The sequence below is a fragment of the Pocillopora damicornis genome, chromosome 13, assembly GCF_964200805.1.
Source record: "Pocillopora damicornis chromosome 13, jaPocDami1.2, whole genome shotgun sequence".
In the NCBI taxonomy this organism is placed as follows: domain Eukaryota; kingdom Metazoa; phylum Cnidaria; class Anthozoa; order Scleractinia; family Pocilloporidae; genus Pocillopora; species Pocillopora damicornis.
Window position 1 is genome coordinate 19,945,832 of NC_142682.1, and position 128,547 is coordinate 20,074,378.

The 128,547-nt window shown below is 38.9% G+C and overlaps 14 protein-coding genes across 18 annotated transcripts; 9 read left to right on the forward strand and 5 right to left on the reverse strand.

The window, feature by feature from the left end:
* Nucleotides 1-8,593: 8,593 nt before the first annotated feature.
* LOC149035856 (uncharacterized) lies at nucleotides 8,594-12,814 on the reverse strand. The gene is made up of 2 exons (XM_089191542.1): nucleotides 11,725-12,814; nucleotides 8,594-9,715 (listed from the first exon to the last, which is right to left on the reverse strand). Exons 1-2 carry the CDS (start codon nucleotides 12,764-12,766, stop codon nucleotides 9,579-9,581), a joined length of 1,179 nt encoding a protein of 392 aa, XP_089047668.1. The 5' UTR covers nucleotides 12,767-12,814; the 3' UTR covers nucleotides 8,594-9,578.
* Nucleotides 12,804-15,685, reverse strand: LOC149035857 (uncharacterized). Its single transcript, XM_089192441.1, has 2 exons — nucleotides 12,851-15,685; nucleotides 12,804-12,812 (listed from the first exon to the last, which is right to left on the reverse strand). The coding sequence occupies exons 1-2, from the start codon at nucleotides 15,683-15,685 to the stop codon at nucleotides 12,804-12,806; spliced, it is 2,844 nt and encodes a 947-aa protein (XP_089048567.1).
* Nucleotides 14,872-18,457, reverse strand: LOC149035858 (uncharacterized). The gene is made up of 2 exons (XM_089191543.1): nucleotides 18,172-18,457; nucleotides 14,872-18,073 (listed from the first exon to the last, which is right to left on the reverse strand). Exon 2 carries the CDS (start codon nucleotides 17,982-17,984, stop codon nucleotides 15,855-15,857), a length of 2,130 nt encoding a protein of 709 aa, XP_089047669.1. The 5' UTR covers nucleotides 17,985-18,073; nucleotides 18,172-18,457; the 3' UTR covers nucleotides 14,872-15,854.
* Nucleotides 18,458-23,948: 5,491 nt separating this feature from the next.
* On the forward strand, nucleotides 23,949-26,593 carry LOC113664146 (uncharacterized). The gene is made up of 4 exons (XM_089191545.1): nucleotides 23,949-24,075; nucleotides 24,333-24,388; nucleotides 24,548-24,569; nucleotides 24,893-26,593. Exons 2-4 carry the CDS (start codon nucleotides 24,335-24,337, stop codon nucleotides 25,147-25,149), a joined length of 333 nt encoding a protein of 110 aa, XP_089047671.1. The 5' UTR covers nucleotides 23,949-24,075; nucleotides 24,333-24,334; the 3' UTR covers nucleotides 25,150-26,593.
* LOC149035859 (uncharacterized) lies at nucleotides 25,101-26,461 on the forward strand. Its single transcript, XM_089191544.1, has one exon. It carries the CDS (start codon nucleotides 25,657-25,659, stop codon nucleotides 26,308-26,310), a length of 654 nt encoding a protein of 217 aa, XP_089047670.1. The 5' UTR covers nucleotides 25,101-25,656; the 3' UTR covers nucleotides 26,311-26,461.
* A 118-nt stretch (nucleotides 26,594-26,711) lies between the features above and the next one.
* Nucleotides 26,712-28,322, forward strand: LOC149035860 (uncharacterized protein KIAA1958-like). The gene has a single exon (XM_089191988.1). The coding sequence runs from the start codon at nucleotides 26,873-26,875 to the stop codon at nucleotides 28,130-28,132; it is 1,260 nt and encodes a 419-aa protein (XP_089048114.1). The 5' UTR covers nucleotides 26,712-26,872; the 3' UTR covers nucleotides 28,133-28,322.
* A 1,294-nt stretch (nucleotides 28,323-29,616) lies between these two features.
* LOC113664396 (protein mono-ADP-ribosyltransferase PARP14) lies at nucleotides 29,617-60,447 on the reverse strand. 2 transcript variants are annotated; one of them, XM_089191546.1, is made up of 30 exons: nucleotides 60,173-60,447; nucleotides 56,378-56,490; nucleotides 55,948-56,101; nucleotides 54,304-54,555; nucleotides 53,545-53,654; nucleotides 53,056-53,209; nucleotides 51,953-52,204; nucleotides 51,480-51,589; nucleotides 50,992-51,145; nucleotides 46,809-47,060; nucleotides 46,308-46,417; nucleotides 45,819-45,972; nucleotides 44,779-45,030; nucleotides 44,281-44,390; nucleotides 43,792-43,945; nucleotides 42,985-43,236; nucleotides 42,243-42,352; nucleotides 41,752-41,905; nucleotides 40,603-40,712; nucleotides 40,134-40,287; nucleotides 39,577-39,828; nucleotides 39,014-39,283; nucleotides 38,651-38,926; nucleotides 38,073-38,315; nucleotides 37,431-37,667; nucleotides 34,088-36,399; nucleotides 33,669-33,890; nucleotides 31,717-33,328; nucleotides 31,247-31,567; nucleotides 29,617-30,599 (listed from the first exon to the last, which is right to left on the reverse strand). In XM_089191546.1, the coding sequence occupies exons 1-30, from the start codon at nucleotides 60,330-60,332 to the stop codon at nucleotides 30,316-30,318; spliced, it is 9,300 nt and encodes a 3,099-aa protein (XP_089047672.1). In that variant the 5' UTR covers nucleotides 60,333-60,447; the 3' UTR covers nucleotides 29,617-30,315. The 2 variants fall into 2 exon arrangements, with proteins under 2 accessions (XP_089047672.1, XP_089047673.1); XM_089191547.1 differs by lacking the exons at nucleotides 50,992-51,145; nucleotides 51,480-51,589; nucleotides 51,953-52,204; ... (4 more) ...; nucleotides 56,378-56,490; nucleotides 60,173-60,447 and adding exons at nucleotides 47,618-47,771; nucleotides 48,107-48,216; nucleotides 48,609-48,860; ... (1 more) ...; nucleotides 49,699-49,808; nucleotides 50,205-50,589.
* Nucleotides 60,448-62,620: 2,173 nt separating this feature from the next.
* On the reverse strand, nucleotides 62,621-74,900 carry LOC113664479 (protein mono-ADP-ribosyltransferase PARP14). Of its 2 annotated transcripts, XM_027180077.2 has the most exons (13): nucleotides 74,220-74,900; nucleotides 73,523-73,635; nucleotides 72,951-73,104; nucleotides 72,150-72,404; nucleotides 71,407-71,676; nucleotides 71,053-71,322; nucleotides 70,440-70,682; nucleotides 69,439-69,675; nucleotides 66,746-69,045; nucleotides 66,277-66,498; nucleotides 64,305-65,919; nucleotides 63,838-64,158; nucleotides 62,621-63,489 (listed from the first exon to the last, which is right to left on the reverse strand). In XM_027180077.2, the coding sequence occupies exons 1-13, from the start codon at nucleotides 74,380-74,382 to the stop codon at nucleotides 63,206-63,208; spliced, it is 6,447 nt and encodes a 2,148-aa protein (XP_027035878.2). In that variant the 5' UTR covers nucleotides 74,383-74,900; the 3' UTR covers nucleotides 62,621-63,205. The 2 variants fall into 2 exon arrangements, with proteins under 2 accessions (XP_027035878.2, XP_089047674.1); XM_089191548.1 differs by lacking the exon at nucleotides 72,951-73,104 and having other exon boundaries at nucleotides 74,220-74,450.
* Nucleotides 74,901-75,213: 313 nt separating this feature from the next.
* Nucleotides 75,214-85,130, forward strand: LOC113664835 (uncharacterized). The gene is made up of 6 exons (XM_027180459.2): nucleotides 75,214-75,531; nucleotides 77,067-77,149; nucleotides 77,506-82,513; nucleotides 82,989-83,234; nucleotides 83,523-83,925; nucleotides 84,415-85,130. The coding sequence occupies exons 1-6, from the start codon at nucleotides 75,312-75,314 to the stop codon at nucleotides 84,482-84,484; spliced, it is 6,030 nt and encodes a 2,009-aa protein (XP_027036260.2). The 5' UTR covers nucleotides 75,214-75,311; the 3' UTR covers nucleotides 84,485-85,130.
* Nucleotides 85,131-85,277: 147 nt separating this feature from the next.
* On the forward strand, nucleotides 85,278-92,065 carry LOC113664816 (blastula protease 10). Its single transcript, XM_027180441.2, has 9 exons — nucleotides 85,278-87,892; nucleotides 88,007-88,130; nucleotides 88,675-88,766; nucleotides 89,175-89,258; nucleotides 89,759-89,898; nucleotides 90,325-90,400; nucleotides 91,004-91,021; nucleotides 91,441-91,575; nucleotides 91,929-92,065. Exons 1-9 carry the CDS (start codon nucleotides 87,778-87,780, stop codon nucleotides 92,063-92,065), a joined length of 921 nt encoding a protein of 306 aa, XP_027036242.2. The 5' UTR covers nucleotides 85,278-87,777.
* LOC149035861 (trypsin-3-like) lies at nucleotides 92,032-94,808 on the forward strand. The gene is made up of 5 exons (XM_089191549.1): nucleotides 92,032-92,160; nucleotides 92,474-92,603; nucleotides 93,019-93,211; nucleotides 93,578-93,889; nucleotides 94,502-94,808. Exons 1-5 carry the CDS (start codon nucleotides 92,038-92,040, stop codon nucleotides 94,743-94,745), a joined length of 1,002 nt encoding a protein of 333 aa, XP_089047675.1. The 5' UTR covers nucleotides 92,032-92,037; the 3' UTR covers nucleotides 94,746-94,808.
* Nucleotides 94,809-95,483: 675 nt separating this feature from the next.
* LOC149035862 (tachykinin-like peptides receptor 86C) lies at nucleotides 95,484-104,134 on the forward strand. 2 transcript variants are annotated; one of them, XM_089191550.1, is made up of 3 exons: nucleotides 95,484-95,635; nucleotides 99,041-99,125; nucleotides 101,126-104,134. In XM_089191550.1, exon 3 carries the CDS (start codon nucleotides 101,152-101,154, stop codon nucleotides 102,148-102,150), a length of 999 nt encoding a protein of 332 aa, XP_089047676.1. In that variant the 5' UTR covers nucleotides 95,484-95,635; nucleotides 99,041-99,125; nucleotides 101,126-101,151; the 3' UTR covers nucleotides 102,151-104,134. The 2 variants fall into 2 exon arrangements, with proteins under 2 accessions (XP_089047676.1, XP_089047677.1); XM_089191551.1 differs by lacking the exon at nucleotides 95,484-95,635 and adding an exon at nucleotides 98,575-98,727.
* A 15,150-nt stretch (nucleotides 104,135-119,284) lies between these two features.
* LOC149035863 (tachykinin-like peptides receptor 86C) lies at nucleotides 119,285-121,838 on the forward strand. The gene has a single exon (XM_089191553.1). It carries the CDS (start codon nucleotides 119,304-119,306, stop codon nucleotides 120,300-120,302), a length of 999 nt encoding a protein of 332 aa, XP_089047679.1. The 5' UTR covers nucleotides 119,285-119,303; the 3' UTR covers nucleotides 120,303-121,838.
* Nucleotides 121,839-124,114: 2,276 nt separating this feature from the next.
* On the forward strand, nucleotides 124,115-127,753 carry LOC149035864 (uncharacterized). 2 transcript variants are annotated; one of them, XM_089191711.1, is made up of 3 exons: nucleotides 124,115-124,161; nucleotides 124,517-124,719; nucleotides 124,909-127,753. In XM_089191711.1, exon 3 carries the CDS (start codon nucleotides 125,121-125,123, stop codon nucleotides 127,578-127,580), a length of 2,460 nt encoding a protein of 819 aa, XP_089047837.1. In that variant the 5' UTR covers nucleotides 124,115-124,161; nucleotides 124,517-124,719; nucleotides 124,909-125,120; the 3' UTR covers nucleotides 127,581-127,753. The 2 variants fall into 2 exon arrangements, with proteins under 2 accessions (XP_089047837.1, XP_089047836.1); XM_089191710.1 differs by lacking the exon at nucleotides 124,115-124,161 and adding an exon at nucleotides 124,212-124,436.
* Nucleotides 127,754-128,547: the final 794 nt, after the last annotated feature.

The following is a 128,547-nucleotide window of genomic DNA, read 5'->3' on the forward strand; positions in this document are numbered from 1 at the left end:
AGTCGAGTTTCTGATAGTTTTTGCGATGAATTTGCGCCTACCGACTCGTTTCTAGGGTTGTGCCTACCTTTTACCGTCCCATGAGTTACAGGCATTTTGGGCTTCGAGGTATGGAATAGTACCTACAATTCCTTAAGCTCGTGTTAAATATGTTTATTATGATATCAGGCTATGCCTGTGAACCTCTAACTAATTTCCTTTACTCTTTGAATATTTGATTTATATGTGAAAATTAATCTCTATTAATTAATATGAATCTAGACATCAATAAGTGAGAGGCCTGGAGTGGGTACAGGCAGGGTGCATATTGGTATTTTCCCTTTCCTTAAGATTGAGTAATTTGTTCAGCATACAAGTCATAAGACTTGGGTAGAGCCAATGGCTATTCACCACGCTAACGCGTCCTAACTGCGTATTTACTTTAGTATATTACCGCTTAGGTATCTGTGCAAGTCTTATTAGTAATCTAGCAAGTAAGCAAGCAAGCAACAAGTTTATTTCTAGCTTTAAGGAAGTTTTTGTTTTCCTCCCACCCACACCATCGACAGTTTTGATTGCATCTTAATCTCATTCGTGTTTGTAATTTATTCTTGATTACTGAACTGTTGGTTAAGTGAATTCGTCAAAGATCTTTTATGTAATAGTCTAGTGAGTTATTTATGTAGGATATATACATTTAATAAACTGTCTGGTCCTAAAACAAGAGGTCCCAAAACCTCAACTCTACGGCCGCTACATTGACGATTGCATCGGCGCTACCTCCTCTACCAAAGAGGAACTCACTCAATTTATAACCGCCGTCAATTCCTTTCATCCGGCTCTTAAATATACCTGGGAAATTTCCGACAATTCTTTGGCTTTTCTAGACATCAAAATTTCAATTGAAGGCAACGGCTTATGTACTAGTGTTTACTACAAACCTACAGATTCACATAGTTACTTGTTGTATTCATCCTCACATCCATCACACGTCAAGAACTCCATACCTTTTTCACAGTTTCTCAGACTTCGTCGTTTATGTAGTGACGACTCTGATTTTTCCGAAAAATCAGAGGCAATGTGCCAGTTTTTCGATAAACGCGGCTATCCTGTTTCTGTCGTTCAAGCGGGCTACCACCGTGCCCAACAAATCGATCGACAGGCAGCACTACAAACGGCCGAGAAGGAGAACACGGATCGCATTCCATTTACTCTTACATTTCACCCTCACAACCACGCAGTTAAATCTATCATTCTTAAAAATTTTAAATTACTCCAAAACGATTCAGAGACTGGCACTATCTTTTCGCAACCCCCACTTATTTCATTCAACGTGACAAAAACATAGGCAACTTTTTAGTCAGGAGTTCATTTCAAACCAATGACCAATCTGGAACTTTTAAATGCGCTCGCTCACGATGCAAAACTTGTCCTTTCATTCACAACGTAGAGAAAATGTCGGGACCCAAAAGATCCATTAAGATCATTGATCACTTTACGTGTACCTCCGCCAATGTTATTTACTGCATAACTTGCACTTATTGCAATAAGTTATACATCGGCGAGACAGGAAGACGACTGGGTGACCGATTCCGAGAACACCTTCGCGATGTGGAAATAAATGACAAGGACGCATCCAAGCCAGTCGCTAGACACTTTAATCTTCCTTATCATTCTAAACAGCATATGGCAGTTTGCGGCCTTTCCTTACATCTAGGCAGTTCGGAAAGCCGTAAAACACTAGAACAAAAATTTATATTTCAAATCGGCACCCTTAATCCCCACGGAATCAACGAGCGCTTTTCATTCAACTAATTTATTCCTGTTTTTTCGTCACCATATTCCCACCAATGGCGTAGCTCCACTTTCTACATATAAATCCATACACAACCCACAATTCCTCTAATCGCTCTGACGAAGGGCTAACGCTCGAAACGTCAGCTTTTTTACTCTTTACGGTGGCTAATTTACGTTTTCAACCCAGTTGTTAACACTAAATTACCTGCTATACTCTCCCACCGACGCAGCACCACAGTTTCTTTAGAAACTTACCCCTTCATTCATTGGTCCTAAAACAAGCCTCTGTCCGTTGTGGTGCTTCGAAGAACACTCAGGAACACTTGGTGATGATATAACCATCATATCTCACATTAGAAGAAAAATTTAAAAGTGTTTTCTCTTTATTTAGTTTTTATTTAGTTTAACTCAGCCTCAGTCTTCCTCTCTCAAGCTGTCTGGCTCTGTAGTCCCTGGTGGAGGGTGTTTGGCCTTCTGAGCCACCTTTATTAACTCTGGCTAAGTAACTCATCACAGTATTCTGAAAGATTGAAAAGTGAGAAAATTTGGATGAACCTACATGCTAAGAGCACAAAACAAATGAGCATATATATGCATAATGTAGTTTTTATCTGGAAAAATTTGCAATGGCAGGTCCCACAATAACTGTGACTTGTTGGTCATTTTGGGTGGAATCATGCAAAAGGGCTAATGCACTTCTCCCCTGTCTTGTTGAGTTGCAAAGATTTCAAAATAAAAATGCACTGAAGATGTATTTGGATACAAAGAACTCTGGGTTAGACTCAATTTTTCCTTAAGTTTTAGAGCTTTCCTATACATTATCATGTTCAATTTCACCTGTCACTGACATACATAGCATATGAGGTATGATTTTGTTGTTAAGAGACTAATCAAAGTGCTCTGTGAGCAAACTCGTGAATTGACAGATGACTTATATGATTTTTTGGATTATGTTTAATGTTATCTGGTTTAGGGAATTTTGTGGTTGATTGTCATATTCAGAGTACGAGCAGTAGTACAGTGTTCGCTAATGTAGCAAAGAAACAAAGTAATAAAAATTTTCATTGACAAGTCTGTGCGACCATCGCCGGTCATCGTGGACATGTCCAGGGGCAATGCCACTGAGTAAATTTGAGGTTTTTTCTGACTCGCGGTCATTCTAACTGGCTGAGATGTTTCTCATGGAAACGGTCATAAAATCTGTCACACAATAAATTAAAGTGAAAACAACTGTTAATCTGGTCTTTTTTCGCTTTTGTCGGGAGAAATATGAGTCAAAACATGGCAACAAAGTCTCTCTCCGGTCACAAAACAGCCAAAAGCAGCCATATTTGAAATTGCCCTGTAATGCATTGCCAACTCAGTACTGAATAAATGTATATCGTGTATGCTGGCAGAATGTGTGTTTGCTGATACTTAAGGTGGCTGAACACGGTTTTTGATACCTGCGTTTCATTCTCCTTTTTCTCTAAAACCCTTGATCCCTCGGTCGCCAAAAATGGCATCAAGCAAGTTAACAACACAGACGTTAGTTTTTAGATTGTTAAGCTGACGTATGTGTCGTTGCCATGGCAACATGAATAAATATAAACAGGCCTTTAAAATTGGTTTTGTTTATTTATAGAAAATCGAGTCATTAGATTCTCTCATAATTTGCATGAACAAGCTTGTAACGATAATCACATGTTAATGCCATTTTGCTAATAATTTAACAGAGACGTTCAAGTATTCCTTGTTGAAGGTTCACTGGAATATCTAGAATTTCCTTTGTTAAAGTTTAGTTTTTCTCAATACTCCTGTTTTTATTTCCTTAAGTATTTTCGCGCCAAATTTCGTGAAATTCTAATGAGTGGTTACCAAGAAATAGGCGTATTTCCGAGAAAGCAATTTTTCATTCAATCCCAATTTTTTACTTACTACGCATGCGCTGCAATTAACAAGGTTCTTTCGGTAACAACAAAAAAGTTAAGAATTGCTGGGTTGTTTGCATCGTTATCTTTTCTAACATATCTTTGCAATAAAATATTAAAACCACCAATACACTGCGTTCAATTATAGAGAAAAATAACATAGATGGTGCGGGTGCTGAGTAAATAGAATAATCGGCTGCTGCGATCGAATGGTTTTAGTAAGAGGTGAGGCAGCTGAAATTTTTGAGAAGAAAATCAGCGTTAAATTAGTTAAGACGTTAGTCTAGAATCCAGCCAATCAAATTATGTGTTTTCGAAGCCACGTTTTGCACATGAAAGGCCCCTTTCTATAGGGGCGTGAACGGGAGGTCCTAGGAGCTAAGTTGAGGGGACTAGACTTTAGGGTGTTGTCCCTTGTGGAAAGTTGCCAAAACCTTCGCCACAAGCAGCAATTCATATGACGCAATAAGGCTTAGGGTATGTTGTAAGAATGTCTTCCAAAAGCGGTATAAGAAAGAAGACCAAGGACTGTGGAAGACTTAAACCTGCTAAGCCTGCGTCGGCGATGAACTGGATCAGTAGAGAAGAAACGTCAAATACTTCTCAGAAAGGTGAAGGTTCAGCACAAACCTCGAACAGTGGAAAGCAAATGGAGGAAGGCGAAGGTTCCGTACAGAGAAGTAATGATGCAATGGCGAGTTCATCTAGTGCGCGCGATGAATGTCGTGATGCCATAATAGCGTACGTGCACAAAGTATCGGAGTCCAGAAGGAATAAGCGGAACACTATGGATTATTCGACAATGGTTCTTCAGACCTCAAGTGATACGCAGCTACCCGCGCTGATATACTCGAAGACCAAGAGAAAGCTTTTGGTTGATAGTGAGCGGTCGCGCACGCCAGTAAAGCTGCAGAGATTTACTTACACGTCGGATGGGTCCAAAGTCATCGTCAATGATATGACCAAAATTTCTTCACCGCAACCAACAGAGTACTCGTTTCAATTCGAGGAAGTAGGGAGCAATGATGAGGAGCAGAGAATGGCGGTAAGAGAAATCATTGACAACTCCAACGAGGGAGACCTGATGTCCATCCGCGGGAAAATAGTTGGTGTAGCTGAGCCAACAGTGACAAAATCCAGGGGGCTGAAAGTTGCCAACGCCTTGTTTGCGGACGAAACGGGTAAAATTGAGCTGGATTTATGGGAGGGTCATATCTCCGCTGTGGAAGTTGGCCGTGTGTACACTATATTTCCTGTACAAGTTCGACGGTGGTTGGGCAAGAAGAAAGTCTCTACAGTGGTGAGCAGTACTATCAGAGCGGAAGAGATGAATGAATGTTTGTCAGCAATCCCGCTGGCAACGGACGAAGAAATACGAGGAGGATTTGCTTCAAGCACCTTGACGATCCGAAGTTTTCAGTGTGTTGAGAAAGTAGAGTCGTATCTTCAATGTAGAAAATGTTCCAGAAAGATTCTTCAAGCAATGGGAACCCCCGTTGTGCGATGTGACAGATGCGGCTATTCCATGAGAACTGTGGACTGCCCCGTTCGTCGCTATGCTTCGGTGGTTATGGAGGTTACTGATGGCAGTCCTGTTCACGTTACCGTGTTCAACGATGTTTTGGAAAAACTGGTCCCCGACTGCAAGAATCTTACTGATGGTGAAGTGGAAGAGATGTTGCTGTTAATGGAAAACGTTACGATTACGTATAACAATGACACATGTATTGTCCTAAATGCAGTCGCTGGAAAGTAAGTCCTAGGATAAACAAACTGTGTTGTTGTTGTTCCGTGCCGTTTACATTTCAAAGGACGTGAGGCAAATGTAAGCTTATTTTTATTTTGGTTGTTGTCACGGTACTGTAGTCGTTTTGAACTATACATCACTTCAGCCAGAAGCTCAAATGTTTAATATTTTTCAAATTGTTAGCCTTAGCTTCAAATGGTGTTAAGGCCTTGAAGTTATTGGAGTCTTTTCCTTTGAAAGAGTTTGTCAGCATTCCTGAATAAATTAAGGCTCATTTTTACATGTTGGAGAGTGACAAGGGCAGATCTTAAAGGATTTCGCGCAACGTTAAATTAATTTTCGTTGAGTCAACTGATAAAAAGCGCACGAGACCGCGCGACGCTGGATGTTTACTTTTGGGTGGCTTTGTATTATTTTGGCGGGTCGTGCAAGCGTTTGTTTTATGTTTTGCCGCTTGATACTTGGCACCAGTCTTTGCGAGATATTATTTGCTAAGCTAGGTTTCTGGCTCTGGGAATCATCGTTCATTGAATGATAACAATTTCCTTGCAATGCAAATATCCGTTTTGATCTCACTCACGAAATGAAACGGTGAAAGAGAAATTAATTTATGCCAAATTTCTGTCAGTGCTTTAGTGGTATGGTCAAATGTAGGTTTAAGCCGCTCCAATATGTACTAAAGCGCAGTAAAAGAGAGTAAAATTGTTTTTTTTATTGAGGACTCGAAGTTTGAAAATAAACATGTGGTATCACGCAGTCTTAGATTTGTCAGTTCCATTTGTTTTGATACTTCCAGGAAGTCTCATGTTGTGAAGGATTGATCGTTTAAATTTTTTATATGGATTTTTCTGCTGTTGTAATCTATATTAGCTTACGGGAGATTCAAGTGCAGTGTTTGAGTTTGCATGGAGATTAGGAAGTGAAGCGAAATCAACAGATGTAAATTCAGTGATTAGAATATTACTACTTTCCTCTTTAAGATAAGGCTTAATACTCATTTCTTGTTAATTTTTGTTGTACAGTGTTTAAACGAGATCATCTGAGCGTTTTAGGTTTTAGGTTTTTATGGTACAGTCAATAACTTAAAATCGGCTGCAGAAATGACAAGAAACAACGGCAAGCGAAGTTTAAAAAGTTAAAGTATTTAAAAGAGCTGGTCATATTGATTGATTTCAGTGTCAGTTTCTAGTCTGAATCTTTCCGACTGTTACATTATCCTTGGATTTCCCTGTTATGGTTTTGTTAATTTAGAGGCCAGTCAGATTTTACAATTCCTCCTTTACGAATAAGGAGTCTTGGTGTATGAAATTGTAAATGAAGTTACAATAAAAACAACAGTTCATTGTGAAGTCTCTGAGTTTTTCTGGTGTCACTTTACTTTTTGTACTGAATTTGTTAGGAAATCTGTGATAATAAATCATCTTTCCTTAACACATTGACACGTGCGTGTAACATGTGCCTATCCAAAAGTTAAAATTTTAGAGAAACCGGAAAAGTAAACACAATGCGCAGTAAAGTTTTATAAATCATCTTTTCCCAAAAACAAGCTCAGGTGAAAGAAGACCATTTAAATAACTTGCTTTCAACGAAAAAAGCGATAGATGCATACTAAGTTTTTACTCTAAAATCAAGATAAAAGATAAAAATCAATGAACTTTTGCGCACGTGTGCAAACAAGTATGTAGATTGGATTTCAAAGTGAATATGCAAATTTATCAGTGTGTGGGGAGATCTCGTATTACATGGAATTTATAAACGAGAAGAAAGACGAAAGTGACCAGGGAATGTTTCGGGAAGAAAGCTTTATTCAAAACAGTTCTTGATTTTCTCTTAGAACGTACGAATTTCTTACGTGTGCGAAACCCACGAAGTAGAATTCATCATGCGTAGATCCATGTTTACTTGACTTCACGGCAAGAATATTGCGCAGCGTTATGTTGAAAATACTGAAAGTTCTACGTTTTGACACAAAATCTTCCATTAAACAATAATTTTTGGACATCGAATTACTCAATCGTGATATTTACCGTGCCGTGGAATCTTCATGATGTCGCTAGGCCTCGTTTGAAGTCCGATAGTTTGGTTTTCACTTTGCGGCCCTAATTCGCATCACCTTTGAGAATTGCAGTATTGTCGACTCGAAAGCATATTTTGTCGCTTATAAGACCTTGATGTCCATTATTTTTCGAGCAGATTATTCTATAGTATTTTTTCTTTCCATTTGTGTTCCAGGAGGTCTAAAATGGTCGGAAAGAAACGGAAAATCCATTTTGAAAATATTGAAAGTCAGCCGCGCGTACGCCATTTTTTCAAATTTGATCATTTCTTGTGAACACATAAAATGACGCCTTTGTACTACCCCCTAAAGTTATCAAAATAACTGCGCAAAACACGGATTCTGATTGGTTTATAGATCCTCTAACAAAAGAGGAAGTTTGGAGACAACATTCTGCTTAGTAGCGGAGATAGGGGGGAAAGGTTCGCTCGTGCAAGTCTCCCACGCGGCACGGGCGGTTCAGGTCTGAAAACAGTGGAGCAAATTTAAGCACTTATGGGGTAATATTAACCCAAAGAGGCCTATTTTAAGGAAACTTGAAATCCTAGGGTTTGTCATCAGAATGCATTCGGAGGTTGAAAAATATTTTGGCTGATTACTTTGGTGTGTAACGTGACTGTGGCAGAGGTGAAGTAAGTAACTTTTCAGAGGTGGAGTCAGGTCACTCTGTGTCACCAGATGGTGATGTCGACCTCCACACCTCTTGTAGGTTGTTTGCCCAAAAAAGACTTTTTAAGGGGGGGGGGGGGGGTCATGGGCACCGCAGAACCCTCTAGCTACACCCTTGCTTGTAGAGCACATAACCTGGGTGGGGTACTCCAAAGTAAAAAGGTTGGATATTTGAATTCAACTCTTAAATGAGACCAATCTGGCTGTAGCTTAAACTTTATTTGACTCAAAAGAAATATCACTTAAACATGGGTTACAATTACAGCATTTCTCCTTATATTTTAATTTTTTGTGTGCAACCCCAAAAGGTACTGATGACTAAAATTAGAGGCACCCTAAGTGAGATTTGCACCCTTGATAAGTGAAAAAACATCCCCGATCTTTTCACGAGAGAGTCCCCTCCAACAGGGTGTGGAAAAGCAATGAGAAAGTGAGTTAAGAGTAGTGAATGTTTTTGATAATTTATTATTCAGGAACTTCCGATCAGCCAAGGACTTGTGGCTCCTTAGTGAAAATTTCAAACTGTTCTAAAGGACATCCAAATATTTCCTAAAAGATTAATGCACCTTTAGGAGCTTGTGAGATTTGCACTGTGAAGGAGGGTTGATTGTAAAATTACACAGTATAGATTATAATCAGCTGCAAGTGACTCACCCAGATTTGAGTGTAATCAAGGAAATGGTGCAGATAAATATGAGATGTATATTTCTACTTGGTTTTTTGAAAATATGTCTGCCAGTAAAACTGGTTATTTACCAATGGCAACTCAAGCCATTATGCATTAAATTAGTTTACAAGGAATTACTATATTTACTATGAAGGAGGGTCAAACTATGAAATCAGGCGAACTCAAGCTAACTGAAAGTATCAAATGTTCTCCTCAAATCTTTGATTATCCAGCAGTCTGGCAGTAAATTGATTGCATTTATGGTGGTTTTACATCAACTGGTTTGTTGTGGTAATTATGACTACGATAAGATAAAACTGGCACTTACCAGTATCAGTGCTTCATACAAAGCCTTAACAAGCCAGTTTATTTTACAAATAATTCTGAGGAAGGAAATCACAGGGTCCAAATAGTTGAAAGTGTGCAGTTTACAATTCAACTATTGTACAAAACGTTATTGTTACTAGTTGAAATAGTCATGATAGAAGTTCATGGTGCTAGTATGAATATAACCAATGAATGGATGGAAGCTGCTGAATACATTACTCGATGTTAAGTTCTCAAGACCACATTGTTGTTTTCAGTGAAGTAGACAGAAAAAGTTCCAACAAATATAATACATGTACTTCTTTCTTTATAATTTGTGTTATTAACTGCATGAACTCCAGTGATGCTGTGCTTGCATTTTTCACACTGTTCATTTATTTGTAGCTTCAGATACAGTAACTGGTGCTAAATCCAGAATGAATGTAGTCAGCTGCAGTGCTGTACATCTCTGTCAATTACCACGTGCAAGTAACTACATGACTGTATATCATTCCAATTCTTATAGTGTATTAGTAGTTTCCATAGTCCAGTTGCCAATGTATATGATATAAGCTCAGAATGATCTGCAATTTTACAAGAAGATATAACTAGTGTTAACAACAATTGTTTTAGTAAAGCTGTTGGCCCACCCACACCCCACCCTCTTATCAAACATTATAATCAAAGAAGTTACCCACCTCTGTATCAGGTTGATCACTCTGTTTTGGAGGGGGATGTCAGACACGTACCAAGTGTGTTTTTCTTATATAAACTAAGCAATGTTTCTTTGTATCTTGTAGCTAGAAAATTGGACACTATGCATACAGCAGCCCATGTATAATGAGATTTAAAGTCATTTTCTGATATAAAAACTTGGTTTCAAATTGAAGAAAATCTTATTTAATAAAGAGAATATTTAATTGTTCTCATACAGGTAGAAAAAATCAAAGATGTGATGAAAAACCAAAAACAAACAATGGTGGCTATGACTAAGATTGATCATTGTGAACAACAAACTCTAAAAAAAAAATAGGTCAAATGTATTTTTCAGGACATACTTTCAATAATGTTTCTCTTTTAAGCCACTTGTGAACAGTTAGTAAGGAAATAAAGATAGGCTTATGATCACTGTAGTATGACTCTAAGGTACCTGCAGATTGAATAAGCTGTGATACATTTGTATAAATGTGATCTATCTGTGTACGGTAGTCAGTAGTGTACTGCTCAATCAACTGTGTGTATCCTCTGTCTGTTATCAGATATTTTTTGAGAGCCTTTTGTTCTGCAGACCCCTCCATTAGATTAACATTGAAATCTCCCATCAGTATAGTGGGAATTGTGGGGACTGTTAACACTGAGTTATGCAGATGAGTAAGAGCATCAAGAAAATGTGAAATTGGTACCTTAGCTTTGGAGCGGTAGATACCAATAACATGAAAATTTGGAATTGGTTGGCTTAGAACCATAATGGTAATTTCAACATTATTAATGTTGAATCTGTATGGTAAGTGAGTGCAGTTCAAATCATTCTTAATGTACACAGCTGTTCCGTAACAAGTTCTGATACTGGAGTGATTGAAGTCATTTCTGTAAAGTGTAAATCCCCTGAGCTGATACACATCATCTCTATCTAACAAGCAAAGTTTTGTTTCAACAAAAATGTTGATATCAGCCTTTTGAATATTGTAATCACTTCGGACATCATCTATGTGGAGGTGGAGAGATCTGACATTTTGAAATAAGATTGTTTTTGTTTTGGGTGAATCTGTATTCTGTAATACTGCTAATGGCAGAAGACTTGCTTCTGTTCTAAGTCTCCTCATTTCATCTTTAACTTTCTCACTAACCTTGATTTTGTTTTCATTCAAATTGAGAACATGTAGTGCAGAACTGTTTCTTACTCGGCTTAAACCAACATAATGCATATGCTCCCTTGTGGATGCTGGAAAGTCAACAACTGCTTCATCTAATGAGTCACCTTGACAGCGATGAATAGTCTTAGCAGCAGCAGGTCTAAGTGGAAATTGCCGTCGAAGAACTTGCACTTGACTTTTTTTATTAATCCGGAATTGTCTTGTTACTTCTAAAACTGGTGTCCAGTTTTTATTTATGCTTCTCTTGTATAAATGTGCATATTCTCTGCGCAGCTTTTTGCCTATTTCAAGATGTGGAAATGATACCCAAATAATACTTGGCCTGGTGGAATTTTCTACTCTGTAGTCTATGTTCTCTATCATACACTCTGCACCATTAGTGAGTCCATCAGTCACATCAATATTAGTTGTCAAGTCATATTTTGCCATAGTTGCCACAGACACAAGTGAATACAAACCCATTGTCTTTGTAGGATCCTCTGGGATTTTGTTTTTCATTTGTTGTTTCAGATCATCATTAATATCCCCAACTACAATGTCCACAGCCTTTATCTGAGCTTTATCAGTTTTAGAGATAGTATACAGGGCGTTGTTGTGAGCATCTACGGATGCATTTGTAGTAAATAAATGTGTCATGTTCATAGGGTAATTATCTTCATGAGGCCTGACTTTCAGAAGTCTCTGTTCTAAAATGGCTACATCATCTTCAGAATGTTTACCTTCTCTCAAGCGATTGAGTAGCTCAGCAAATTCTCTGTCATCCTTTTGTCTCATTATTTCTGTCAGTTCAAAGAGGGTGAAATTCTCTGTCCAAATGTTACTTGCTAAAGCACTGTAGCCTATCACAGAATTTTCAAAGATCCACTTATCAAAAACTGGTTTTAGCTGGAAAAGATCTCCAACAGTTATTAAACTAATACCACCAAATAGCTCTTTTGTTCCCATTATTTGTTGCAGTCTTGCATTCAAAAAGTTAAACATGCCACTTCCTACCATAGATATCTCATCAATAAAAACTGTCTTAAGTTTCTTCAGTCGTGCTCTAATGGTATTTAGTCTGTTGCTGTCCAGTGTACAATACTCAAAACCTCTATTGGCAGGTATCTTAAAAGCAGAATGTAATGTATTGCCTTTAATGTTAAAAGCTGCTTTACCAGTAGGAGCTACTTTTACAACTTTAACATCATCTGGATTTTCCCCTGCAATGCTATTTAGATATCTTATTAATGCTTCATACAATGCATTGGTGACTGTACTTTTGCCAACTCCAGCACCTCCACTTAAGAACAATCTAAGAGGGTCATCCCTAGTTTTTACAGAATGTAACACATGATAAAAAAATTGTCTCTGTTTTTCATTCAAAGAGCGGACAAGTGCATAATAATTATTGTCTGACATCCGCTTTACGACAAGTTCCTCCTCATCATCACATCTAGGGAAGATTCCAATATCATCAAGTAAATCATACTGGTTATGCTCCTTGTTTTTTCCAGGATCAAAGCAACCAAATAATTCACTACACTTCTCTTTGACAGTACAGTCCTGCTTATTGATATGCTCTGCATTTGGAGCAACAGTGTCAAAGTTGTCATATTCAGCATTATTCATATCTTCCATTGCTTTATCTAGTATTTCTGAATGGTATTCATACTGAAGCCTATTGCTGAGAACTTTATCCTTAACCTGTTCAAATCGTTCTTGGTAAGTTTGACATTCTTTCATTAAGTCAGTGGTTTCATTTCGCCATGGTGTATAAAGCATAAGCTGTTCTCGAAAATGATTTTCTGGATCCTTATCTTTATTGTACCTCACAGATCGTATGATTTTAGGCTTCTTTCGTTTTACTAGTTTCATTCCTCCTTTAAGTTTGTATTCACGTGGCTCACATTGACATTCATTGACGTTAATATTGATAGGGTCATCATCAGTATTGTCATCAAAGCTTGTTTCTGGTAAGAAGTCATCAAGACCTGTGACTGATGACCCATTTTCACTCCGATTAGCATGTTCATCTTTAACACAGTTATACCATGCAACAAAGTTAGCTAAACACAACTTTTCTAGCTGTTTTGGTCTCCTTTGATAACGCTTAATTATGTTGTCAGATTCTATGTCAGGTGAACTGTCTGGCAATTCCTTAAGCTTATCCAGTTTCTTTAACAAAAATGTCCTGTCATCTGGAGGTGATGAACTAATAAACTGAAAAGCACGGGAAGATCTTCTCATGGGCATTTGTAAAACAAGATAAACAGCTTCTTGGGCACTGATTTCAACTGCATTTAGAAATTTGTTTCCAATGTGCCTCACTCTATTTGTAATATCTTTATTACCTGATTGGGCTTCTTCAGATGCCTTCTCTAGAAGCCTGCTCATACCTCTCTGTCCTTTTGTAATGTAAGAAAGTATGTATGTAGCACATGCATAAGGATCTAGTACATATTGAATGTCCATGTTTGCTTGCCAGGCATTGAGTAAAACACTGTTATAATTGTTTATCCTTATTTCAGATGGTGCCCTTTTCAAACATAATGTTGCCCTCTTTAGGGTGTGTCTTATAGCTAAGATGTAACTTTCTTCAGTTAATTGTAAGTTGTTAAGAAAATCTTCGAATGTGATCGCTTCACCACATTTCATGTTGTCAAGGACTTCTTTTATTTTTTCAGCATTTTCTTTTATATTTTTCTGGTTTTTTTCATCATAGCAGGAATTCTCAAGAGGTGTTAAAATTATTGTCCTTGGCATTGGTGGCAATGGAAAATTAAACCTGCATATGTTATGCCCTGCCTTCTTACATGTTTTGGCATGCCTGTGCAATTGTAAGTTTACAAGATCTTCCATTTCACTTGAACTGTCTGGTTTATAGCAAGTGATATACTTGTCCACAAAGTTCACAATTTCCTCATCAGAACTTTTTTCATATTGTGGGGCTTCCTTTACCCAAAATAAACCATGAATATGTGGGCTTCCTCTTTGTTGAAATTCAACTCTGTAAAAATAATCAGCTATTTCTCCTATTGGCATTACATTGCTCTTTAAAACATCGTAAATAAATAACTGCACCATGTGGTCAAAGTTCCTTGCACAAGTGACAGGATCTTTTTGAATAAGATCTGATTTTTGTTCCCAAGTCATTTGTTTAGTTTCATCATCAGTGTACTCTTTTTTCTCAACAATTCTACCTAAAGTTTTGAGAAGATGAGACCACCTTGTTTCAGCAGCTGAAAAAGAGCAAAACCATGTTGGGTTGCCTAGTTGACGAATCATAGCAAACAAGTCTTTTTTACATTTTTCATAATAAGGAGGTGACCCTCTAAGATTTTTTAAAACTCTGAAACCTTCATCAAGATGTATAAGCTTATTAAGATAATCCTCTGACTTCAATTCACCAGCAGTGTACTTTTTCCCTTTTGTCTTACATTTTCGGAGAGAAATACAAGCACTATCTTGAATTTGTTTGATTTGCAGTTTTTTTAACTTATAGAAAATGTTTGGTACAGACATTGCAACTCTTCTATCCTGGCATCTTAGCTCCCACTTGCAAATTGTACTGTATGATACAGGGACCTTTCTTTCATTGTTGGCAGGTCTCTGTTTTCCACAGAATATTGTGGGAAATGATAAATACTCAGAATCTTTGTCCATAAATATTCCTAATGGTCTATTCCCTTCTCCTGGAGCAAAAGAAATTATTCTGTCTACATTTTCTACTACATCTGGTTCCTGTAATAGTGTATCTGTAACTCCTGATGGGCGTTCATCAACTTCACACCAGTCAACACTATCTTCTTTCTCACAGCCTGGATTTTCATCATCTGCATTGGAAATGCTCTTTTGATAATCTTGTCTTTTATCCTCCAAAACAACTTTATCTGTTTGTGTATGTAACTCATTATTACTCGAAGTGTCAGAGTTTTCAACAAATTCACTCCAGTCTTCATGGGCACTAGACTGCAAACTTATGTTATCTAACCAAGCATTTTGTACTTCTATACCTTCTCTCTTGAATAAATCACTTGTGTCTACAAGATATTTTGCTGCATCTAATACTTTCTTAGGTCTAACATTCTGAAACTGGTAATGATGCTTATAGATCAGACGCCTTTTAAGTTTTATTGGAATGGTTTGTGATTCATTGATGGGCCTTGGCAGACAGTGAACAGTTAAATTTACATCACTTGGTACATTGACAATGTTTCCATGAATTGACAACTGGCCACCTCTTGGTAGCTCACGAATTTGCATAAATGGAATACGAGGTGATATAAGCCGTTCTTCTAATGGTGTTAAATTTAACAGGTCAGGTTTTTTAGGGAAACTCATTTTATTGGCTTTAGAGAGGCTGGGAAGCTTGCCTTTCGTGAGATTTGAGTCACAATTTCTGCAAATCCATTCAGTATTTTCTACACTTCTTACCCCAGTAACACAAGACTCAACAAGATCTTGTGAACATGCCTTGTACCTGTTAGCATTACACTTCACTACTGAAGACTTGTACCACAACTGGTCGCAACAGGTACATATGTATTCTGGACCACATTTAATTTTTTCATGAAACAAATTTATTAAAGAAATAACACTGCTTTCATTCTTCCCTGTTTGTAACAACTGATCATTATTAGTTGATACATGTGATGACTTTTGGGCATTTTCAAATTGATTTTCATTGGCTGGTATAGCCATATTTGAATAATTTGATAGTTTGAATTTAGTAGTTCTCCTGACTTTAGCATTTCTGTTTACTTGCTCACTGTGTTCTGGGTTATCTGCTTTCTGTTTCCTAAAACTCTGTTTATCAACTTCTTTTCTGTGTTCTGGGTTATCTGCTTTCCGTTTCCTAAAACCCTGTTTATCAACTTTTTTTTCTATGTTCTGGATTTTTTGCCTTCCGTTTCCTAAAACTCTGTTTATCAACTTCTTTTCTATGTTCTGGGTTATCTGCTTTCCGTTTCCTAAAACTCTGTTTATCAACTTCTTTTCTATGTTCTGGATTTTTTGCCTTCCGTTTCCTAAAACTCTGTTTATCAACTTCTTTTCTATGTTCTGGATTTTTTGCTTTCCGTTTCCTAAAACTCTCTGTATCAACTTCTTTTCTATGTTCTGGATTTTTTGCTTTCCATTTCCTAAAACTCTGTTTATCAACTTCTTTTCTATGTTCTGGATTCTTTTCTTTACGTTTTCTGAACGACTTTCTGTCAATTTCTCTGACCTGTTCTGAATTCTCACCTTTTTGTCTTCTTGATGACTTTTTTGCAATTTCCTTTATGTGATCTGGGTTCTCTGCTTTCCGTTTCCTTTTAGACCTTTTGTCAATTTCTCTTACATGTTCTGGGTTGGTCATTTTCCTTTCTGTGACAGTTTGGTTCTTTTTCTCCCTAATTGTTTCAGTATTGTTGTACCTTTGCACAGAATGTTGATTCTCTCTTTTTCTAAAATCTGCATTAGCTCTTCTCTTTCTCATGTATTCTTTCATGTAACTTTGATCAGCTCTGCGCTTTTCATGTTTATCAATTTTTTTTTTTTCAACTATACTTTGATCACACGTTTTATTGTTCGGAACCCGACAGTTTCTCTTTTCTACTGTAGAAACATAGTGAGTTTCACTTATGTGTCCAATGTAAATGTCTGTGTATTCCCCTGTCACATTCACTGCTTGAACAACAGTAACAGGAGCAAAAGTTTCAATTGATTCGGCAATATGAATTGACAGATTTAGACAATTGGCCACTGCTTGAATTATAATTGCATCAGCCCATGTTCCCTGACATGACATAATGCTCAAATAGTCTTGCCAAGAATGATCAGTGTTACTCTCTATGAATTGTTCAGGGTTCTGCAGTAAATACTGGACCCCAAGGCTACGTATATGAGAATGGTTATTAGGATTGCCATAAAGCTGATGTGAAACAGCTCGAAAAAAGCAGTCACCACCTCCCCCAACATCAACTGCAGTTCTATTTAATTCAGACAACCTAGTTTCCAATAATGAAACTGAATTAGCCATTGAGGAACGATATGCTGCTAAATTACAAGTATTGGTTGCACTGCATTGATTTGATGGCCCTGGATTCTCTTCAACATCGCCACTCAGAGAGATGACTCTGTGAGATACACAGTAAGTTTCGAATGGAATGTGTTTTAATTTCTTTAACGTTCTGCCGTTAACACGCATGCAAAATAAGGGCAACTTTTTATGCTTTAATGTTCTCAGTCGCACAACAGATAGGTACACATTTTGGCTGAGAGAGAACTTTTTTGAGGGTAATACAAATTTAGATCTGACTGACCGTTCACTGAAATAACTACGATTATGCTCAGACAGCAAAAGTTTTAGTTTAGATGAACTCGGAATGCTTTTTTTAAGGTATGATTTAGCTGCATTTCGAAAAACTTTGGTTTTTCTGAACAGTTTGATGACTCTCCTATATGGAATTCTGGAGGGTTCTCTTTCACGTTTCCCTCTATAATGCAACCTTCGTGTACATGTACAAACGTCAACCGTGGTCCTTGACATTCTGCTTTTCATAATTTCATGACTTAGTGAATCAAGATATTCAACTGAATTATCAGTTGGCATTTTCAGCAGAGTTTCCTGGTCGTTAAATTTGGTTTTATCTTTGGCATGCTGGTCAGTTACCACTAAAGTGTTGCATTCACATGTCTGGTTGGCAGATCTGGAGATTTGTTCAAATTTGGCATTTACCTGCTCATATTTGGCTTTTATTTGCTCGTACTTGGCTTTGATTTGCTTGTACTTTGCTTTAATTTGTTTGTATTTGGCTTTCTCGCTTTCCATAGTTATGGCGTTACCCCAGCGAGCGGGGACATCGACGTACTGAAAACACGCCTGGTACTTGTCATCGCCTTCAGAGTAACCCTGGCTAGACGACGGTTTTACTGATTTTGCTGTCCCTGGATACACCGGGGACTGATTACAAACATCTTCACTCATGAAGGCGCCCACTGCGTAGTAGCCCTCCATAATTTATAAAATGGCGAACGCAAACATTCTACCCAACCTGTCAGGTGACTTTACGAGCACTTCCCGAGGACAGCCGAAGTACGGGCGATCTATTAATTCCAATTTTTTTTTAGAAAAAAATAAACCATGATCGAGGATATCCATGAAAAACCTTTTATCGTTTAACCTACAAACTGTAAGTGCTTACCTGAACAATAGCACGAAGGCTTTTCCTCACAACAATGAACGACTCCAGTCCAGAAGCATTCACTAAGCCATTCGTGGGCTCAAACTTTATGAATTACTTTCCAACATCGATACAGCTCCAGGAATAGCAAACACAGCCTTCACCAACTCACTTAACGAGCAGTTGGCCGCGATCGACACTTCAATATCGGATTCTCGGCGAGCAGCTCGACTCGATTATTTAGAGCCCGCGGTGGAAGTAACCGAAATGTCAGCGTTTTATATGCAACACTTTTTAATACATAAAGTATCCCTCGGTTATTGGGGCATGCCGTTGATAGTCTAGCGGTAATGCCGCCGTCTCACAATCTTTTCCTTGTGAATGTAGGTGGATCAAATCCTTAGCTTGACAGTTATTTTTTCGTTTTGCTTAACTTCCTTTCTTTGTTTTCTTTGTTTTCTTTTTCGGACAATTATCATTTTCCTGCACGTATACATTGAAAAATAGAAGCATTGACACCATAAATGAAATATACGCCGCGAAAGACAAAAGTGTATTCGGAGATTAGGCAAACTTTAATTCACGGATGAAAAATGTACAGTTTTAAACTCTTTTAAGATTATCATTGGCTTCTTTTTCACCCCACCACTATTCTTAGCAACAAAGGTCCCTATTTCGTTTGTTTGTTACTCGCCCAAAACTATCAAATGCACTCAAAAGCCTAAAATCGAAAAAAAGTTTACAGGAATCGACCAATCGAGCGAGCGAGCGAGCGAGCGAGCGGGCGAGCGAATGCCATTCCCCACATCGTACCTATAACTCGCTCTTGCGCATGCGCGCAATTCACGAGTTAAAAATTACTTTGACATTTTAGCCTATATTAGCACTGCATTAGACTAATAACCCCTTCATAAACCTGGTCATGGTCTTTTCTGGAGCATTGTGCCTTACTTCAAGAGCAAAGAGATTGGGTCGCATTTCCAGCCCTGTATTGTAAAGATTTTGAAGGAAGAATTAACTGGACAAGTGAGCTGGGCAGCAGTAAGAGTAACTTTGCGTTAAAGTTTATTCTCAGTCTAGTTTTATAGCTTTGTGGAGAGTATTCCTGCCTTACAGTTGTCATGTTCCTTTTTGCCCCACACTTATGTAAAACATCAGCATGATGTATGCTTTCATAGATAAGAAATCAAACCCAAGTTTAACTTGCTCTAGTTAACCAAGTTTGGGCTAATCACACCTTCAGAATCTGGCTACGGTCTCTACTAAATGTAAATTAAAATGTATATAAAAATTCCTTGATTTAAGAGCATAGCAATTATGCAATATTATTTTTATGGCAGTTAGTTTCATCTTCATCATCATCATTATTGTTATTTGTTATGATATATAATAGCTGTAAATTAGAAATAATGGTGATTTGCATTGACAGAATACTGAATTAAAGTCCTCTATCAGACGTATAGTTTAAAGTATATTTCTTGTACAGCTACACTATACTTTTAGTACAACTACGTTGCGGGTCATATCAAGGTCACCTACTGGCCCACATGCTGTATTCCTATGTGGTCAACTTACGAAGATTTACAACTTTTGATATGACCACCTTTCATAGTGATTGATGAAAACTCCAATTAACCTTTTTGGCTTGTATGTTTGTAACCATTTTCAGATCAAGTGATAATACTCTAGAGAACTCTTTCTTTCAAAATAATCTTATACATGTGTATATATATAATTTCAAAAGATGAAGCTAAAGATATGTTCACAGTATGGTCTTCATCCTACAATTTGCGTGGAAATCATATCCTGGCCCTTCCCAACCCAAAAACAACGACTTACGGTCTGCACTCTTTTTCATACTTAGCTAGCAAAATATGGAACTCTCTCCCAAACACTTACAAAACATTAAATTCTCAAGAATTCAAGCAGGAGATCCTCCGATATGAAGCTTTTCCACAATAGATCAACAAGTTATATTTCCCTTTGCATGCATAATGTTGTATATAGTTTATAAATAATATTGGAATTGTAATATAGCATATTTTATTTTATTTTAGCTTATTTTCTCGAAGATATTAGCTCTACAGCTACACTGTGAATTTCGAGCATAAATAAAATATGTGTATGTATTTGTATGTATGGGTGTATGTATGTATTATGGGTGTATGTATGTATGTAAAGCTGAGAATTCCCACTAGACCTGGAATGGGTAACCACTCAAGACACACAAGCGAAAGAGGTCTATTGCTCTCTAGTCATGTTTGAGGAAAAAATTGTATAAACTGTTGCCTTAGAGTCATGATAAACCTAAAGGCAGCCTCAAGTGATGATTTCTTCAGGATACATTTCACATAAATTTGAATGGCTGAGTATTTTTCCTTTTACGTCTCTGTAATTCAGATTCTTTCTGGTCATCATTAGAGTGATGTTTATTTTCAATTCTTGTCAATAGCTCAATAACTCCATCATGCAACCTTTTACTGTGTCTACAAATAACACGAGTAAGGAGTAATGTGTCTCAAGAGAATATTGCTGATAGAAGTTATTTATTTCTCATTGTGATTTGCCAATTGTAGTGATCATCACAATCCCATAATCTATTTCGTGAGCGGAATCAAGGGATCCCAACTCTCTACTAGGCTGCCTGCACCTTCCAAAATTAAAAATTGGAGTTGATCGTGGGTCTAACAAATCTCATATCTACCTAAACCAGCCAAGCTAACTAAGGTTAATGATGACGAGACCGAGAAATGAAACGGATACATACCTCTTTGATTTACAAGTCTGGTATCTCACATCTGCTTTGTAATTGTCAGTTCTGTTTTTATGTCAGTATTATGTAATACAAATCTTGATTTAGTAGCTTTCTAAGGGATTGAGACGTAGATGCGCATCCAAGTGGATAACAATTCAAACTTGAGACAAATAGCTTGTACTTCACGTTGCAAACAGAACTTTCCTTTGCTTGTCTCTCCGTTCGTCCATTTCGCCAAACACACACTAACCTGGCGTATCGTGGCTTAGTGGTGAGGAGCATCGCGTGACGATTCAGACAACGAGCGCGTTTGTGACTTTTTATGTCTATATAATCGCCAAAATGCCAAAACTAAATTATTAAGAACCATTTCCACCATCGGCGGAAAAAAATCAAAACGCAAACGGAAATCAGAACAAAAGAGGCTGAGTCACTTTAGATACAGTACTGCTATGTTGTGAAATGATTCAAATTATCCTGACACAACATAACCTCGATTTTGCCTTTTTCCAGTTTTCAAATTTTGCTGATCTCCCGAAAAGAATCAATTTCTCTCATGCTTTTCCGTAACGTATAAGACAAAAACAAAAAGGGAAATCTCAGAGAGATGTTAATCTTCTACCGCTATCGTGAATATAATGTGAAATGACCCTAAATATAATTTTCCGTTAAATGCGATTTGTCTGAGACATACTGCTCCGCGACTTCAGAAACTAGAGCGATTTGAACTCATTTTCAGAGAGATTTTCTCTTCTCAATTTTTCCTAAGGGGCTATTTTATTGCATGCTTGCTCCTTTTGAAGGGTCCGAAACGAATGACTAAAATTACCATGTTACTTGACGACTTCAGAGACAACGTTAACGACGGCGAAAGTTCTCGAAGTGGGAGAAATGGAGCGGTGTCGTTTTGGGTATCATTTCACAGGGTAGCGGCAAGAGGTCCACATCCATCTGAAAATGTCTCCCATCGTTCTTCTCTCTGAAGTAGTGGAGTGGTACGACACAAATTTTATCTTACAGAAAATTATAATTTGCCGCAGTCATTTCTTAGTAGTGTAGCAGCAAGAGTTTAAGTAATATCTCTTTCAAAACGGCTCTCGTTGTTCTTGTCGATCTAACGGAAAAATTTCCATTAGATACTATTTAAAATTAGCAAGCATGCGGGTCACGAAATGGCGTCCAGTCTTTAAAGAACGTAAGGTCTAATATAACACTTAGACCGGAAACTAATAGGGACCTGAAAATAGATTACAGCTTGCACGCTTTTAGAGTTCAATTTAAAACAGCCAATCAGATCGAAACTTGGCAGCAACATTACTTCGAGAATGCATATTTAAACCACACGTTGGCAATAACACTTAAACGAAACGGAAGCGAAATGACAGCTACGATGAAACGGATAGATGCTGCAACCATGAAATGGAAACGTTATCCATCAAGTTGACCCCATGTCACTGAGGCCCAAAAAATCTTGCAAAAACAATGAACGTACCCTTAAGAATATACAGAATCAATTGGTCTAATCATCAAATATAATTGCCAAAAAGATAGGGGGAAGCGCTAAAAAAAGCAACCTTTAACCGTTAACCACTTATAATGGCACCCACTATTAAGTGCCAAACCCCACGTAAATCACTCATGAGACTTATTACGAAGTAACTGAAATCAAGCTGAATGTCAATCATGTAGGATGTTCCAATTCTGTGAAAAAACATCTTAAAGTTTCCTCAATTACTAAGCTGGACATCTTGGCTCACGCTTTTCCTTAGGACTTTTGGCTAAATTTCCCGAACCTAACGGCCTTATCAGAAAGCTAGCTCTTATAAACACAAATTAAATGAATCAAACTGTCTGTTGCTTGTGCAAGAGTGGTAGAGACAATTATTACTTGTTAATTGTTTACGGGATCTCTAAAACTGAACACCAGCTACGATAACTGCAACTTCTGCGAACTCGAAATATTTATAAATTACTCGCTGTTGTTCTAGAAAACAATTAGTTCAATAACGTTGCATTTATTAGCTTTGACTAGTCGAGAATACGAGAGTGTGAATGACAACGCTAATACAAGCTCATTTTGAGGAAAAAAAAACAATCTAAGCCAAGGAATTATCTCGCGGTTTGTTTTAATTCGATTCACTTATTTAATACACGAAACTGTCTGATATCAACCCAACGCTCGGGAAAGTCGTTGTCAACCAATGCAAACACTTTATTTGCATGTGATATTAATCCGTGCACAATTTTACCATATTCTCACGCCCGCTGTGTTTTCGTTTCTTGCTGCTTTCTTCTGTTAAACGTAAAAGCTCCCTAAATTCTAAGAAGGGCTTTGAAATATATTCTTGTTTAAATTAACATGCACACTAATAGAAGGTGGACAAATGGAATAAGATATTAAATGACAGACATTTTCCTGTTAAATCATTATCTATGTGCCTTTTAAATTATCAAGAAAAAAAAACACCCAAGTTGTCTATGTTGGCCTAAGTAATCTGTAAAAATAAAGACATTAAAAGCAACGTTAATTTTGATTCAGTTTGAAACAAATATTTATCTATATTAACGGTTAAAATTGAGGAACGCATTTGCTGATTTTCACGAACCCTCACTAGTTTCAGACTTTGTGGACTGAGGATGACTAAGTTTGCGCGTGAATTAACATGAGTATCTCATAGATCTTCTTTACACCTACCTTATCCATATAACAACACGTAGATGGTGAATTCTTAAAGTAAATGCAATTTGGACGTCGCTAAATTAGTTTTTCTCTCCAAAGTTCTACGTGACGGCCATAAGGTTTATTTTGAATTGTGGTTTGGGAAAATTCTATCCGCAGCCAATCAGCTTGAGCAAAATATAATTATCGTCTAGTTGATTATACAACAAGTCTAACAAGAAGTCAACAATTTATAGATGTTTAGACACCTGAGTTAATAACATTAGTTTTAGACCAGAAACGTCATATTTCAAGTCCCCTATTGCAACAGAACACTATCCTTTGCTTTTCCAGTTGTACCAAGCTGACAGGCTGCAATTAAGATTTACGAAAGAGGATCAGTATCATGAAGAGGTAACTCAGTTGCTCAATAACCTCAGCTGCTTTTTCAAGCTTTTGGAGAACGACGTAGGACCCTTATTACGCCGACTAAACTTGTTATTTCCTCTGGGTTAGTACAATCTCTCAAAAGAAGACAACTTGAATATTGTTCATTTAACACATCCATTTCGAGTAAACTCTCAAAAATCATATTTTTCTCCCGTGAATCTGTTTACGGAATACAACGCAATCACAGTCTCAATCATTTAGTAAACTGCGTTAATTCTTTTGAAAGGTAATTTTCATTTTGGTTAAGACACCTTACTCAATCTAAGTTTATAAAATTTGTATAAGTTGATTATTAAAGGTTACCTTTATTCTTTTTAGACATGAGGTTTGTGTTTGCGCTTGGTATTCTGATCTTTCTTTCCCCCGATGGAAAGGTAAGTTCATTTGTTTTCCAAGAGCCGTATTGCACTGTAATTAGTTATCGTCCCTACGCGTATCAAATACACTTGCACAGAGTCAAGTGCAGCTTGAGGTATTGTTTAAGTCTTCGGCATAGATTTACTAAAAAAATGTTATTTTGGTTTCACATCCAGGTTGAGGACGAGTCGTCGAAAGGTAAGATTTCAATTTTTATTTCAAGATACATTTCAATTTCACGTATTTCCTATTTTTGACTCACTTCTTTGCCTGGAAATTCTATGGGCCACAAATTTTGTCCACCCAGTCGGTTTTGAATATGCACCCCCATATTGATCCCAAAAATTACGTTGTTCAAGACTGCTTCTCACTAGGAGGTAGGGAGCGCAATATACTGACATAAAATGTAATAAATGCAAAATAACTTAAAAGCTGTTCTGTTTAGCTATTAGTCTTTTTCACTTTAGCTTTCAGTCTTTTTTTTAATATCTGTTTTAACATTTTGAATATTTCTCTGTTAGAATGTAAGCCATGTTCCTTACAATGGCAACTGGCCTACCACCACGATGGAAATGGAAATGGGATTTCAGGATCGAAATTTTCGCTGATTTCTGCGATTTTATCGGGGGCTCGAATCCGAGTGGTGATTGATAAGTACAGCACAGAAGCCGATAATGTGCATGTCCTCGGCCATCACGTGTTTGCTCAACTGCTACAGCACGTTAGCAAAGCCTCTTGGAACAACGGTTTCAAGATAATGCCTACTGGTGGTGGGTGATCATGTCCACCAACGGGAATATGGAAATGACGAGGTATAACGTTGGCTCAAACATACATCGTGGAACCAGCAGTAAAAAAGTGAGCATCTGGTGGTATGTGCAGACATCTACATTCGTTCCCACGCCATCATTCTCCCACTTGGCCGATGGCAGCTCAGTGCAGGGTAACCTGAGTCACCTGGTAAAAAGCGCCAAGAGTGGCTATGAAATTCGATGTGTGACTGCTAAGAAGTATGCCTTTCCGCTTCAAAATGTCGCGATTAATAGCCAGGGTGTCAGCTTCGTCTCAGGGCAAAATGTCGACTCCATAAGCATCAAAACGAATGGTAATTTGATACAATTTCAGAGTAACGTGTACTGGTGGTTTATTGTAGTAACAACACGTGGATTGCGCGACATGTCACGTTTGTCAATGGTTTGTAGACGAATGCTGGAAGGAAGTCTTCACCCACGATAGCAAAGGTGCATCCCTCTCAGGATCGCGCCAGGCTCTAACATCGGCTCTCATGGCTGGTCATCGTGTCCGTTTCCAGATACCAGAATGGAATTACTACACAGCAGAAGCTGACAATCTGTCCTTACGAAATTCTCATGTGACAGCCCAGGCACTTAAACACGTAAGCAGGAAAGGACTGACTGGGTTCCAAGATGACGCATACTGGTACTGGCTAATGGTTTCCACCACTGGAACCGTCCGTGCCACCAGATACAACGTTGGAGAACATAAGCATCGCGGAGATTCTACGTACAAGCTGGCTGTGAAGTGGTTCGTTGACACCAGGTCTTGGAAACACGTCTTGTCAAACGGTCCAACTGGTGACATCCTTGGCGGAGACCGAAGTGATCTCGTGCAGGCAGTCAGAGATGGAACAGCTGTACGCTGCGTGCAAGGAAATGAATGTCGGGGTTACGTGTACAATGCTCAAAACCTAGCTGTGTCCCCAGATGGAAACCACGTGGCTGCTCAAGCTCTCAATCACGTCAGCATGCGGTCAGCACCCGATCCAGACGAAGTTATGATAAGCCCTAACGCTTACTGGTGGTTTACAATTGTGTCTACAACTGGCTGGAGGGAGATGTCTCGCTGGACAGTTGGTGAGCATGTGGATCGCGGACATACCTCCGACAAAATTGGCCATAAGTGGTTTGTCAACCATTGAGTTAAATAAAAAACGTCCTCATGTGCGAAACGTTGAACTGGCAAACGAACTGTATCGTGCGTTTAGAGTAGTTGCAGTAAGGTACCAAAAATATCGAGCTGATTGATTCTAGTTCCTGCCTCTCTTTTGAGCCAACTTTAAAGAGATGTTGCGATTGCTCGATTACTTTTGATTGTAGCTAGCTTAGGCTTTACATCTTGTGCCTCTCTGTCGACTAACGTCTGTACTGGAGTGACACAATGAGTAGTTGATGAATAAAATGTGAATCCACTAGAGAACCAAACTGACTGATTAAGCATACTAACACTGAGCTGAGTGTTGAGTTTAACCTCGATTTACTTGATTAAATAGTCCGAGAGTTAGCAAAGATCCTGTGTATCGTTGACAGGTCAACGCATAAGCACCTTTATTATATACTCAACAAAATATCGCGTTTCTGATTGGTCAATGATGAATGCATAAATAGGTTATAGAGTGCAATAGAGGTTATAGAGTGCAATACGGAGAAGTTGCCATGGAAACACCGGGGTAGCGCCAAATTTGAACACCAAATTATAAAAAAATGGCTGACAGCCGGTTTGCTTTGTCAAACCAAAACATCGTTGAGCAACTTAAAGAAAATGCGAAAAACAAAAACACGTTGAAAGCTACACAGACCTGGTTAAATGTCTGGCAAACATGGGCGACTCAACGAAAAGTAAACCCAAAAATGGAAGAATACGAGCACAAACAACTCGATAAAATGTTGCAAATCTTCTACACAGAAATACGCACAAAAGACGGGTGTGAGTACGAACCTGAGAGTTTAAAATCCATGCTGGCAGCCCTCGACCGCTATTTAAAAGAGCATGACTACAAGTACTCTATTATACGAGACCGAGAGTTTCACCAGTCGAAGTTGGTACTCGAAGGAAAAGTGAAGTGTCTCCGTCAACAAGGAAAAGGCAAGAGACCCAACGCCGCGAACGCACTGACAGCCGAAGAAGAAAAAATGCTATGGAGTGAACAAAGTCTCGGCGACTGCAGTCCAAGAGTTCTTTCCCAGACGATGTGGTGGATCTTGACTCAACATTTTGGCCTGAGGGGAAGACAGGAACACCATTCAATGGAAGTCGAGGACTTCAGTTTTTGTGTGGACGACAGCGGCACAGAGTACGTCACATTTAAAGAAAATCCTACAAAGACGAGGCAGGGAGGACTGAACACAAAACATCGTAGTGTTCTGCCAAAAATGTTCGCTACTGGCGGTCAGAGATGTCCTGTTGAGTTACTGAAGCAGTACCTTAGTAGGCGTCCTCAAGAGCTGCGCGACAAAGGTCCTTTTTACCTTGCCATAATCGAAAATCCCAAAACAAATGTTTGGTACAAGAAGCAGCGGCTCGGCGTAAACAGCATCGACAATATGATGAAGAGCGTCGTCAAGAACACAGCTCTGGAAACAAGCGAGAAGAAATTGACTAACCACACTGCAAGGAAGACAGTTGTGAAGAAACTCAGAGCAGCAAGCGTCGAGAGGCAGTCGATAATCCAGGTGACCGGCCACGCAAATGAAAAGTCTCTTAACGACTACGATGAAGGTAGCGAGAAGGAACAGCGACAGCTTTCAAACATTATCAGCAATGCTCCACAGTCAGCAGCCTCCAGCAGTTTTCCTGGTCTACCAATGTGGTCTTCTCCTGCAACGGCTTCAACGTGTGAACAGGTGAAAACAAGCGGCCATGCTTTCACTGTGAACAACTTTCACAACTGTCAAGTCACATTTAACGTGATTCAGGGGCAATGCAGTTCACCAAAGTCTACAAGTCAGAATGTTATTCCCTGAGGCCGATTGAGATCAAACATTTGAAAACAGTTTAGCGGGCTTAAGTACTCTGGCCGCTTTTAATAACGGAAATTTAGCTTTTGAGTTCGGCTTGTAATATTTTCTGAGAAACTTTCAAGAACTTCACGCTTGATTTACCTGTCTCAACATTACATTTTTGATTGGTTTAAATAAAACATGTGAGCATTTTGGAACCCATTGAAGTGTTTTTTGTAGTACGTAAGGCGTGCAGAGTAGTGCGATGGAGTAATTTTGTCGAGAATATAATAAATAAAAAATCGTATGAACCTGCTCGTGCATTTCGTGATTTATGGTCACTCGTGATGTTTTGAAAGTTCTCAAATTGCACTCGCCTACGGCTCGTGCAATTTAGAGAACTTTCAAAACATCACTCGTGCCCATAAATCACGAAATGCACTCGCGTTCATACGATTTCCTATACTTATTTGAATTGCGTGCTAAAATCCCTACATTTGATTATGGCCTTGACTTTATCATCAAACACAAAGAACTCAATTTAATGTTGGCGGTTTAGATTGGCTATAGCTTTGCCAGCCCGGTTTTTCCCGGACCGCTCTTGCCCTTTTAGTCATTCTTCCTCAGACCTTAGCTGAACTGGAAGACATGCGATAACAAACCTGACCTAAAGAGGCTTCCACGTATTTAAGCATTAAAAATTGAATTAAACGCGTTATCCCCTGACTCCCCTACTAAGTTTGCTCTTGTCCCCAATTTCATGTTATTGTTCTCTGTTCAAATATCTGGGACATGGGTGTGGTACAAAGGCCAAAATTTTTGCCTGAGTACAAAAAACAATTCAAAACGGCGTCCGCCGTCGGGCTGTGGGCTAAAATGATCTGGTTGGGTTTCTTTCTTTTCGGCTCCATTCTTGATAAAAGTAAACCCTTCAAGACCGCATAAACGAAAATTAAATGTGCGGAAGAATACCTGATTGAAAAGAAGAGGAAGTCAAAGTCTTAAAATCGACGATGACAACGCTCTAATTGGAAAGATTCCGTCGGACCGCATGCTAAAATCATCGAGGTTTTTCGATCAAAATACACCTTTGTCAGACCTCACAAACAAAGAGCAGATGTACTGGAAATGAACGGGCCTCAGAGTCTTAAAATCAATGAGGACAACTTACGGATATATTTTGTTGCGTTGCGTAAGCGATCTTTAGTAACGTCTTTACTTGATTTTGCGCACCCGTTTGGCTACCGCTTGGCCATATTTTATACATAATTGGCGGCTGATTTACCATGTTTTGTGGTTTTGCAGATTTCCTTGGATTTGACCTTTCTTTTTCTTACGCCTTTACGCAGTTTGGTTTTCCTGCTATCGAAGTTCACATTGCTTTCCATGAAAAGAGCCAATATGGAAAATGAAAAAGTAATTGTGCTTCCTTGCAAAAAATGTTTACTTCATGGTTAAAAAAGAACACAAAGCGCGAAGGCATGCTCGTGAAAAAATTGTCAGAAGAGTTTTGGTAATAAACTTTATTTGACGTACATGACTTTACACTTGGCACGAGTGTTCACTGACAACTGCACGTGAAAGTGCCTAAAAAAAAAATTAACTGTTTGCTATGAACCACCATTAATTGTAAGATACCCCCAATGTTATCTTTTAATTGCTTACTAGTGTGTTCTCAGAATCGGTTTGGTTGGCTACAGAAGAATCAAACGTTATAACAGCCCAGTACTAGTCCTTCTACGCTCTCTGCTTGGTCAAGTAGGGACCCCAGTTCCAGATTTTAAGTCACTTAAAGACAACCTTGATGCAGCGACAGAGAATGCCTTAGAACTAAATGACTGTCGAAAATATCGAAAACCAAATCCCTAAAAACGTAAAATCCGCAAACTGCAATGAACATTAAAACCGAAAAACCGAAGTTTTTGAACACAAAAACCGGAAAAACCGATTTTAAAAATAGCTTAAACTGCAAAACCGAAAATCCCAACGCTCCCCTCCTTAAAACATGACTCTATCGGTCAGCACCTAAAACAGCTGTTTGTTCGTAGTATCCACTAAGTTTGAGCTAAATCGGGGTTCGAACTTTATAAACCTTCTACCTGGCTCACCCCTGGACGCACTCTCAAAATTAAGACAAACAGATCACTACCCCCGAATGAAAAGGTACAATACTGGTTATTCAAAAGGTTCTTAACGACTTTGCTCTCTCATTTAAAAGTAATAAGATAATCTGGATAACACTGGTTATCGTAGAACACAACGAATATGGTTGGATCTGTGCGGTTATCCACAACAGTGTCATAAACATCGGTGGCGTCACTTCCCTTGGGAGGCGGAGTTATCATTCCCTGCCTTCCTTTCGTGTATTCACCGGCAAGGACACGTGCAAGATACATGCAACGGTGCCCTGTCGCATCAGGTGGTGAATACTTATTTTGTGTGGAATAGGATGCATCTCGAGCAAAGTAAACACCATTTCCATACACAGTTGCTAAAAATTATGAAACAAACAAGTTAACAACAACGACCACCTTCTTGCAGGCACTTAATTTCTACACTTTTTCTTTCTGGTAACATGGAAACATTCCATGCAATTTCAAAGCTTATGAAAGAATACTTAGGTTTGCAAGCGGTGTCCAGAACAATAATTTTTCACAGCTTCTTTTAACTTTCAAAGTCGAGTAATCATGAAAATCAATGATGGGAGGAGGCCCAAAGGCCAAAATAGACCCGTTTCCAAATAAAAATTGGCCTCCTAAATTGATTCTCAAAATGAGTTTGTCATAAGCATATTCCAATTATTTATTGCATTTTAGGAAACTGAGAAAATCAAATGATGATAATTTTTTTGTGGAAGGGATAACTATCATCAGTACCCAAAAAGAAACACTCCTCTAAACACTTATATTTTAGGAGACCGAAAGGTTTCTTTTGAACCTGTATGTAAAACAATATGATGTATTTAAAAAAATGACCTTGGATTTCTAGGGTAGCCAGAATATAGCTATTTCATTGTTGCAAAGCTGAGTTGATATTGTTGATGATGTTGCACTGTAACGTTTCCAGACCCTCCAAAGTATACCATGTAAACATTAATGTAAGTATACAACTTTCAATGACAATGAACTTAATAATTACCATTTTTGCCACAGTAGCTTCTGTTGAAACCGAATTTGTTGATGGAGGGGCAGCTGTCTCCAGCTGTTCCATGGAAGAGTAGTTTTTCATTGCTGCCATTCTTAAGTTCCATTTGTTCCCTTCTGACGACATATGCGCGGTACAGGGAAGGATTTTGCACCCTTTCTATCTTGATAATGGTAACGGGGGACGTCTTGCCCAATTTGTCTGCTACCTTTTTGTACTCGCTCGCGTTAGGGTCTAATAGTACTAGGTGTACCTCTTTCTCTTTTCCAGAGTCATCCTTTGGCTGCACATCCCACTCTAAGGGTAATGGAACACCTGATTGAAAAGATTTAATTTGACTTGAGATTCATTCTTGTCAGCACAATTCAATGTGCAAATGGAATAACTTACAAAACTGCTTTGTCATTAGTTTAAACACCATAAATCTAAAATACGTATTATTTTTCAGTTTAGCTGCACTGTACCTTTCCCAATCTCTTTCCGAACAACGACTCTCACTTCTCCACTGTCAAGGCAGGTTTCCTTCATGTCCTTGAAAACAATCTCGCATTTTTCTTCATCTATTAATAAAATAACAGAGTCTTTGCCCTCACCAAAGGCTTCTTCAATCTGCAAATTAATGCTGGGCTCATAAGGCTCTGGGGTTTCATCATCATCGCTGTCATAGAAGAACCATTGTACGTTTTTAGAAAGGAGCTCACCAACACCTCTTGCATGCTCTTCCTCGATCTTCTGGTTAAGTACTTCGTAAATTGTGGTGGCTACATCGAGAACGTCTTCTGTATCACCTCTTACAGATATGCGGCCTATGGTCTGCTCGATGTTAACAATGACGTCGTATTTAGCTTCCAATTTCTTTACTTGTTGTATTTGCCCCTTTGAAAGATTACATATTGCTTCACGCTCAATTACTTTCAGTGTGCAGTGATCAGCCGCATCCTTTTCTATTGTCTTGATGACTGTGTCAATGTCTTGCTTGGTGCTTGCAAAAATTTCTATGTAGCTGAAAGGCTTTGCTTTTCCGCGAAACGTGCGCATTGATGGCATAGAATGTGAAGATGCTGAGCCACTTTGTCCTAATCCAATCCATCCAGCAAGCTTTGAGAGCAAACCTGTTCCACTTTTTGCTGAGGACAAGCTCGCTTCCATTGCAGTCTGGAACACACTTAACATTTGGGGCTGATAGATCACAATACGAACAAGAGCAATGGATACAGGTTCCTCGCGAGCAAACTTGAAAATAGCAGCCATAATCCCCTCTGCAGCCTCTTTGGCATCTTTGTTAATGTTCCCTGTTCCAACAGCTGGGAATGAAATCGAGGTCAATCCATCCGAGTCTGCCTTTCGCAAACACTCCAAAATGCAGTTACTTATGGAACGCATGCTCGAAATCCGATCTGGAACCATGTGGTAAATTTTTCTTACTTGTAGATTTCCGGCTCTAGAAGCCACCACGGTGTCTGGCTTCTGGGACCCCATAGCTGAGCATTCTGCTTGAATAGTCGATCCTCCAGCAGCTAGGATAGCCTTTCCCACACCACCTCCCAGTGCGACATCGAGCTCGTTGTTCGACAAGGTCGCGATTGCATCAGTTACTTCTTTCGTGATGTTACCAGTCTCAGCTTGAACGAATATATTGCCAATCGTTATTTCAGGTTGCAAGGGATCTAATAATATAGGCTCTTCGTCCGAGATAACATCTACACCATCAGGGGTATCTTTTTCTGATCTTTTGTCGCTACCACCGCGCAGTCCCCGACGTTTCTTCTTTCCATCTTTCGGAGCTGCTGTTGCTGCTGCTGGTTGCAGTGGAGGTGGACCCACACTTCTTTTTTGCAGTTCGGTTTGGAAGGCTTGCACTGATTGCAAATCCTTATCATAAACAACCAAATGGACTTCCTTCAAAGGGCTGCTTGGATTTTTCTTACTGAAGGATAAAACTTCATCAAAGGAAGCTTCAGCCACGCAATCACGGGGAAAGTTGAGGTTCCCAGTCCCAATTGCGGGGATGGAAATGGTCGAGAGACTCTTTTTTTGTGCTTCTTCGAGACATTTCTGTATGATACCCCGCAGTACCTGTAAATAAGATGTTTAAGGCCCGTTGTATATGTACCTTACAGATAATCATAAAGATGGCAAATTTTCTAAATTTCACATTATTTTGCAGCTGAAATAGCGCATGAAATCATGAAAGAATTCGAAGGCGTTCCGTAACACAATTCCTGTTATTTCTTCGTTCAACTATATTTATCTTGGCCTCTTTTTTTAAGATAATGGGACTCGAACCGTGCTCTATGTTTGAATTTTTTGTCGCATGGTCATGGGCCTCTTCTGTCAAAGTAGGCGGGTAAGGAAGTAGAAATAAGCAGACATCAAAGTTGCCACTGCAAGAAAAAAAGATGATATCTGTGCTAACCTTTTCGCCCTGTCCTTTCTCCCATCCAGGACATGAGGTGTGGAAAACGTGCTTACACGCTAGATTTGCTCCGTTTGTAACCACAATCTCTCCGGTCTTTACCTGGCCAATCTTTTTACACTCTTCTTGCAGCTTGGGGCCTGCAGCGGCACTAAGGGCCTTAGAACTTGCGTTCCCACTCAGATTCAGGTTCGATGACGTTGTGTTGACGATAACATCAACCTGAAGAAAGTCAGCAAGAGATATTCTTGTCATAAATTAGAATCAGGCCCTTAATGAGGACAAATGCAAAAATATGTTTGAACAACTGATTCGCGGCTCGGTAACTGACCATCACTATTTATCTCCACTTCAGTGAACCATTGTTAAAGATATCTCTTTAGAATCAATTTGATTTTGAAGAGCATAACGTGCCTTACCTCTTCAGAAGACATATCGCCAATGACAAGAACCAGCTGTAAGCCTTCGGCTGTCTTGATAACATTCGGAGCAGTATTGGAAGAAACTGTTGCCGAGGATGTATTTGGAACTGATGTGGTTTTGCCTTTTTTCTTTCTTTCTTTTCCCTTCCTTTTTGAGTCTGAAGATGATTGATAAGTAGGTTCGTTAAGACATCTGGAATCCAACTCTTTTGCAAAGGCCTTTACGACATCATCTTCGATACTAGTAAACTGAATCTCGGACAGGAGACAACTCGGGTTTTTTCGGAAAAAAGTCAGCATTGATTCTACCATGATTTCGGCGCACAGTTCAAGTGGAAATTCAAAGATTCCGCTACTAATGGCAGGAATGGCTACCGAATTATAGTCCTTCGCAGCGTCTAGGGCACTCGTTACTGCGTAGCTTAAAATCTTTTCCTCTCTAGGAGTTCTCCCCATTGATTTTTCTTGGGCTGCTTTTTTCTCCCATTTTGGCCCCACAGCATGAATTACTTTTTTGAAAGGTAGATTTCCTGCAGACGTGACAGCCACCTGGCCGTCTAAAATTGGTCCTGCATCAGTGACAAACCGATTACATTCCGCCTTGAAGGCTTCTCCCGCTCTCTCAGATATGGCTTTTGAGACACCACCTACGTGCTGAAGCTTTGAATTAGCAGCACTAACAATAACATCCACGTTGCGATCGCAGATGTTGTCTTTAAACACCAGAATCTTCCTTCCGTCCGGAGTAAGAAGGTCGTACAAACTCTCCTTCTTCTTTTCTGCTTTCTTTTCTTCTTTCACTTCCTTTTCGTCCCCTTTGTTTGGTAGAAAGTACTCGACTACACAATTATTTTCATTCTCCAACATACCCAGTAATTTTTTTCCTTTGCTTCCATCAAGCATTTTACGCATCCCAGGTTTGCTGACAGGCATCTTTTGACTTTGAACTTTAGATGCGAGATCTTGAATCAGCTCCTTAGCTTTGTCAACTCCGCAGGTCGTACCTGAGACGACCAGATCTTGTTTACCTTCATCTGCCAAAGTCTTTATTCGCGTGGAGTGTTCTTTCAAATCTTCTTGTATTTGCCGCAGTTCCGGTTCGCGGTACTTTACAAGAAATCGGCGACGACCTTTTGGAAGCGTCACTACGGTACTGACAATGGTATTTTCTGCGAGGAAACGCTTAACAGCCTCGACAGCAACCGGAACATCCTCTTTTAGGCCCACGAGACATATCTTCTTATTGCCTCTATCAAATGATAGAGTTAAAATGCGTTTTTCTGTTATCTCTTCTTTCAGCTGATGCCACTTTCTGCTTTTCTCCAACTGAACTTGATCTTCATCCAGGTCGACGCATTCTTCAACTATCTTGGTTTTCACTAGATCGTGAGCTTTCTCTGCGACATCACTTTCCGTCCCCACCACTAATACATTTTCGTTTCTTTCATCAAAGGCTATCATGGCTTGTAAATTGCTGGCCGTGAGCGTATCTCTCATGAATACTTGACAGGGCGTACTCTTCAGCAAGGCAAGAGCATTCAGTGACATGTTCAGCTTCACGTCTTTCATTTTGGCAACTGCCTCCCAAATGGCTGCTCGCACCTTATCGACGGTTTCGGGAGGACCTCGAATTTGAAGCTTTTCCTTTTCAAGGAGAATGGTGACTTCGACTTCTTCATGTCGACTTTCCAGTTCCTGAGCAAATTCGAGATGTTTCAAGAATTGCAAGCGCGTATATGGAATTTTGACTGTACACTCTATTTTCGATGCCTCTCTCTTAAGCTTTTTATCAATTACAACTATTATTCCTTCCAATTCTTTGGTAACTTCCTCAACTTCTTGCTTCTTCCCGATGAAAAAGAAAACGTGCTGCTCAGCGATACAATCCATTCTTACTTTTTGCTGTGCTGGGCTTTTACTTTTCTTGAAGTTGTCGACTACATCATCCCAAGCCTCAGGAGGGACACGCGTGGAGCTTTCAACAAACTCAGCAAGGAAATAAGTAATAGCCTTACATGCCTCATCGAAAATGTACTTGTTTCTTAAGGCCTCATCTTTGGGCGTGACCGTGACGCTGTTGATGCCCTCATCCCAGGTTATCTGAACATCGTGGCTGTTCTCAACCTCTGTCAAATCAGCTTTGTAGTGTTCCAAAATGAACTGCATTTTCTTTCCATCCACGTTGATATTTTGCATCAATTCAACATCATTTTCAACCGGTTGAGGTTTCCCAAGCAATGAGCAATGAGAACTTACATCCAGCTTTGCACCGCCAAGGAAGTGACTCCCCGCCACAACATTGAAAACAACTGAAATAGATGTTCGAGATATTTTTAAGGTAATATGAAAACATGGGAAACTTACTGCTTAATGCTTTTGTCGTGGAATATACTTACTGCTATATGCTTTAAAGATCGTAATTATTTGGGACTGTGTTTAAGATGTCATTAAAGAAATTGATCCTCGCAGTATAACTCCTGTTGAAGTCATGAAAGAAAGATAATTCGGAAAAAAATGCTTCGATAGGGATTTAGCCTTTAGATAATACTTAGGCACTTCTACCAACTTACAAACGAGGTCACGCACCAGTAACAAGGTGAAGTTTAATGGTTCTTTGTTTCCCGGTAACAAGTCCGATCAAAAGCAATATTTAAAAAAGTAAATCATATTTTGATTTACGACTAAGATAAGAGGTAGCAAAAAGACCTTCCCAGCTCAGCCGAATTAGATTAGCCCGGAACTTTCAAATGCAGGCATAACTTGTCCTTTCATTCATAACGTAGAGGAAATATCCAGACCCAAGCGATCCATTGAAATTGCTGAACCTCATTCTCACCAATAGCTCAGCTCCATTTTCTGCTATATAAACACACACAACCCACAATTCCTCCATTCACTCTGACGAGGGGCTAACACTCGAAATATCAGCTTTAGAAATTCTTTACGTCGGCCAATCTGCACAGTCAACTCAGTTTTAATTAAAATTAATCCAAATTATCCTATTATGCTCCCCCAACAATGCAGCACCACGGTTTCGTTAGAAATTTACCCCCTATATTCATTCCAGAAAGCACTTACTGACTTCAACCTGATTGCAGCTAGCCAGTATGTTCCAATTCGTTACAGGCTAGTACTTTACTACAAAATGCTTTTGAAGTGTTATGTCCTGTAGGTTGGTAGACCCACACTACGCGTTTTCTCTTGAGGGCTGGTGTTCGACTGAGAACATTAGGCGTTTCTTGATACACCAGACAAAGATAATGGGGACATTTTCAAAAGTTCAAATTGAACTGACACAATAACTGACTTTCTCTTCAATAAGGTTATTTATGTTACACACCTTTTGGGTCTTCGAAGAAAACCAATGCCCATCCTTCCTCTAGATTGAGCTCCACACTGCTTACGTCACCACCATTGTTCTTTGGACTCTCGAAGTAATAACGTATAGTATCCTCAGTAGTTGTTTCCTTGTTAAAACCTGATACTTGTACGCAGTGACAAACTGGAAGTTGTTCTGCTATCAGGGTTTTTCCCTCTAGAGGCCTCACAGAGATCTTCTTTGTAACAGTGTGAAAATCTACGTATTTTCGAAACGATAGGTATTCAAGTATTAAAGAACACAGATATTATCTTATCGAAAACCAGACATAAGAAAGTAAATTTATCGCGTTCTAAGAATACATTACGACTGTGAGAGCTATTTAGCTGTTATTAAGGCGATCTAAAATAACATGAGAATTTTTCTTTCCAAAAAAGCGATATGGAGATCGTGGCCGACTCCATCCCATAATAAATTCACCGGCTGAACAGATCTAGAGTTACCAGTTATGAGTAAGATCGTAAATAAAACACTATAAATGATATGTCAAGGGACGATAGAGATATAAAAACGCCATTTAAACCCCACATTTACGGCTAACTTAAGTCAATTTATCCCTTCCAGTTGTCATTTGGGTTTAAATTGCAGGGAATCTAAACCTACCATAGGCCTCATTGAAGGTGACCACTGCACATGCTTCACCTCCAAACTCGACTTTCAGGACAACCACTCCACTCACTGCTTCCATGTAAAACTGAAAAAGATCCTGGGTGGTTTTGTCACTGAGGCCTTTCACTAAAAGTCTTTTAGAGTCAATAGGCAGTTCCCGTGGAGGTTGTTTGAGAGTAATTGTTAGATTCGCTCCATCATAGGTTAGACTTCTTTTACTTAAGACTCCACGAGCACCTTCAGGCAAGAGGAAAGAATATAGTTGACTGAGTCAAACAAACAAGCAAGGGAAACAAACAAGAGAAAAGCGAAACAAAATGCACAATAGTTTTATTTATAACTTAAGCAACTCGTACCAAGTGTTTACTACGAGGAAAATTTCAGTTTTTTTTCATCCTTTCTAGAAGATGTCAACATTCCCAGCGGCGTATAATCAAGGGCAACTTAGAAATGAAGATATCAGTTAGTTTGTATGTAAATGTTGCTCCGATTTCATCTAGCTCATCTTGCTTGAGCAGAGCTGGACGAGGGCGAGACTATACGTAGGTATATGACAGTATATCTGGACTTACTTTCGGCCGTGGTAAAGGTAATAACAGCTGTCCCCTGGTCTGAATCATGATCGACACTTTCTACTTCACCTCCTCCGGAACGCTTTTTGTTCTCGAAGAAGTTTAAAATAGCCTCTTTAGTTGTTTTCGCACTAATTCCAGTGACCTCAATGGTGCGAGATTCTTGAGATACTCCATCGTTATGTGGCTCAACTTCAGGGCTACGCGCTGTGATCATGACATTCAGTGTGGCTCCGTCAAGGATATGCTTACCTTGTCTCAGGATACTTTTCGTTGCTTTAAAAGTAACAAATTTCAATCATCATCGAACAATCTTACGTCTGTAAATTCTAAGTGAAATACTTAAAATTTTTCCATACTCACTTTCGGCCGATGTAAAAGTAATGATAGCGATTCCCCGGTCGGGAGTATGAACAACGTCTTCTATCTCTCCTCCCCCAGAGCGCCTTTGGTCTTCGAAGAATTTCAAAATTGCATCTTTAGTTGTTTTCGCAGCAAGTCCCGTAACCTCTATTGTTCGGGATTCCTGTATTCCTGCTGTGTCGAGCGTGTCAGCTGCTGTGTTGGTGGGTTTCACAAGCAGTATGGCTCCCTCAAGGATGTGCTTGTCGCGAAGTAACACACATTTCGCAGCTTGAAACGTGACAAAATGTAACAATTGCTTATCAGAGCAAGGAAAACTGTTTCAGGATTCATAATCCATACTTAGAAATGCAAGATGATTAAAAAGTATCTCAATATCTTGGCCTAATTGAACACTTATTGAGTTGTACATGTATCTCAAGCAGTTATCGCAGGATCGCTAAATGAGGAATGCAATAGAGCCAAGAGGGAACTTTGTCAAATGTTTAAAATGTTGTTAGAGATGGCTTCATCCTACCTCATTAGAATTCAGAACAAAGTGCAACTTACGCGAAACTACTTACCTTCAAAATCTTTGAAAGTCACGAATGCCACATTTTCTTCCGGCCGAAAAGTCACAGCTTCTACCTCTCCACCCCCAGAACGTCTCTCATTTTCAAAGTAGTTGCGAATGGAGTCTTCAGTACTTTGCGCAGTAAGGCCAGTTATCTGGATGGTTTTGCTTGTATTTTCAGCATTATCGAGCAACTCGAGACTGACATGAAGTGTGGCACCATTCAGGATATGCTGATCGTGCTTGACAACTCTTTGTGCAACTATAAGAAATAAGATCAGTATTTTTGAAATCTTAGATTGTAAATTGTTCTTTGGCAACAAAAAGAGCAGGAGCAGGAGCAGCAACATCATCAACTGCATACTCTTTATCTACAAACGATAACAACTACTAATACGTGCTTAGACTTAAATAATAAAATGCTGAAAAATGTACTAAGTGATGAGCGGCGAGGCCGCGAAAAGAACAAAAATGTCACCAAAGTCTTTCGTTCCAAGCCTCTCGCGGACTTGCCTCTCGTCACTCTCACGCAGACAAAACTGTCAGCTGCGCGTGCTATACTGTTACCTTCCGTTGACTCGAACTGTACTCGTGCTACATTGCCTTTGATTTTCACTTCTTCTACAGCGCCACCTCCCGACCGCCTCGAGTTCTCAAAGTAATTTAAAACAGTGTCTTCCGTTGCATTTTGAGGTAGTCCTTGAACGAAGACAACACGGGTCTGCAAGATCACAAGAGATACATTTGACTAACCTTACATTTTCGTAAGAAAATCAAATGAGAAATCGGTACAACGACAAATGCAAGAGTAAGAACAAGAACGGTGTGTTTATTTGTAAGAGAGACATTTTTCGAACGAAAAGTTTGCAGGTAATATCAAAGACACTGCATAAAGAATTTGAAGCGTTGAAATTGTGCAGTGTATACAGGAGTGACTCCTGCTAGGAGTGACCAAAAAGAAACTATTCGACTGAGTAATGTTTAACGCGAAATGAAACAAAGTAAAAAGTTTAAAAGGTTAAACTGTGGGTCTGACCTGGTTTTCTGATCCGTCCTTAGCCTGGAACTCGTCAGTGATTGAATGGTATGAAACTTCCACTTTTTTTCCATTTAAAGTGTGTGTTTTACCTATGACCTTCTTTGCAACTGCCAAACAATTAAGAAAAATTGAAACAGATAACCTTAATGAAGGAAATAAAAGGAAACAAAATACGAGAGCTTGAGTGAAGGATAATGCAAACAGGCCGTTGATAGTCAGTCATCGGTTACCATGACCGCATAATATACGAGACCGCTTAATAGAGGTGAAAATAGCAGGAATACATATTGAGACTTTGAAAACCGACCGCTTTATACAGGGTCTGCTTAATACAATGCTGCTTAATACAGGTTCGACTGTGCTCTTTATCTATAAATGATAACCGCTGATTCGTGCTCAGAAGTAGAGAATAATAACCTAAGCAATTTATTATGGCCTCGAAAGAGAAAGAATGTAAAATTTGAAATTAAGTAAGCTTGAAAAGAGTCTCTTTTTCTCTCGGCAAGTGATCACATGATCGGGTTTATGCTTACTTTAAGGAAATGTCACCCTAATATCTCAGTACCATCAAATTAATTAAAAGTAATTATCATATATATGAACTAGGATGATTTCATAATGACGAAATGATTCTTTGAAATTCCCAATAACAGAAGAAAAAAGCTTGAAACAATTCAGGCTTTAACGGGGTTGGAGCCCTTTCCTCCTTGGGCGCTATAAACAACAGAGGTACGTAGCCTCATCTTGGGAGCGAGGCAAGTTTTACAGGTTTCTTCGGTCTCGTTAATGAATCTCCACGTAATAACTTATTTCTTATCTTGTATGTCACCCGAAAATGAAAATGTGATTTAATTCAATTGTGCTCAAAGAACTTTGCGAAAATAACAGGGCCTTTGAAATTTGCCTACGTCCCAAAGTGAGGCTATGTAGCTCAGTTCGTAGTAGTGCCATGTAACTACGTGGTGTGAGCTATGGCAAAAATCCCATCGTAGCCGGATTTTTTTTTTGTTTTTCTTTAAATTCTTCAGTTGTAGTGTAAGAATCATTCCTTCACCATAGGAAGCTAATCAATTAATATCATATATTTAAATCCTTGCCTTTCGCTTTTGCGCAAACAAAACCATCAGCAACATGTTAGACAGTTACCTTCAGATGACTCAAAGCGCACTCGTGCTACGTTGCCTTTGATTTTTACTTCTTCAACAGCGCCACCTCCCGACCGCCTTGAGTTCTCAAAGTAATTCAAAACAGTGTCTTCCGTTGCATTTTGAGGTAGTCCTTGAACGAAGACAACACGAGTCTGCAAGAGCACGAGAGATACACGAGACAGAACAAATACTTTCTTGAGAAAATGAAATGAAATTACAGTACTAAGACAAAAGCTAGAATAAGACACAAACTGTTGTATTGAACTGTGAGAGTGTTATTCTCCATAATTATAAGATTAATCTTTGCTGGAAAAGGTTTACAAGGAATATCAAATATACCGATATAAGAATTTGAAGCTGTGATATTGTGCAGTGTACGCACGAGTGAATTTATGCTATGAATGACTTAAAGAAACTTTTCGACTCAGTAATGCTTTATGCGAAACGAAACACGGTAAAAAGTCTTAAGGATTCAGCTGAAGGTCTGACCTGATCTCCTGATCCGTCCTTAGCGTGAAATTCGTCAGTGATTGAATGGTGTGAGACTTCCACTGTTGTTCCATTTAAAATGTGTGTTCTACCTAAGACCTTCTCTGCAACTGCCAAAACAATTAAAAAAAAAGTAGGTGACGAAGCTCATAAAGAAATGAACCAATTGATGGATTGATTATTGAAAGGAAAGGATTGCTGAATTGTCATCAATATAGAAATAAGTTATCTGATTCATTGTTTTTCTTTGTACTATTCTAGTGCATGACAAGATATATACCATCTTTCATTACTCGAAGAAGGATTTTGCTTTCTTTCCTAGCCCACTCAAACACAATCTGTAATCACGACGAATTTACCGTGTCTTATAGTAAAAAGAATCACAATGAGTCAGTCATTAGAAATGCATAAGAGAGCTTTTCAGGTTAGGAGACTTTGGGGGGGAAGGGGGAGAAGGGGGGTAGGAGGAAGGGGGGAAGGAGGTAGGGGAAAGGGGGGAGGGGGGCAGGGGAATGGGGAAGGGGGAAGGGGGAAGGGGGTAAGGGGGAAGTGGGAAGGGGGAGGGAAGAAGAGGGAAACTAAACGAGGATGGGACGACATCATCAGCAATTTTACAGAACTTGGAAGGAATTGTGGACAATGGCAATCAGTGATAATTTTTTATCTAACCTTTATGTAAGATATCAAATAGCAGCCCTTATCAGATTTCAAAAGCAAATGTAACTGGTACTTAACGACTTACCACCAATATCTTTGAAAGTCACGAGAGCCATATTTTCTTCCGGCCGAAAAGTCACAGCTTCTACCTCTCCACCCCCAGAACGTCTCTCATTTTCAAAGTAGTTGCAAATGGAGTCTTCAGTGCTTTGCGCAGTAAGGCCAGTTATCTGGATGGTTTTGCTTGTATTTTCAGGATTATTGAGCAACTCGAAACTGACATGAAGTGTAGCACCATGCAGGATATGCTGATCATGCTTTACAACACTTTGAGCCACTTCAAAGAACAAGTAGTTAGGTCAGTATCTACAAAAGTTTAGAGTGTAATTTTTTTTCTCCAGCAAGGGCAACAACAACAACAATAACAATAACATCAACTATATTCTTTTTTTGTAGAAATGACTACGAATGATAGGTGCTCAGATTTAGAGAATAAAAACCTAACAAATTCAATAGGGCTTGGAAAGAGACAGAAGACTACAATTTAAAATTACTTGAGCTTGAAACACGTCTTCTTTTCATCTTACACATAATTGCATGATTGTTTACGCCAGGTGTCAAAAAAATGTCGTCCGTAAAGATCTCATAACCATTTCCATTCAGCAAAAGTGATTATAAAATCGAATTAACATTATACATGTGACGTATATGGCCTGGGATAATTGAACATTACAAAATGATCCTCGAAAATGACAAAATCACAGAAAAAACAAGATTGAAACAGTTTAGGCTTTAATGGGGTTCGAACCCAATTCTCCTTGCTAGCAGTTGGACACAAGAAACAACTGAACGACGAAGCCCTATCAGACAGCTCTGAATGCTTTGCAGTTACCTTCAGATGACTCAAACAGAACTCGTGCTTCATTGCCTTTAATTTTCACTTCTTCAACAACGCCACCTCCCGACCGCCTCGAGTTCTCAAAGTAATTCAAAACAGTGTCTTCCGTTGCATTTTGAGGTAGTCCTTGAACGAGGACAACACGGGTCTGCAAGAATATGAGAGATACATGAGACAGACCAGACATTTTCTTCAGAAAGTCAAATAAAATTTCACCGCAAAGACAGACGCAAGGATAAGAAACGAGGAAAATGTGTTTAACAGTAAGGGCGATATTATCTCAACCAAGCTTGATCCTGGCAGGAAAAAGGTTTACAAAGAACATCAATATACCGCTGTTAGTAGTTAAAGTCTTGAAATTGTGCAATGTACGCACGAGTGAATTTATCCTATGAGTGACTTAAAGAAGCTTTTTGGCTCAGGGATGCTTGGTACGAGATGAAACACTGTAGGCAGTTTAAAGGGTTCAGTTGTGGGTCTGACCTGATCTCCTGATCCGTCCTTAGTGTGGAACTCATCAGTTATTGAATGGCGTGAGACTTCCACTGTTTTTCCATTTAAAGTGTGTATTCTATTTAAGACCTTCTTCGCAACTGCCAAACAATTAAGAAAAGTTGAATGAATTACCGAATGAATAAAAGAGAAAAGAAAAAAAGAAACATATTACAGAACTTACAAGAAATATATTTTTTTCTAAAGAGGAAACTCATTAAAAATGGACCAATTGATCGATTAATCACCCAAAGGGTAGGAATGCTGGATTGTCATCAATGTGGATACAAGTTCAATTGCAGATCATCCATCGGAGAAATCCAAGCATCTGCGATAAGATTCCCTCCTGGGGGTCAGAAGTGTTAACTTTTTTGCCCTTCTGCCCTCGCACCTAACTCGCACTTCGCGCGCGCCCCTCACTTATCTTCCTTTTACTGAAAAACGTAAAAAAAATACACCTGTTCTGCAGGCTAACAGTAAAAAACTCACCCTCAACATCTTTGAAAGTCACGAGAGCCATATTTTCTTCCGGCCGAAAAGTCACAGCTTCTACCTCTCCACCCCCAGAACGTCTCTCATTTTCAAAGTAGTTGCAAATGGAGTCTTCAGTGCTTTGCGCAGTAAGGCCAGTTATCTGGATAGTTTTGCTTGTATTTTCAGCATTATCGAGCAACTCGCGACTGACATGGAGTGTAGCACCATTCAGGATATGCCGATCATGCTTTAAAACGCTTTGAGCCACTACAAAGAACAAGTAGTTAGGTCAGTATTTACGAAAGTTTTAGAGTATAATTTTTTCTCAAGCAAGGAGAACAACAACAACAACAATAATAATTAATAGACTGTTAACAAACTCTACATGAGTCTTCCAGCCAATCACATCACGGCTAAACAGACCAATCACGTTCAACAGACCAGACTTTATAACATCATCGACTGACAACTATTCCTTACTTGACTCTGAAGATGACTATCGCACAGATAGTCGAAACGTCAGTCACCAACAACAGTTCTTTTCAGAACTACACTCACCCGGACGATCACACTACACAAACTAATAATAACAACATCAACTATATTCTCTTTATGTACAAATGACAACGAATGAAAGGTGCTCAGATTTAGAGAATAAAAACCTAACAAATTCAATAGGGCTTGGAAAGAGACAGAAGACTACAATTTAAAATAACCTGAGCTTGAAAAACGTCTTCTTTTATTCTGACACATAATCGCATGATTGTTTACGCCAGGTGTCAAAAAAAATGTCGTCCGTAAAGATCCCATAACCATTTCCATTCGGCAAAAGTGATTATAAAATCGAATTAACATTATACATGTGACGTATATGGCCTGGAATAATTGAACATTATAAAATGATCCTCGAAAATGACGAAATCAATGCAAAAACAAGCTTGACACAATTCAGGCTTTAATCGGGTTCCAACTCAATTCTCCTTGCTAGCAGTTGGACGCAAGAAACAACTGAGCGACGAAGCCTTATAAGACAGCTCTGAATGCTATGCAGTTACCTTCAGATGACTCAAACAGAACTCGTGCTACATTGCCTTTGAGTTTCACTTCTTCAACAACGCCACCTCCCGACCGCCTCGAGTTCTCAAAGTAATTTAAAACAGTGTCTTCCGTTGCATTTTGAGGTAGTCCTTGAACGAAAACAACACGGGACTGCAAGAGCACGAGAGATACATGAGACAGATCAAATATTTTCTACAGAAAGTCAAATAAAATTTCACCACAAGGACAGACGCAAGGATAAGAAAAAAGGAAAATGTGTTTAACAGTAAGGGCGATATTATCCCAACTTAGTTTGATCCTGGCAGGAAAAAGGTTTACAAAGAACATCAATATACCGCTGTTAGAAGTTAAAGCCTTAAAATTGTGCAATGTACGCACGAGTGAATTTATGCCATGAGTGACTTAAAGAAGCTTTTTGACTCAGGGATGCTTGATGCGAGATGAAACACTGTAGGCAATTTAAAGGGTTCAGTTCAGGGTCTGACCTGATCTCCTGATCCGTCCTTAGCCTGGAACTCGTCAGTGATTGAATAGCGTGAGACTTCCACTGTTGTTCCACTTAAAGTGTGTGTTCTACCTAAGATCTTCTTTGCAACTGCGAAACAATTAAGAAAAGTTGAATGAATTACTGAATGAATAAAAGAAAATAGAAAAAAAAAAAACATATTGCATAATTTGCAAGAAATATATATTTTTTCTAAAGATGAAACTCATAAAAAAATGGACCAACTGATCGATTAATCACCCAACGGGTAGGAATGCTGGATTGTCATCAATGTGGATATAAGTTCAATTGCAGATCATCCATCGGAGAAATCCAAGCATCTGCGGTAAGATTCCCTCCTGGGGGTCAGAAGTGTTAACTTTTTTGCCCTTCTGCCCTCGCACCTAACTCGCACTTCGCGCGCGCCCCTCACTTATCTTCCTTTTACTGAAAAACGTAAAAAAATTACACCTGTTCTGCAGGCTAACAGTAAAAAACTCACCCTCAACATCTTTGAAAGTCACGAGAGCCATATTTTCTTCCGGCCGAAAAGTCACAGCTTCTACCTCTCCACCCCCAGAACGTCTCTCATTTTCAAAGTAGTTGCAAATGGAGTCTTCAGTGCTTTGCGCAGTAAGGCCAGTTATCTGGATAGTTTTGCTTGTATTTTCAGCATTATTGAGCAACTCGAGACTGACATGAAGTGTAGCACCATTCAGGATATGCTGATCATGCTTTACAACACTTTGAGCCACTAAAAAGAACAAGTAGTGAGGTCAGTATTTACGAAATCTTAGAGTGTAATTTTTTTCCAGCAAGGACAACAACAACAACAACAACAATAACGACAACATTAACTGTATTTTCTTCATGTAGAAATGACAACGAATGATACGTGCTCATATTTAGAGAATAAAAGCCTAACAAATTCAATAGGGCTTCGAAAGAGACAGAAAACTATAATTTAAAATAAGCTGAGCTTGAAAAACGTCTTCTTTCATCTGACACATAATCGCATGATTGTTTACGCCAGGTGTCAAAAAACTGTCGGCCGTTAAGATCTCATAACCATTTCCATTCAGTAAAAGTGATTATAGAATCGAATTAGCATTATACATATAACGTATATGGCCTGGAATAATTGAACATTATAAAATGATCCTCGAAAATGACGAAATCAATGCAAAAACAAGCTTGAAACAATTCAAGCTTTAATGGGGTTCGAACCCAATTCTCCTTGCTAGTTGTTGGACACAAGAAACAACTGAGCGACGAAGCCTTATCAGACAGCTCTGAATGCTATGCAGTTACCTTCAGATGACTCAAACAGAACTCGTGCTACATTGCCTTTGAGTTTCACTTCTTCAACAACGCCACCTCCCGACCGCCTCGAGTTCTCAAAGTAATTTAAAACAGTGTCTTCCGTTGCATTTTGAGGTAGTCCTTGAACGAAAACAACACGGGACTGCAAGAGCACGAGAGATACATGAGACAGACCAAATATTTTCTACAGAAAGTCAAATAAAATTTCACCACAAGGACAGACGCAAGGATAAGAAACAAGGAAAATGTGTTTAACAGTAAGGGCGATATTATCCCAACTTAGTTTGATCCTGGCAGGAAAAAGGTTTACAGAGAACATTAATATACCGCTGTTAGAATTTAAAGTCTTGAAATTGTGCAATGTACGCATGAGTGCATTTATGCTATGAGTGACTTAAAGAAGCTTTTTGACTCAGGGATGCTTGATGCGAGATGAAACACTGTAGGCAGCTTAAAGGGTTCAGTTCAGGGTCTGACCTGATCTCCTGATCCGTCCTTAGCCTGGAACTCGTCAGTGATTGAATGGCATGAGACTTCCACTGTTGTTCCACTTAAAGTGTGTGTTCTAACTAAGACCTTCTTTGCAACTGTCAAACAGTTAAGAAAAGTTTAATGAATTACTGAATAAATAAGAGAAAAAGAAAAAAACGAAACTTAACACAGAACTTACAAGAAATATATATATTTTTTCTAAAGATGAAACTCATAAAAAAATGGGCCAATTGATTGATCAATCACCTAACGGATAGGAATGCTGGATTGTCATCAATGTGGAAATAAGTTCAATTGCATATCATCCATCGGGGAAATCCAAACATCTGCAGTAATATTCCCTCCTGGGGGTAAGAAGCGTTAATTTTTTTGCCTTTCTGCCCTTGCGCCTTCTTCGCACTTCGGGCGCGCCCCTCACTTATCTTCGTTTGATTGAAAAACGTAAAAAAATTACACCTTTTCTGCAGGCTAACAGTAAAAAACTTACCCTCAACATCTTTGAAAGTCACGAGAGCCATATTTTCTTCCAGCCGAAAAGTCACAGCTTCTACCTCTCCACCCCCAGAACGTCTCTCATTTTCAAAGTAGTTGCGAATGGAGTCTTCAGTGCTTTGCGCAGTAAGGCCAGTTATCTGGATAGTTTTGCTTGTATTTTCAGCATTATCGAGCAACTCCAGACTGACATGAAGTGAAGCACCATTCAGGATATGCTGATCATGCTTTATCACACTTTGAGCCACTACAAAGAACAAGTAGTGAGGTCAGTATTTACGAAATCTTAGAGTTTAATTTTTTCTCCAGCAAGGGCAACAACAACAACAATAATAACAACATCAACTATATTCTCTCTATGTACAAATGACAACGAATGATAGGCGCTCAGATTTAGAGAATAAAAACCTAACAAATTCAATAGGGCTTAGAAAGAGACAGAAAACTACAATTTAAAATTACCTGAGCTTGAAACACGTCTTCTTTTCATCTTACATACAATCGCATGATTGTTTACGCCAGGTGTCAAAAAACAATCGTCCGTAAAGATCTCATAACCATTTCCATTCAGCAAAAGTGATTATAAAATCGAATTAACATTATACATGTGACGTAAATGGCCTGGAATAATTGAACATTATAAAATGATCCTCTAAAATGTCGAAATCAATGCAAAAACAAGCTTGACACAATTCAGGCTTCAATGGGGTTCGAACCCAATTCTCCTTGCTAGTTGTTGGACACAAGAAACAACTGAGCGACGAAGCCTTATAAGACAGCTCTGAATGCTATGCAGTTACCTTCAGATGACTCAAACAGAACTCGTGCTACATTGCCTTTGAGTTTCACTTCTTCAACAACGCCACCTCCCGACCGCCTCGAGTTCTCAAAGTAATTTAAAACAGTGTCTTCCGTTGCATTTTGAGGTAGTCCTTGAACGAAGACAACACGGGACTGCAAGATCACGAGAGATACATGAGACAGACCAAATATTTTCTTCAGAAAGTCAAATAAAATTTCACCATAAGGACAGACGTAAGGATAAGAAACGAGCCGAGTTTAAAGGGTTCAGTTGTGGTTCTGACCTGATCTCCTGATCCGTCCTTAGCCTGGAACTCGTCAGTGATTGAATGGCGTGAGATCTCCACTGTTGTTCCATTTAAAGTGTGTGTTCTACCTAAGACCTTCTTTGCAACTGCCAAGCAATTAAGAAAAGTTGAATGAATTACTGAATAAATAAAAGAAAAAAGAAAAAAAAGAAACATATTACAGAACATATAATACTGATAAGTAATCCTGTTTTCCAAAGACGAAACTCATAAAAAAATGGACCAATTGATTGATCAATCACCTAACGGATAGGAATGCTGGATTGTCATCAATGTGGAAATAAGTTCCATTGCAGATCATCCATCGGAGAAATCCAAGCATTTGCAGTAAGATTCCCTCTCGGGGGCCAGAAGCGTTAATCTTTTTGCCCTTCTGCCCTCGCACCTTTTTCGCACTTCGCGCACGCCCCTCACTTATCTTCGTTTGATTGAAAAACGCAAAAAAATAACACCTGTTCTGCAGGCTAACAGTAAAGACTCACCCTCAACATCTTTGAAAGTCACGAGAGCCGTATTTTCTTCCGGACGAAAAGTCACAACTTCTACCTCTCCACCCCCAGAACGTCTCTCATTTTCAAAGTAGTTGCGAATAGAGTCTTCAGTGCTTTGCGCAGTAAGGCCAGTTATCTGGATAGTTTTGCTTGTATTTTCAGCATTATCGAGCAACTCTCGACTGACATTGAGTGTAGCACCACGCAGGATATGCCGATCATGCTTTAAAACGCTTTGAGCCACTACAAAGAACAAGTAGTTAGGTCAGTATTTACGAGATTTTAGAGTGTAATTTTTTTCTTCAGTTAGGGAAACAGCAACAACAATAACAACAACATTAACTATATTCTCTTTATGTAGAAATGACTTCGAATGCTACGTGCTCAAATTTAGAGAATAAAAACCTAACAAATTCAATAGGGCTTGGAAAGAGACAGTAGATTACAAAAATTAAAATTAGCCGAGCTTGAAAAACGTCTTCTTTGCATCTGACACATAGTCGCATGATTGTTTACGCCAGGTGTCAAAAAAATGTGGTCCCTAAAGATCAAATAACCATTTTCTTTTAGCAAAAAAGATTATAAAATCGAATTAACATTATACATGTGACGTATATGGCCTGGGATAATTGAACATAAAATGATCCTCGAAAATGAGGATATCACAGAAAAACGAGCTTGAAACAATTCGGCTTTGATGGGGTTCGCTAGTAGCTGGGCACAAGAAACAACTGAGCGAGGAAGCCTTATCAGACAGCTCTGAATGCTTTGCAGTTACCTTCAGATGACTCAAACAGAACTCGTGCTTCATTGCCTTTGAGTTTCACTTCTTCAACAACGCCACCTCCCGACCGCCTCGAGTTCTCAAAGTAATTTAAAACAGTGTCTTCCGTTGCATTTTGAGGTAGTCCTTGAACGATGACAACACGGGACTGCAAGAGCATGAGAGATACATGAGACAGACCAAATATTTTCTCCACAAATTCAAATAAAATTTCACCGCAAAGACAGACGCAAGGATAAGAAACGAAGACAATGTGTTTAAGAGTAAGGGCGATATTATCTCAACTAAGCTTGATCCTGGCAGAAAAAGGTTTACAAAGAACATTAATAAACCGCTGTTAGAAGTTAAAGCCTTGAAATTGTGCAATGTACGCACCAGTGAATTTATGCTATGAGTGACTGAAAGAAACTTTTCGAATCAGGGATGCTTCATGCGAGATGAAACACAGTAGGCAGTTTAAAAGGTTCAGTTGTGGGTCTGACCTGATCTCCTGATCCGTCCTTAGCCTGGAACTTGTCAGTGATTGAATGGCGTGAGACTTCCACCGTTGTTCCATTTAAAGTGTGTGTTCTACCTAAGACCTTCTTTGCAACTGTCAGACAATTAAGAAAAAAGAAAAAAGAGAAACATTTTACAGAACGTACAATAATTAATCTTTTTTTCCAAAAACGAAACTCATAAAAAATAGGAGCAATTATAATTGATCAATCACCTAACGGATGGGAATGCTGGATTGTCATCAATGTGGAAATAAGTTCAATTGCAGATCATCCAGCGGAGAAATCCAAGCATCTGCAGTAAGATTCCCTCGTGGGGGTCAGAAGCGCTAATTTTTTTGCCCTTCTGCCCTCACGCCTAACTCGCACTTTGCGTGCGCCCCGCACTTACCTCCGTTTGACTGAAAAACGCAAAAAAAAAAAAAAAAAATTACACGAGCTAACAGTTAAAAACTCACCCTCAACATCTTTGAAAGTCACAAGAGCCACATTTTCTTCCGGCCGAAAAGTCACAGCTTCTACCTCTCCACCCCCAGAACGTCTCTCATTTTCAAAGTAGTTGCGAATGGAGTCTTCAGTGCTTTGCGCAGTAAGGCCAGTTATCTGGATGGTTTTGCTTGTATTTTCAGCATTATCAAGCAATTCGAAACTGGCATGAGGTGTGGCACCATTCAGGATATGCTGATCATGCTTGACAACACTTTGTGCCACTACAAAGAAAAAGCATTAAGATGACGATCCTTGAAATCTTAGAGTATAAATATTTCTTCAGCGAGAGCAAGAGCAAGAGCAAGAGCAAGAGCAACAACAGCAAAACCAAAAACAACATCAACTATATTTTCTTTATCTAAAAATGATAAGGACTGATACGTGCTCAGTTGTAGAGAATAACACCCTGACCTTTGGCCTCGAAAGAGAAGGAAGTATATACTTTTAAGTTAAATGACCTAAAATAATATTCACTTGAGCTGGCACATGACCGTATAATTTTTTAAGCGGTTACAAGTGTAAAGAAATGTCGCCCCAAAATTCTCAGGACCATTTTCTTTTAGGAACAGTTATTACATCAAATAAAAAAAGGTAATATTGTATATATATATATACACCTGGGGGTAATTAAAAAATGAAATTAAAAAATGTAATTGTAATGTAATGTTAAATGTAATTAAAAAATGAAAAATTGACCCTCGAAAAAGACGAAATGACAGAAAGATAAACTTGAAACAACCAGGCTTACATGACGTTCGCGCAGTATTCTCTTTGGGGTAGTTGGGAGTATAAAATAACTAAGCTATGCAGCCTCATCTTAGAAGCGAGGCAAATTTAGGTGGGTTCTTTGTTCTCGTTGTTCCTGTATATCATCCGCAAGTGAAAACGTCATTTATCATAATTGCGGTCAGAGACCTTTTACAAAACAGCAGGCTCCCTCTTAACATGAGGCTCTGTAGCTCAGTTGGTAGCATTGCCCAATGAATAATTATTTTAGAGGCACGGCACGAACCTTTTCAGACCTCTCGCGGACTAAAATGCCAAACACCAGCTACACATGTTATAAAGTTACCTTCAGATGACTCAAACAGCACTCGTGCTTCAGTGCCTTTGATTTTCACTTCTTCAACAGCGCCGCCCCCCGACCGTCCCGAGTTCTCGAAGTAATTCAAAACAGTGTCTTCCGTTGCATTTTGAGGTAGTCCTTGAGCGAGAACAACACCGGTCTGCAAGAGCACGAGAGATACATGTGACGGAACAAACATTTTCATGAGAAAATAATGTAAAATTTCGGTACAAAGACAAAAGCAAAAATAACAGAAAAGAAACGATGTTTTTAACTGTAGGAACGATATTTTCAGAGATAAATTTACTCTTCTAAGGAAAAGTTTACAGGACCATCAATTACACCGCTTTTAGACATTGAATCTTTGACATTGTGCAATGTATGCTCGAATGAATTCATGCCAGGCGTTATCAAAAGGAAACTTTTCGACTAACTAATGCTCGGCGCGAAAGGAAACACAGTATAAAGTTTAAATGGTTAAACTGTGGGTCTAACCTGATTTTCTGATCCGCCCTTAGCCTGGAACTCGTCAATGATTGAATGGCATGAGACTTCCACTGTTGTTCCATTCAAAGTGTGTGTTCTACTTATGACCTTCTTTGCAACTGTCAAACAATTAACAAAAATTACAATGATTAACCAAACGAAGTGAAAAGAAAGGAACAAAATAGATCACACAATAAGGTTTTTTTTGTTAAAATAAAAATCATAAAGATATGAACCAATTGATGGATTGATTACTGAAAGGATAGGATTGCTGGATTGTTATCAATATGGAAATAAGTTCAATTGCTTTTCATCGAAGCGAGAAATCCAAGGATCTGCAGGGAGATTCCTCAGGAACTCAAGATTTTTTCTTGGTCCCATACTTGCGACAAGACATGCATCACCTCTCACTATTAGACAAGAAGAATGTTTCATCTTTCCTAGTTAATCTGAACAAAATAACATTTAAGGACTGGGAGGAACCACTCATCCACTTCAAGTTGGGAAGCATCCATTAAATGGGTGGAGAAGTAGTGGGAGCCTAACTTGAAACAAACATACAAAGCAATGCACTGGCTTTACTGAAGTACCATTGGTTGTGACTCACACCACTTTAAAGAAGGACACAGCCAGATTGTTCGCAATGTAACAGAACCAACGCGGAATTGTGCTGAATAAATACGCCAGTTCTTCATCTTTTCTAATGTATGATAAGAGCAGCCCTTACTAGATTTAAAAGCAAAATGTAACTTGTACCAAACGACTTACCATCAACATCTTTGAAAGTCACAAAGGCCACATTTTCTTCCGGCCGAAAAATAACAACTTCTACCTCTCCACCCCCAGAACGTCTCTCATTTTCAAAGTAGTTGCGAATGGAGTCTTCAGTACTCTGCGCAGTAAGGCCAGTTATCTGGATAGTTTTGCTTGTATTTTCAGCATTATCAAGCAACTCGAGACTGACATGAAGTGAAGCACCATTCAGGATATGCTGATCATGCTTGACAACACTTTGTGCCACTACCGAGAGCACAAAATGAGATAGGTGTTTAAAAATGTTGTATATTTGGGTTCGTTATATACTGCTATAGTGTAACGCGTGCACAGGCTAAGTGCTCTACACAACTGCTTTATTAGAATACCATGAATCACGTGACTGCGGTCAAGGGTGTGCTAACCAATAGAATAAAGATTATGTAATAGCTAAGGTGTTTATCCGATAGGAACAAGCACTACAAAAACACTGAGAAACAACAACAGCAATATACTAGTGATCTACAAATAGTAATTAGTATATAAACCCCTACAGGCGGCTTGTATTTCGGCTTACAATGTCTACGGCAGAGATGTTTTCCGAAAGATGTATATCCGGCCGGGGAGCCGGAAATTTGTAAGGAAAATATGAAATTTCGAGGACAGTCTCCCAGCCAAGGACATCACCTTCACTTATTTTCGTATCGCGTTGACAACAAATTTGTTGACTTTTTTGTACTTTCCGAAGGAGCATTTGAGATCGGCTTTTTTAGTAATATTACTATCACTCTACTCCATAAAACGAGTACGTTTCTCTGCGGTGCAAAGTAATAAAGACGAAAAAGCGAATCTATTGTGCTGGGTTTTCCTCGCTGGCCTGTTTGTTTTCGACGGAAAAATCAGAGGAAAATATTGACGTAAACAGGGATTATTGCGATATAACTGTCATTGATTTTGCACCACGTGGTGTAGAGTGGCCGATAGAATCACTTGAAATTAATAGATTGGTTATAACGACTATTATTAAATTTTCAACTCCGAATATTGCATTTCTAGTGTTCTGATTGGATCACTCGACTCTAGTTATCAGCTCATATTCCGAGTCAGCTTATATGAAAATGCATTGCGTCAACTTTTGCAGAGCTGAAAAGAGCTCGGAATATCCGAACGTTCAGGATTTTATGAAATTTGATACAAAAATTTTTTCATTCACACTTATTGGATACGGAATTGGTTATAGCCAACTCGGCGCCACTTGCCTCGTTGGCTATTTACCATCTCATATCCAACGCGCGCTCATGGAATAATGGTTAATTATCAAAATATGGATCATTAGGTAATGCAATTCAAGAGTTTTTATTGGCTTAGCCATCATAAGTGTACGTGTCAAAATTAAAACGCAACCAAAAAAAATTTCGCGCACTGAAACATTCCTTTTGTTCTTACAAAATAAAGTTGGGAAGATTTATCTATAATTTGGGGCTATTTTAACATATCAATTATTCCACTCGTGCTTGTTGAATTTGAGATGATTTAAGTCAACTCCTTGCCTATCTATCGTCTCATATCCATGGTTCATGGAATAATTGTTTAGTACGTGCTCCGCTCTAAGCAAAAATAAAATCGATCTTAAAAAGGTCATTATATTGTTTAGATTACCTTCAGATGACTCAAACTTCACTCGTGCTACATTGCCTTCGATTTTCACTTCTTCAACGGCGCCACCTTTCGACCGCCTTGAGTTCTCAAAGTAATTCAAAACAGTGTCTTCCGTTGAATCCTGAGGTAGACCACGAACAATGACAATACAGGTCTGGAAGAGCACGAGAAATACACGTGACCAAAGACCTACATGCCTTATATAGTGAAATATGAATTTGTATGTAATATTCTTGGTGCGACTCTTTGCAACTTATGGCCAATATGCCAAGAAAATCTGAAAAATTCCCTTAGAGCCGGCTTAGGCTTGTTATTTTAAGTTATATTTGAAGTCATGCTGTAAGAACCCACGATCAACCTTTGGACTAAACGGTGCTTGTTGCGAGATAAATGATGGTAAGGTTTATGAAGATTTAGAAGGGCATTTAACCTTATTTACTGATCTATCCTCAGACTGGAACTCTTCCGTGAATGTTTGGTAGGAAACTTCCACCTTTGTCCCATTTATAGTGTGTGGCGCTCTTCCTATGACATTCTGTGCAACTAAACAAAGTGAACAAAGAAAAAACAAAATGAAAGTAAGACAACTACTTGTATTACACCTACAAACTGTAAATTGAATGTAACCTATAAAGAAACTGACGTATGTATCAATGAATGATTGATAATGAATTGTTAACGAAAGTGTGGGTCAACAAATGGCGAGGAAACATCGGAAACAACTGTTGGAGAATGAACGTAGTGAATGAAATGAATTTTTTTTCAACGAGGGAATATGCTCACGGGACCAGGGAATATCTGCACTGACACTGACAGAAAATACAGAGTATGATTACCACACGTTTAAAATCTGAGACTTTTAAGAAAAAAATTAAGATCATTTGCTCATTCCATTTTACACCAGAGATTGTTGTGGTTGTGTGGATTGTATCAGAGAGACGGTGTCGTAATGCTCTTACATTTACAATAATGGAACAATGGAAACAGAGTGGAACACCGTAGAATATATATATATATATATATATATATATATATATATATAAATGTGGGGTAGAGTCTACCTTGGCATAAAGTGCTCAATGCTGTCAATGCTGTGGTAGCAGAGCTGAGTATATATAAGTGAAAGAATCAAAGAGGACGCATCGATTCTCTGTTACTATGAGTTTCGCGCCTAAGCGCTCGTCAGACAGAACTTTCTGTCAGACGAGCGCTTAGGCGCGAAACTCAGAGTAACAGAGAATCGATGCGTCCTCTTTGATTCTTTCACTTACATGTATATATATAATGTTTCAAAAATGTTGCAATTTGAAAAAAATATATGATGTGTATTGTAGCGTTTTTGAAAACGGGTGTATCCATATAAACGCTAAAAAAAGGGGAAAAGAAAAACCCTTCCTGAGAAGGAACATGATCGCGTGCTATTTTTTAATCAGTGCTCACAAATTTTTAAAAGCTGTATATCCAAGGGATTGCACAAATTATTTGAGTGAAGTAATCAAATAGAAGTGGCGTAAGAATTGGTTCATACTTAGCGAGCGTACGTCGAGTTATGAATGCACGCATTCAAACGGTCATGATGGTTGATGATAGTTTCAACTATTGCACGCGTTTTAACACGAACCATCGTGCATTGTTATCGACTATCATCGGCTATCATCAACTATCATGTAGTTTGGACCTGTTCAAATTCGACACGGTAGTTGATGACAAATTTTTTTTTCCGTTTGAACGAGCGGATGAATGATAGTTTTTCGGTCGGCAGTTTTGCCAAAGACGGACTCAAACCGAAATGGCAAATGGTAAAATGATAAATTTCGCAGAATGTCTCGTAGTCCATTCACATCATCCCCTGGTAGGCTACAGTATCTTCAATTCGAAATGTCTTGATTATAATTTGAAATGTCACCGAGATTGCTGACCTCAGCGCGCGCTAAATTTGTTTACAATTACGCGATCGCATTTCGTGATTTTGTCAACTATCATCAACTACCATGACCGTTTGAACTGGGTTCCGTTCGACTGCGTCGAGAGGGACTCTAACTTCTTGAGTGCTCTCCAAACTTTCTGAGCGCATTCAGAACTCGATGCTTGCACAGCTAAAGCACGAACCAATTATTTTATAACATAGCCTGTGGACAAGAAAAAGACAAGACAAAAACGACCACAGAAGAAAAATTTGGAGACCAAAGCTTATTCAAAGAATTGTAAATTTGCGGCATAAAAGCGCAAAAAGAACATTCTTCTTGCATGTGCGAGACCGCGTGGTCGTTCAGCATGCTTGAATCGTAATTTATTAGCCGAATTCAGAGCAAGAAAATTGCGTAACCTTTTTTGCGCTGTCGTTAAGTACCCGGCAACCGCGTACGGTCTGAAATAGACTAAATACCCGGCATTCAGAAATTTCTACAAAACTTCAAGTGAAATGTTCTTTCAAACTTCACGAGAACATCAGATGTTTTCAGAGAAATGTCAAGCGATTCCAAAAATAAATTTGTTTTTTGAGCGAACATTCTCCCAGCTTGAGCATCCTATAGTATCGCTCGGTTGTCGACTAAGAAATTGTTCGCTTTTAATCAGACAGCCAGACACGGTCTCAAATGACTAAATGGCCGGCAGTTGGAAATTTTCACCAAAACGCCACTAAAAACTCCATAGAAACCTACTGAGTATATTCGATGTTTGTTTAGAAATGTCAAGCGATTCTAAGAATTGCGTTGGTTTTCTTAGTAGTCACACTTAACGTACCAAACATGTTATAAGGCTTGGGAGGTCACGTTGGTTTCGTCAATAGAATGTTGTCTTCGAGACCATTGTGGCGTGACAGTAATGGGACAGCTTCAAGTTCAGTAAATACGGAGGGAAACTATGCAGAAAACCTCTTATAAACTATTGAGAAAATCCAATATTTGTTTAGGTATCCCTAATGATTCTAAAATTATTTTGTTTTTTAGTGGATAAACTTTCCGAGCAGAACAGAGCACAGTCAAGACTTCTCTATCTGTGATACTAAGCATGCGGACAAGAAAAGACAACCACTTCATAAATAATTCGAGACCAAAGCTTATCCAAAGAATTGTTAATTTGCTGCCTAGAAACGCAAAAAGAAACAATTATTTGCATGTACAAGACCACATTTTAGTATACTTAAATCATTGTTCACTAGAATTCAGAGGAAATTGCGTGGATTGGTATTGAAAATTCTGAGAATTTTGCCTTCGGCGAAGTTATTTGATGTCGACTTTAAAATTCTCTATTTAAAGGTACTTTAAGACATATCAACATAATGTTCCTGATTTACCATTCGAAAAGTGAAGCTAAAACGTACGAATTTGTGGCATATACGAAGCTTGCGTGGTATATTTATTTCACTCGATTGTTGTTTAAAATTGCGTAGCTTTGTGTTGAAAATTCTAGGAATTGTACGACTTTGAAACAAAATTTTCCATTGAAATCAATTTTGGGACTTATCAACACTTGAAAATGATATTTAGAAGAGTTCCAATGTTGCATGCCTCAAGAGGAAAAGCTCAGTTTACCTTGTTCAGGAATAGTTTGCATCGTGTTTAAGAATGACCTATCTTGAACTCCAAAGCAAGTTTTGTTGCTCGAAATAGCTACATGCGCATTGTTTTGTCGAAACGACTATTATTTATCGGTTTTGGTTGTCATTTTGATCTTTTATAGGTCTTACTCAATCGGGATGGATCGGAAAAAACCGTCTTGAAAGGTTTGAAACCTCGCAGCCGACCAAAACGAAACTTCCAGCTAAAGTGAAACTGCTTGCGTTATGTCATTTATGCACCATAGTAGCTCCACAGAAATTAGGAAGGACATGCGGGCACGTCATGTCATTAAATGACATGGTAAATACGCTCCATGTAAACAGGAATGCCGCCTTTGTAGAGTAAGTCGCGCCCGAATTGTACCTGAAGTACATTCAGAAATAGCTCTCTGTGATATTTTGGATCAGGGAAACCCTCCTTACAGCTATATTATGGACAAATTTGATCAATTATTACGATCAGTTAGTTTGTGGTGCTGCTTTTACGGCAGAATTAGGGGACATCTGGAAACATTTGAAAGTGAAAGAGGAAGTTTCGTACTGAACATCAAAAGCGAATTGAAATTATGATTAAACCTCTTTAAAAAAGGGAAACTTAAACCACATCGCGGAGGGAAAGATAAATAAATTTAAACAGATCATTAAAAGGAAACTTCAACTCACCATCGCTTTCTTCGAATGTAATGACCGCTTCGCTTTCATTCAAGTCTACCGAGCTTATATCTCCACCTCCAGATTGTTTACGTGATTGGAAATATATCATTAATTCTTGCCTGGATATCTCTCTACCGATTCGAACGTGTAAAGTCCGATCTTTATCCATGTTTTCAATGGTATGGCATTCCAAACTTCGAAAAAAACTATATGATAGTCAAGGTCCCTATCATGCGAAACCGAAACTTCTCTGAAGCCCTGACTCTGGGTATTCGCAGAAATGTGAAATCACCCCAGAGCATCTTGGTTATGTCATCACCGGTCATGCGCGTAATCCTTCAGTGGACCATGAGGGATAAATGTGTTGCATGTCTTTAAAAATTAGGCTACTGGGAGGAATACTAGATAACAGAAATTTCCTTACGACAAAAATGTAATATCAATGAACTAACACCAACTAGATAGCTTTTCTTTCAATTCCTATGAGCTCCTTACGAAGCATAACGAAAAAATCAGAAGGGTCCTATCCTACAGCACTGCAAATTGCTCAGGCTCCAATCTCCGGGAATTCGATGACAAAATTAAAATTCTAAGAAGAGCGAAAAACATAAGTGACTGTATGTGCAGACATCCACTTTCGTTCCCATGCCATCATTCTCCCACTTGGCCGATGGCAGCACAGTGCAAGGGAATCTGAGTAACCCAGTAAAAAGTGCCAAGAGTGGCCATGAAATTCGATGCGTGACTGCTAGGAAGTATGCCTTTCCGCTTCAGATTATCGCGTTTAACAGCCAGGGTATCAGCTTCGTCTCAGGGCAAAATATCGACTCCATAAGCATCAAAACGAACGGTAATCTGATACAATTTCAGAGTAACGTGTACTGGTGGTTAAGTGTAGCAACTACAAGTGGATTGCGCGACATGTCACGCTAGTCCATTAGAATCTATCGGCCACGAGGTCACAAGCAGGACACAGCGGCAAATGAATGGTTTGTAGACGAATGCTGGAAGGAAGTCTTCACCCACGATAGCAAAAGTACATCTCTCTCAGGATCGCGCCAGGTAGTAAGATCGGCTCTCGTGTGCGGTCATCGTGTCCGTTTCCAGATCCCGCAGTGGAATTACCTTACAGCAGAAGCTGACAATCTGTTCTTGAGAAATTCTCACGTGACAGCCTAGGCTTTACACCTTGTTCCTTCTGTTGACTAATGTCTGTACTAGAGTGACACAATGAGTAGTTGATGAATAAAACGTGAATTCACATGAAAACCAAACTGACTGATTAAGTATACTGACATTGAGCTGAGTGTTGTGTTTGACCTCAATTAACTTGATTTGATTGAAGCGTCTGAGAGTTAGCAAAGATCCTGTGTATCGTTGACAGGTCTTGATGGTAAAAAATGCATAAACACCTTTATTTGAAATGCGCGCTAAACTGTCTACATTTCATTATGGCCTTGACTTTATCATCGAACATAGAGAGCTCCATTTAATGTTGGCGGTTTACATTGGCTAATACTTTTCCGGCCCCGTCTTGCCTAGACCGCTCTTGCCCATTTAGCTATTCTTCCTCAAGCTTCGGCCGAACCGGAAGACATATGAAAACTAACCTGACCTAAAGAGACTTCCACGTATTTAAGCATTAAAACTTGAATTAAACGCGTTATCCCCTGCCCCCCCCTACTAGGTTTGCTCTTGTCCCCAATGTCGTGTTATTGTTCTCGGTTCAAATATCTGGTGGATGTGGTCACCCCAAAGGCCAAATTTTTTGCATGAGTTCATGGAGTTATCGACATAAGTCAAAATGGCGTCTGTCATCGGACTGTAGGCTAAAATGATCTGGCTGGGTTTTACTTTTTTCCGCACCATCCCTGATAAAAATAAACCCTTGAGGACCGCACAGACGAAGGGGAAATGTGCGGAAGAAAACTAAGTTGGAAAGAAAAAGGCGTCGAGGTCTTAAAACCGACATGACAAAGATCCCAAAGATCGATTAAAAAATATTCCATGGGACCGTATGCTAAAATAGTCATGGTGTTTTTTTCTTCTTTTTGCTCCTTTGTTGATCAAAATACATCTTTGTGGACCTCACAGACAAAGAACAGATATGCTGGAACTGAATGAACGGGCCTCAAAGTCTTAAAATCGATGAGGACAACAAATGGATTTATTTTGTTGCGTGGCGTAAAGAATGTCAATGATGTCTTCAATTAATTTTGCATATTTTACACATCTTTGGCGGCTGATTAGCCATGTGTGATGTTTTTACATATTTTATTGGATTTGACCTTTTTTTGTTACGCCTTGACGCAATTTCGAATTCGAAATTGCTTACCATGAAAAGAGCCAATAAGGAAAATAAAAAAATAACAGTGTTTCCTTGGAAATCTAGTCATTCCATGGTATACTAGGGACACAATGCGCGAAGGCGTGTTTGTGAAAAACTCGTCAGGAGAGTTTCAGTAATAAACTTTATTTCACGTAAATAACTTTTCACTTGGCATGAGTGTTCACTGACAACTGCATGCGAAAGTGCCTAATTACAAATTGACGATTTGCTTTGAACCACTGTTTATTGTAAGATACCCCTTATGTTATCACGTTTACTCGGGGGATCATGGAGCAGATACAAGAAATGACAAAATTATAATCATATATTGGGCGGCACTAAAAGGTCAGACTAAAACGCACTTTAAATAATGAAAAATAGGCTCGCCATCACGGAATGGGTAGTAAGGTCAACGTTAATTAGGGTTAGAGTACCAGGAGTACTCAACAAGACTTACATCTTTTGTCGCCCCATATGTATTTACATCTTTCCTAAAAACCATAACAATATTGATCAGCACCCAACATTACTTCTAGTTCGTAATATCAACTATTTTTGCTAGATTGGAACTACATCGGTAATTTGACCTTGATAATCCTTCTGCCTGATTCTCTCATAGAAGCACTCTCAAATTCAAGAAAAAAAAAACTTTCTCCCCCTAAAGAAAAGGAACAATACTGGTTATTCAAAGTTTCCTAACGACTTTTTCTTACTCATTTGAAAGTTATAAGATAATCTGGATAACACTGGTTATCGTAGAACACAACGAATATGGTTGGATTTGTGGGGTTATCCACAACAGTATCATAAGCATCTGTAGCGTCACTTCCCTTGGGAGGCGGAGTTATCATTCCCTGCCGTCCTTTCGTGTATTCACCGGCGAGGACACGTGCAAGATACATGTAACGGTTTCCTGTCGCATCAGGTGGTGAATAGGTTGTGCTTGCTGAATAGGATGCATCTCGAGCAAAGTAAACACCATTTCCATACACAGTGGCTAAAAATAAGAGAACCAACGGGTTAATTACAACGTCTTTCTTCTTGTGGGCATTTAATTAATTTTTTTCTTTCCGATAACATGAAAACATTCCAGGCTATTTAAACGCTAAATCGAGTCTACTTGGGTTCGCAATAGATGTCTAGAACAAGATGATACGACATTTTTTTCTAACTTTCAAATTCGAGTGATCACCAAAAGTATTTACAATAAGGAGGACACAATTATCTTGAAGTGCGTCAGTCGTGGAAGATTACTTTTTAATCCCAAGTAGTTATTTTTTACAGAAAATGAAGAAAAAAATCATCTTGGTATAAAATTTCAAATAACAATGAACTTAATAATTACCATTTTTGCCACAGTAGCTTCTGTTAAATCCGAATTTGCTGATGGTGGGGCAGCTGCTTCCCGCCGTTCCATGGAAGAGTAGTTTTTCATTGCTACCTTTTTTATGTTCCATCTGGTCCCGTCTGACCATGTATTGCCGGTACAGGACAGGGTTTTGTACCCTTTCGATCTTGATAATGTTAACAGTAGACGTCTTACGCACTTCTTCTACCACCTTTTTGTACTCGCTCGCGTTAGGGTCTAATAGCACTAGGTGTACCTCTTTCTCTTTTCCAGAGCCATCCTTTGGGTGCACATCCCACTCTAAGGGTAATGGAACACCTGATTGAAAAGATTTGATCTGACTTGAAATTCATATCAATTAGCACAGTTCAATGTACAATACAGATAGCAGTTAAAACGACTTTGATATATAGGTGTGCATAACTGTAAAATACGTATTACTTTTCAGTTCAGCTGCACTGTACCTTTCCCAATCTCTTTTCGAACGACGACTCTCACTTCTCCATCGTCGAGGCAGGTTTCCTTCATGTCCTTGAAAACAATTTTGCATTTTGCATCATCGATTGCTACAATAACGGAATCTTTTCCCTCGCCAAAGGCTTCTTCAATCTGCAAATTAATGCTGGGCTCATAGGGCTCTGGGGTTTCATCATCATCGCTGTCATAGGAGAACCACTGTACATTTTTGGAAAGGAGCTCACCAACACCTCTCGTGTGATCTTCCTCGATCTTCTGGTTGAGTACTTCGTAAATTGTAGTGGCCACCTCAAGAACGTCTTCTGCATCACCTCTTACAGATATGCGACCAATGGTCTGCTCGATATTAACATGGACGTCGTATTCAGCTTCCAATTTCTTTATTTGTTGTGTTTGCTCCTTTGAAAGGTTACAAATTGCTTCACGCTCAATTACTTTCAGCTTGCAGTGATCAGCCACATCCTTTTCTATTTTCTTGATGACCGCGTCGATGTCTTGCTTAATGCTTGCGAAAATTTCTATGTGGCTGAAAGGCTTTCCTTTTCCGTGAAACATGCGCATCGATGGCATTGAATGTGAAGATGCTGAGCCACTTCGTCCGAATCCGAACCACCCAGCAAGCTTTGAGAGAAAACCCGTCCCACCTTTCGCAGAAGATAAGCTCTCTTCCATTGCAGTTTGGAACACAGTTAACATGTGGGGCTGATAGATTACAATGCGAATTAGAGCAATGGATACAGGTTCCTCTCGCGCAAACTTGAAAATAGCAGCCATCATTCCCTCTGCAGCCTCTTTGGCATCCTTATTGATATTACCTGTTCCAACAGCTGGAAATGAAATCGAGGTCAATCCAGCCGAATCAGCTTTTCGCAAACACGTCAAAATGCAGTCACTTATAGAACGCATGCTCATGCCGTAATCTAGAACCATGTGGTAAATTTTTCTCACTTGAAGCTTTCCGGCGCTAGAAACCACCACAGAGCCTGGCTTCTGGGTCCCCATAGCTGAGCATTCTGCTTGAATAGTTGATCCTCCAGCAGCTAGGATAGCCTTTCCTACACCACCCCCCATTGCAACATCGAGCTCGCTGTTCGATAAGGTAGCGATTGCATCAGTTACTTCTTTTGTGATGTTACCAGTCTCAGCTTGAACAACAACATTGCCAATAATTATTTCGGGTTGGGAGGGGTTTAATATTACAGGCTCTTCCCCCAAGGCATCGTCAACATCATCAAGGGTATCTACATTAGATCGTTTGGCGCCACCACTGCTCCAACCTCGACGTTTCTTCTTTCCATCTTTCGGATCTGCTGTTCCCACTGGTGGCTGCGGTGGAGTTGAGCCTACACCACCTCTTTTTTTCAGTTCGGTCTGGAAGGCTTGCACCGATTTCAAATCTTTATCATACACGACCAAATGGACTTCTTTCAAAGTGCTGCTTGGATTTTTCTTACTGAAGGATAATACTTCATCAAAGGAAGCTGCAGCCACGCAATCACGGGGAAAGTTGAGGTTCCCAGTCCCAATTGCGGGGATGGAAATTGTTAAGAGACTCCTCTTTTGAGCTTCTTCGAGACATTTCTTTATGATACTCCGGAGTACCTGTAGTTAAGATATTTACTCTTCAAAATACTTGTACCTTACCGATGATTATAACTATGGTGTCTTTGTTAAATTTGAAATTCTTTTGCACTTGAAATATCCGCACAGATGAACTCAGAAACTGTTTGAGGGCGTTTTTGCAATACAACTCCCTCTATTTTCGTTCAAAAAGTGCATTTTTCAACTCTGTAAATCTTAGCCTATATGAAATTAATGGGAAATGGACCGTACTCCGTAAAAGAATCTGTTTGAATGGTAGGGGGCCTCTTCTATTTAAGGTAGACGGGTAAGTGGGTAATAATAAGCTGACTTATCAAATCTTTTATTACCAGAAAAAAATATGATATTTGTGCTTACCTTCTCGCCCGCTCCGTTCTCCCATCCGGCGGATGAAGTATGGAAAACGTGCTTGCACGCAAGATTTGCCCCGCTTGTAACCACAATCTCCCCGGTATCTACCTTGCCAATCAATTTACATTCTTGTTGTAGCTTGGGACCAGCAGCGGCACTCAGGGCCCTTGCACTTGCGTTCTTACTTAGATCCAGATCCGTCGAGGTTGAGTTGACGATAACATCAACCTGAAGAAAGCCAGCAAGATATCAAATTCAGTTCATTAACAACTTTTCTAAATTTTATCCATAAGCAAAGTTAGATGGACACGGGCTGTTTGAAACGGTCCCGTAAAAGCTTTATGCAGGAGCATACCCCAAGGATGCTTGATTCATTTGGATACGTTTGAGACCAACTATAATCATATAATCGGTTTTTTTCTTGATAAAATTGAACGTGGAATCAATCTAATTCGAAGAATATAATGTGTCTTACTTTTTCACTTGTCATATCACCAATGACAAGAACCAATTCTAGACCTTCAGCGGTCTTCATAACATTTGGAGCGGTATTGGAAGAAACTGTTGCTGAGGAAATATCCAGGATTGATGTGGCTCTTTCTTTCTCTTTTTCTTTCCTTTTAGGGCCTGTAGACGATTTATAATTGGGATCGTTAAGAAGTTTAGAATCCATCTCATTTGCTATGGCCTTTACGACGCCATCGTCGATACTGGTAAACTGAACCTCGGACAGGAGACAACTCGGGTTTTCTCGAAAAAAAGCCAGCACAGATTCTACCATAATTTGGGCGCACAGTTCACGTGGAAATTCAAAGACGCCTGTGCCAATGGCAGGAATGGCTACTGAGTTATAGCCTTTCGCAGCGTCTAGGGCATTCTCCACCGCATAGCTTAAAATCTTCTCCTCTCTTGGAGTTTTCCCCATCAATTTTTCCTGTGCTGCTTTTTTCCCCCATTGTGGCCCCACAGCATGAATTACTTTTTTAAAAGGTAGTTTTCCTGCAGACGTGACAGCCACTTGGCCGTCCAATATTGGTCCTGTATCAATGACAAATCGATCACACTCTGCCTTGAAGGCCTCTCCCGCTCTTTCATAAATGGCTTTTGAGACACCACCCACGTGATGAAGCTTTGAGTTAGCAGCATTAACAATCACATCCACGTTGCGATCGCAGATGTTATCTTTGAACACCAGAATCCTTTTTCCGTCCGGGGTAAGAAGGTCGCACAAACTCTCCTTCTTTTCGGCTTTCTTTTCTTTTGTCACTTCCTTTGCGTCATCTCTGCTTGGTTTGAAGTATTCAATTACGCACTTATTTTCATTCTCTAACATGCCCAGTAATTTTTTTCCTTTGCTTCGATCAAGCACTTTACTCATCCCAGGTTTGCTGACAGGCATCTTTTGACTTTGAACTTTAGATGCCAGATCTTGAATCAGTTCCTTAGCATTGTTAACTCCACAGCTAGTACCTGAGACAACCAAATGATCTTCATCTTCATCTGCCAAACCCTTTATTTGCGTGGAATATTCTTTCAGTTCCTCTTGTATTTGCTGAAGTTCCTGTTCGCGGTACTTCACAAGAAATCGGTGACAACCTTTTGGAAGTGTCACAAGGCTAAAGATAATGGTATTTTCTGTGAGGAAACGCTTGACAGCCTTAACAGCAACCGAAACATCCTCCTTTACGCCCACGAGGTAAATCTTCTTATTGCCTCTATCAAATGACAGTGTTAAAATGCGTTTTTCTGTTATTTCTTTTTTCAGCTGATGCCACTTTCCATTTTTCTCTAACTGAACTTGATCTTCATCCAGGTCAACGCATTCCTCAACTATCAAAGTTTTCACTAAATCGTGAGCTTTCTCTGCGACATCAATTTCCGTCCCCATTACCGATAAATCTCCGTTTTTCTCGTCAAAGGCTATCATGGCTTGTAAATTGTTGGCCGTGAACATATCTCTTATGAATGCCTGACAGGGCGTACTTCTAAGCAAGGAGACGGCATTCTGTGGTAGGTTTAGCTTCAATTTTGTCATTTTGGCAACTGCCTCCCAAATAGCTGCACTCACCTTATGGATGATTTCAGGAGGACTTCGAATTTGAACCTTTCCCTTTTGAAGTAGAATGGTGACTTCAATTTCTTCATGTCGACTTTCCAGTTCCTTGGCGAATTCGAGATTTTTTAAGAACTGCAAGTGCATATATGGAATAGACAGTGTACTTTCTAATGTCGATGCCTCTCTCCTCAGCCTTTTGTCAATCTCCTCCATCACCCCTTCCAATTCTTCGGCAACATCCTCGACATCTTGCTTCTTCCCAACGAAAAGGATGACGTGCTGCTCAGGGATATGATCAATTCTTAGCTTTTCTTTCGCTGAACTTTTACTTTTCTTGAAGTTTTCGACTACATAATCCCAAGCCTGCGGAGGAACACGCGTAGAGCTTTTAACAAACTCAGCAAGGAAAGAAGCAATAGCCTCACATGCCTCATCGAAGCTGCACTTATCTCTTGAGGCCTCATCTTTGGGTAGGACCGTGACGCTGTCGGTGCTTTCTATCCAGGTTATCTGAACACCATACCTGTTTTGAACTTCTGTCAGATCAGCTTTGCAGTGTTCAAAAATGAACTGCATTTTAACTACATCTACAGCGATATTTTGCACCAGCTCAACATCAGCTTTAACTGGCTGAGGTTTTCCAAGTAAAGAGTAATAAGGCCTGACACCCAATTGTGCATTGCCAATGGAGTGACTCCTCGCCACGACATTTAGAACAGCTGAAAGAGATATTCAAAATGTTTTAAGGCTATCAGAAAAGATAGGGAAAGGCTACTGCTAAATGAATTCCTTGTGGGCCTTAGTTCTTCACTGCTGTATACTTTATAATTTACAATCATCTGAACCTGTCTTTAAGCTATCGACTGAAAAGCCAAGCTTCACAGAGTGGTTCCTGTTAAAGATGTAGGACTCGACTTTAATCGTATTTCCAGTGGATAAGTAGAACCACAACAGAGATCATGTAGATTGCTGATGGCTTCTTCGGACTGAATATTAGACGTTTCTTGATACTTCTGACAAGGATAATCGGGACATTTTATTTCAGACCAAAGGGAAAGTAACTGACTCTCTTTTTAATCCCTCTTTTTAATACGGCAAGTTATGTTACACACCTTTTGGGTCTTCGAAGTAAACCAACGCCCATCCTTCCTTTAGATTGAGCTCCACACTGCTTACTTCACCACCGTTGTTCTTTGGACTCTCGAAGTAATAGCGTACAGTATCCTCAGTAGTTGTTTCCTTGCTAAAACCCGATACTTGCACGCAGTGACAAACTGGAAGTTGCTCTACTACTGGGATTTTTCCCTCCAGTGGCTTCATGGAGATCATCTTTGCAACAGCTTTGTAATCTATATATTTACGGAAGAAAACGATATATAAATATTAAGAGCAAAAAGCTTCAGACTATTTCAAAACGAAACATAGAACTAGATTTGAAGCATCTTAGGAGTACACAAGGGCTATAAGAGCAGTCGGGCTGTTATTTTAAAAATTCAAAATTACACATCAGATTATATATCACTTTCATCGAATGATTGTGTATTAGTGGAGTAATTTCCTCTTCTAAAACGGGAGTAGAAGATTTTAACCGAGCCTATTTGATAAAACTAAAGCTGTAACAATGAGCTCGAGAACCTTAAATAATTCACCGGCTACAAAGGGTTAACGCTCAATGAAAAATATTTAAAAAAAGAAACAATGTTTAAGTTACGCTCGGGGACAACAATGTAAACGCTATGCATATTCCACTTCTACTAAATTAGGATACCGTATTTCTTAACAAATTCATAGAACGCTTATTATCTATAAGGATAATCCAGGTGGAGTGCACCTATTAATAAACTATTTACAAGTACTGATTCTGCTGTAGTTGAAGCTCAAATGAAGTGGCAATGGAAACAGGTTTTCTTTGCATCGACACATATTTAGAAAGTGAGGGGGAAGGAGAAGGGGCGGCTATTCGCGGAGGCGCTTGTTTGATATTATGGCCTCGGGGATGGGCGCTTGTTTGAAGGGAGGGCACTAGCCGTAGCGTGCGCGCTTATTCTAAGAAATACGGCAATATATCCCTTCCTGTTGTCAGTTGTGTTAGTTTCTAGTAATGTGAACTTACCATAGTCTTCATTGAAGGTAACAATTGCACATGTTTCATTTCCAAACTCAGCATTCAGGACATCCACTCCACTTACTACTTCCATGTAAGATTGAAGAGCGTCTGAGGTAGTTTTATCACTGAGGCCTTGCACAAAGAGTCTTCTCGTGTCCACGGGCAGTTTCCGTGCGGGTTGTTTGAGAGTAATCAAGAGATTCACTCCATCGTAAACAAGACTTCCTTTATTGATGACTCCACGAGCACCTTCAGGTAAGAAGAAAGATTAAACGATTTTCGTCAAACAGGCAAACACACAAACAAATGAAACAAGGCAAAAAACTTGTGCTACAGTATTAGATAATAACTACATATCATACATTTACGGAAATAATTACCACCAGTTCAATTTCTGTTTGTCAGTTTTCGATCCTAACTTGGACAAGCCGTCAGCCCGTTCGGTTTGATTGGGCGCGAAAAAGAAAAATGGAGACGGCTAGTTCAATTGAAATCCTTTAAAATCACTGTAAAATGGTGCTATTTCTCGTGGTCCTTTGCTATGAAAGTTAAGAGAGGATCCCCTCTTGATGTAGGTATAAGGTAACAGACAGGTGTATGAAATTTACTGCAGACTTACTTTCGGCTTCGGTAAAGGTAATGACAGCCGTTGCTTGGTCTGAATTAAAATCCACGCTCTCTATCTCTCCTCCCCCGGAACGCCGTTTGTTTTCGAAAAAATTCGAAATAGCGTCTTTGGTTGTTGTCGCAGCAAGTCCAGTCACCTCAATGGTACGTGACTCTTGTGCTTCTTTCTCGTTGCATGGTTCAACGGTTGTGCTACGAGGTGTGACAGTCAGTGCGGCTCCATCAAGAGTATGCTCACTGTGTCCCAAGACACTTTTTACAGCTTGGAAAGTACCAAAAGTTTATCATTATAAAACAGAAATTTTTGATATGTTAAGTTCAAACACTTAAATTTGCTCGTACTCACTTTCGGCCGCAGCGAAGGTGATAAAAGCAACCCCTCGGTCTGGAATAAAATTGACGCGTTCTATCTCTCCTCCCCCAGTACGCCGTTCGTTTTCGAAAAAGTTCAAAATTGCATCTTCAGTTGTTTTCGGAGCAAGTCCAGTAACTTCTATTGTTCGTGATTCTTGTATTCTTACTTTGTCAAGCGAGTCAGTTGCTGTGTTGCTGGGCATGAGACTCAGTGTGGCTCCATCGAGAATGTGCTGACCATGTTGTAACACACTTTTTACAGCTTGAAATGCAACAAATGATTACCATTGTGGGAGAAACAAAAAATAAAGAATCCTTTTACTGTTAATGATCCACTCTTTGGAATACAAAATGATGAAGAAAAAAAAAACTTAACTTAAAGAGGCTCAGCAGGTTCTCTGACCCTTTCATTCACAAGATCTTATTAGTAATTCTCCTTACTGTCTGCCATACAATTGTTACGATGTTATCTCTGGGAATTCGGCATTGGATCAACTAATAAATAAATATCCCCTCATTGATGATTTTCCTTATTCTTAGTATTGTATTGATATTGTAAGGAGAAATTCTGTCTCGGTCACTTACTCATGGGAGTTAAATAGTTAAAAATTTAATGTTACCGAGAAATAATTTTTCTCAATATCCGACATATTTCTGCAGGATGGTTTCTTTTCTTGACAGCAGGAGCCCTTATAAGAATTCAAAATGAAAGTCACCCTAAACCAAATTATTTACCTTCAACATCTTTGAATGTCACGAAAGCTACATTTTCTTCAGGTCGGAGATCCACAGCCTCTACCTCTCCACCCCCAGAACGCCTCTCGTTTTCAAAGTAGTTGGAAATTGAATCTTCTGTGGTCTTTGCAGCGACGCCAGTTATCTTGATAGTTTTGCTTGTACTTTCCGCATCATCAAGTAATTCTAGACTGACATCAAGAGTAGCACCATTCAGGATATGCTGCTTATCATGCTTGACAACATGTTGTGCCACTAAAGAGGATACGAAATGAAGTAAGTGTAGAGAAAATCGAAGAATACAGATTTTAATCCAACAGCGACAACAACAATTGCTCTTTGTTTTGAAAAGAAAACCTCAGACAGTGTCAAAGAAAGCAAATCTCAGAGAGAGCAAAGCATACATTCTATAACTTAGCTTAAAACATTTCCTCTAGTCATCTGACCATGGTCGTATGAGTCTATCATGGGTAAAAAGGGGACGAAACGTCACCCAAAAATCTCACCGTTTCATTTTTTCAGCACTTAAACCTTACTGCATGATAAACAAGTTACGAAGTGATCCTCGAAAATAATCAAATAGCAGAAAAAAACAAGCTTTCAAGAAGGCAGTCTTCAAAAGGATTCGAACTCGTGCCTGCTGCAAAATGTATGGACGACACTTCTAACTGATTCAGAAAGACATATGTTTAAAGTAAGGCAAATTTTTTAGTCGGCTCTTTGTTACGAAATTACACAATTGATTTCTTGAGATGAGTTCATCGCCTGACTTTATGAAGGTGAACATTACAACTAAGTTACCCTCAGATGACTCAAACTTCACTCGTGCTACACTGCCTTCGATTTTCACTTCCTCTACGGCGCCACCTCCCGAACGCCTTGTGTTCTCAAAGTAATTCAAAACAGTATCCAAGGTTGTACTTTGAGGAAGTCCTCGAACGATCATAACACAGGTCTGCAAGAGCGCGAGAGATAACTGTGACCAAAGAAAAATTGCTTGAGGAAATCAAATGAGGGGGGGGGGGGGGAGGGGGGAGGAGAGAGAGAGAGAGTGGGGGCGAATAGCGAAACCCAGACATTAAACAGATGAAGGTAAGAAGCACCATAGGCAGTGTTTATGGTCTTCATAGTGTCCAGAGGTTTTAGTTTACCGGCTTTAATTAAACCACCAAAACACTATGGACACTATTTGATGTTTAATTTACAAGGGAAAATCTATTGGAAACATTAAATATGATTTAAGAAATCGGAGCATCGTCATATACAAGTGAATCGAGCCTCTGAGAATTCAAAAAAGGACTCATCGATTTAGCGATGCTTTTTCCCGAGATTAAAATCAGTGAACTCCTAAAAGGTTCACCCAAGGGTCTGACCTGATTAACAGATGTGTCCTTTGCATGGAACTCTTCATCAAATGCACGATATGAAACTTCCACTTTAGTTCCATTTAAGGTATGTGGCGCTCTTCTTACGACACTCTTTGCAACTGCAAAACAAATAAGAAAAAATAAAAAGGCAATAAATAACTTAACACAGTGAACAAAGAATACACCAAGCAAACATCAGACTACTTATATTTAACACTAGAATATTCCCTTTGCAATATTCATGCATGATTCTTGCGAAAATTTAATTATGATCATTGATATTTTATGTAAAGTTGAAACACAATCTCAATAATAATTAAACAAGAGCGCAAGTGTTTGGAAATGAATGAGCCAGTCACGCATGACCCTTTGTCAGGATATACTTATGCTTTGGATTTTGTTATAATCATTATAACCATATAATGAATGCTACGTTGTCCTTGCCCTCCCCGAAATTTGTTTTTATGATGCACGTTTGAGCCGCTGTTTTAAAGATCTGAATTCGGCGAAATCCGGAAACATTTGAAGGGAAAAGCTGAAGTTTCGCACTCGAAAGAACAGGCATGAAATCATGAAATTCGAGTGACCTACATTAAATCCGCACTTCTTTGAACAAAACACTAATTAATAATTACAGTTGTGGTTGATGACGCTATCATGGTCATAAGCTGAGAGAATGAAACAAAGGGAAATTCCAACTCACCATCGCTTTCTTCAAATGTTATGACCGCGTCGCCTTCCCTCAAGTCCACCGAGCTGATATCTCCACCTCCGGATTGTTTACGTGATTGGAAATATATCATTAATTCTTGCTTGGATATCTTTCTACTGATAGCTCGAACGTGTAAAATCCGACCTTCGTCCATGTTAAGATGGTGTGCGTATCTAAACTTCGAAAGGTAAATGTGAGATAGATTTGTCCCGCATCGTGCGTAACCGAAACTTCTCGCAGGCGCGGATTCCAAGAATCTGGAAGGATGTCAATTTCCGACGAATTAAACGTATCGATGATGTCATCGTCTGTCACGCAAGTAACCTGTTCAGTGGCCTACTGGGGTTAAAACAAACTGCATTTGTCTCTTAAATTAAGCTATTTGAACAAATAGATAAATGTGATTTCTCTACCACTTACATGTAAATATGGTATAACATAAATTGGTTAAAAATTTATCTGGTTTCCCTCTAAGATTCTTGCAGAGAATTGGTTAAATATTTCTCTCATTCGTACTCTATGATCTCTCCGACCCACTAATACCTCGGACATGCAAATTCCGGTCTTCTTCATGTTTACAGAGGTATAACTTAATCTTTCTACAATTTAAAAACCGAAATAAGCTGAAAAAAAAAGCGAGTTCCGCGTCAGGCGAAACCGAAATTGCTCGTCAGTGCCGATTCTTAGAAATCGTTGGGAAAAACCCCTGCATGATATTTCGATGACGTCACTGCCTGTCACGCATGTTTCTTTCAAGGGACTAAGGGTAAGGTAAGATATTTTAGCTTTATAAAAATACGAGCTAAACGGTTAAAAGACGGTAATTTCCTCCGTAAATAAACTGAGTATCAACTAAACAAGTTAGGGCAATTCTCATTACATTTAAAACTTGAAGGAAAATGTTAACTAAATGAGAACAAAAAAAACATTTTTCCCTCTCCCCGTCAAGGTCTTACCCAGCCCCTAGACGATTTGTTGCTACGGAAGTTTTAGGGAATTCTTGGAAAGCGTGTCAGAGACACACAGTGAAGCAATCGTGACTTCAAGACAGATCGTCAGACACCAATCTGTGGCGACGCTATCATGGCAGCGAAGCCAATTTTCGTCGATGAGCCATGGAATCCACAGCCTAGAAATACAACTGTCGCCAACAGAAGTGTCATTATTAAAAACCTATCACCCTCGACAAGCAAGGAGGCGATAATCATTTACTTTCAAAGGCGAAGAAATGGTGGAGGTGAAGTCGACGATGTTTGCTTACGAAGCGAAGGTGTAGCAGTTGTTACATTTGAAAAAGAAGAAGGTTGGTTAGATCTATTGATTTTGAAAATCATTTCGATCGACTTCAAACCGCAGTCAGCTTTAGTTTAAACACCGATAACTGCGACACTTTCACGGAGATTAATTGTCGATCCATGACGAAATGGCTCGATTAGCTATTAAAATATCGAAGTCACTTGCTTCGTTCCTTTACTCAGAGTTGGTTTGATTCGAGGTGTTTGAATGTTCTCATCACTTTCAGCGGCAATAAACACCATCGAAAACGGAAGTTCGCTGAAAACGAAAATTTCGAGACAAGCGCTACAAATTTCCCTCGGGAAAGCCCCTACACTTACAATGTTTAGCAGGTCTTGGGAGTCGAATATGTAATCATCGTATACATTCCTTTATGATGTGATGTGGCGTGTAATTTAAAGGAAGGAATGATCAATGATCGCCTGGCTTAGAACCAACTGGTGAAATATTCAGGTTCACTACAAACAGCTTGCATGAAAGAATTTGCATACATAAGAAACAATTGGAAATATTACTACAAAAGGTGTCACGATCCTTAAAGAAAAAAAGTAATAAATTATCGAAGGTAGAACTTATGAACAGAACAGATTAACCTAGAAACGCGTTTGCTACAATCAACATTTTCTCCAAGAAATTTAACATATTCTACCAATCAAGCGAATGTCGAAATTAAAGAGAATTTAGTAGTATTTGTGTTTGGATAACCACAATACTAACTGTTTGACTGTTATTGCTCAAACGTTTTAAGTGGTAAGATTACGACAAAGACGGAGAGGGGAAGGGGGGGGGGGGTTGATCGCTGGTCAGGTTGGAGAGAAACTGCGATCACTTTGTTTGGTAGCGTTAGATATCTATACAACGAACTGTAAATATTTAGGCTAAATTCTAATCTGTCATGTCCTGATCAACAAAGCCTAGGGCTCTCTACGATTTTTGAGCAGGATTAGTTGCAGGCTAATCCCAAATAATTGATATGTGCGGTGTGCAGTGTAAAGAGTTTAAAGGCTGACGTTTCGAGCGTTAGCACAGACGAAGGACAAACGCTCGAAACGTCAGCCTTTAAACTCTTAACAGTGACCAATTTGCGTTTTCAACTCAGTTGATGACACTAAATTACCCTGTTATACTTTCCCACCAACGTAGCACTACAGTTTCTTTAGAAACTTGCCCCCTTTGCTCGTTTGCTAACAGAGATAACTGCTTTCAACAAAGCATTGTTTTGCGTTGGCTCCGTGCAACATCTCAACATCTAGAATCATGTAACATAATTAGTATAGTTCGTGGTTTCAGTTTAGTTTAATTAACGAGTTAATGATGTAAATCAGCTATTGTAAAGACTTTTGAGCGTGAAACCCTTACAATTAGCTCTGGCGACGGGCTGACGCTCGAAACGTGAACTTTAGAAATTTCTTTATGGTGACTAATATACGTTATCAACTCAGCTGATAAAAAGCAATGATTATCTTGTAATGGTCTGTAAAATGTTCCCCCGCCGCAGCACCATAGTTTATTCAGAAACTTATCCCCTTTAATTCCTTTCAGTCGCGGAGTCTGTTTTGACAAGAGTACACACCATAGATGGCGTTCAGGTGAAAGTGGAGCGAAATGTTCAATCATCAAACCAGGTATTTTACGCATATTAGATATAAAATGATATGCAATGAAACCGTAACAGACGAATTAGAGCACAAACTGGGTGAGGCGGGTAACTCGGCCGGAAGTCCATGCTGATGATGAAGATGATAACATTCCCTCATAATGTTTAAAGATTTGCTTTCTGAATTTATTTTCTACCAAAGGGAGGTGTTCAAGCTCTACCTTGTGTACTTTCATTCTATCGAGAGGAAAATTAAAGTCTGTTATCAAGGACGAACCGGTGATAAAATATTTATTAAACAACTGATAATATGTTGCACAGCTTAGAAATATGTCAATATAGGAATAATTTTTGACTTACTGCATGCATTACAACGCTTTCAAGGTGTTTGGCAAAGTGGCCGCCCGTCTCGATCCGCAACCATTAGGTTTAAGCTTCTCCAGTTTGGAAGAAATTCTACAATCTATCAAAGACAAAGCAGTAGTAGAGAGGAGAAGGATTTTCGACGGCTTTGTTGTGTCCGGAACATTTGAGGAAATAACAAAAGTCCGCAGCTTATTACAGAAAATTATACCGATCAGTAGTCATCAGGGAAAGAGAGAGCCTGTGCAAACAGACTGCAGAAAGTCAGTGTATCCGAATGCTATCAGAGAGTCTCCCCGAGCTGATAAACCTTTTTTTGAACCAGCCAATGGTCAAAAACATCCCAACAGAAACTTGACAGGGAAGGCAAACTTGAGAGAATCTCAAGGACGAGGATTGAATCAGCGCATAAACATGGTAAACAGCAAGGAGACAAACAAGGAAGAGGACAAATTAGTACATCCGGAGACATTAACCTATGGTTCTGCCGTTCCTTTATTCGACTTCCCTGGTGCTGAGAGCTCGCCTAGCATAGAACAGAAGCGCGAGTCGGTGAAAACAGAACTCCGAAGCAGAGGTAGAAATCAGTACCAAGCAAAAGCCACAAGGACAGAAGATTCAATGACGACAGCGGAGAGGAAAAGGAAAACAGATGAAGCTAGGAAACTTGAAGATGAATTAAAAAAATCTCAAATTTTAGGTGTTGGTAAACGATGGCTAAGCAGGGAAGAAGCAGAAAAGTTTAGTGACCTTGGAGGTCCCCAAATTATGGCCCAAAATCATAAACGTCCAACAGACATAAGTGATTATAAAAATACATTTCTTGATGAAAAAAACATCGATACCCGAAGAGAAATTCCCATTCAAAAAGTAGCTAATAAAGAAATTAGTGAGATGAGTCAAGGAACGACCACTGAATCCTCTGCAATAAAGAAAAGTTTTGTCGAGGAAGACCCAAATGAGAGAACAGAAAATACTGAACTGGTTATGGTTACGACTTCCGACGATGCTTCGGGGTCAACCTCAGAACCAGCCACATTCCCTTATGGCACTGAGCTTCGGAGCAACAACCAAAATCAAGACGAAACAAAGCCATTTGAAACTCTCTCGAGAAAACAACAGGGTGGTAATAACAATGGGCTCAGGGGTGTCAAAGAGAAGGGAAACTCTCCTTTAGACAGTGGAGGAGAAGCCGTGAGAAGTGACCACATCGAGGAAAATGATATGGATGAAACGCAACGAAATGAAATCTGTGAAAAACAAGTTCAACCGCAATCAAAGAACCCAAAGAGTTCAAATGAAAGTATAAAAGAACTGGAGTCCACAATTTCTAGGAGGGAGAGCAACCACATTAAATTCTCCACGGAAACTGGTATCACCGTCGTGTTGCTTGAAGGAGACATTACGAACCATCATGCAGACCTTCTCATACGTCCAACCAATCCATCGCTCTGTCACAAAGAGAGACTCCCAAATCAATTTCAGGACAGAGGGGGTACATTGTTAAAAGATGAATGCCAAAGGAGCACACAAGGCCAAGAAACGCCAAATTATGGCGAAGTATACTTTACTGATAGTGGTAATTTACCTTGCAAAGCTATCCTTTATGCAATTCTGCCTCTTTGGACCGAGGAAAAGAAGGATACGAAGGACCTAAAGCACTTAATCCATGTGTGTTTAAAGAAAGGGTTGATTTTGGCATCAGAGCATGGACACAGATCGGTTGCGTTACCGCCATTAGGACAAGAGGGGAATCCTATTCCAGTTCGTGTCTCAGCACAGGTGACAACTCGTGTCATCGCTTCGTTCAGCAGAAGCGTTAGTCCATTGCACAATGGAGTCACTGATTTACACATTGTGTGTAATGATGATGCCACTTTCAATGTATTTGCCAAGCAATTGAGAGAATTTTCATTTCGAGACAAACAACGACCACATTTCGTACAGGCTGAGGACAAAACAGTACCATATCAAAGCATTGGAAGATGTGGCACTGAACTCAAAACAGTCGAACTCTCTTCGCTGAAAGGGACACCTCGTCAGGAAAACCACAATACGACCATGTTACCAGTCTCTAAAACGGATTTAGCCTCACAACCAGCCTCACTTTCTCATGGCACAGAGAGCAGAAGAAACAATCTAATTCGAAACGAAACAAAGCCTTGTAAAGCTCTTCCGAAAAATCAACAAGATGATGATGATAACAGTAGGCTGAAGAATGTCAAAGAGGAAGAAAACGCTTTTCTTGAGAATGGAGGAGAAGCTGTAACAAATCACCCCAAAGACGAAACAATGTTTACTGAAGCGCTAAAACAAAGTGAAATATGTGGAGAAGAAGCCCACCAACAATCAAAGAGCCCCAATTCAGATGAAAGCATTGAAGATGCGGAGTCTTCAACAATTGTGGTGGGTAACAACCATGTTAAGTTCTCCACAGAAACTGGTATCACCGTCATGTTACTTAAAGGAAATGTAACAAGCCATAATGCAGACGTTCTTATTAGTCCTGCTAATCCATCACTTTGTTACAAAGAGGGACTATCCAGGCAGATTCAAGAGACAGGAGGCAGATCTTTAAAAGATGAATGCCTTATGATCACTCAAGGACAAAAAATGTTAAAATATGGAGAGGCACTTGTTACCGGTAGTGGTAATTTACCTTGCAAAGCTGTTCTTCATGCTATTCTGCCCCTGTGGACCGACGACAAGGAGGATAAGAAAGAGCTGAAGTGCCAAATCCACGCTTGTCTTAAAAATGGGCTTATTTTGGCATCAGGACACAGACACAGATCGGTTGCTTTCCCTCTATTAGGACAGGAGTGGAATCCCATTCCAGTTCAAGTGTCAGCAGAGGTGATCACTCGTGTCATTGCTACGTTTAGCGAAAGTGTTGGTCCATTACACAGTGGAGTTACCGATTTCCACATAGTATGTGAAGACGACGCCGCTTTCAATGTATATGTCAAAGAGTTGAGAGAATTTTCATTTCGAGACAAACAACGACCACATTTCGTACAGGCTGAGGACAAAACAGTACCATATCAAAGCATTGAAAGATATGGCACTGGACTCAAAACAGACGAACTCTCTTCGCTGAAAGGGACACCTCGTCAGGAAAACCAAAATACAACCATGTTACCAGTCTCTAAAACGGATTTAGCCTCACAGCCAGCCTCATTTTCTCATGGCACAGAGAGCAGAAGAAACAATCTAATTCGAAACGAAACAAAACCTTGTAAAGCTCTTCCGAAAAATCAACAAGATGATGATGATAACAGTGGGCTAAAGAATGTCAAAGAGGAAGAAAACGCTTTTCTTGAGAATGGAGGAGAAGCTGTAACAAATCACCCCAAAGACGAAACAATGTTTACTGAAGCGCTAAAACAAAGTGAAATATGTGGAGAAGAAGCCCACCAACAATCAAAGAGCCCCAATTCAGATGAAAGCATTGAAGATGCGGAGTCTTCAACAATTGTGGTGGGTAACAACCATGTTAAGTTCTCCACAGAAACTGGTATCACCGTCATGTTACTTAAAGGAAATGTAACAAGTCACAATGCAGACGTTCTTATTAGTCCTGCTAATCCATCACTTTGCTACAAAGAGGGAATATCTAGGCAGATTCAAGAGACAGGGGGCAGATCTTTAAAAGATGAATGCCTTATGATCACTCAAGGACGAAAAATGTTAAAATATGGAGAGGTGCTTGTTACCGGTAGTGGTAATTTACCTTGCAAAGCTGTTCTTCATGCTATTCTGCCCTTATGGACCGACGGCAAGGAGGATAAGAAAGAGCTGAAGTGCCAAATCCACGCTTGTCTTAAAAGTGGGCTCATTTTGGCATCAGGACACAGACACAGATCGGTTGCTTTTCCTCTATTAGGACAGGAGTGGAATCCCATTCCAGTTCAAGTGTCAGCAGAGGTGATCACTCGTGTCATTGCCACGTTTAGCAAAAGCGTCGGTCCATTACACAGTGGGGTTACTGATTTCCATATAGTTTGTGAGGATGCTGCAAGTTTCAAAGCGTTTGCCAAAGAATTGGAAGAATTTTCATTCCCACATAAACAACAAAAACATTTTGTGACAAGAAAATCACCGGATGAGATATTTTGTCAAAGTGCAGCTTTTTCGATTAGTCTTAAACCAGATTCAGTGCCTAAGGAAGATAATGGAGTGACCCAAATGGTCTCACCCAGAGAAGAAATTGTCACATCCTTAACTGAAATTAAATCAAGTGAAGAGCTATCCGCCAGGAACGAGGAAATGACAACGATCGAAGTAGATGATTTTACGAGGCCTGTGGAAGTTCGAGCGTTCGAAATACTGGAAGCAACGTCTGGAAGACGCTTACCTCAACTTGTTGGAGAAATATCGCAAAGTTTCCCTGATGGAGAGAGTATAAAGAGGGAAATGGGGGAGGAGTTGAAAAGGGATGAATTTGAAGAGCAGGTCACTGAAAACCATGATTTTGAAAAGAAATCTTCAGCACAACTACAACAGTCTACAGCTGTCGACCTGTTTTCTAAACGAGAAGAGATGGGACAACGCCACGCTCAGCGCAACATGAGACACATTACAAAGCCTCCTCCGTTATCAATGGGCAAGAAAACGATAGTTCGAAGGATTTCAAACTCTTCCTCTCTCCAGGATGGTGGCAGGATGTTAAAGGGTTTCATGTCACCCACTATTGAGGCCCTCATGAATGCCGATCTTCACCTTGGTGCTCAAGGATTAAAACTTTTGCATGACGATGATGGCAATGTAAAGAAAAAAGAAGACTTGGAGAAAAGCTTTTTGCTTGACTCACATGACGAAAATTGTTCAACTGCGTTTAGTGTTCCGCACTTAGATGGCCATCAGAGTGATGACAATATGCCACAAAATTGTGGAAGGAAAGTCGAAAAAATCCTAGATTCTGACATGGAGCTTGGAACTCTTGATATTTTGGAAACAACAAATCAAAACAGCCCCTCAGTAAGGGAGAAAGACGAAAAAAACGGATCCCACACGCTTCCTGAGAAAAATGGTAGGTGATAGACGTATAAAGTTTTCCTGGAGTTTAACTTAACCTTGACCCATCTAGTTGGTCTTAGGAAGTAAAATAAAAACTGAAAAAGTATCTGTGCCAAGTCATATTATACTAAACACATCAGGCGTGCAGCATAGTTAGGAAAAATGTTCCGGTTTGTATCGTACCTGGATAATGTTTCTTTTCAGGAAGAAAAGACCAAACTGGGTCTGATAGATGTTGGTTTTAATCAAATATATTTAAACATAAACATTCTCGATAGAAGTATTGGTGATTAAAGTGGCTCAAAATGGTTTACCTATTTCCAAAATTTTAAAGGAAACAGGCAAAAATATGTGATAGTATTAACTATCAAGGAATTGGTGTGATGAAAAACGAAACCATCTTGAGTTATCTTAAATGGAATAAGATTGACCCACAAGTCGTCACGTGTTCTAATTTTAAACTAATTATACATTTATCTGTTTCTTAGTTTCAGCAGAAACTGCACAGCTTCAGAGTGCCAGCATCCTCTGTGCTCTCTGCCAGGAAGCGGTGGATCAATTGGCCCCAGAAAATTCAAACACTTGTGAAAAGCACAAGTTCTGTTACGACTGTAAACAGAAAGCTTTCTCATATAGTGATGACTGTCCCGCTTGTGCGGATGCATATGGCTTGACAAACCTCAAAAGAGTTGACATTGCTACCCTCATACGTAGATCTGACCACGATACCAAAGGTACGTAAGAGACCTAAATTAAGATCCGTTGTTTAATTATCAGAATGTTGAGATGGATCGAACAGATAAGATATTAATAACTAGCCTCAGACAAAGCCGCTGTCATTCATTTTTTGAAGGCTCTTTTCTATGAATTATGTTGATTGATTTACTGAATTTTTCTTTGAGACAGTTTCCTATTGATTGTTAAGAATATGCCCAACCCTATGTCTATTTATTTGTTTTGATCTCTATATTTGTTAATTTTCACTTTCAATCTATTCATTCACTTTTTCGTTTCACATACAGACACTCATCCTTCCACATCCGACTCAATCCCACTCGTGGAACGCCCCAGCAGTGCCTACAGGTCAGTCGGTCCCCAAGGCAACCAGCCTCCTGGAGAAATGATGTGGAAAAAGTATTCGGAAGATCTTACTGGTTTCGAAGGTTATGGCACAATTGTTACAACTTTCACTTTCTATGATGGAGTCCAAAGCGCAGAACATCCAACCCCAGGCAAATCATACAAGGGCATATCGTGCATGGCCTACTTTCCTGACTCGCAAGAGGGAAAACAGGTTTTGAAATTACTTAGAAAAGCTTTTGACGCCCGCCTGGTATTTACAATTTCACAAACTGCTCCCGAAGAGTCCGGTCAGGTGGTGTTGGATGGATTAGAACTGAAGACCACAGCTGAAAGTTATTTCAGGTAAGGGGCTCAGTCAATCTGCTTGGGTCTTCATATCTGGGGGCCTTCGTTGATCCAGTTTGAATCAGGGTAGTTAAATATTATCAACTGGGTTGATAACGCAAATTGGTCACCGTAAAGAGTTTCAAAGCAGACGTTTCGAGCGTTAGCCCTTCGTCATAGCGAATCAGTCTCGTTCGTTTAGGAAAAGGTGAGGTATTTTCGGTAAAAAAAAACTCAGACGCAATTTCAAAAGAGTAAAACAATAGCGTAATTCAGCGACCTGGAGTTGTAGGGTTTACAAATGTTTCCTTTGTTCTCGTTTTATAAGTGAATTTCAACGAATGACTATGAAAATTTTCCACTTTACTCCACGAGATTTTTCGCTAGGTGTTGGTAAATATGATTGCAGGTTATATTTTGCTTTTCTTTGGAATTTTAGGCCATGTCAAATCTTGAAATATTCTCTCTTCTTAATTGTAATCCAGTTTTACCTCTATAAATCTTCAGGAATGGTCAGCCAGACGTCGACTATTTTTCAAGACTAAAAGGACAGTTGGCAGCTAAAGGAATTTGCTGAAAAAAAAAACTTCTGTTCTGCGGAACAGTGACTGAACTGATTTTAACTGCGTTATATGGTGTTCCTCTTAATACGTTTTTGAGGATTATTTTTAAGCTTTTTCCTTTGATTTCGCGGCCTCGTGCAGATGTATATCTCAGATTCTCTTTTTCCTTTTTATTTTGAGCTAGAACGAAAAAATCTAAATTAAATATTTTATTCACCGATCATATCTTAAAAGACAATGCAGGATCAACTAGAACGACATTTTTTTGGCTTTTCTGCATTGATTCGTTCACATGTCATCCTCAGCTCACTTGTACTTTTGTGCATTCTAAGAGTAAATAACGTAATTCGTAAAAATGATAAGTAATTATTACCCTGTATACCATAGCGAGTTAATTGTACGGAAAAAAAATCACATTGGAGGAAATTTATTATGTAGTTTGTTTCGTTTTTGGATCTAACGTCAGGTTGGTTTAGGCGTCTCTACACAAAACAACAAAACTAAGCAACATAACTTTAAAAGACCAAATCCAACAAAAAGGGAATAGCGATGGGTTTTTTCGCATCATAGAATTAATGTCAACACTTAAAAGGCATAAATTTTATACAATTTACCAAGTACATCATTGTCGAATTTTAATAAACTTGGAGGCTCTGCAAATTTCCTAGAGGTAATAACACTGAAGTGCGTGACACCTTATAATGACACCTGTGCAACTGTAACGCACGACAATTCTACTAAAATAAACTCATCGTAGAAACTGGAAGACTCTGGCATTACAAGAATACACGTCAACACCAAGCTGAACGTAATCAATCAGTCACTGAGTAGATTAGCTCAAATATTTTAAAAAGAGGAAGGAAAAAGAAACAACGAATTCACGAATTCATTTGATTTCATATACCTCTGGCTCTCTTGCTATACTGAAAGAGGTGAACTTGTGAATGCGCCTGCCTATCCTATTTGCTCATGGAAACCTTTTAAAAGTTAAAAGGAAAACAAAAGTGAATCATTCAACGATGTTGTGCACCGAAATTGAGGCTAATAGCAGTGAGTGAATCAAAACATTTACAAGAACACAAATTTAGGAAACTAAAGGCAGCCACGGGGACTCAGAATTTTTTCTTTGTCCCACGCTCGTGACAAGACGAAAAAACATCTTTCTTAATTCTTCACCGAGCTCAAAATTTACCATCTCTACTTTTCTGTCAAAAACATTACGCTATCGACATTGCTGATCCTAGCAGTATGCAGGACGCGTGTCATTAGAACTTCGTAATAGACCCCGCTCACCGAAGAGTCTTTGTGGCTCAGTGGTAGAGCATCAGAGCTATTCCTCATGGGGACTCAGAATTTTTTCTTTGTCCCACGCTCGTGACAAAACGAAAAAACATCTTTCTTAAAGGCAGCCAGTTACACGAATGCTTCTAGAAGTCTTTAGTAGTTATTCTCATGAAAGTAAATTTTATGAAAATCGCTCGGTGCTAGCGACCATTGCACGGTGAGTTTGACAAGTTAACCCCACACCGTTAGGCGGAAAAAGTAAATACAAGTAACGGTCTGTTAATAATTCAACTTTTGTGACTAGGACAAGATAAACGTTTACTTCTGTATGCTGTACAAATTAAAGAAAAAGGAAGGGTTTACCGCAAAAATTCTGCAATTTCCTTTGGCAAGAACAAAAGAAGAGTGTTGGAAGATTTTTTCAGCAAGTAATTTATTGTCAACAACTGAGTTGAAAACGTAAATTGGCCACCGTAAAGAGTTTAAAGGCGGACGTTTCGAGCGTTAGCCCTTCGTCAACTCAGTTGTTAACACTGAATTACCTGCTATAATCTCCCACGGACGCAGCACCACAGTTTCTTTTAAGAAAATTACCCCAATTATATATTTCTTTTCTCGGCAAGAATTGCAGAAGGTTAAACTTGTAATTTTGGTTTCTATGTAGACATATTTTCCATGACCTTTCGTTTCTCAATTTTTAATAAGGTTTTTTTTGCCCCTCTTCTGAGCCTTGCAAAATTGTTGACCAGCACGTTTTTTAACTAGCTTATGCATTCAATTTTACCGTTTTCCTCTTTATTTTTACATTTGAATCTATGTTATTGCTTGTCAAATATTCAGTCATTTCAGCTGTCTTTTCGAGTGTTTTTGAAATTTTATTGCGCGCACGCTTTCTTGCGATTAACAATCTTTCAACGTTCCGAGTTCTATTCGTTTAGAATAATTGAGGATGTATTGAACAGGATATGGTTTCACAACTAGTTGAAATACTTGGTAGTTGTTTAAACATCCGCTCAAAAAATCATCAAACTTGTTTTCACTGCAAATGAAATATCATAGCGAATGTTTTATGTGATATTATCGCATTTAATACGGTCTTTCTGACAATTAAACCATATCATTTCGATCCCTCTAAAACGCGCTTCTCGTCAAAACTAAGGTTTGAACAGTTGCAAAGGTGTTTCAAGAAAACTGAAAACCTATAAACGTATATAAGACTGTTACTATCTCTCTCTGAAAGAAACTCATCTTAAACGACAAGAAGTTCAAAATGAAAGGACTGATAGTGTTTTGTGGCCTGTTTATGGGCGCCTTTGCCCAAAATCCAGATGGCAAGTACTTATTTTTTTTCTAACTGAAGAAATATTTAGGTCAACTCTTATAAGCACATTTCTTGTAAGCAGCCGCTAAAATAGTAACGTTTTTTCTACCATCGGTACTCATTTACGTCTTTCGACAACGGTTCTACAAAACTTTTTCTTTTCATAATTTATGTTTTTCAAGCAATTTCTTAAACTCATGAGAACAAAAGTCAGGAAGGGGTGGATGTCAATAGTTTCTTTATCAAAGTCTCTTTACTGTTCGTAGTTTTATCGCACCATATATAGTTTCAGCCCCAGATTACTAAAACGCATTGATAAAACCCAAAATAAAAATCATATGCGGAGCTGCAAAATACCCGTGCCAACCATACTTCAAACGAAAAACAATAATAGTTATTAAACTCTGAACTGTGTAGTGGTAGGGGCGGCGCGCTTTACATTGTAAATGTTCACTTACTTACAATGGCAGTTACAATTGCTATCACATTAGATTTTTATTTCAGAGCCTAAAATTTGTTTACTCCGTGATCGAAGTAAATAAGACCTTACTTTTAAAAACCTTCCGATGTAACCTGGCAATCGATAGGATATTTCATTGATTACTTAATAAAAAACTTTTGGATGATTGTGTGTCTGCTCGTTTCCTTTTTGCAGAAAATATCGAGCTCCACGGACGAGATGCTGGTCTGTATGAAGGAGACATGAGACTAACGATTGATCAAGCACTAATAATCGAGAGTGGCGAGGTCAGAGGATCAATTAAAAGTGGAAAATGGCCTGAAGCTGAGCTGGCATACGAAATTGATCCTTCTCTGAGTAAGTCATTTTTGACTGGAGAAATAGATAACATTACAAAGAAAATCTATACGCATTTCAATATAAAAAGTCAAAATTTACTTTCAGAGGGTTTATTTGTTTTCGACTTCTAAGGTTCGCAGTCGAGGGCGATGGCCGTTATCCAGAGTGCAATGCGCGAGTGGGAGCAGAAAACTTGCGTACGCTTTAAGAAAAGAACCACAGAGACCGCTTACGTCTCATTCTTTAAAGGTTCCGGGTAAGAATATAAGATGATGAAACATTTCCTGTTTGGTTTCTATCTTCGTCCTCTTTTCGAACTTTCTTCTAAGATGCATTAATTATTTTCTAAAAGAAAGGATAAAATAATTTATGACCGGTCATTACTTGTTGTCTGGGGATGGGGGAGGGGAATGGGCAGGGGGGAGGTTTACATGAGTTTGGCTGTCTCACAAAAAATTTTACTTAGTCCCCCCTCCCTGAGGTCCTCTATCCCTCTTCATTGCAAGTTAATTGGCAGTCTGTCTTCTATTATCCACCTTTGTATTATGTTGGCGACAACTAAAAGTTCCTCCCCCCTCTGTTCCCCCTAAAAACTATGTGATTGCCCCCAAATCTTCCACCCCACCCACCCCTCAGGCAAAAAAATTGCGACCGATCCTTTCATGGTCAATCTAAAGGCCATTAGAATCTTTTTGACAAATTTATACAATCATCTGCTCAAATGTAGCTTATTAGAATTGTTAGTTATCATTTTATTTTTTTCTCCTGAATGCTAAATAATACGAACTTGCAATTATTAGGTGTTGGTCCTATGTTGGAAGAACCGGCAGGAAGCAACAATTGTCATTGGCCAGTGGATGTTGGTATCACGGCATTGTGATCCATGAAATAGGTGCAACTCAAATTAACACGTTGGCAAGGAAAAAAATCACTTATTTGACGTAAAAGATGAATAGTGATTGATGTGATGCTCCAGTGCCATTCTACCTTTCTCTTTCTCCTCTTGAATCAACTGTTTTCCTGTTTTCCTATATATTTTCGACCTATCATACATAAAAACGCCATTACGACAGTGAGGTGATGAGGAGAGACTGTTGTCCATTTTCGGGGTTGAATGCATCTAGGAACGAAAAGTTATTTGTGTGTAATGTCTCTGAAGTAGTTTACAAAAGCCACCACAAAATAATGTTTGATCACCGATCATGGCAACTGAACATCTGCCACAACAACTAAAAAGCGTTTCCAAGATAATTTTAACCGTTGCTGTTATTGTTGTTGATGTTGTTTTTTTTTATTTTAGGTCATGCACTTGGCTTTTATCATGAACAGTCTCGCCCTGATCGAGACCAACACGTGACCATTTTGTGGGAAAACATCAGAGAGGGTAGGTATTTGAGTCTATGATGAATTAAGACTGACACTAAGCCATCGTGCATATCTTCCTCATTCGTCCAATTTCACGATGTGTGTGAATCATATGCAATGGTTTCATGACGTTAACCCATTCCCAGTCAATGAGTTCTCGTGCACTCCTCACGGGAACCGGGAAAATTAGCTCGATATCTGTAAGGAGTTCGTTACTATTTTTGAGAGAGAGTCATGTCTTGACTATCATGATGAAGTGACACAAAATATCCCACGTCAGAGGCCACAATGAACATATTGGATCTAGAACTGAGTTGTTACTTCAATGAAAAAAGCACTCTCCTATTTGGAGGAACTGTAGGCTTTGGAGAGAAAGCATGGCGAAGAGTTAAAATCTTTTTTTGGAACAGTCACGTCTGTCTCCAAATTTAAATGTGGTTTAGTCGAAGGAAATATTCTTTTTTACATTGGAAACGTGATGAATAAAACGACGTTTAGTTGTTTTTTTTTCGGTTTCAGCCAACAAACACAACTTCAAGAAGTACAGCACCAGTATTATTGACTCTCATCAAACTCCTTATGATTATGGATCTATCATGCATTACTCATCTAGGGCATTTTCAAAGAACGGAAAGCCAACAATAGCGGTGGCCAATGGGGTAAGTTGTAAACAGACGAGGCTTTGTATATATAGCAGGTGAGTTATACATACGTACGTTCATACATGAATCTTATGAAAGGTACCTAGAACAAGAGAAAACGTATAACATAAAGAACGCATTTAAAGGAAAGTTTAAAGGTGAGCATTATGTGAAAGAATCCCGAAAATTACTGTTTAGAAAATCTTCACAAATCACGCATGTACAAGATTATAGGAAAACAATCAAAGAACTTCATGGCGAATACAAACTCGCCTCTTGTTCTGCAAGAATTATCACATTTTACGTTAAGTTTCAAAATTTCTAAACATAACTTGGAGGATACTATGGAATTTTATCCGGTTTTAGTTGGGATTCCGATTGTTCGCGAGCAATTGTTCCTACACCTCACCAGTAAAGTAGTTACTACTGATTATTTCATTTTAGGCGACCATTGGCCAACGCAAGGGACTGAGTCCGATCGATGCGAAACAAATGAGCCGACGTTACTTCTGTCAGTCAGGTTTGGAGCCCATGACATTGCTGTTATATTTGTCATTGTTGTCATTACTGTTGTAGGCAACATTATTATTATTATCAAAATATCCCAGTGTAGACAACTGTTATTTTTCAAAGCAGGATCTTAATCTTCGACCGTCCATGAGGTTGGTCAATGTTAGACAGCAAAATCTCTTAATAGATAGTGGGTTTTTTGAAACCAGACAAAAGATATGGTGAATCATGCCCAAAATTAAATTGCAATGATATGATATTAGCTGTTGTTCTGATAAAGTAAGCTTCTACCGTCAAATGGCCTAACATCCGTCAAAACGGCTTGTTTCTAACCTTTGAAAGTTAGGGGTCCCCTCCCATCAGCGCCTCTTAATCGATATTGCTCAGCTAAGATTTCAAATTTTGCCTATCAACAAATTGTTCACCGACGTTACTTACAGTTGTTTCAGTTTTGTTCACTAATAGATTTTTCAGTTTAAGATTTCATAGTCAACGCATAAATCTACCTCAAAATATATTTTTTTCAATTTTTTGTCAGTTGTAAGTTAAATAATTTATATGAGTAACTGAATAACATTTAATCAAACTCAGTGTTATCTTTATTCCATTCTAGCTCCTGTCAAACCCTCAGGTAATATGCTTTATAAATGGTCCCGGCTTTTAAATTGCGTATCAGCTTTAGAATCTATGATACCGATGTAGAAAATTAAGCTCATTGCCTGGAAGGAATCATCGTGCAACAGAGTTCCTTATCAAAACGAAACGATGACTGAAGCTATCTTTTATGATTAAATGTAATGTATACTTTGCGGTCGCTAAGTCCAAAATTAAAATCATGATTGTGACGACGAAATGTGTAATCAATCAATCAGGGAGTTGAAATCACTCAGTTAAATTTAATAGTAAAGCAAAATACCCATGTCAGCACAAATCCAACTCTAAAAACTTTGCATTTAAGTCACCTTTCTATTCCTTAGAAAAAAAAACCGGGACACCGGAAATTTCTTGACTTAATTTACCACACTTCAAATATTCGCTACTCGATTTTAGGCTCAAATTGCAACTTTGACAACGGATTCTGCACTGGATGGACCCAATCAATATCAGATCAATTTGATTGGAGGGTTTATAGTGGCTCAACTCCATCGCGAGGGACAGGACCTTCTGCGGATCATTCTGGTTCAGGTATGTCCCGCGGATCTATTGATGATTAATTTATATGCTTCTAAGTTTATTCTTGCTGTTTATACTTTTGGAGATAGCTCAAGCTCTCCCGACTCGCCTCACTTTACTCTATTAAGGAGCTACCGTAAATTAGATCTTGAGCTCGTCAGCATACGGCTACGATCAACAATGTAAAAACTACCAAGTGAGTAACTTTAATGAGAAGGTGGCATCTATTCGCTTCATCTCAAGCTCAAAATTCTCCCATCTTCCCTTTTCTGTCTAGATTTAAATAGGTTTTATCGAGAGAAAATATGAAGCCTTAGCTTTTGAGAACATCTGACCGATTACTGGTTTTTTTTTCGGCTTTTAAGGGAAGTACATTTATATCGAGACATCTCACCCACGAAAAGCCAATGAAAAAGCAATAATCAATTTTAGTGGATATTCCGGTGGCTCAGCCTGTCTTGCTTCTATTATCATATGTACGGTAATAATGTCAATCAACTGAACGTGTACCTCGGAAGTTCAAAGGTTTTCGCCAAGGCTGGTAACCAGGGAAATGAATGGAAGAAAGCTCATGTGTCGATAAATGGAGGAGGAAACGTAAGTTTGCGCTAACTAGTTCCAGTTTACATCAACAGAAAGCAATGATTTCTTATGGTTACATAAGAGACACCAGCCATTGGGCATGACTTGGGTTGATGGATCATTCTGAGCGAGCAGGTTATGAAAGTAAATAGAAACATTATATCAGTTCAGGACAGGATTCTTTTAATTTTTCCTCATTTTGCGCATGTGTTTGATTTATCCCGGCCACAGTGCGTTGAGTATTCAATAAAAAAGAAAAACAGTGCAGTTTGGCGTAACATATTTTCTAAGGAAAAATGAAAAAATGGATTTCTTTGAAACTCTTCAGATCGTTTTCGAAGGAATCCGTGGAAGTGGCTGGCAAGGAGACATTGCCATTGATGATTTCTCCTTAACCGTGGGGTCATGTGAAGAAGGAATCCCAGACCCACCCGGTCCAACCACACCACCTCCTCCTGGTAAGTTCATTAGTTGGATCTCTGGGCCTCCTTGTGACGAGCGAGGATTATTTGAGAAAACAGAGGCTCAAGATAGTTACTTATGTTTTACACGCATCATTTCGTTTAGGACAAAGCTAACACATATATCTTCTAGGGAAAACACGGTTTCTGTTATCTCAATCATCGCATCTAACTTCGAACACACTGAACACATTCCTTTCTAAATCCGGCTGGGAAGTTGAGATCTTTTTCATCTTGGTCCTCCTCGGAAGCAACTGTCGGGGCTTGTCAAACTTTTCAGATTAGTATTGCTGTGTAGCATGGGTCTCCCAAGGTAAATGTTAACTTTTACGTTTGTCAAAACACGGTCTCCTAGGAAAAATAAAACCTGTTGATGAATTGATGAATAATGACAAACAATTATTATTGATAGGTAACTGCGGATCAAAGCCAAGTGTTCGTATTGTCGGGGGGACAGTAGCTGCACAAAACAGTTGGCCTTGGCAGGCAATGTTGCGGACTACGTCTGGATTTCCATTCTGTGGTGGCTCATTAATGGCACCTCAATGGGTAGCCTCCGCTGCTCACTGTGTTCGAGGGAAGTCGCCTAGTAGCCTAATGATAAGGTGAAAACAAAAAGGACTTGGCATTTTAACATGAAACATCTTTCTTTATAGCTAATTATAAATTATTGTTATCTGATATTAGAACTTATGATCAATTTAAAGGCAAACACCTCTAATTTCAGTTTTCAAGTCTCAAAATGAAATGATTTCACTCTCCAGGCTTCTTACTGCAATTATTACATAGATCACAATATATTCAGCAATCATTCTCAATATTAGCCAGATACTGTAAAATATGAAAATTGTCTTGTGGAATACAATATCAAGCACGTTTTAGCCCTGCTACAAGAAATTGAAAACCGAAAGGAGTTCAAACAGATCTCCACATATCTTTTGTGTTTGATCTGTTTTGGTTTCTCTTACCAGATTGGGTGCTCACAGAAGAATCGGTAGGGTCGGAACGGAGCAAGACTTCAAGGTTGTCAAAATTATCTCCCATGCAAGCTATCATAACCCCGTAAGATATAGTTACGATATTGCGTTGATAAAACTCGAGAAACCAGCCAACTTGAACAAAGCAGTTGGACTAGTTTGTGTTCCAGATGGCAACAGTCCAGCGATGCCAATCGACAATTTGAGCAAGAAGTGTTGGATAACAGGGTGGGGAAGGTTAGCTTCTGGAGGGGCTACTCCTGAAAAATTGATGCAAGCATCGGTGCCTCTTGTCTCAAAATCGAGGTATGTATCCTTTGATATGATTAGCGTGTCCGACGGAAAAACTCGGATCGAAATTTTTACTCCTGAGAACAGATAATGGCAGAGTGAACAGAGCCGGAGGTCCCCCTATCGAGTCGTCAAGGTCAACGGTTTGTCTAAATTCCAATTGAGTTGCAATCCGTCAGATAGGAAATTTCATCTTGCTATGTTTGAAGTGTATTTGGATTGTGAAATAGCTAGGTAAGCTAGGCAATTGTGAGGTTTATATGTTAACCTTTATAGAGCTAAAACAAGTTACCATCTGTCTTAATCTGTTTATACACATGACGCTCTCGAAATTGCTGATCGTAGCAGTATGCAAGACGGGTATTACATTAGATTATGAACATTGTCATTGCCCAGTTCGCGGTAGAGCTTTTGTGGCTGAAAGGTAGAGCATCAAAGTACAGAGTCTGTGGGCTTGAAGTTCGATTCCTCACTGGGACTCAGAATGTTTACTTCGTTCTACAAATGATTAAAAAAAGACAACTTCACCCACACATAAACTTGAGCTTATATCAGGATTTCATCACAATTAAAGAACCGTAAAATATTCGCTATTTTGCGTGATACGATTTTGTTTTATATTTCTAGGTGTCTTAAGGGTTACCCGAACATGATCCACGACTCCATGCTGTGTGCAGGACTTGATAAGGGTGGAGTCGATGCTTGCCAGGGCGATAGTGGCGGTCCGCTGGTCTGTCAATACAATGGCAGATGGTTCTTGGAAGGAGCTACTAGCTGGGGTCATGGATGCGCTGGCCCTATGAAGTACGGTGTGTACGCAAAAGTACGTTACGTCAAGAGCTGGATCGATCAGATCATGAAGAGCAACTGAATCAAGTTCTATTTGTACCAGCTCTGAAGTGATGTCTAATCAAATAAAATTTAATGATTGACCCTGCATTTAGTTTTACAAATTACTCTCTATGATCAGTTCTTTAACGTCTTTAATCTTAAAGAGGGAAAAACTCATTTCCATAAACATTACCCACCTACGCGCTTTCCCTTTAAGGTTTGACATTAGTTTCTCTTGTAAAACCCTTTTTTAAAAGAATTGTTTTCATAGTGATCTCCTTGCGTACTTAAAAGGGAAGTTATCATCCAGATATTTCTGGAGTATAAATCTATCTATTTTTGGATATAAACATATGTTTTGCTTTCTTTTTCCTATTTCTCTGATGAAACATGCATCGCCATAAATTTTTTAAAAGAGGGTCTAAGCCGTTTAACGTTTGGATTACAAGCAGAAGTCCTGGTAATGAATTCGATATGAAGAGTTACTTGAAACGTGATTAATTGAACACTGTAATGAAAAAAGTAACCTGAGTTTACTGACGTGGTATCAAGTAACCAATTAGTGATACCATTTGAAATTTTAAGTCGTAAAGACCTTTATGCATAATATGAAGCCATTTACCATATCAGGCTCAAACTTTGTCCACACAACAACAGAATGATTATTTTCGTGACATTATTGGTTGGTGAAAATCAAATTCAACCGGGGATTGACTGCTTAAGTGGCGCCCACTCGTCTAAGAAGGACTAAACAGCTTGTAATTGAACATGTGTCGGTGTCAGCTGTCAGTTTCCAGAACCATCAGATTACGAATTAGAAAAGACGAAATCAGACATAAATTTCATTTCTTTATTCAAGTTGGGTGAAGGGCAGTCAGTTTTGCGATTTTGTGGCTTAAGATCAGTAACAAAGGAGGAGCCTCCATCCAAGTAAGTCAAGATCAACAGCGTACAAAATCTTTCATTTAAAGCTACAACGCTTGAAATGGTTAGGTACTTTTTGTCTTCCTTTTTTTTTCGGCTTTCATACGCCAGCTTCAAGCAGGTAAAAACGAAGCAAAGTTTTATTCAGTCAATGCTACAACTGTTTATTTCCAAAATCACTAAGTTTACTCGGACCGAAAACTATTTAAATAAATATTCTCACTGTAACTCGAGTCCTCACGTGTAAGTCCTCGATTTCACGATAGTTTTTCGTCTATCAACCTTTCTGCTGAAATCAACTGAATAAGGACATGCCAACTTGACGAAATAGTCAACAGGAAGAATGTATCTGGCAGTAACATGCGGCTCCTTATAAAAATGTAATAAACAACATCAAAATTGACACATGACTTGGAATAATTTTTTTTGCTTTTTTTTTCTTTTAGCCTTAAATCTTGTAAAATGGTTAGGTATGATAAAATTGTCTAGGTCTCGAAATAATTTGCCATTCAAAATCGTTTTTAAAATCAGCCGCTTATCGACGGTTTACCGCCGTTTGGTAAGATGTACTCCATAAGATTTGTCTGACTTGCACAGTCTATAAAATTCGCCATTACAGCATATGCGATCTTCATGGTCACGTACTGAGCAAAAAAAACAAAAAAAACAAAAAGGCTTCCAGGCTTCAGCTCAACAGAACTGAGGTAGCGGATCGTTCAAAGTGTCTATTTATTTGAAATATGGATGAATATTTCATCATGATGCAACATAGCCCTGAAAGCAGTGATGCTCATCGAAGGGGCAGATCTTCAAAAGCATCAGATCCTCAGCAAAAATTTAATTGCTTCTGCTGTGAAAAAAGTACCTGCATTGTCTATGTTTTTAAACGAACCTACGTGTCGCAGTATGGTACGTTTATCTTTCTTTGTTTCAATGTTTGAGGTTTCACAAGAATCAAAAATTAACATGCAAATCAAATCCAAGTGGCATATTCTGCCATATGTCGGCATATAATAACCACAGATTAAACGCTTAACTCTTGGAATAGGTAGTTTATCTTTCCCACACGAGTAAATACGCCTTTTATCTTCGATAGAATCGCTCAATTATTCGGAGCACGCATCGTCCACTTACAAAAGATGAATTGGTGTAATAAGCTGTATAACGGAGAAGCAAGTCACCGAATCGCGCTCTGTACGCCTCGACAAAGACATTTTTTGGTAAAATTCTTCTTAGGGCTGGTATCCTTGTCAAGCTACCAGCCATTTTCAATTTTTTAACCTCGAAAAGTGGTTTTTAACCCTTTAATGTAAGAAAGAGGTGGCACACAGTTGGACTTTGAGAAACGGACTTCACGAGAAAAGTTTGTAATTTTGCAATCCGCCTCAACCTCCGTTTCCCCGGGTCTTATCATTTATTCTTTGCTCTCTTTTTGTTTACACTTTTCTCTCTCTCTCGTGCATTTTTCTTTCTTAAGTAGCTTACTACTCAGCCTTTTTTTAACACTTCAATGAACTTTCATTTTTTCAGCTGACCGAAAAGATATTTGGTATTTTTGACATATACATACCTGCGCGTGGTAATTAATTAATTGGACTTTCATAAGTATGAGCTTGGAGTAGCCTTACTTTAATACAAAGAGATCGTAAAGCGTACATTCTATCCGCAATTTCCGCTAAGCCTCAATTATTTTTCATCTTACGAAACACACAGTGCAATATTCCTTGGTTAACCTCCCAGTGGAAGAGAGCTTCTGGAGAAAGCGAAATATCACTGCGAGCAAATGGAGTCTTTTTAAGGTTGAAGTCAAGTACGGTTTCATTGTTTATCTATAAAGATGATGCCAGGTGAAACAGGAAACCAAAAAAAAAAAAAAAAGGACGCGACGCTCGTGTAGACCTTATTTTCTGCACTAAGAATGTCATTCTAAATAAAAAAAAAGTCTCAATAAAACTAGCCTGATTTGGTCAACGGTTAAAAGGGTTTGCAAACATTTCAGCACACTTAGTGCGGTGAAACGTTAATAGGCGAGTATAATGAAAGAACGCAGAAAAAAAAAACAAACAAAAAAAAAACAAAAAAACGAAAGGGTCGAATTACGGTGGAAAAGAGGAACGAAGAGGAAGATCAGAGTTTCTGTACATCGTTCTTTTTCCTTGTTTATCAGTTATAGATATCGAAAGACGTTCAGCCAAAGTTTCCCAAATGCGGCTGCTTCCATCGGTTATATGACCCCTAATTTAGTACCTTAAAGAACCGACGGAAAGTGTGGAACATTCGCGAAACTAAATTCTCTCTCGGCTTTGCCGGAGGCTACCGTCTTGCGTATTATTTGTGCTCCAATCTCCCACAATAAATCATTAATCAATCTACCATAAATCGGTTATTGGTTGGCAAGACTGGCAGGTGGTTTAATACATCCCCGATTCCATTTGGGGAGAAACCCAATTGTCAAGAACTCAAGCAGTTGTATCGTTAACCTGTTGCAAGCCCCAAAAATCAGCATCAACTATAGCTAGACTGCTCAACCATTTTTTATTTTTGTGATATAGAAATGTGCCCCATCGAAATTGACCCTTGTTGTTTTTGTCAACAATTTTGCTGCTCTTTGAAGGTAAAAGCGTACTATAAAGCGATCCTGGCGTTGAGTTACAGGCCATCAGGAGTAGAAATTGACTATTGCTGCTATTGTTTTGTACTTTTCTAACGGTATCATCATGATGAACTGATAACCAATCGAATGCACTGTGAGTTTTCTGCACGGATAGTAGTCTCCAGTCTTCTCTTAGTATGCTATCTTCCTGTTTTTTTCGTTCCCAATTGACAGCCCTCCCATGGGAAATTTAACACCCTTTTGAGCACTTTAAAACAAACATGTCATTAAAGGATGGCGTTAATAGGGCAGAAGGTAAATTGGAAACTTTTGAGGAACAATTTACGAGAAAGGCAGCAAATTAAACTTAATGGCGATAGTACAGGTGTCTCTTCAGAGAATTTCAGAGAAAACGTAATTCAAGTGAGATCGGTATCAAAGGCTGAAGAGACTCAACCAAACCATATACAAAAAAGCACAATGAAAGGAAAATAACCCGCCGCGCGTAAGTGCACTCTTTTATTTGTCAAGTCATCCTTATTAAATTCTTAAAGGTAAATTGGGTGGTTCCGTGTAAGAAATGCAAATATTTGTATCACCTGGGGGCGATTCAACATAGATTTCAAAACCATGACATATTACACCAGTTTTTGCACTCGTATACTCATTTCAAATCTTTGATCTGAAGTTCTGACTTACTTAAATCTGAGGTCATTGCAACTGAGTCGATTTTTCAAATAACAAACTTTACTTGACATGATCCTTTGCTGTCTAAGGTAACGTTTAAATCTTCTTCATCTTATTCATTTTGCATAAAGAAAAAACTCAGAGGGATTCAAATATCTTTTTTTGATCCGATCGCCGGTGAGATGAAGCCGAATTGGTGCCTCCATTTGGAATAAGGCAAGTATAATTTTTACTTCAGTTCAAAGCATTTGTTGTTCTAAAGTTTATTGCCAGCACAGCTGTTGTTAAATTCTGTTGTTTAATTTCAAGGAAACTCGACGACGAATTAATTGTCTATCTTGAACACTGAAGCCTAAATTTTTAAGAAATGCAATTTTCAAGTCATGCAAATGATCAATATCCTTTGTTAAGTTTTGTGGTAAATACATTCTCCTTCACGACCATTGTTAACTTTTATAATTTAAACCGCGTTTCATTCTTTTTAAACACGATCCTTTTTTAAGTCATAAGAGCGGACTACTGATGTGCGACTCAGCCAAGAACTATTGGCCGAATTTAGATTATTTCTGCTTTTGTTCGTTCAAATAGTAAGCTAATTCCTTCAGGTAGTTATAAAAAGAAGAAACGAGAGATTCTGTGAATATAGCGTGTTATCGCTCAACTCTCCGCTCCGAAGTCCAGCTGAATTTTTAAAAAGTACGAAGTCACGAAAGAATTTTACGAGCAAAATACTTCCTCAACAGGAACATTTGGAAATAATTTTGCTTCATGCAGCAATATTTGACGTTTAAGATAGCTTTTGCATGAAATAGAAGTGAAGCTAAAATAGGCTTCATGCACGAAAAGGAATTTCCACGGAAATTATTATTAATTTAAGCTGTGTTCAGTTGTAGCTATCGTAACAACGGAATTAGGACGCGGCTAACAAATTATGAAATGAAAGAAAACTTGCTCCTTTCTTAAAAAAAAAAAAAACTGTGTTAAATGCATTACATAAAACGAAAAAAAAAAATGCAAAAACAAAAGCAAAACAAACAAAAAAAAAAAAAACAAATGAAGAGACCACCACCCCTCCGCCCTCCGCCCTCCGCCCTCCTTATATCATTACTGTCATCAGCGGCGCTCCCTGCTGTTAGTTTGAGACTATTAAAGGCTATTGGAAAAACAAATTTCGTCATGGGTGTAAATTCACTCTTCGTAGTGATCTACAGTCGGAGTTAAAGCAGTTGAATTTTCAGAATATCATGTTTTCCAGAAATTTCCATGATTCTGAAATTCACAGTTTAAAATGAAAGATGACACAGAATGATTTATGCCACTGTACTTCACCGGAAAAAAATACGTTTTTCACGATATAACCTATTTAGCTGGTAGAAACAAAAAAAATATTAAACAACACTTATTTGATCCTGTTAATAACAAAAAGTTTCGATGACTATCAGTGTCGCCTTCACAGGCCTGGTGAGTTCCGTTTGAAAACCTGCGAAACCATAAATAGACAGTCCATGACGGTCCGACATAACAGATAATTACAATGAATATCAATCGAACTTTTCTTTTCTTAAGAAAAAAACATGGTTCATAATTTTTTTCCTGTTTAAAATGGACGCACGAAAACTTTCCAACGAACACGAAAACTTTCCAACGAACACGGAGAAACGCTCACGGGTTAAGTGAGAGGATTTTTTGTGCAGCATTTTGCGAAAGATAGGAAATTCTTTTTGGGTTAGACAGCACTTTTTCTGTTCTACTTTTTATGCTATTCCCTCAGATATATCTCTACCGGATTTGAGAATTTTCAAAGAAAGGCTCAGGAAATAGTTTCCGCCTTTATTCTCTAAGCGAGGAAAAGATGAACTTTTCACACCTGGAATCTAATCTATTTAAAAAAAGTAGAAGTGAGTTGCTTCACAAAACCGGACATTTATTTTCCGGAAAGAAAGGCCATTGTCTGTTCATGGCTCTCTTTTTTCAATTTTGACCCTTGTAATCAACAACAAGGCTATTCGTATGTGAGCTCCTTCGAAATGACGTTTGGCTTTGCTTCTCCCTCGATTCCTAAAACGCATCTAACCGTTGCACAAGGCCTCGAGATAAGAGATAACAATATGAAATCAAGTTCCAAGTATCTGTAAATTATAAAGCTGAAACGATTTTTTTGTTTCAATCTCGCTTCTGAGTTTCATCTTATTTCGATTTCCTTCCTTCCATAACAGACAAAAATATTACATTCAGATTCGCTATGGTAACAGACGAGGCCAAAGTGATTTTGACCGTGATCTACGTGGTAACAATGGTCGTTGCCTTTGCTGGTAACACGCTTCTGATCTACTTCGTGTGGAAGAAACCGGAAGTGCGATCAATGACCAGCTCCATGTTCGTCAACATGGCGGTGGCTGATTTGTTAATTACACTAATTGTAATGCCTTTCTCCGTTATTCACCTACACAATGGCGGCAAATGGCTTATAGTTCATGATCTGGCTGGAGAAATAACATGCAGAGGCTTTTACTTTGTTGCAATGGTCACTGCGACTTCTTCGATACTGTGCCTGGCGTTCATGGCTTACGACAGATACACGGCGATTCTTCACCCTTTCCGCCCCCTTCAATGTATTCGTAAGGCAAAGTACGCTGCACCTATCATTTGGATTCTCTCAATGCTATTAATGTCTATAATTCTTGTTATTTCGGATTTTTATCCGTTGGAGGACTTTTGCGGTTTCAACTTTGACATCTTGGGAAAAGAGAGCACCACAGTTCGTGGCGGGATTTTCGTTTACTTGTTTGTAGTCCAATATTTTTTGCCACTAAGTGTCACATCCATCCTGTACGCTAAAACCGCTCACAAATTGTGGTTTCGTCAAGTTCCTGGGAATTATTTGTCACAAAATCAGAGGCAACAGGAAATCGCCAAGAGAAAAGTGGTCAGAATGCTTGTCATCGTTGTCGCTGTATTTGCTGTATGTTGGCTACCCACGCAATTCTTTCAGCTGTATCAGGTGATCAAAGAAACGCAGCCATTGCCTCCCTTTGCTATGTACCTCTGCTACTGGTTGGGTCATGGTAATAGTGCCATAAACCCATGGTTGTACATCTCCTTGAGCTCAAGGCTCCGCCTAGCGTTTATCCGAATGGTAAAAAAGAAATTCAGTCGGCCAGCCGGAAGAGTGCGTTTGAAGAAGACAGCGGCGACAACTAATCTCCTAACACATGGAACACATGTGGAGTCTTCTGTATAACATGGAAAAATTGAAACAAAACAGACTACTGCAAATACAAATCTGATAAAAAGGTATAAGAAGTTCAGCAAATTTTGGGTGATTAATTTGATAGCTTTAAATCCATTCATTGCCTTGTCTTCATTTATCACCCTATTGCAAGTGGTGTACCAATTTCATATTGATGATTCAGTGATAAAAATTTCTAAACGTATCAGCTAACGGACATCATCTCTGGTAATAAAATACAATCTTTACTAACTAACGAGGAAAATGCTCAGCAGCCAGCAAGGAGTTCTGCAAATTTATTCACAGAATTGAAGTCTTCAACGCGCAGCCAGTAGAATCAACAATTTTCTTCATTTGCCTGGCATAATTATTTTTTGCAGTAAGGGTCCACACCATTTGGCTGTTTCAAACTCATCGGAGAAACTTAGCGTAAATAAATTGAGATTAAAGTATAAATTGAAACTAGGGAACGGTCTCACGTGATATTTCGGTCAAGTGAATGTGAATAAAAACTATGTACGTGCTCAGAAATAAATGTGGGAAGTAATATCTCTTATTCTCACTATGTAGGAATTTTGTTTTTGAGGTCACAACCTTACGGGACGATGAGTTGAGGATTTCCGAGTAACTGCACGTTGTAACATCATCCAGTGTGGTAAAAAGTAACTTTCACCTCAAACATGAGAGTAGTTTGGTTTTGTAGTCTCGTTTGGGATGGGCTTTATAATTAATTAATAATTTCTAGGTTTGATCTTAGCTCATGACAGTAAACACCTTCCCACAAAAGGTTAAGTCAAACTAAAATTGTTATAAGGGAGCATGATACTGGAACTATTTCATCAGTGAGCGGGTCCTGCAACGGTGTCTAACTGGCCGTCGAAGACATGTCATGTTGTTTTATTATCTCGATAACTTATAGTTTTTTTTTTAATAAAGGTAATTGGAGGGGAAGGTGTTATAACAGCGACTTACCGGCGGTTAGGGGCAAACCAAGCTGTTCTGTTATTATACAACATGACTTTTTCTTAGCAAAGAGGGGGGTCGGTTAGAGCCAAGTTCACTTCTCCTTTTTCAAGTTATGCTCTTGGTTCTATTTAAAAGAGACAACTGACGCCGGTGGCCAGCCCGATCGAAGCGCACATTCTTATCCATTATTAAACTTTTCATCACATTGTACAAATTATTTTAAAAGAAGTTAAGATACATGGCCTTAACATTTTTCGCAATCTAAATTTTGTCAATGAAAAAAAAATTGCCTTCTATGTAATCTGAGTGTCATTATTAATTGATTTAACAACCCGAACTAACTAAGTCACTCCACGAACATTTTTCTCCTTTCCAACCATCAAAAAACTTTATCACCGTTTTGACTGAACTTCCTTACCTCTCTTAATTTCTGCAGCAGTTTTTTTAAAGAGATAAATATATCTTATTACACGTTTTGGTGTGTAGTATCGCTGAGTATTTTTCCGAGTTTACAAACAACGATTGAAAATACCCAGCGATACTATACACTAAAATGTCTAATAAGTTATTTATTATCCAACGGTCTTTCTGTTCAATTTTCAAAAAGCGGGAAAAGAAAAGCGGATAGTGGAGGGTAGCGCGCAGCCGACTGGTTAAATAGGGTTTTTTTACAGCTCAAAATAACCAACTGTCCAAATAACCGTACAATATCGCAGGATACTTGAAGTCTATTCGCCTGTTATTTGTACTCTACTTTGTGCAGTTGGATAATGATAGCTATTAGCCTCGTCTTCGTAAAAAAAAACTTCCATTCTTCCAGTAATGAATGCAAATCAATATTTTCACGCTTAAGCCTCGTATAGTCGTATTATTAATTGCCAATCTTGTGACTTCCTTTTTATATTTGTTGTCAAAACATTTAGTTGCGGTATAATTTTTTAGTTTTACTTTAATGAAGGGGTGAGTAAAGATTATAAAAATTAATCTGTAGAAAAATGCAGTTCCACCAATGACATTATAGAAGTTAAAACGTCTCTCTCTCTCTCCCTCCTTCAGTTTTGTGCCCAAAAAAATAATTGGATATGTCAGGAAGTTGAACTAAATTATCACCGTTTCAGTCCATGAAATGCTGAAATATGCACGCATTTTGATTGGTCTGTGGTCACGATCTTTTGGAGGCAGACGCATCGATGACCCCACCATTGTTTTCTTTTATTTATTATCAAATCAAACAAGCATGTTGTCGTTGGTCTGTACAGTAACAGATCACAGAGTACGTCAAAATGTGGTAGGACCATCGGTGAAAAACCTTGGTGCTCAGCTGTCTGTTTCTTCAGTGTATCGCGGAAAACTTACTAGCAATGTTATTATCCAAACTGGAGTAAACCAGTGCGAAATTTAAGTCTCGCTCTTTGTCAAAATGCCCCCAAAATTTCCCTTTGTTTTTCATTAAACTATTATGAAAGATTGGAATAACAAACAGCATAAGCTTATATCTATCTTCGCTTTCTCCTACAAGTCATCCAAATTTTCCACATTTAGATACTTAGTCTCGCCTATAGAACGAAATAAACGCCCCCAAGCTCTCCTGAATCTGGATATTCTTTGGTGGCATAGGAAAGTGTGACAAGCGATTTTTAATTATTGCGAATAATAGGAATAATATAACCAGAATTTACACTCCAAACTTGAAATTTATACTTTGACGGCGTCGAAAGACAACGTGGTGTCGAAATTTCGCTCAGAAGGAGAAGAACAACAAAAACAGAGAACTGGGCGTTGAAGCGTCTTTCCTTTAACACGTGCAATCCCAGTGCATTATTGCATAGGGAACAGAGGTTATTTAGGAACAAAAGCATTCATGAAAAGCAAAACGTTCATGAAGATCTGTGGGCCAGGCGCTCAGCATACTCGACTACAAGTAGATATAGATACGATGTATTTGTCCGATAGGTTCACTTTTACTTTACTTGCCTGTCATGAATTAATGCTACTGCAAAGGTCTTTTCAAAACCTTTAAAATGAAATAAAAAGCACAATTATGTTTGCAAAAGCGACATACTAATTCAATTGATCAGCGCTACCTGAAACACGAAGGAACATCGACCGGACTTTGTCGATAAATTGAAGTTTTATAGCCAACAACATCTTGGATTATCGTCAGTGCTTAAGACGCGGCTATGGAGTTGGCTCGCAATTACTTCGTAACATGCAGCCGGCTCATTCCTCCTTATTTATTCCAGTTTTGCAAAGTCTCCTTTCTTAACTCCTGTAATATTATTTACTGCCCAGTCCAGGCATCCATCACTTTCCTGCTCCCACAACACCAACGACTTTCCAATTTTTGTTTTAATAACATTTATCGTTTACACCGTGTATATACAGTTCTGTGTGTTTATCTTAAATGTAGCGCTCATAACGCAAATCAGTTATAGGAAACTTTCGCTATCTTACATTTACCAAATTTGTAGTAAATGTTTCATGTTATGAAAGAGATTACAGCCTTGATTCTTTCCGGACAGCTTCCTGCTCAGGTGATAAAAAGGCATTTTCATTTTCAGTTTCTGTTTTGTCTGTGGCTAAACTTAATATGATAAGACTGTTATTACTGAGTAAATAATCAGTAAAGGGAACAAACGTGGCCCCTAAAATCTTTTGACGGAGTGCTTGTATTTGGACAGGCAACAGGTGAAGCTTGTTAACCAATCAAATTCCAGCAGGACAAACCCTATTCAATGTTAAGTATCAGCAGGGAACATAAAGAGGCTCAAATTAAGGCAGAATCTGCACTTCTTCCAACTGATAACTGACTGACGATAGAAAAAGAAACACTTCGTTCCTTTCACCAGTTCTGTTATGGAGAGCGCCCATGTTTTTTAGAGTGCGTTGCGTTACATAATTATTAAAAATAGAACGAAGAAGTTTCTAGAACATTTAGTCATGATGACTAAGCGAGAACTTTAAGGAGAACCTTCTAGAACCGTGACTCAGCATATTTTTGTTATGATGTAATCATAGTGTAATGTTTCTAAAAATAATAATATTACAGATCTCTAGAACATTCTAGAACTTTTCAGAAAGATATATAAGGAGTCACGCTAGCTTAAAGAAATAGGCCTTTTAGTGAGCTATAACTGCTGTTGCGAAGAGCCCAGAGGAGCGAGAGCCGGACAGAGTTGTTTACTGGAATTGAAAGCCGTGTGGAAGGCTACGTGAGAGAAAGAATTACGGACGTCGACAGTTTGTTAAAGATTTTCAAGAGAACTGTGAATTGTGCGGTAGTGCACTGAGATTTAAGTGATATTATTTGTAAAGGGCTCTAAGTTATAGGGATACTGATTGTATTAGCATTTATATCGCTCCGTAGATAAGTGAAAAAGATAGTTATTGTATTGGTTGTCGATATCGCTTCGTAGTTATTACGTTGGTCAATAAAGTAGTTGAGTTGTACGAGTTGTATCTTTCTGGCGGTTTGGAAAATACCGTAACAGTTCCCAACTGCGAACTCTCAGTTGGGAACTGACAGATCGGAAAAGCTACATTAGACACCCACTTTAATCCGCTGTGACAACAAATTAGCCATGTAAATATATTTTCCAAAACTCTGATCACAAAAAAGTCTTAGCGAAAACCGTGTTACCACGCAATACATGCGAAATAAAAAATGATAATAATTTGAACATTTTTCAGTTATTTTGAAAACTGATAAGTCTTTAGAAAATATCCATAGTGATGGCGAAGGCACTCTGCACGCAACAATAGCGGCATAGAAAAAAGTAAATATATTTTCGGTAATTTGTATAACAAAACTAGGGTACGGTATGCTACCATGCAATCATAAAAATATAGGAAGAAAGATTAGAAAATGAAATTACCAAGATTGACGTAATTTGAAGTTGAAACTGTAAAAATTTGAAAGAAAGATGTCATCAAGGTGTTTTTGTTGAATTTTACATAGCGATCACCATGCTTGAATCGTCACGCGTCGTGGATTAGTAGTAAGAAACGAGTACATACCAAACGAACAACGCTTCATTTTTTTGTTAGAAACGGAGAACGATTCCCTTTGTTGTTAGAAACGAACAACGCTTTTAGAATCGTTACTCATACATATTTCTATTCCGAGCATACGATCGATTTCTGTGTAGTCAAAGTCTTGATGGTATTGTTAGAAATCAATAATGAGTTTCTCAAGCTTACGAAACGTTCGTGAGTAAGAAACGGTTACATACCAAACGAACAACGCTGGATCTTTTTGTTGGCAACGAACAACGTTTCTCTTTGTTGTTAGGAACGAACAACATTTTAAGATTCTTCATGGTGTTGTCGGAAACAAAGAGCGCTTTAGTGATAAAAATTTCTCAACGTTATTGCCTATTAACAGTCTGAAATTCAGATCTTTTAGTATTTGTTTCTTCGGGCGACTTGACTTTTTTTTTCGGGCGACATAGCTAAAATTCCGGGTAACATGAGTCAGGTTTCGGGCGATATGACTTCGGGCGAGATGACTCTCGGGCGACTTGACGGTAAACCATCCTGTCAATGTTGCCTCATCAACGCATCGAAAGTGTCTTGAATCGGGAGATTGTTTAAGGCAGAAGATATTTTAATCTAGAAATATCTACTTTTCTTTCTCAAGATATTACTTTTGGTCATTTTTCATCACTTGCCGCTAGATGACAAACCAGGTTTAAGAGAAGAGGACGACAGGATTGGTTTCGTTCTGTATACAGTCGACTTTTCACTCTTTTAATTACACTTGGAAAAAAACAGAAGAACTGAGGTTCGAGTCCTCACCTGGTTATAATATTATAATATTTCCTTTCTCCCGCCTTCGTGAAAAATGGCTTAAATCTTTTTCCAAATTGGGAGAAGAGGAAAGAAATTTGTTGATGGCCAGTGCCAACAACAACAATTCGTAATTTCAAGTTTTCCACATCTTCGTGGATGAGACGAAGGCGGTAAGAACTGAAACGTGCCACACAAAGCACAGTCCAGTGTGACACTGATGTGAGTTATTATTGAAGTGACCCACGGCAACTTTTATTTTCTTCATACTGATAATTGGGACGCCAACGAGAAGTCTGTCCTCCAATTGAACATAGGTAAGAACTCATCAAAATGAGTGTGATTCATCTTGTTATACAAAGCTATGGTGGAGTATGGCGAGTGTTTATCATCAGGCGCAGAAAAAGTGGAGATCTAAAGTGGAGCAGCGTGAGGAAGTTCATAGGCATTACTACTCAAGCTTTCAAAGCAATCGGTTGGCTGTTCGGTCAAACTTTAAGAGGTTGGCTTGCGGAAGCTCTTGAGTTGGTTACATCACGAACAACCTTTCCTTATAAAAATTACCAAATGAAACCTGTTAATTTTGATGGCATGGTTTTATTATTTATTATCGCGGCTTAATGCGTCTGAAAGTCGTGATGATAAAATTATATTTTATCTGTTTTTATTTCTTTTAACATGAAAAGTAAGACAAGTGCACTGTGTCTGATCAAAGTTTCTCTACTCACCAAACCTCTATGACCTTCGAAATATAAAATGTCATTTTCTCAATGGGCAACTAACTGTGGGTTCGTTTTTTGATCGGAGTCAGTTGAGAAGTGATTTGGCCTCTGAAAAATTCAAGCACTTGAAAGCAAGATTTCTTGGAAACTTCAAATTTACTAATGCAGAGATAAGCATTAAATATAGGGAATTGTGGATCAAATGCATCTATTAATGATGCATGACACAGAAAGGTTATCATGAGGATGTAAAGTATGAGAAAAGTGGGATGATAACTCTGAACAAATTCCGGCTCTATGCTTTTCCTTCTGAAAAACCAGAAGAGTCTTCATTACGGACATAAATGCGATGTTTGTTTTTCCGAACCGATGTTCATCAGAGTTGTAATCCTTTTAAGGTCTTTTAACCCTCCTAATGTAGCTGACTTAAAAATTGATCACGTAGGCATTTTCCTTCGCACGGTTCAACTGTACCTGCAACTTCTGGTCATAAATTTGTTGCTATAAGTTTCTATACAGACCCAAGACTGCACATTAAATGACTATTCCTCGTTCTTTCATCCATTGCTAAGGCAACCAAGCCACCACATATATAGATCTAAGACTAAACACGCAAATCCATTATTCCTCGTTCTTTCATCCTCTGCCGAGTGAAACGAGCCACTAGTAATACTACGAAGGACTTCACGCGTATGTTTAACGCGTAGGTTTATTATTCCTTGTTCTTTCATCCACTGCCCAGCCAAACGAGCCTCTAGGTACAGTCGACTCCCGTTATTGCGGACAATCTCGGGGGGAGATTTTGTGTCCGTAATAGCGGGGTACTAGAGGAAATAAATTATTTGGTCTTTTAAAGTTCACATGGCAACCAGGTGAACAATCAGATATGGTTTGATGCTACTCTGGTTTGCAGATTTAATGAATGTAACCAAAGAAGTTACAATTCATAGACCCAACGTTTCGACACTCCTGTCTAGTGCCTTCATCAGGGTGATCTGAACCTCGCAACAAGAGGTCCTTTTATACGATCACTAATTAGCTGCCTTTTTTCTGACGAGGTTTAAATGGGCGTTAGAAAGTAAGCCGCCACCATCACGATTTAAAGGAGCGTGGGCGGAGTTAATATGCCAAGCTTCCAAACAAAGGCGCTGATGGTAATGCCGATTGGTGGTGATAATTTTAGATTTATCCCACCCAATCGTATAGTAAGTTAGGCATGTGTGCTCCGATAAAGCTGAATTTTCCTTTTTTTGCAAAAGAAAACCGCTTTTTGATGCTCTTTCAAACATGTACTAAGCTGACGTTTGGTCTGTCCGATGTATTCGTTGTCACAGTCGTCTCTTTTACCAATTACTGTGTTCTGTTTTTCATCTGTCAAATGACGACTTCCGTTAATCCCCTTTATAGTAGATAATATTGATGATAAGGTTGCAAATTGATGCCAATGTTGTTTCAGCTTTCGGCTTATTTTATATTTGAAGCTGCAATTAACAGATAAGCATTAAATATAGGGAATTGTGAATCAAATGCTTCTATTAATTATGCATGACACAGAAAGGTTATCATGAGGATGTTAAGTACAAGACAAGTGGTATGACATCTTTGGACAAATTCCGGCTCTATGCTTTTCCTTTGTTCTGAAAAGCAGAGGAGTCTTCATTACAGACATAAATGCGAGGTTTGTTTTTCCGAACCGATGTTAATTAGATTTATAATTCTTTAAGGTCTTTTAACACACCCAATGTAGCTGAGTTTAAAATTGATCACGGTAATGATTAAACCTTGTTTTGATTTATGATGCCAAAATAGTGATGTGAAACCAAATTTTATTCGTTCCATCCATGAGCGATAACTTTTCTTGCATTTGTTGAGATTAAGAGGGCTGTTTAGGGAATTCCTTCCCGCAAGATTAGCCAACTATCATCTCGCTAGCGTAGAGGGGTGGACTTTTTACAGTTGTGAATTTTACTTGAGCTTAAAATGTCTTCTCAAGCGTTGTCTTGTTTCCTATCAGATCCATCATATGTAAATTACAGATGCCCGTGAAGAGTCTGAGATTTAATTGTAAAATCAAAATTCTCTCTCGGATGAGTTATAAGTCACGACTAAACTACGAATGATCTTTGCTGCGATCGACGGTTGACTGTTGGTTGTCTATTGTCAACATCAGAATCTTGGTAGGTCACCACCTATTATTTTATTATTATTTTCAATGAATTTCTTTTTTAAGTCTCTTAAAGCAAAATGTCTGTCGTCTCCGCTAGCGACCAAACGGCTAGAGATCGCAGCTCTATGCATGGTTTGCGCAGTTCTGTCTGTTTTCGTGAGAGTCGTTTTGTTACCTGTGTTGATAAACCTGTGTCATTTCAACGCTGCACGGCCACATCTTATGCTGTTTTAGACCAATTGTTTTGTATCTTTACAATGGCTAGAAGCCCCTCCAGTCTCTTTTCTCATAGCAGAGTAAGCCCAAAGTCCGCGACTCCGAGCAGCGCCTCTGAAACAACTTCCACTAGCTTACCAATGAACTAACCATACAGTTACAAGGGTATCCTGCGCGAATCTCCAACTTAACATGTACACAGATCACGAGGGGGCTTTTAGGTCAGTTTTATTATCATCTACGTAGGCATTATCGCTTGATAGAAGCGCTTTTCCTTCGCACGCCGTTCAACCGTGCTCAACCGTGCTCAACCGTGCTAGCTCGTACAGAGTACAATATTGCCACCCTCTACCAACGGCGCCAATTGCTGACGGAGCGCCTATTCAGTGAGATCAAAGACAACACCTGCCACAAATTACACGGCCTTTCGCCGTCATGTAATCTTAGTACCGTAGCCTTAAGGAGAAAGCGCGCTTTTAACGTACATATTGCAGAACAAGCAGGCTGAAGAATAGTTTTATCATGTACAACGCGGCTATTTCTTAAATTTCACTACGTACAATATATATAATGATATATATCAATAGTCAGACATAGTTTAATTTGATGCTACTCTGGTTTGCAGATTTAATGTATGTAACCGAAGAAGTTACAATTCATAGACCCAACGTTTCGACACTACTGTCTAGTGCCTTCATCAGGGGTGATCTAAACGCTGCAACAAGAGGTCTTTTTATAACTGCCAAAAACCAGTTACAAATAGTAACGCTCTTGATAAAAGGGAACCAGCGACTGGTTTTGCTGTTATTCGTTACATATAGGGTGTTACTGAACCCATCAAGAGAATTTTGAATAGCCACAACGTTAAAGTTGCTTAAAAACCTTTTCAGACTTTGGGGCATATTTTCGCCAAACCTAAGGATCCTGTCACGAAAGAACAACGAACCGACGCCATTTATTCTATTCCTTGCAATGACTGTGACATCGCACCTGGTTGCCGTATTAACTTTAATATATATATCAATAGTATTTTCTATCTTCCGTTCATGAATTTTAATATGCATATGTAGTATTTATTAGCCTTTTTTTATTTAGTTTTTTGTTCTTTTTTGTATTTAGTATTAATTAAATATTTGTACAGTCTGTAATCCAACCTTTTGGTTGCAATGGATTTTTAACAAAGCTATCTTCTATCTTTTACCTGTACATGCGTCTTTTTCATTTCCGGATTGTTCAGCCATCATGTCACATGAGATAAGCGTCATTTCATTTATCGAGCTCTGGTGATTATCACACAGTATTTTCAAAACTTAAACCTCTACCCATCTGTGCTCATTTTGCTAGCATTTTAAACTGAACAATGTCACTGACGATAGCTGAAATATAGTTTAGTTTCTCAGCCGGATTTTCTTGTTTACTTCCTAAATTAGCCTGCAGAAATTGTAGCAATTCTGCAACCACTCATTCATTGCGTGTAGCAGAAATTCTGCAACCACTCATTCACCAGGTGTCGCAGAAGTTCTGCGACCACTCATACACTAGATGTTGCAGAAATTCTGCAACAACTCATTCAGTGGGTGTCGCAAAAATTATGCAACCACTCATTCACAAGGGGTATCGCAGAAATTCTGCGAGCACTCATACACTAAACGTCACAGAAGCAATGTGGCCAACTTATACAGCTGGATGTTGCAGAAATTCTGCATCCTCTCATTCACTAGATGTTGCAGAAATTCACTCATGTATACAGGAATATAACAGTCTTTCTCCAACCAGTCAATAACAGATGCCACAAATATTCTGTCAATTAACTTTCAACAGAAATTATGTACCTAAAATAGCACATGACTTAATGCCACATGATAAAATTCGAATATTAAAATGTTAAAAAAGTAAGCAATACAACAGACAGTTTGAGTCACATCACTTTATTTTATGATCAGATACAAAAACTGAATGAAAAATATCATTAATTTAATAAAATTGAAGTTTGTTATACAGCAAATAAGCAATCTACTACAGCCAAAATATATTAACTCGTCACAATTTCAGTCCTTTGACCTATTTTAAAAGATTTGTATGTGATAAATAGAGCAAATATATCATTTAAATCTTGTATTGTCTTGCGAAAGACCACAGGGAAATTAATGCTCAACCTTCTAATGAGAACTTTAAACCGTTCACTATTCAGAGGAAAACTAAATTAACAGTATCACAGATTTTAATTAATATCTTCACCAATGTTTACAGTAGGTAATTATGCCACATGTGTATCTCAATTAAAGGGCAAAAACAACCTTGTAGGAAAAACAATCCCCTCTCTCTGTCAGCTGCAACTGTTTCTAGGATAAGAAAAATCAAACTGTGCAATGTTACCTAATAAGTCACAAACCAGTGAAAAGGATAATGTACTGCAGACCCACTCCACAAAGCCGTTGTGAGGGCGCCTTCTGGTTTTGGCTGGGTACTGCATTGAAAACAAAGACGGATTTCCAGAAATCTGAAATAATTCACTAATTTTTACCGAAGTGTAATTCAACCGAAGTGAATTATGCATCGTATCAATTTTCGCAACAGCAAAATTGGTCTAAAACGTGCTGTTATCAAATGTTTGTGGGTTTTACATCTATGGGCGGCCGTCACCACCAAAAATACATGGATGTCGAATAGATCAGCAAATACAAAGCTGGTCTAAGGATCTGCTGCAGGATAGCATAGCTAATAAAGGAATGGCATGGCCAAATTATAGACGGTTTAGTTTTCGTTCACGAAACAGAACACCCTTAACATGAATAGTTTAGCCAAGTGATGAACAGTCTAGTTACCTATGTCGAGTTGGAACATGAAATTGTGAAATGGACTAGCTCAATTGCGAATAGTTTAGCACTCATTTGCAATACAGTACACAAATGCTGCAGCGTTGCGTCAAATACCTCAACGTAATGTCGAATGGTACAGTGTACAAACATACGGTGTAGCGTTGAGTCATTCGGAAATGGCTTAGCGCAATGTCGAATAGCACAGTGCACATACCAAACGGTGTAGCGTTGCTTGAAATGACTCAGGGTAATGTCGAATAGCACAGCGTACGCACAAACGGTGTAGCGTTGCGTGAAATGGCTCAGCGTAATGTTGAATGGTACAGCGTACATACAAACAGTGTAGCGTTGCGTGAAATGGCTCAGCGTAATGTCGAGTGGTACAGCGTACACACAAACGGTATAGCGTAACGTCGAATAGCTTTGCAGAACATCAGACGCTCTAGCTCAACATTAAACTGCTTAGCATTACATGAAATATTTCGCTGTTGTGGCGGATCGTCGAGCTTGCTCGTGGCGTGACGTGAGGGCTATCTCGCCGAAACCACCAAAAATACCAACCCCAAATGGAACAGCGATCTACTGGAGGGCATGACGTCATCGAATGTAGAGATTGGCGCCAAACCACCACATGGTATAGTCGCTGTGTTGAAGAGTCTTCACTTCGCCTTGCAGTAAAGCAGAGTCAATTCGTAACTTTTCGGTAAGTTTGTCCTCTTTTTCCCTGCTGGTACTACATTTATTCGTAGTCGTTCATGAAAGCGTTAATTGAAATAGCAACAAGATTTAATTCTACCATGGTTTGCCGGCCTCCCGGTTTACCACAGTTTGCACGCTTCGGTTAGCCTGAATATTTATAGTATTACGTAATATTATGACGTGCATCAAATGTCGCTTGTCGAGCTCTCTTCTCTTTTCTGACTCGCACTTACTTTTCAATGAGAGTTTAAATTCAGCGGCTCTTTCAAAATTACAGGAGTAGGTGAGAAGTTGGATTTTGTGTATGCCTTTGTGTGCAGAGTTGGACGCCATGGTAAGAAAACTGATATCCTTGGTCTGTTTTGACATTTTTCAATCGAAGTGATATCAAAGTGCATTAATTGGTGTGCCAAAAATAGTATTTGCAATTAAAGCATTCCGATGTCACTTTGATTGAAAAATGTCAAAACAAATCAAGAATATCAGTTTTGACATTTTTCAATCAAAGTGATATCGGAATGCTTTAATTGGTGTGCCGAAAGTAGTGTTTGCAATTAAAGCACCGACGCGTGCTAACTGTCATAAACCGACATTACGCTGAGCCATTTTACGCAACGCCACTCTGTTTGTATGTACGCTGTACCATTCGACATTACCCTGAGCCATTTCAAGCAAGCTAGACCGTTTGGTATGGGCACTGTGCTATTCGACGTTGCGCTAAGCCATTTCACACAACGCTACACTGTATGTGTGTACACTGTACCATTCGATATTACGCTGAGCCATTTGACGCAACGCTACACCGTTTGCGTACTTTATTGCAAATGAGTGCTAAGCTATTCGCAATTGAGCTAGTCCATTTCACAATTTCACGTTCCAACTCGACATAAACAACTAGACCGTTTATCATTTGGTTAAAATATTCATGTTTAGGGTGTTCTGTCTCGTGAAGGAAAACTAAGCCGTCTATAATTTGGCCATGCCATTCCTTTATTAGCTATGCTATCCTGCAGCCAATCATTAGACCAGCTTTCTATTTGCTGATCTATTCGACATCCTTGTATTTTTGGTGGTGACGGCCGCCCATAGGCGTCATACCGTGCAGAATTTCTGCAGCACTGGACATCAAGGCGTGCAGAATTCTTGCAGCACTGGACGTCAAGGCGTGCAGTATTTCTGCAGCACTGGACGTCAAGGCGTGCAGAATTTCTGCAGCACTGGACGTCAAGGCGTGCAGTATTTCTGCAACACTGGACGTCAAGGCGTGCAGAATTTCTGCAGCACTGGACGCCGAACCTTGCATAATTTCTGCATCATTGGACGCCATACCATGCAGAATTTCTGCAGTACTGGACGTTAAGGCGTGCAGAATTTTTGCACGCTTGGGCCGTCAAACTTTGCAGAATTTCTGCAGCATTTAACGTCGTACCTTGCAGAATTTCTGCAGCACTGAGACGCCACACCATGCAGAATTTCTGCAGCATTGGACGTCAAACCATGCACAATTTCTGAATTATACAGTTCGTGATACCATGTCAAATGAAAATGAAAAAAACCGCTTAAACATATTAAGGGTTAAAATCAAAGACTTTATTGTTCCATTCTTAAACGTGCAGAGCATCATGTGCACTTTGACCAGATTTAACAACAAGCGCAATAAAAAATATTTGTATAAGTAAAATGCACCTACTTTTAGCTTTCCGTTGAATTATACAAAATGTCATGTGCTCTTTTGAAGCAACACATTTTCTTAATCCGTAAAAACTAAAGCATTTTGCATTTATTACATAGGAGAAATTTCCGTTTTTTTTTTGCCTAAATAGTGCTGCTTTGAAGCCAGCAATTCACTTTGTCTGAAAAAAGCACGATATTTTGCGGAATCGATATGAAAAATATGCCTAAAAGGTCCGTTTTTCACGGAAAATGCTATTTTGGAAAACACAAAATAGTTTGGAAAGCGTTAAATGCTACACTCTACATTCTGCCGCTCTAACTACGGAGACTTGCAATATTTCGCCTTGGCTAAGCTGAGCTGGTGCCTATGCTCCAAGTTTATTCCAACACTCATTCACGAGTTTTAGCGGTGAAGGGATAAATTGGCGCAATACAAAAAAAACAAAACAAAATTTAAACAAGGCTTGTTTAAATTTAAATGGTGAAACAGAGAATTAACTATGAAGTGTAAATTAAAGTGCTATTTAAACCCATGAATAACCCACAGGGCGTTAGCCCTAATAAAGGGAAACAGGGAACCACACGAGGCAAAGAAAAAATCTTTTGACCTCGGTGGGAATCGAACCCACGACCTCCGGATTAGATCTACCGTTACTCTGCCGACTGAGCTACGAGGTCGCACAGAGAAAGTCGGGGACGATTTAGGATGGTAAATCGCGGCGAAGAGAAAGTAAGGGTACATATGAATGTTGTGCCGCGTAGCACTGGGAACACAAATGGTGAAACAGAGAATTAACTAACTTGTTTAAATTTAATGTCTCTTGTAAGATAGATTATTCTGCATCTGAACGAAAGAGTGTTAATTCAGGATTTTTTTTATTGAATTAGCTTTCGTTCTCACCAAGTTTTCTCTTTTGCACCTGAGCAAAAACAGAGAAACTTTCCATACGTTTTTGTCTTCAAAAAAGCTAAAGATAAATAATTGGGTGGTCTTAATTGTTCAGTGTCAAATTATTTCGCAAATGTTGGTTTTGAAGATGATTTTTCAAAAAAGCATTTCCTATACTTAAATTATTGTATAGCGCCGAGCAAAAACTTTATTTTGGCCGCTTCTTTTTATATCAGTGCGACATGACCTTAAAGAAAACTGAAAAAAGAGCCTCTGTTCCTAAACTTAAATATTTAGGAAATGTAAAGCTGCAAAGCGTCGCGTCAAAGCGCTATACCTAACCCCTGTCAATTCACCATCCATCAAATAATTGAACTATTTTATCAACAGTTATGCTGATAGAGACTCTTGAGGAAATGTACTGCACCTTGAAACATGAAGGCCAAAGTTGACTACAGATTAAACAAGTATTTACTTAGGCACTGTCTTGAGGGGCGTTAAACTACCGCGTTTTATCGAACGACAAAATCGACAAATCGATGTCGGATAACCATTAATGAAAATAAATATGGCACAAAGATAATTTTATATGAATTTATAGTTTTGGTTCTGACGCGAATTTTACTCCTGTGGTTGCTTCGCTTTAAGCATATATTATTTTGAAAATAAAGTTAATTCATCGTCCGCTATTTCAGCTTGACAGCGCGCGTTGCGGAGCCGTCTCATTATTTCATAGTCATGGACCTGCCAAAACTACGTGAGATAATTTGCATGCAATTAAACTACGATAGGAAGGCTATGAGGAAAAACAAAATTGATCTGAAGGTGACGGTTCCATAACGGAATTTTGACATTAAAGTGATCCGAAATGTGACGTACGCTTTCTTATGATTGTGGTGGCCATGAAAACACACTGTTGGGAAACAAATTTATGAGGAATTTGTCTCCACTTTCTGTTTGCTGTTACGGTCAACCATCTAAGAATTTTAAATAACAAGCCCTACGTTACAAGACGCCATTGACTTAAAGTTAAATTATCATTTTTTTTTAATCAAACTTAATTGCGTGTTATTTGTACAGTGCATTATTTTTTGTCGAATTAATAGGAATGGACTGTAATATATTATAGGAATGGACTGTAAATGAAATGACATGTCCTAATTCGATGGCAAATGAATAATTATCCCTAGATTAAATACATTATGGATAATATTCATAAAAAATACTATGCCTCTACTTAACCCAACACACATCGACCATTAAGAAGCTATTTGGCTTGCTTCGAAGCCAAATAGCTTCTTAACCTCTAATTAGTTTTTTTGTGACTTTCAAAGCGGAAGACGTAAGCCCGTGTTGTATGTGCTTTGAGAATTAATATGAGGCATGTTGGATTTGAGATCCATTTGAGAACTCCCACATGCAAACATTTATGTTCGATATTCCTGTCCGACTGTCAAGAAGAGATGCAATCGAGACCCGCATTAATATTCATAGAAAATCATTTTGAAATGTTTAAAAAGAGAAGTGTTCAAGATTAAGCTCTCGGGCCACTAGAATTAGCACGCGGCTAACAAATTGTGAAATTAAAGAGAACTTGCTCCTTTCTTTAAAAAAAAACTGTATTAAATGCATAGCATAAAACGAAAAAAAAAAAACGCAAAAACAAAAGCAAAACAAAAAAATTTCGTCATGGGTGTAGATTCACTCTTCGTAGTGATCTACAGTCGGAGTTAAAGCAATGAATTTTCAGAATATCATGTTTTCCAGAAATTTCCATGATTCTGAAATTCACAGTTAAAACTGAAAGATGACACGGAATGATTTATGCCATTGTACTTCACCAGAAAAAAATACGTTTTTCACGATATAACCTATTTAGCTGGTAGGAACAAAAAAATTATTAAACACTTATTTGATCCTGTCAATAAAAAAAAGTTTCGATGACTATCATGGCTCTCTTTTTTCAATTTTGACCCTTGTAATCCACAACAAGGCAATTCGTATGTGAGCTCCTTCGAAATGACGTTTGGCTTCCCTTCTTCCTCGATTCCTAAAACGCATCTAACCGTTGCACAAGGCCCCTAGATAAGAGATAACAATATATAATCAAGTTCAAAATATTTGTAAATGAAACGATTTTTTTGTTTCAATCTCGCTTCTGAGTCTCATCTCATTTCGATTTCCTTCCTTCCATAACAGACAAAAATATTACATTCAGATTCGCTATGGTAACAGACGAGGCCAAAGTGATTTTGACCGTGATCTACGTGGTAACAATGGTCGTTGCCTTTGCTGGCAACACGCTTCTGATCTACTTCGTGTGGAAGAAACCGGAAGTGCGATCAATGACCAGCTCCATGTTCGTCAACATGGCGGTGGCTGATTTGTTACTTACGCTAGTTGTAATGCCTTTCTCCGTTATTCACCTACACAATGGCGGCAAATGGCTTATAGTTCATGATCTGGCTGGGGAAATAACATGCAGAGGCTTTTACTATGTTGCAATGGTCACTGCGGCTTCTTCGATACTGTGCCTGGCGTTCATGGCTTACGACAGATACACGGCGATTCTTCACCCTTTCCGCCCCCTTCAATGTATTCGTAAGGCAAAGTACGCTGCACCTATCATCTGGATTCTCTCGATGCTATTAATGTCTATAATTCTTGTTATTTCGGATTTTGATCCGTTGGAGGACTTTTGCGGTTTCAACTTTGACATCTTGGGAAAAGAAAGCACCACAATTCGTGGCGGAATTTTCGTTTACTTGTTTGTAGTCCAATATTTTTTGCCACTAAGTGTCACATCCATCCTGTACGCTAAAACCGCTCACAAATTGTGGTTTCGTCAAGTTCCTGGGAATTATTTGTCACAAAATCAGAGGCAACAGGAAATCGCCAAGAGAAAAGTGGTCAGAATGCTTGTCATCGTTGTCGCTGTATTTGCTGTATGTTGGCTACCCACGCAATTCTTTCAGCTGTATCAGGTGATCAAAGAAACGCAGCCATTGCCTCCCTTTGCTATGTACCTCTGCTACTGGTTGGGTCATGGCAACAGTGCCATAAACCCATGGTTGTACATCTCCTTGAGCTCAAGGCTCCGCCTGGCGTTTATTCGAATGGTAAAAAAGAAATTCAGTCGGCCAGCCGGAAGAGTGCGTTTGAAGAAGACAGCGGCGACAACTAATCTCCTAACACACGGAACACAAGTGGAGTCTTCTGTATAACATGGAAAAATTGAAATTAAACTCACTACTGCAAAAACAAATGTGATAAAAAAGGTATACGAAACTCAGAAAATTTTGGGTGATTAATTTGATAGCTTTAAACCATTCATTGCCTTGTCTTCATTTATCACCCTATTGCAATTGGCGTACCCATTTCATAATGATGATCAGTGATAAAAATGTCTTAACGTATCAGCTAACGGATATCATCTCTGGTAATAAAATACAATGTTTGCTAACTAACGAGGAAAATGCTCAGCAGCCAGCAGGGAGTTCTGCAAATTTATTCACAGAATTGAAGGCTTCACTACGCAGCCAGTAGAGTCAACAATTTTCTCCATTTGCATGGCATAATTTTTTTTTGCAGTAAGGGTCCACACCATTTAACTGTTTCAAACTCATCGGAAAAACTTAGCGTAAATAAATTGAGATTAAAGTGTAAACTGAAGTAGGGAACAATCTCACGTGATATTTCGGTCAAGTGAATGCGAATAAAAATAATATACGTGCTCAGAAATAAATGTGGGAAGTAATATCTCTTATTCTCACTTTGAAGGAATTTTGTTTTTGAGGTCACAACCTTACGGGATTATAAGTTGAGGATTTCCGAGTAACTGCACGTTGCAACATCATCCAGTGTGGTAAAAAGTAACTTTCACCTCAAACATAGAAAGTAGTTTGGTTTTGTAGTCTCGTTTGGGATGGGCTTTTACATACAAATCGCAAATAATTTCTAGGTTTGATGTTAGCTCATGACAATAAACACCTTCCCACAAAAGGTTAAGTTAAACTAAAATTGTTATAAGGGAGCATGATACTGGAGCTATTTTATCAGTTGGCGGGTCCTGCAACGGTGTCTTACTGGCCGTTGAAGACATGTCATGTTGTTCTATCATCTCGATAACTTATAGTTTTTTTTTTTAATAAAGGTAATTGGAGGGGAAGGTGTTATAACAGCGACTTACCGGCGGTTAGGGGCAAACCAAACTGTTCTGTTATTATACAATATGACTTTTTCTTGGCAAAGAGAGGGGTCGGTTAGAGCCAAGTTCGCTTCTCCTTTTTCAAGTTATACTCTTGGTTCTATTTAAAAGAGATAACTGACGCCAGTGGCCAGCCCGAGAACTGGGAAAAAGGATTGAGAGATCGAAGCGCACATTCTTATCCATTATTAAACTTTTCATAACATTGTACAAATTAGTTTTGTTTTAATGAAGGGGTGAGTAAAGATTATAAAAATTAATCTGTAAAAAAATACAGTTCCACCAATGACATTAAAGAAGTTAAAACGTCTCTCTCTCTCCCTCCTTCAGTTTTGTGCCCAAAAAAGTAATTGGATATGTCAGGAAGTTGAACTAAATTATCACCGTTTCAGTCCATGAAATGCTGAAATATGCACGCATTTTGATTGGTCTGTGGTCACGATCTTTTGGAGGCAGACGCATTGATGACCCCACCATTGTTTTCTTTTATTTATTATCAAATCAAACAAGCATGTTGTCGTTGGTCTCTACAGTAACAGATCACAGAGGACGTCAAAATGTGGTTGGACCATCGGTGAAAAACCTCGGTGCTCAGCTGTCTGTTTCTTCAGCGTATCGCGGAAAACTTACTAGCGATGTTATTATCGAAACTGGAGTAAACCAGTGCGAAATTTAAGTCTCGCTCTTTGTCAAAATGCCCCCAAATTTTCCTTTGTTTTTCATTTAACTATTGCTATCATGAAAGATTGGAATAACAAACAGCATAAGCTTATATCTATCTTCGCTTTCTCCTACAGGTCATCCAAATTTTCCACATTTAGACACTTAGTCTCGCCTATAGAACGAAATAAACGCCCCCAAGCTCTCCTGAATCTGAATATCCTTTGGTGGCATAGGAAAGTGTGACAAGTGGTTGTTTTTAATTATTGCGAATAATAGGAATAATATAACCAGAATTTACACTCCAAACTTGAAATTTATACTTTGACGGCGTCGAAAGACAACGTGGTGTCGAAATTTCGCTCAGAAGGAGAAGAACAACAACAAAAGAGAACTGGGCGTTGAAGCGTCCTTCCTTTAACACATGCAATCCCAGTGCATTATTGCATAGGGAACAGGGGTTATTTACGAACAAAAGCATTCATGAAAAGCAAAACGTTCATGAAGATCTGTGGGCCAGGCGTTCAGCATACTCGACTACAAGTAGATATAGATACGATGTATTTGTCCGATAGGTTCACTTTTACTTTACTTGCCTGTCATGAATTAATGCTACTGCAAAGGTCTTTTCAAAACCGTTAAAATGAAATAAAAAGCACAATTATGTTTGCAAAAGCGGCATACTAATTCAATTGATCAGCGCTACCTGAAACACGAAGGGACATCGACTGGACTTTGTCGGAAATTGAAGTTTTATAGCCAACAACATCTTGGATGATTATCGTCAGTGCTTAAGACGCGACTATGGAGTTGGCTCGCAATTACTTCGTAACATGCAGCCGGCTCATTCCTCCTTATTTATTCCAGTTTTGCAAAGTCTCTTTTCTTTACTTGATCTGTGATATTATTTACTGCCCAGTCCAGGCATCCATCACTTTCCTGCTCTCACAACACCAACGACTTTTCGATTTTTGTTTAAATTACATTTATCGTTTACACCGTGTATATACAGTTCTGTGTGTTTATCTTAAATGTAGCGCTCATAACGCAAATCAGTTATAGGAAACTTTCGCTATCTTACATTTACCAAATTTGTAGTAAATGTTTCATGTTATGAAAGAGATTACAGCCTTGATTCTTTCCGGACAGCTTCCTGCTCAGGTGATAAAAAGGCATTTTCATTTTCAGTTTCTGTTTTGTCTGTGGCTAAACTTAATATGATAAGACTGTTATTACTGAGTAAATAATCAGTAAAGGGAACAAACGTGGCCCCTAAAATCTTTTGACGGAGTGCTTGTATTTGGACAGGCAACAGGTGAAGCTTGTTAACCAATCAAATTCCAGCAGGACAAACCCTATTCAATGTTAAGTATCAGCCGGGAACATAAAGAGGCTCAAATTAAGGCAGAATCTGCACCTCTTCCAGTTGATAACTGATTGACGATAGAAAAAGAAACACTCCGTTCCTTTCATCAGTTCCCAACTGCGAACTCTCTGGGTAAAGTGGCAGGGGAATCTCCAAGTTGCCAGTCTGGACTTTAAAATAATAACGTAACCTCCGAATTGTGACGATAGGTCTTTCGCACTAACTAGACTTTTGCGGGGAACGCAACAACAACGGGGGAAAATAGCTCGGTAGAGACCACTTGCCGTGGGAACGGAAACTCGGGACGGTTTCCTGATACACAGAGACCTGCTTCAAGCGAACTTGCCTCGGACGTCAAGGATTAGAGGGCGTTTGGTTCCACAGTAACTTTATTGCGTTCGACGTTACACGGTGGTTCGTTGCTATGCGATTTCCTCCCATAGCGTCCCTCTCGTCACGTGATCCAACAGGCCTTTGTTGTTTTCGCGTTCGATGGCTCAGTAGCGGTGGAGATATTGAAATTCGCTTCTCGGCAATACAATAAACAATATGAATACATTTGCATCTTACACAGTTGTCCAACATTCCAGTTATGGCTTTCTAATAATAAAGCTTGCATACGCTGCCGTTTGGTAACGAAAAGCGAGTTTTACTCAGTCCCCTTCTGAGACAAATTCCTGGTTTAAACGCTAGCTAAAAAGGTCAAAATCGTTACTTTCAGGGGTAGGTATATTCTTCCCATACTAAAGTATCTTTTTGATTTCGGAACCCCCCCATAGGATTGTGTTTTCGAGGTGAAATCGTTTAAGAATGTGAATTTGGCGCGTTGTGAGGGGGAAATCCATCCTGGGTAATTTTCTATTCTCGTTGTATCCTACCTATCACAAATAAAAAAGCTTTATCGTTATATGTAGACTCCGTTTGTTTGTATTTTCAATCGTGGAAACCGTAAATTTGTACCTTTTAAACCCCGATTTTATCGAGCGCTCGATGCTTCTTGCTGGCAGCCATATTGGATTCTCTACAGATCGCCAATCATTGTGTGTAATTACGGCAGTAAAAAGACCATTCGAGGAAGAATCTTCTTATGGCCAGCAATTTTTCAGGGGATAAACGGGACGATAGGTAAGCAAAGCAATTCTGAACGTCGAATTCGCGTTTGTGTGGTTATATTGAATAATTTAAATTTCTTGCTCACTTTGCAGTCGAAAACCTCTGTGCGGAAAAAGCAGAAAATGCAGTAAGCCTAATTCTCACCAAGGACGCTGTGATTCTAGTAGAACTTTTCACGCATTCTGGAAGAGTTCATCTTCACATGTAGCTTTGAAAAGAAAAGGAGAGTTACAAGAACAAAACAAAAGGTTATCACAGGACATTGAAGCGAAAAAGGCTCGGCTGGATGAATATGGTAATATTATAACTTTGAGTGTTTTCTAAACGTGCAAAAGATTTCATTTTTACCGCCATGCTACTCTGAAGTTCGAACGGAAAATTAAGTTATGCATGTACAACATTCTGTTCCTTTAGTATTTTATTTACATGTGATTGCAAAAAATGTTGAGATCTAATTTCTCTGTTTTTTTTGTTTTTTTTTAAGAGGGACAAATACAAACTTCTGTTGCTCAGAAAGATGCAGTAGAAGAAGAGCTACAAAGCCTTCAAAAGAGTGTGGAAGAAAAGGAAGATCAAGTAAAGCAACAAGAGGAAAAAGTAACACAATTAAATGAGCAATATCACAAATTTCAATCTCTGCTTGAACAAAAAGGCTTTTCAGTAGCTAGGAGGAAAAATGCCAGTATAACTTATGATATGATTACAAATGTCAATTCCAGCACTAAGTACAGACGAAGACAGGAGACAAAAAATGTATTAGAATTTATTCATGGGGGAAAGGAAGGGTCAATATATGGGGCTTGGGATTATATTTCATCTACTGCTGACAATCAAACCATGGACACACTGATTTCTGGACTTAAACGAGGGAAATATCTCCAGGGTCTGTTTGACAAGACAATGAAAGGGTATCAAAATTCCGATGAGGCTTTGAAACAAGCTGTTTTTATGAAGTACCAGAACTTTCTGTCTCGCAGAAAGTATGCCCTTGTCTGCAAAACTCAGTCTTCAGTTTTTGATCCAAACTCTGATCTATGGGTACCCCGTAACATAAAATGTTTAGGTTTGGACTTAAGGGTGCCAAATATAGCTATTTCTGACAAACGGGTGGAGAATTTTGTGAGAAGTCTTGACATTGGTCATGTTAATCAAATTCCCAATGCACCGGGTGTTTCCAGAACAATAACTGGGTTGGTTTTTATGATAATTGATCTGCACCTTAGACTTCCCTATTTATTCCGTAAGCTAATTTGGTTTAATGACAACATAAATCATTTCATCATGCAATTTTCTGATGACGGGGCCCCTGAGTCAAGTCAGCTAACCATGTCAATTGGCAGCCTAACATCATGGAATTTTGGGGACAGGGTGAGAAGCAGGGATTTCCAGTACATTTTACATTGTGTCAGTCGGGGGGAGAAAGATGAGGTGTTACAAAGTATCTGGAAGCAACACACTGATGAAATGGAAATGTTAGAGGGTAATATGTTTGTTGTTTCTAACAAGCAGTGTACTGTAGAGTTTCAGCCCAGTGCTGATATGAGCTGGCAAAGCTGGGCTAACAATGAGTTAAATCAAGCTGCCACTTACCCATCTCCTTATGCTAACGTAAGCAAAGGAAATATGTGTACTATGGGTGCCACTATTGGGATGGGGGAGGAAGATTTATTCAAACCTTATACTCTGGAGGTCAGAAATTCCCATGTTAAGAGGGTAAATGAGTTTATGATTTCCCTGCCATCTTCCCTGAATGAAAAAAATCGCCACTCTAGAAAACTACAGTTCATGGCAGAGAATGGGATTCGCCAGTTAGGCACCCCCCGAATTGGAATTTTTGCAGAGTGGCAGCGCCCAGAGCCTATCCACTGTGAAATTAATGCATGGCAACATGTGTTAAATATCATATACAGGGTAGCAGCACAAAGAGGTGTTTTTACCAAATTTATTGATATATTAAGTGCCTCGGCTGTAGAAAGGAGAGCTGATCAAGGAAATGGTGATGGGAATAGAAAATCACAAGTTTATGTTCCACATAATGATGGTGCTGGAGAACGATCTACTAGGGTTGATTTTGTTAATGTCTCTAACCAAAAGTTTGTATGTGACCTGGACAATGCACTGTCAAGTAACCATAAGGAAGATTTTGGTGAACTTGGTTGTGGGTTGGGGTATTTAGCTTCTGTGACTAAGGATCACTATAATGATGAGGCTCAGAGGCACAAGAAGCTTCCAGTGCGGTTGATAGGAGACCAGGCCATTGCTTTGGCAAACTTTTCTTTTAGGCTCATTGATGCCCTTAAAGTCTTAGATGAATCCCTAGCCCAGAAACTAGAAAGATTAGCATTAGGAAAAATTGCACAATTCCTTAGGAATGCTGGGGCTCTTTTTAACAAAATTGAAGTTAGCCCTTCCTACCTTGGTGAGCTCACAGAATTTTGTACACTTTATTTTAATTTATATGCATTATTTTTTTCATCAGATGTTAATGTAACTGTGTGGACAGTAGGGTATGCCATACCATATCATGCAACTAAACTGTATGAAAGTTACAAAGTGGGTTATGGTATAATATCATTACAGGCAAAAGAGGCTAAACATTCAGGGGTTAAAAATGACTTGGATTTGACAAACAGATCCAATAAAACAACTGAAAAAGGGAAATGGTGGCAAGTCATGAGAGCTAATTATGTAAGAGCATTTTATTTGCCAGAACATCAACCAATGCCAAGTTCTTATACTTCTCATTTTAAGTCTCGGCTTCCTTCTCAGCTAAATTCAAGCAACTTTTGCAATTGTGGAAGAGAAAAGGAAATTAATGATTATATATGTGAGGTATGTGTAGATGCCAGGGTGACTGTCCAGTGTGCAGAGGGACAGCAACTAATACCTGAAGTACTTTCATCATTAAAACCAGTCCTATGCTCTGTATGTAATGAGAGATTTCCTGATACTGTAACATACGAGGCTCATAAAAGTGTTCACTTATGCAGCAAACAGCCTGTTAGTCCAGCTACCATTAGCCGTAATCTAAACCCTAGAAATATGAAAGTAAGTGACCTAAAAATGGAGTTGCAAAGTAGGCAATTAAGCACTAGTGGAAACAAAGATGTTCTTATTAGACGCCTTGAGGGTACATTAGCAAGTGAGACTATATAGAATAAGACTTTTCACTGTCAATGTATCACCAGAAAGCTCCATAATCATATTTTATTACCATTTATAAAGTTTACATAAGTTTATTTTTTAACCAGGTAAATTTAACTGCAATGTCACCTAAGATTATTTATCATTGAAGTTGTAATAAAATTTAAAATAATATATTTTACACACCAGATGGAAAGCTAAATATATTTACAGGAAATACAGTGTCTAGAAAATTTCAACATGAGACCATGTTGACACAGACGTGTAACTAATGTATGTTTGAAAAAAAAGCTACAAACTCGTGTTTCTTTGATCAACACTAATCTCACAATATTAATTAATATTACCTTGTTTATTCATGAGACTTTGTAAGCTTTTGTCGAAAACAAAATCCTCTGCCGTGTACCGTTGAATATAAAATGTCACCATAGCCTTCTGACTTTTGAGGTTGTATTCAACAACAAAAGGAGTGTTTTTAGATACAACAACGGCTGACCTGCCTTTGTAAACAGACAACAGCTTTCCCTTTGATTTCGGTTGTTGACTGAAATGTCTTTTTCTAAGAACATCCTGGCCTTCGAATCTCGCCGGCGAAAACACTTTCTCCACTGCTTGTATACAAGATAGTGTCGAAGTAATTTTTGATTTTCTTTCATTAAATTTCACTTCTCCACTATAGCCCCTGAACAAAACTGTTATGTGACGAAATATCTGCCACGGAATGAAGATGACAACTGGGCCTACCAATGATGTTGCTTTTGAGCGACTTAGTTTCGAAGCAATCTGCTCTCCAATTTCTAAAAGGTAGCCATCCACCAGTGGACCACAAAGCTCAAGTTTGTTGCCGCAAACCTCTTCCAGTCCGCTATTCAGCTTCCCCATACCATAGTTTGGTCGTCTTTTTGCTCGCCTGACCGCCTTCATCCACTCCCGCTCAAAAGAAAACTTCAGCTCCAGTTCACTTGCGTTCCAAAATGTT

Bases quoted from the DNA above. Each gene is read 5' to 3' on its own strand.
- LOC149035863 (XM_089191553.1), top strand. From the start codon at position 119,304: ATGGTAACAGACGAGGCCAAAGTGATTTTGACCGTGATCTACGTGGTA.
- LOC149035861 (XM_089191549.1), top strand. From the start codon at position 92,038: ATGTACGGTAATAATGTCAATCAACTGAACGTGTACCTCGGAAGTTCA. The intron at 92,604-93,018 runs GTAAGTTCATTA...TATTATTGATAG, and splicing joins AACCACACCACCTCCTCCTG to GTAACTGCGGATCAAAGCCA. The intron at 93,890-94,501 runs GTATGTATCCTT...TTATATTTCTAG, and splicing joins CCTCTTGTCTCAAAATCGAG to GTGTCTTAAGGGTTACCCGA.
- LOC149035859 (XM_089191544.1), top strand. From the start codon at position 25,657: ATGGCTGGTCATCGTGTCCGTTTCCAGATACCAGAATGGAATTACTAC.
- LOC113664396 (XM_089191546.1), bottom strand. From the start codon at position 60,332: ATGGATAAAGATCGGACTTTACACGTTCGAATCGGTAGAGAGATATCC. The intron at 51,146-51,479 runs GTCAGACCCACA...ATGCTCTTGCAG, and splicing joins AGGACGGATCAGGAGATCAG to TCCCGTGTTGTCATCGTTCA. The intron at 33,891-34,087 runs GTAAGGCACGTT...GACTTTCTTCAG, and splicing joins GCGATATGTCTTCTGAAGAG to GTTGATGTTATCGTCAACAC.
- LOC113664146 (XM_089191545.1), top strand. From the start codon at position 24,335: ATGAGGTTTGTGTTTGCGCTTGGTATTCTGATCTTTCTTTCCCCCGAT. The intron at 24,389-24,547 runs GTAAGTTCATTT...TTTCACATCCAG, and splicing joins TTCTTTCCCCCGATGGAAAG to GTTGAGGACGAGTCGTCGAA. The intron at 24,570-24,892 runs GTAAGATTTCAA...TTTCTCTGTTAG, and splicing joins TGAGGACGAGTCGTCGAAAG to AATGTAAGCCATGTTCCTTA.
- LOC149035857 (XM_089192441.1), bottom strand. From the start codon at position 15,685: ATGGCTATACCAGCCAATGAAAATCAATTTGAAAATGCCCAAAAGTCA.
- LOC149035864 (XM_089191710.1), top strand. From the start codon at position 124,399: ATGGCCAGCAATTTTTCAGGGGATAAACGGGACGATAG. The intron at 124,437-124,516 runs GTAAGCAAAGCA...CTCACTTTGCAG, and splicing joins GGGGATAAACGGGACGATAG to TCGAAAACCTCTGTGCGGAA. The intron at 124,720-124,908 runs GTAATATTATAA...TTTTTTTTTAAG, and splicing joins GGCTCGGCTGGATGAATATG to AGGGACAAATACAAACTTCT.
- LOC113664479 (XM_027180077.2), bottom strand. From the start codon at position 74,382: ATGGACGAAGGTCGGATTTTACACGTTCGAGCTATCAGTAGAAAGATA. The intron at 73,636-74,219 runs GTGAGTTGGAAT...TTTGTTTTGCAG, and splicing joins AACATTTGAAGAAAGCGATG to TTGCAAAGAGTGTCGTAAGA. The intron at 64,159-64,304 runs GTACAGTGCAGC...CTTTTCAATCAG, and splicing joins TCGAAAAGAGATTGGGAAAG to GTGTTCCATTACCCTTAGAG.
- LOC149035862 (XM_089191550.1), top strand. From the start codon at position 101,152: ATGGTAACAGACGAGGCCAAAGTGATTTTGACCGTGATCTACGTGGTA.
- LOC113664816 (XM_027180441.2), top strand. From the start codon at position 87,778: ATGAGACTAACGATTGATCAAGCACTAATAATCGAGAGTGGCGAGGTC. The intron at 87,893-88,006 runs GTAAGTCATTTT...TCGACTTCTAAG, and splicing joins CGAAATTGATCCTTCTCTGA to GTTCGCAGTCGAGGGCGATG. The intron at 88,767-89,174 runs GTGCAACTCAAA...TTTTTATTTTAG, and splicing joins CATTGTGATCCATGAAATAG to GTCATGCACTTGGCTTTTAT.
- LOC149035860 (XM_089191988.1), top strand. From the start codon at position 26,873: ATGGCTGACAGCCGGTTTGCTTTGTCAAACCAAAACATCGTTGAGCAA.
- LOC149035858 (XM_089191543.1), bottom strand. From the start codon at position 17,984: ATGGAGGGCTACTACGCAGTGGGCGCCTTCATGAGTGAAGATGTTTGT.
- LOC149035856 (XM_089191542.1), bottom strand. From the start codon at position 12,766: ATGCTTTATACACCATGGCGAAATGAAACCACTGACTTAATGAAAGAA. The intron at 9,716-11,724 runs GTAAACATTCTG...GTAAAATTGCAG, and splicing joins ACTCAATCGCTTGAGAGAAG to ATCATTCTGAGCTTATATCA.
- LOC113664835 (XM_027180459.2), top strand. From the start codon at position 75,312: ATGGCAGCGAAGCCAATTTTCGTCGATGAGCCATGGAATCCACAGCCT. The intron at 83,235-83,522 runs GTACGTAAGAGA...TTTCACATACAG, and splicing joins ATCTGACCACGATACCAAAG to ACACTCATCCTTCCACATCC. The intron at 83,926-84,414 runs GTAAGGGGCTCA...ATAAATCTTCAG, and splicing joins ACAGCTGAAAGTTATTTCAG to GAATGGTCAGCCAGACGTCG.